The 137,775-nt window shown below is 38.2% G+C and overlaps 4 protein-coding genes across 9 annotated transcripts; all 4 read right to left on the bottom strand.

The window, feature by feature from the left end:
- Positions 1-5,921: 5,921 nt before the first annotated feature.
- On the bottom strand, positions 5,922-33,216 carry TCP11L1 (t-complex 11 like 1). Of its 4 annotated transcripts, none has more exons than XM_081155489.1 (10): positions 33,009-33,216; positions 29,450-29,636; positions 24,945-25,077; positions 22,264-22,384; positions 21,313-21,533; positions 18,000-18,136; positions 15,680-15,885; positions 12,254-12,435; positions 10,371-10,543; positions 5,922-8,888 (listed from the first exon to the last, which is right to left on the bottom strand). In XM_081155489.1, exons 2-10 carry the CDS (start codon positions 29,610-29,612, stop codon positions 8,686-8,688), a joined length of 1,539 nt encoding a protein of 512 aa, XP_081011615.1. In that variant the 5' UTR covers positions 29,613-29,636; positions 33,009-33,216; the 3' UTR covers positions 5,922-8,685. The 4 variants fall into 4 exon arrangements, with proteins under 4 accessions (XP_081011615.1, XP_081011616.1, XP_081011617.1 ...); XM_081155490.1 differs by having other exon boundaries at positions 29,450-29,662; positions 33,009-33,180; XM_081155491.1 differs by lacking the exon at positions 5,922-8,888 and adding an exon at positions 9,900-10,042 and having other exon boundaries at positions 33,009-33,127.
- Positions 33,217-37,008: 3,792 nt separating this feature from the next.
- DEPDC7 (DEP domain containing 7) lies at positions 37,009-53,115 on the bottom strand. The gene is made up of 9 exons (XM_081153392.1): positions 52,966-53,115; positions 44,474-44,864; positions 42,577-42,704; positions 41,586-41,775; positions 39,057-39,268; positions 38,129-38,271; positions 37,815-37,940; positions 37,641-37,719; positions 37,009-37,331 (listed from the first exon to the last, which is right to left on the bottom strand). The coding sequence occupies exons 1-9, from the start codon at positions 53,036-53,038 to the stop codon at positions 37,138-37,140; spliced, it is 1,536 nt and encodes a 511-aa protein (XP_081009518.1). The 5' UTR covers positions 53,039-53,115; the 3' UTR covers positions 37,009-37,137.
- A 17,786-nt stretch (positions 53,116-70,901) lies between these two features.
- QSER1 (glutamine and serine rich 1) lies at positions 70,902-113,571 on the bottom strand (the record flags this gene model as incomplete). Of its 3 annotated transcripts, none has more annotated exons than XM_081153076.1 (13): positions 70,902-74,376; positions 75,643-75,738; positions 76,786-76,938; positions 80,459-80,556; positions 83,065-83,202; positions 85,807-86,024; positions 87,144-87,277; positions 88,313-88,429; positions 89,378-89,700; positions 95,980-99,675; positions 102,833-102,994; positions 103,392-103,504; positions 113,264-113,571. In XM_081153076.1, 13 exons carry the CDS (start codon positions 113,455-113,457, stop codon positions 74,236-74,238), a joined length of 5,583 nt encoding a protein of 1,860 aa, XP_081009202.1. In that variant the 3' UTR covers positions 70,902-74,235. The 3 variants fall into 3 exon arrangements, with proteins under 3 accessions (XP_081009202.1, XP_081009201.1, XP_081009200.1); XM_081153075.1 differs by having other exon boundaries at positions 89,378-89,583; positions 113,264-113,457; XM_081153074.1 differs by having other exon boundaries at positions 102,833-102,895; positions 113,264-113,457.
- A 6,141-nt stretch (positions 113,572-119,712) lies between these two features.
- On the bottom strand, positions 119,713-136,252 carry PRRG4 (proline rich and Gla domain 4). The gene is made up of 6 exons (XM_081154407.1): positions 136,043-136,252; positions 135,610-135,734; positions 130,457-130,620; positions 129,066-129,114; positions 127,830-127,962; positions 119,713-123,217 (listed from the first exon to the last, which is right to left on the bottom strand). The coding sequence occupies exons 2-6, from the start codon at positions 135,710-135,712 to the stop codon at positions 122,983-122,985; spliced, it is 684 nt and encodes a 227-aa protein (XP_081010533.1). The 5' UTR covers positions 135,713-135,734; positions 136,043-136,252; the 3' UTR covers positions 119,713-122,982.
- Positions 136,253-137,775: the final 1,523 nt, after the last annotated feature.

Raw genomic sequence — 137,775 nt, 5'->3', positions numbered from 1 at the left:
CCATCCTCTCTCTCAAAATCAATAAAAGTAAAATTTTTTAAAACATTTTAGAAATCCTCAATATGAATGCACTTCCCCCAATTAACCTGAGGCAGAATGAGATACTTTATCATCATTTCTCTTAAAAGCAACATGTGGGAATTCCTTCAGCCACCCTCTGTCTTGTTCTAACATAAATATATTTGGGAAAGTGCTCGGGTGTTCAACATTTTTTTCATGAGCTAAACATAGCACTAAAGAAAACTACAGCCAATTAACCAAATTTAATTACAGTGAGCACAAACTTGTCATGCAAATTAAGTCCAAAGCATTAGGTTTTTGCTCTTCATTAGCTCCATTACCTCCTCTTAACACATTTCTAGAAAATCCATACAGAAAACTAGCTGAGCCTAAGGGTTGTGAATCAGAATAAAAGCAAAAAATCAGGAAGGAAAAAAATGAAGGAAGTATGGTTATTAAAGAAACTATCATATATTGGGTACACAATTTAGAACTTGAATTCAAATCTGATTATTTATGTTTTAAAATCAGCTTCAAATATTTATATAAAACTTAAAATGGAAAAAAGGTTATTGAATCATTTTTTATATAAACTTATATGTAGCCAGGTTATATTTACGTAAGTTGATCATAAGCATGTGTCTCCTGTTTTTTCCCATTAAAGCTAAAATTCCCTCAAAACAGTTGGCTTTAATTCAGATTTTATTATCCTCTTAAGTTCATTTTCAGGCTGTGTGGATTTTTTTTTTTTTATCAACAAAACAATCTGAAAGACACAAGTAGTACCATATAGCATAGATTTGAAAATAGAAAATAAAGCTGGTGAATCCTAAACTGCTATTTTTGGGTAGTGTATTGAAGAAGACAAAATGGTTTCAAATACCTGTATTGGTCTGTAATGGTCCCATAAATGACAAAACAAAGCGACATGAATGTGCATGAGAAATTTTTTTTAAGCATTGTAATAAAACACACAGACACACACCTCTACCTACCTTGGTGAAAAGTGCCACTTAGTACTATTAAGGCATTGTGTATGCTATAACTGCTCCTACTGCATTTATTTCTAAGATATTTTCCCCTAGAAATTATCTGACCTTTAAACATAAAAAGTATTATTTCTTGTTAGAAGAAAACATTTTCTAGTGTTTTAACTGCTATGGATATGTATGAATTTTTAGTTTTTAATGATTATGTCTGAATATTTGAAATTCCTTTTGTGAACACAACTGAACAAGTAGTTTGATGTTAGAAAGCTGAACTTTTGGAAATCTAAAGTACAGACTCTCATGGCATAGCCAGTCCTACAAGTCCATGGACTCTCAGATATCTGTATTGCTGGACCCAGAGAAACTTCCAAAAAGTGTCCATATATTTCCTTTTTATAAAAACAGTGACAGAATATCCCCACATTTCTAGAACTGGATAACATTTAAGGACTGTAAGTCCATCCTAAACAAAAATCAGTCAAACTCTAGCCTTCAGCAGTAAATTGCAAGTAAGAGGTTATATCTATGTTACCAAACTTATTGAAGTAAAAGGTAATACCTACCTAGTAAGTATAAAACTGAACAACCAAATTGTACCACTGGAAAAGAATGAAAAAGTACACCACTTTATCAGCATATTGACCTTGGTCAATAATTATGAATTTATTTGGTAATTTTATAACCCTACATCAACCTATACTTAATATGTAAAATTAAGAGTTCATTTACACAGTAGTAAAAGTATAATTACTATGTTCCTAAATTCTGTTTTTTTACATTTCAATTCCCAAAACAAACTTCATTAAAGTTGGTAGTTCTTCCTTAACTGTGACATTCAACAAGTAAAATCATATTCTCTTTAATAAAAATTTCATAAGTCTTGAAAGACTTCATACCAAGTAACAAAACTCAGGTACCATGTTATTGATTTAAGAAAAATCTTAAATATTCAACAGAAGTGTCAGCCAGCCAAGCTTTGAGAATAAAAGTCAAGAAAAAGAATTCAGTTCACTAAATTTTTTTCCCTGAGTCCTCACCAAAGTTCCACTCTGAGCATAAGGAAGACAGTACTTTAAAAAGCAGAGGCAACATGAATGGGAAGGACAAAAGAAGAGTGTTAACTTCAATTGTAAGTTTGCTTTTAAGTCAGAAGTTGCACTTAATTAAAGGTTCTCAATGTTTAGCTCAGATAAAACCTAAAAATGGTGAAATCCGACTACTGCTACTAACTACAGACACATCTGATTTCAAAACCTAGTAAGTGACACTCCATCAACCTGGGCCTATAGATTAGCTCTGGTTCTGAGGTTCAGAAGGCAATGTAGTCAGGTATGACAGAAACCACACCAGAGACAGTTTTGAGTAAAATTCTGTCAAGGTTTCCGACACTTATCTTCTAGGACTCTGGCCATTTCTGAAAGTATCAGTGAACATTTGATAGGCTGACAGAGCTCATTGGGCTCAAAGCTTTCCCCTTCTCTAGCCCATCAAGTCGTTTTGAATACTATGAATAAAAGTCTATCCATTAGAAATATAATACAAAATCCAATTTAAATACTCAATTGCAATGTGTAGTTCTTCATTTAGATTATATTTTCAATTAGTGCCTTTCAATATGAGTGTCACAGCCCATCATGCACTACCATTCAGTCACCCATTCATTTATCCATCCATGCATTCATTTAGTTCAAATAATAATATAGAGGTAGAGAAGGGAAGAAAATATTGGGGTGAAAGTAGATGTTGGGAGATAAGAAAGGGTAAGACTGCAGGCTCTGTACAGGAGAGATGATGGAAGAAAATCAGTACTGGGACAGGATAGGAGGCAAGCTTTCCCTATAGGCCTATAAAATGAGCTTGACTGAAAGGAGGTTGGGCACCAACAGTCGACTCGATCACAATAATAGATGTGCACCTACAGGTAGAGGGTTATATGCCCTCCTTTGTTTTTAATAAAGAAAGCAACTTAAGAGTCCTTTTCCATGTACAAAGCATTCTAATACCCATTAACAAATTTAATGCTCACAGGAAGTATGAGTAGTGTTGCCATTTTACAGAAAAAATACAGAGGCCCTAGGGAGACTGGCCAATATCATGAAAGCAGTAAGAAGGCAACAGAGGAAAGACTCAAACCCAGATCTTCCTCTAAATCAGGAGCTTTGTGCACAATCCTACTGCAGTCTACTCAGCTACTCAAGTCAGATGTATAACAGATTGTCAGAACTAGAAAGGAGCTTAAGGGTCAAGTCTAGTCCTTTCATTTTATTTGCCCCAGTTAGTACATAACAGTAATGGGATCAGAACTCTGGTTTCCTGACAGCCCCCATCTTTCCACTCTACCATTCTGCCTCAAAATTAAAAGAAATACAAATATTGTACATAGAAATCAGGGCATGCCAAAAGGTCACTGGAAATCAAATAGCAAACACCTATTCCCTTGAAATTCACCAAGAAAATTGGTGGCAGTAACCTCCTCTATGCCCAGGAACTTTTGGCTTGGATTAAAAAAAAAAATAAGCACCTCCACAAAAACAGAACTGCTGAATGATCCCTTCAGAACTGTCAGACAGTATGTGCACTTTATATGCCTGTTATGCCAATGTTATGATTAATAACATTTCTTCACAGAGAAAAAGGTTCTTATACACCTACTGCATTTACTCCATAAGACATCCTATCAGTGTGGTTCTGACCTGAAATATATTTATAGTCGGGTTCCATGATTATATAACAATCACAGTTCACAGCTTACTTTACAAGTGAGATTAAAACACACACACACCATATAGACTGATCATCCACCCAAAGTAGCAGTTACTGCTCTAGACATTCACTCACTCATTCATTCATTCATGACATTATCAAATAAATTTAAGACACTTGTTGATACTGACCTAACCCTCGAGGCTCTCAGTTCCATCCACATGTAGTTAAGTACCACTGCCAAATAAACTTAGCATTTTCATAAAAGACAGGGCAGGAAATTATGTCAAATTCAATCTGTATGTAGTATAAAGAACCAATTTATTTCTGAATGATAATTTATATGCCATAGGCTATTTTGTCTTAGAGTGTGAGCTGGACAGCTGTTGGGAGGAGTTACAAGTAGACGTTTAATGAACATTTCCTGAGTGACTAAGTGAACTAAGTGAATTTTCCTGGCCCTTAGTGATAATCCTATGAGATTCCAGGAAGAAAATTAGCTCACTTATCTTCAAAGAGCAACAACAAAACGATTCAATATGAATATTGTGATTCTGAACTTCGCCTCCTTCACTCTTGGCTTTTGCCATTTGTAGAAAGAACATCAGTGGAAAGTGGGGGGGGGGGTTCACGAGAGTCTGTGAAGCTCCCTGTTATATAATATGCATTAAGATGTCAAACAAACGTAACTTTGTCAATTTAGGAGTTCATGGGGGGGGGGAATCTTATAAGAGTTAACTCTTACAAAAGAAGGCAAAAAATTTTTTGAGATTTAGGAAGACTAACTACAGGAAGTGTATTATTTGGGGGTAAAGCTCCTCTCCTTCATTCTTGATGGGGGAGGGGGAAAAGTCCCAAACACTGAGGCTGAGGCAGGCAAAGGAGTGCTGCCCCTCAGCGCTCAGGCTTGGAGCTAATATCATACAGCCCATAGCACAGCGGCCACAGAGCAACGTTAACCACAGAGCTGATCCCAGAAGTGACCTCACCAAACACACTAGAAAAGATACAATTTTGTTCTTTAAAAGTTCTACTTATGAACTTTTTTATCCCCTTCCAATAAAACCAGGGAAGATTTGTCCTTTAGTCTAGAATTTAATGACTTCTAGCCACATAACACAGCATACATCTCTGACTGCAATAAAAAAAAAAAAAAAAAAACAGCAACAAAAAACGTGTAGCATGTATTTGGAGAAATCTCATGTTCCCCGATATAATCCTTCACTCCTCTTAAGCCTGGTATCACTACAGTCTACGGGGCCAGTGTGCCTCTGGACTGCTCCTTTTTTTTTTTTTTATTACGTAGTGTCCTTCTTTGTTTCTTACTATGTATTTAAAGTAATTATTGCCCGGCCGGGAGTGGCTCAGCAGTTGAGCATCGACCTAGGATCCAGGCTATCGGGGTTCGATTCCCGGTCAGGGCACATGCCTGGGTTGCAGGCTCGATCAATGACTCTCTCATCATTGATGTTTCTATTTCTCTCTCTCCCTCGCCTTTCCTCCCTCTGAAATCAATAAAGATATATTTTAAAATAAATAAATAAATAAATAAATAAATAAATAAATAAATAAATAAAATAAAATAAAATAAAAAATAAAGTAATTATTGATAGGTACATATTTATTGCCATTTTATTCTTTTAATTATGATCCTCTTTCCTCTTCCTCTTCTTCTTAAAGCAGGGCCTTTAACATTTCTTGTAATACTGGTTTGGTGGTAACAAACTGCTTTACTTTTTCTTGTCTGGGAAGCTCTTTATATCTCCTTTAATTTTAAATAATAGCCTTGCTGGTTAAAGTAGTCTTGAGTTTAGGTCCTTGCTTTTCATCACTTTGAATATTTCATGCCAGTCCCTTCTGTCCTGAAATGTTTCTGTTGAGAAAGTGGACAGTCTTATGGGAGCTCCTTGTAGGTAACTATCTTTCTCTTGTGGCTTTTAAGATTCTCTCTTTGTCTTTAACCTTTGCCATTTTAATCATGATATGTCTTTGTGTGAGCCTCTTTGGGTCCATTTTGTCTGGGCCTCTCTGTGATTCCTGGACTTGTGTGTATTTTTCCTTCACCAGGTTAGGGAAGTTTTCAGTCATTACTTCTTCAAATAGGTTCTCAATCCCTTGCTCCCTCTCTTTTCCTTCTGGAACCCCTGTGATGCAAATGTTATTACACTTCATGTTGTCCCAAAGGTCCCTTAAACTGTCCTCATTTTTAAAAAATCTTTTTTTTTTTTTGCTACTCTGATTGGGTGTTTCCTTCTACCTGGTCTTCCAAATCACTGATTTGATCCTCTGCTTCATCTAACCTACTGTTTATTCCTTCCAGTGTATTCTTCATTTCAGGTATTGTAGTCTTCATTTCTGACCTTCCTTTTTTATGGTTTCTATATCCTTTCTCATGCTGTTGAGCATTCTTAAAACCATTACTTTGAACTCTATATCTGATAAATTACTTGCCTCCATTTCATTTAGCTCTTTTTTTGGAGATTTCTCCTGTGGGACCTGTTTGTCTCCCATTTTGGCTGCCTCTTTGTGTTTGTTTCTATGTATTAGATAGATTTGCTATGACTACCAGTCTTAGTGTGGTAGCCTTATGTAGTAGGTGTCCTGTGGGATCTAGTGGTGCAGTCTCCTTAATCACCTGAGCTGGGAGCTCCAGGAATGTCTCTCACATGGGTTATATGGGCCCTCCTATTGTAATTGAATCTTGATTACTATTGGCCCATTTGTGCATGGGATCAACCCTCAGGCTGGCTGACTATGAGGCTCAACCCCGACCACAGCATGTGAGCTGCTGTGCAGGTACTCACCACCTGAAGTGAAATTCTCTTCAGCAGGGTTTGGTGCCTGCTGAGATCTCCCTTTGGATGTGCCACTTGTAAAGCTGTCTGGATCCTGCTCTGATGTTGTCTGAAGCTGGCCCCTGGATATGTTGGCATTGTGCCTCTTGGGAGGGACTCTGGTGCAGGCCAATGTAAGACACTGCCTGTGACTGGTCCTCGGCAAGTTGTTTGGAGCTACAAGCAATACAGTTTGTGGCTGCCTCTGCTGTGCCTGGGTGTGCACAGGAAGGACCAAGCACAGGAAGGGCCTGGAGGCAGGTCAGCAAAAGTCCCAAGGCACCCCGAGATCTACCTCCACCTGCTTCTGCTTGCCAGCTGCCTGTTAGGTTCAGTAACTGAAGAAGTCTTCGGCTGTATTCCTCAGCAGGGCATAAGCTCCACAGGGTGGGATGAGAGGGAGTCCAGAAAGTGGGGTTGTTTTCCTCCAGGCTAATGCTTATGGAGGGGAGTGCTCCACCCAAGAAAGATGGAGTGTGGGAGAGGGACTCCGAAAGGGGATCCTAGAGCCACAAACCCCAGACTCTACTCACTCCACCATCCCTCCATCAGAGCACAGGGTGAGTGAACAAAATTCTGTGCATTAACCCTCTAAGAAGGTGCCTGTGACTCTCGCAGATTTCCATCTTTCCCCTGTAGACAGAAACCTCACTGCTTTCCACAGCCAGATATTATGTGGGTTCCTCTTCCTGGCTCTGGTGCTCTGGGCTGGGGAGCCCAGTTTGGGGTGAGATCCCACACTTCACAGGGGGAACCCCCTACAGCTGAGATATCACTTCAGGACCTTAGCTGCCACCCATGGGAATGGGACCAGCCCTTTTTGCATCTCCGCCCTTCCTACCAGTCTCAAAGTGGCTTTTTTTGTAAATCCCTGGTTATAAAACTTCTCTTCAGCTAGTCTTCAGTTGTTTATTCAGGATAATTGTTCTATATTTTAGTTGTAATTCCAGTTTGTCCTGGGAAGAGGTGAGTGTAGCTTCCACCTACTCTGCCACCATCTTAGATTTCTGTCCTCATTGCCTTTAATAAAGGTATTCCTTGCATTATTTCACCCCTTGCTGTTCTGGCAGTTGGAGACCACTCCAATAACTTCATGGCTCTGCTTCTAATACAATGTCTCTGTCTGGAATACACATGCACATGCACACATTTTATTTTTTTAATAGAGCAAGTCGTCTATGAGACCCAAATTCCTCTTTCAGTTATAAGATATGTTGGGAGTTCTGGTCACTGAAGTTCCTCAAAAAATACTGCACAATACGCAGGGATTTTTCTATGACTTCTTTATCAAAGAAGTAGTAAATTCATACTAATTTATCTGAAAACACTTAAGTCTAATGCTAGAATTCTAATCTAATCAATACATTTGTGTATTGTATCACAGTGAATTTTTCAGTAAAAACTCCAAACATTTATCTTTTATATTACATTAACACATATTTAATACATATATTTTCTCCTTAACTTTCAAAGCTTAAAAGTCAAAGAACTTCCTCTCTCTAGATCCCATAAATCATAACTGCTATCATTACTCAGTACTAATTTTGTATAAAAGAATAAGCTTTTTAAAATCAAGTAATTCTCCTCTAAAACAAAAGGTCTCTGGGGCTCTGGCTGAGTCAGGCAGGGGAAAAGCAATAAATAGGGGCAGTGGGGGAGTGAGGCACTAAGACAATATATAGCCCTTCTAACACAAAATACCTGGAGAGAGAAGGGGTGCAAGGCTGTGCCAGAGAGTCAAGAGTCTAAACAAGGTCATGGCTTATTCTCTTTCACTCTTGGGTGTCTGAAAGAAAAATTACCCAGGAAACAGGAGAGAGGTCCCAGCCTCCTGGGAGAAGCAGCTACAGTCATGATAGAGTTGGGGTGGAGACACACAGCAGTCAACCATTCAAAAGCCGAGTGCTTCCTATGAAACTCAAGATAAAAGCTTCTTTGATTTATAAACTTGCACTTATAAATACAAACTCTCAAAATAGAATTCAGCGCATTTTTCAACAAGTCTTTTCAACAGTGATACACAATAAATATTCTTCCTTTTGGAATCTATGCTATTAAATAGAAATGTACTAAAGAACCATTTTCCAAAGCAACATTATAGTTGAGAATAGGTATTCTGAGTGGAGTAGCTAATACTGCTACGGTAGGGAGCATACGTGCTAGGATCTAACAAGGATCTTACTGAGGACTGCATCATAGTAGGGACTGAAGACCATCTTGTTATAGTTGACCAGGCGAACAAATTTAATAGCAACCTCCTCCAGCTCTTTGTGGACTGGACCCAATCCCCCAGGTACTGTGGGCAATGGTTTCTGATGACCTGAGGCAAGGTAGGTTTCTAAGAAAGTCAGGATTCGGGAATCTGTGATAGAAAAGAAAGCAGTGGGTTGTTTCTTGTTCAGGGTGACTTTACAAACTTCTGATTATGCTTCAGTTTTTAGCTTAAAAATCACCTTTTAAAGGAAGTCTTTCCTGACCACCCCCTAGATCAGGTACCCATAGCACCTTGCACTTCTGAACAGTCATCACATTTGTAATGTTTCCTCTCCCCCACTAGATGGTTCGTTTAATCAAAGTAGGAACCATGTTTACTGTGTTCATCATTCTCTCCCCAGCATCCAGCACAGTGCCTAGCATGGAACCTGGCCCCTATAAAAGCTCAAACTACATGTGGAAAGCAAAAACAAATGTATAAATAAATAAAGGGAGACCAGAGTATCAACAGGTTCTGCTCTCAGAGGAGCAACCCATACTGCGACCAACATTAGCCACTGTGGAAGATCTCATAAAGAGTGGGATGAAAAATAAAGCAGGAATTACAAGTTCAAAAAAGAAAAGAGCATTGTTGGCTTGTGATATGTCTTTTCCCACTGAGCCCCTATGAAAGAAGCATGAACTTCCTTCGTTAATGCCTACAATGGAAGGCTGTGGAGTTGGGGCCATTTGTAAAGTTGTCCTACTCTGAGGAATAGTTTAAGTTGGTGCTTTATAGTCCATTCCTTTCTACAAGGCTTCTGTACTCTCCTGTGTGTCCTTATCAGCCAAAAAATTGTGTGTATAAGCCACATTTCTTATAGATTTCTTTACAAAAGCAATAGGGATATTTATATTGAATGGGCTTTTTCACACTACTTGCCCACACTCTGCCCTGGGGAACCCTCTCAGGTGCAAATGATGTCCACCCTTCAGAACCCAATAACACTGACAGAGGAACTGCTAACTGGATCACCCCTGTTCCAAAGTTAGTTTGTTTTTCTAAGGTTCCCAGAGCTGGAAGCTTCACCCAGAAGTGGAGGTTCTCATATCATTCCTACCTGAGGGCAGGTTTTTATCTCCATGTCTATAACCGGCTGTTACTAAACAGCCAGGATGGCAGGACAAGGAGCAGCTCTTCAGCCAGTGGTCTATCTACAAGCACTTTCCTGCATCTCTACCAAGGTCGATGATATTAATCTTGATGATCCAAGGCCCAACAATATCTTCGAGAGGCTACTCCAGGGTGACGCACAGGGGAAACTGTAACCAATGCAGGGCTGGGATAAAATAATTTTTAAAAAACACTAATCTACATACCTCTTTTTTTGTAAAATATGAAAAAAAGTTAAAAATATTCTTTTACTAAGAATAATAAAAAAAGGTCATAGCATTAGAAGCAGGACCACCACTGATCCAGCCTTCTACTCTAATCTGAAATCTAATAACCACGAATCATTCAGCTTTTGTTGGAGCAGGCTTTTGAACCTAGGCCTGTAATTTCAAAATCAGAGCCTTCAGAACAATGATGGCCCCTTGCTCTCTTGCCCAAACCTTTGCCTCCCTACTACCTGCCTCCCCAGAAACATACCCATGATCCTGCGGATGGGGTCATCAGGACTGGCCAAAGCCTGGATCTGGCCCTTGAGCACGGTCTCCTTGTCTGTGGTAAATGAGGTGAACCCACACAAGGAAAGGCAGCTGTTCACCTCCAGGCAGACTTTCTCCCCAATGGTAATCAGGGCATCCTTCAGATGGAAGGAGCTTAAGCAAAGAGAAACAAGAAGCCAGAGAAGAAAAAACCTATAAACAAAGTGCACATCTGCCCATGCCCTGAGAAAAGTCATGATAACCAATTCACGAACTAACGTGTTCAAAGGGAATGTTTATGATTCTGTTCCTTGCCCCTAACCTCTCGGGCTGTGTACACCTGACTCAAGGACTGTCTCTGTCCCCTCTCTGCTTTCCTTCCCTCTCCCCACTCAACCCCAGAAAGGATAGTGAGAAGGGGAGAACTCAGATTACATCAGGACCAACAACCCAAAACCCAACTTATTGCTAGCATCTGTGTGGTGAAATAAGCCTGGATTTATGAATATCTTGAACATCTCTGGAATACACAAGAAACCAGAAATTCAGTAGCTATGGGACAGTAGTGGGAGGGAAACTTTTCATTCAATATGCTTTTTCCCTTTTTATTTTCAAAACATGTGACTGTATTAACTACTTTAAAAGAATAAATAAAACTGAAACCTAAAAGTTAAGAAAATTCGATTCTGTATTTCCTGGGACCCCAGGCTCTCCTAGAGTGTCTGCTGGGAGCCCTCCTGCCAGTGGGTATTCTGTGAGAAGGCAATTAATTGCCATTGCTCTGGGTCTAGATTCTTTGAATGGCAGAATTAGTGGGAGCAAGTGCACAAGCCCTGGGACTTACCACTCGCACCAGCTTTGACTGTCAGTGTGACTGTGGCTGTGTAGGGCTGGAATCCTAAGGAAGCACCAAACAGGGCCCCTCTTATCAGTAACTTTGACAGAGCAGTTCTACTGGAGAGAAGCTGGGTGACAGCTCAGAGTTACACCTGTACAGTGTCTCAGGCTAGGCCTCAGCTCAGCAAACACCTCCTGGCCTAAGTCAAGACTACTGAACCCCCATCACAACATGTGGACATGCCCCTCACTGCACCAGACAACAGCCACGCTTTGTGCTAACTCAGCAGTAAAATTCCTCCTTTTGTAAGGATGAGAATATGTTTGAGGACATTCCCCTTGAACAATCCTCTAAACTGGACCTTATCAGACCTTGTTTACTTAAAACCATTAAAAAATATTCTACATGCTGTAAACCACATAAATCACCAAATCTGACTTCACCACAAGAGCAGTTACAGCAGCTGCCCTCAAAAGTGCAGATCAGTTGCTGGCTGATAAAATAATCCACTTTATACCCACCACAAAATGTCTATGAGAAATGTCCAAAGGACAGAAAACCTTAATCACATACATGCAACTCTGAGGAATATGGCTTCTCACATGGACTTTCCCTGGGGCTTATTGTCCAAACTGTTAGTTGGTTGTGAAAGCAATTCAGTGAGTAGCAAACAGTACTTTTATGAAATAGAATAGAAATACCAGAGTGTATTAAGCAGAGTTAGAGTAAGTTTCACTTTGTGTCTAAGTGTGTACTAGATCACAACAGAAAATGAATTTCTTACCATGGGCCCTGGTCAGAAACATTTGAAAGCTACTATCCTAGGCCCTTGCGAAGCCTAGAGTTGATTCTAACTTTTACTGTGTGACTGTGAACAAATTCTGCTGGGGTAGGGAAAGTTGGAGAAAAAGGTTTCCTCTCGGTTCCTAGAGAGTGGCCCCAGATTCTGCCTTACACTTAGAGACCCCAGTTCAGTCTACTCTCTGCCACCCACTGTCTCCCATGCATCCATTAAAAGGTTCTCTACACAGCTCTTAGCCACTTACGGCAGATGCATATCTGTCAGCAGAATCTTCACGATCATCTTAAGTTTCTCAGCAAAGCTCGCCTGACTGGAAATTCCTGAGGCTGCCATGCTGAATGTGACCAGCAACACGGCCCCCAGGATGGTCAGTTGCTCCAGCTGGAGCTGGAGCTCTTGAAAGCGAGGTTGGTCCATCAAAACTGTCTGTAATGAAAACAACAGAAATTATCCCTGAGCTGTAGATTCGGGCTGGCCAGCAGAGGGCGGTGGGGCCACAGCCCCCACACATATCTCTGAAGTTTCCCTCCCTCAGAGTTTCTAGTCATTTCAGAGCCATAAAGGAATCATGTGTGAATTACCCTTCCTTAAAAAGACTGCAGTAGAACACACGCATCAAGAACATGAGACAGACTGGGTGTGAGCCAGACTCCGTCATTTAATAGCAGCATAACCTCACGCAAGGTTTTTCAACTCAGCGCTATGCAGAATGAGGATTCCTACCTCAAAGGGCTGTTTTAAAGATGAAAATAGACCATGCATATAAAGTGGCTGGCAGAGGCAACACTCAATCAAGAGAAGTTATATCATTAGATAAGAAAGGGTAATGAGGTACAGAGTGAGGGTGACCAACTCATCCCAGTTTGTCTGGACTGTCCCAGTTTTAAAACTGAAATTCCCAAGTTCTGTGAACCACCACCACCACTGTAAGAGTGAAATGCTCCATCTCGCTGGCTCCATGTGTGCAAGGCTGCTCCATTCCCAAGGCCTTCAAGCTAATGACTCTTGCTTTGCGCAGCATACAAACATGCTAATCATTAAAGTAATTCGGCTCGTGGCTGGAGTTTTACAAAATCAGGCTCTCCCACCTTCCGTACCCTTAATGTAAAAGAAGGCTGAACTCTGTACTCTCTGAAAGTGGATTTGAGGATTAGGTCTCCCATCTTCTTAGTTGGTGCCTTGTCGATCAATAAACTTTCACTTACTCTAGACTCTGACATTTTGAGTTTTAGCTTTTCCAAGCATCAGGCACACAGACTTTGGACCGGAAACACCACCCTCCCCCCAACACCTACCAACACCCACACCCACACACAACAGTCCTGGGCAAACCAGACAGCTAGTCACCCTCTCTGGCACCAGAGTAAAGGAGGGGAGAAAGTCCTTGAGGGCAGAGCCTACGCTTATTCATCCTTCGTACCTAGCAGAAAGAAGGCTCTCAAGATTTGGTAAGTGAATAAAGAAAGAAAAATAAAGAGTAAATAGAAAAATTGGGAATGACAGATAATAACCCAAAGCCTCCTGGAAAGCAGTCAGTGGTGAATTTCCATGACTGTGCCCTTGTGTTAAGGATACCCTGGGTCCTACCAGGGCAAAGTCCCCTGTGTGGAGTGAGGGAAAGAGCAGTAGAAAGACCAAAGGGATATGACTTCTGATCTTAGTTTTTACAGGTTAAGCAAATAAACTTTAACGGCCAGTCTTGCTATAAGAAACTGACACACCAAATCAAGACAGTAACAATTTGGGGTCTTAGCCCAGAATTCATCTTAACAAGTAAAAACTGTCCTTGAAGACTGAGACTACTGTAAAACACAGATGCTTCAACGGACTTCTCATCCGCCTCTTTTTTTACTTCATTTTGCTAGACAGACAGCAGTGTCCTTGCTTTGATGCCTCCCAGTAGTATGCATTATGTGAGTTTAGGATGCAGAAGATTCCCAAAGATCAATTCCAAGAGCAGACATCTGTCCCCAATGAAAATACCATCCTCCTCAAAGCTCCTTTTTTTTTTTTAAATATGTTTATTGACTTCAGAGAGAGGAAGGGAGAGGGAGAGAGAGAGATAGGAACATCAATGATGAGAGAGTAATTGATCGGCTGCCTTCCGCACACCCCCCACCGGGGACTGAGCCCACAACCTGGGCATGTGCCCTGACCGGGAATCGAACCTCAATCTCCTAGATCACAGGTTGACACTTAACTGCTGAGCCATGTCAGCTGGGCTCACAGCTCTTTTTTAAGGCTGACAACTGCCCTCCAGGAGAGAACAAGCCACTATTCAGAAGGAACTACTCCCTGCTCCATGCTCCTAATTCAGTACCCTCTTTAGAACCTTCTCTGGAACAAAATACAGAACTCAGAGGTGAGAGGTGGAACCTTAGGCTTCCAATATCGTGAAAACAATAAGGAACTTAGAGATAAAGATATTTAGAGAAGTAGCAGCATCTGAGGCTAGAGATCAGAAGCCAGAGTGCCCTCAAAAAAGAGGGGGGAGTCTACACACCAAACCAGCTATTACATGCAGACAAAATGGGGAAATTCTGTGTTAGTCATCTTCTCAAAGGACTACAGCAGTTAGAAGTGCTTACTGTGAAAAACATAAAAAGAAAAGATACTGCTGTGCACGGAAGGGGAAGAAGTTTCTTTAGATAAAACTGAAAGGCAACATCACCGCTACTGTTTAATCAAGATGAGTAACAACAGGATAGCAGTTCAGCAGCACAAGCTGGAAGCCGCATGCATTGCTGATAGGATTGTAAGGTGTGCAGCTACTTTGGAAAACAGTTTGGCAGTTCCTCAAAATGTTAAAGTTAAGAGTTACCACATGACCCAGCAACTAATCCAAGGTACATGCCCAAGAGAACTAAAAACATATGTTCACACAAAAACTTGTACACAAATGTTCACAGCTGCACAATCCACAATAGCCAAAAAGTGGAGACAACCCAAATGCCCATCAACTGATGAGTGAATAAGAAAAATGTGGTGCAGCGATAAAGCCTTAAAAGAAATGCTGACATGTGCTACAACGCGATGGATTCCGGAGACACTATGCTAAACAAAATAAGCTAGACACAGAAGGACAAATACTGTTTAATTTCACTCACATGAGGCATCTAAAGTAGTTAAAATCAGAGATGCGAAGTAGAATGGTGGTTGCCAAGGGCAGGGGAACAATGAATGAGTTTCAATGGGTGAAGATGGAAAAGTTCCAGAGATGGATGGCAGTGGTGGTGGCTGCCCAACAATATGCATGTACTTAATGCCACTAAACTGTACACTTAAAAATGAAAAACTTTGTAATGTCTGTTTTACCACAATAAGAAAAACACAACTAAAAAAAAAAAGAATGACGTGCTGACTCATGCTACGACATGGACAAACATTAGCCTTAGTGAAAGAAGCCAGATACAAAGGCCGATACTATATGACTCCCTTTATAAGAAATGTCCAGAACAGGTAAATCCACAGAGACAAAAAGTGAAAATGTTCTGAAATGAAATAGTGCTATGGTCACGTTATTCTCTGAATATACAAAAAGCCACTGACTTGTACAATCTAAAAGGGGAAATTTTGTGGTATATGAATTATAGTATAACAAAACTATTATTTTTAAAAAGTTCAGCAGCACAAAAAGAAATGAGCAGTTAGCCTGCTCTGGAGCACTTACCTCAGGGAAAGGTCTGTGGAGGTGGTCCCATTTCAGAAGCTTCAGGTAAGCACAATTCTGGACAGCAACAGGATTTGGCATGGTTGGGATGGGACTGTCCCCAGAGTCAGGGGCCCCTCCCCCCACTGGCAGGGCGTTTTTATACTTCTGATTCATAAGGTCATCTGCGGCTTCTGCCAACCACTGGGTGACGAAGTCCAGGGAATCTGTGAACAAGGCTGCGGACATTACTATGACCATCAGGAGGGATGCTTCCAGGAATGACTTTAGGGAAGATCATCCTGGAGGTGTAGTATAGTACAGAATATGGACTTTGGAATCAAACACAACTTAGTTTAAATCACAGTATCACTAATTACTGGCTGAGTGATCTAAGGCAAGTCATAATCTGTCTGAACATCAAATTCCTAAGATAAAGAAATGAATATCACGTCATAATCTGCTGTGAGAATGAAACAAGATCGTGACCTACAAACCACCACCTAGCCAGGCCTTGACATCTACAGATGTTCAACAAACCTTCCCTCTCTTCTCTCCCTCCCAGGCTTTTCCTTGTCTAGATCTTAGTCTCAAATCAATCTGGTTTACTATCAGCCTTGAGTGAGGAGAGCTCCGTCACATGTTTGACGTGTATTACATAGCATTTGGAGCACTGTCAGGGACACCTCAGCTGTCTTTTTAAAATTTTTTAAAATTTATTGATTTGAGAGAGAGAGAAAGGAAGGGGGGAAGAGGGGGAAAGAGAGAGAGAGAGAAAGAAACATCAATTTGTTGTTCCACTTATTTATGCATTCACTAGTTAATCCATGTATGTGCCCTGACTGGTGATTGAACTCACAACCTTGGTGTATTGGGAAGACGCTCTAACCAACTGAGCTACCCGGCCAGGGCCCTCAGTGGTCTTTCATTTACCATCACATCTCCATACTTTTCTAAGTTGAGTAATGCACCAGGGGCTCTGAGGGAGGACACAAGAGAAAGAAAATGAGGTTTCTGTCCACATTATCTGAGCAAAAAATTCCTCCACGAGGTCCTAGAACGTGTTGTAACTCTGCCAGTGGAGTCCACCTAAAAACCAGTGGGCAGCCAAGGCCATGGCTGGAGTTCACTCCTCGTTGCTGCAAGAGGACACACCTCTGCTTCTGTCACCACAGTGACCACATGAAGTTCTTGGTTCTGAGCTCCGCTCTTGCTTTATCCTTCTGCCAAGAGCATTCTCATAGTCCTGCAGCTTTGGGAAACCTTGGCTTTTCCACTGTGAATAATAAGTACTGGACTGGCCAGCTCAGGGAGTAGTACCACCGCCCTGCAGCAGTGTGTCCTTCGCTGGGCCCTGGCTCACGTTTAGGCTCTAGGGCCTGTCAAACTGCAGCCCTGGATGTCTCCTGAGGGGCAGTGCAACACTGGTTGAGAAAGTGAACTGTGTGGTCAATCAGTTCTGGTCAAAAATCTCTCAAATCTATGTCCACATCTGTAAAATGAGGTTACAATACAGGGCCTACCCCACAGGCTCAGTGGGTGAGGGTTACGTATGACAGTGCACATGCGCCCTGGCACAGGCCTGGCACATAAGGAGCACTCGACAATCTTCCTCTGGTGCTGACACTTCTCCTCTGCTCTTTCCTTCTCCTCCTGTCCCAGCACCATCTCGAACTTCTCTCCCTGGGGCTGAATGAACTATTGTCGTCAGGCAAATTCACAGTCTATGCCAAGATTATCACTTTCACTCTGTGACCAGTAAAGTTATGATGGGAATAGTCATAAACTGGATGTGAAGACTGCAATTTACCCAGAAAACAGCTGCCAATGCAGAGACCCCACAAGCACCCTAGGAATGCAACACAGTTTTGGATTCTATAGTCATATGTTTTCCTGCAGCCGTCTGGGAGGCTCATAAAAATAGGACTTTTTGAGGTCTGAAAGCAGATTTATGAATATGAAGCAGAAGCAAAGAGAAATCTTTTGATGTACTTCACAGAGAGGAGGGAAGTAAATTCAACGATCACAAGAAGTTCGTCATGTTTTAAAATCAAGGCCAACTATGAAATTTATCTCAAACTGGTGTCATCATTAAAGACCTATTTAAGACTTTTTCATTCTTTCAAATTTCTATTCTTATATCCCACTTATATTTCTCTTGCTTGTCAATTAAATTTTCTTTTCAAGTTCTAATGTCTTGTGCTTTTCTTTCTTCAAATAAGACTATTATCATACTAAATTTTAGTTTTGTTTTGAAAACAATATTGTCATGCAACAAGCTACCACAACTAAAATGAAAAAACACAGATGACAGAAGAAAACCCCGAAACATTAAACATACTTGGCTGCTTCTCCAGGAGCTCCTGAAACTTCTTCCTTTCATATTCAACCGACTGCTGCATGAGATGTGGCCTAATGCTACTGACAGCAAAGTTTGCCATGTCCACTTTCATTAGGTCCAACACAGAAAAAATTGCCCTAAAAGAAAAAGATAAAAGGATTTAGGACTGGACACTTGTAAAGTAACATTGTTTTAACAAAAAGAGGTGATCTGAGAGTCTTATCATCTCCAAAAGGGTGGCAAGATAAGTTAGAAAAATCATGAGAAAGTAGATTAAGAAAAACAAATTTAGAAAACACAAAAGCTTAAATAATAGTTTGAAAAGACTATGAATTTTTAAGCTGCCTTCTGTCCCCGCCCCTTGCCCCCAGGCAAACAAAGCTTCTCCAACTGCCTGTCTAGACCAAATGCACTGCTTGGCTCTGGGTCAGCCTTGTTGGCAGCCACAGAGGAAGGAAGGAGTCCAAGACTTGAGGTAAAGGCGCACAGAACTCACCTCCTGGTAGCTATTCTCACATAGGTTAATTCACTTTCCTAGGAAAGAAAGATAATTAACTCTCCTTTCTCCTCTCCTCCTACCTCAGTCTCTCTCAGTTTTAGGACATGCTTTACATTCTAGTTCTGGTGGCATAACTGCTGTTTCATTTTCTGAATGTGCCTGATGAGCAGACGTGACATAGTCAACCCATCTGAGAACCTATCTTTAGGAAAGAACCTAAAATACAGATGAAAGTTTTGTGCACAAAGATATTCATTGCAGAGTTAAATAGTAAATAATTATAAAAATCGAATTGTCCATTTTAACCAAAAGATTTTTAAATTATATGCAAATGAACATTTTGTAGCCATTGAAAATGCTTACAGGAAGTTTTTAAAAATAATGTAAGTTTGTTATAAAAGGGCAATGCAAGAAATTCTTGTGGTGTTGAAACTGTTCAGTATCTTGAATGTGGTAGCATATACAAACTTACATAGGTTATAAAATCATATAAAAATTAATACACAGCCCAGCCAGGAGTGGCTCAGCAGTTGAGCATCGACCTAGGATCCAGGAGACCGTGGTTTGATTCCCAGTCAGGGCACATGTCTGGGTTATAGGCTTGATCCCCAGTTTGGGGCGTGCAGGATCAACGGCTCTCTCATCACTGATGTTTCTTTTCTTTTTTTTTTTTTAATATATCTTTATTGATTTCAGAGAAAGGAAAGGAGAGGGAGAGAGAGAGATAGAAACATCAATGATGAGAGAGTCATTGATTGAGCCCACAACCCGGGCACGTGCCCTGACCGGGAATCGAACCCTGATCGCCTGGATCCTAGGTGGATGCCCAACCGCTGAGCCACACCCGGCCGGGCTCATCACTGATGTTTCTCTCCCTTTCTCTCCCTCTCCCTTCCTCTCTCTGAAATCAATAAAGATATATTTTTAAAAATAAATTAATTTAAAAACAAATAAATAAATAAAAATGAATACACACACACACATATATACACACAAGTAAAACAGGAAAGCTAAGTGAGATCAGTAGATTGTATCAATGTCAATATTCTGGTTGTGATACACTATATTTTGCAAAATGTTTCCATTGAGGGAAACTGGGTAAAGAGCACTATATTATTTCTTACACCTCCATGCAAATATACAATTATCTCAATGACACTTTCAATTAAAAAATAAGTGGCCCGGCCAGCGTGGCTTAGCAGTTAAGCATCAAACTGTGATCCGGGAGATCTCAGTTCGATTCCCGGTCAGGGCACATGCCTGGGTTGCGGGCTCAATCCTCAGCAGGGGGGGCGTGCAGGAGGCAGCTGATCAATGACTCTCTCTCATCATTAATGTTTCTATCTCTCTCCTCTCCCTTCCTCTCTCTGAAATCAATAAAATATCAAATAAAAAAAAAAGTGAAATGATTAGTATAATGTTAACAGAAAAAGTCAGGCCAGCAATGCCCACCACGAAGTCTCCTTAGTTTCAATTTAACATTCAAACTTACAAGACTGCCATAAGCCACAGGCTTGGCATCATTTGTTCACACAGCTTGCCAACAGGGCAGCATCAAGCATTCCTCTTCAACAGGCACACAACTCAGACATGTGGGAGCCACTGGCTTAAAAACCTTGGGTGCTAATATATTTTGTAACAACTCTACAGCATGGATTCTAGGGTCTCCACCAGGGGCACATCCAATTATAAAAGTTATCCCACTAAAGGAAGTCCAGTGTATGGTGTCCCATCCAGTATTTATAGTTCATTATCATTCCTTTCAGTCCAGATGTAATTTACCAATCAGAGGTCACTTTCCCCATAAGTAGTGTTGCCTAGTACCATTCTGATGCATAACACCTTTATCTGTTCACAGAAACACATGGCTAAGCAGTTAACCAAAAGGTAGCATCAAGTCAATTCTTTGCCCATATTAGCATAAAAATTATACAAATTTAATCATAATTATATATGTTTAAATATGAACATGCAAAGGCCAAAGAAAGTTAATATAAAATATGTTAGTTAATAGGATTACATTAAAGTTAAATTTATTAAATATCTTGTTTGTATTTTGATTATGTAAGAGAACATCTACATACTTAGGAGATGTTGAAATATTTAAGGGTGAAACGTCACAACATCTGCCATTAACCCTCACAAGGGTCAGGAGAAAAAAATACACAAACATGCATACATACTCATATATATAAAAAGAAAGCAAACTGGGAGCCCTGGCTGGGTGGCTCAATTGGCTGGAGCATCATCCTGTACACCAAAAAGGTTGCAGGTTCGATACTTGGCCAGGGCACATGCCTAGGTTGCAGGTTCGATTCTCAGTCGGGGCGGTACAGGAGGCAACCGATTGATATCAATCTCACATCGATGTTTCTCTCTCTCTGTCCCCCCCTTCCCCTCTCTCTAAAATCAATAAAAACATGTCCTCAGGTGAGAATTAAAGAAATAAAATAAAGAAATAAAATACAAAGAAAGCAAAATGACAAAATGTTAAAAACTGGGGGATCTACATAAAGGATGTATGAGTGTTAATTATACTATTTTTGTGACTTTTCTGTAGGTTTGGATTTTTAAAAAAACATTAAGGTTAAAAACTAAAACTATATATATTAACATAATAATAGTGATTGTCCCTTTTTGGTAGTAAAATTATAGGTGAATTTTTTCCTTCTTTCTACCTTTCTATATTTTATAAAATGTTTGTTTTTAAATTTTGTTTTTAAATGCATGAATGTCTATACTCGAGGAAGTCTAAATTTAAAAACAGGCTCTGTGTTTTAGGTACACTTGAGGTGATTAACACAATTCCCATACCTGAAAAGGGTCACTATTTCCTTAATGTCCTTTAGTTTCTTAACTTCCTCATCTCGAGCAGGTGCACACAGTGTCCCCATCATGCCAATAATGAATTCTGCCAGCTTGGAAATGTCGAGGGCCCCATTCTCTGCCTCCTGCTTTATCAGCTCCAGATCCAAGACTTCTGTAATCTGGTTTCTCAGTCTAGTGTGACCAGGCAGCAAGAAAGATAAGAGAGTCTGCAAAAGAGCACAGCCAAGTTTAATCAGTTTCTTAGTCAGACATCATTTTTTATTATATATAAAGGAACTAATATGTACCAGAATGAGAACCTACCGTTACTATAATGTTGCATATATTTTAACCCCTTATTCAATAAATCTACAGAAAAGCATGTTTACAAATCATTTAGACTAGCTACTTAAGTTTCCATTTAAGCTCTAGGTAGCACTCAACTGGATACAACATGAATAAAAGTGAGAAAAATAAAACACATTCATTAACAAGAGCCTGTGGACCAACCACAGATGCCGATTTCCACGGATACATCTCTTCTTTGATACTACTGCTAAAGGTATTGCAAAAACAGTCCTACCTTTCACTTAATGCCTTCTCTATTCCACAGGTTGAATCACTTTTGGCCACTATAAACTGACCATGTCTATACCTGGTCTATACCTTTATAAATCACCTATATGTAATAAAATAAATTTTCTTTACATAATTCTGTTTTTCAAAATATTAACTTTTTCTTCAGCTATAAAACATTAACTTTTCAAAATATTAACTTTTTCTTCATCTTCAGGTAATTATAGCTTATTTGAAATTTTAAAAGGGGCATTAAGCCAAAAATACTCCTAATCCACATTTCAGCAAGTAATTTAACTTTAGTCTTCCAGCACAATAACACAGAGAAGTTAAATATCCCTAACACACCAGGAAAGCAGCACAGTTTGCTCTTCATCCTACCTCTTTGATCTCCCCGACAAGTTTAATGGCATGGTCATATGTTGGGGGGTCTTCGCTTAGCTGGACACTCAAGCAATCCCAAAAAGCTTTATGCACAATCTCCTTTACTCTCTTTTCCAAACTAGAAGCAAATGAGGAGGGAGGAAAAAAAGGCAAAAACAAATAAAATATTTGAGCCTCAAGACATTTTTATTAAAACAGCTTTTTTTGAACTATAACTTACATACTGTAAAATTCACCTGTTTTAAGCATACCATTCAAAGATTTTCAGTAAATTCATCAAGTTGTGCAACCATTACCACAATCCAACTTCAAAACATTTCCATCACTTCAGTAAGACCCCTCTTGCCTGAGTCTTGTGCCAGGTTCCAAAGATGTCATTCCCTGAGTACAAGCCATTGAGCTTGGACACCTTGCCCCCTACCCTTGACCCAGCTGAATATGACATATCTCCAGAAACCTGAAAGGTGCAAGCTGAGAGGATGGCCAAAAGATCCCAGCTGAAAAGGGAGTACCTGCTGGAGTACAACAACTCCAGCAGCCGAGGGCCCATCAGAGATCCTGCTTTGACTCATTAGACCTAAGCAAGATCAGCAAATATCTACCTCAATTTCAGACCCACTCCCAAGACCTCACTCTTAGGAGTTGTGATTGGAATTGGGTCCTACTTCTTCTGATACTATGTTTTTAAAATTGATATACAAAAGAAAAATGTATCCAGGAACAAAAATTGGATCAAACATTTAACATCTCACATTAAGTCTAGCATGATGACCATATGTATTATTGTTTAAATAAATCTTCTATTAATCATTAAAAAAAAAGATCCCTTGTTCCACTGCCCAGTTCCACTAATCTACTTCCTGTCTCTACAGATTTTCCTTTTCTAGATGTTCCATGTAAATGGAATTGTACAGTATGTGGACTAGTGTTTGGATTCTTTTACTAGGCAACATGCTTTCAAGCATCATCATCCATGTAACATGTATCAGTGACATGATCCTTTTTATGATTGAAAAATATTCCATTACATGGATATGCCAAATTTTATTTATCTATTTATGTATTGACAGACATTTAGGTTATTTCTACTTTTTGGCTATTATCGAATCACTTTCAAAAACACAAATTCTATGCGTTTAGGGTGAGAAATTTTTTAAAAATTTGAATAAAGGGAAGATTTACCAGACAGGCTTAAACTAATCACATACCTTCTTATTTTTAATTAGTGATTTATTTCAATAAGTACCTCATTGGAAAGAATAACTTTCAACTATTTTGACAGATGGCATTAGTCCAATTAACAACATATAACAGTGCCATATGATAAAAAGAATACTGGAAAGTTTAGAGCTGTTAATTTTTAGTTTTCTGATACCATCACATTTCCTAAGGTATTTATGATTAAGTGGTTTAAGATAACAGTTCAGCATGTATATAGGTTGAAGCACTTTTTATTTCCTAAAAAAATATCTTATTCCCATGTGATATATGACACAACTGCTTAGATGAGGTACCAAACTATATCATCTTATATTTAACATCTCATTAAAACTAGTAATTATATCACGAGAGCAAAACAAGTAATTCTTCATTATTAATGTCAAAAAGTACTATCTTTGCAGAACACATAAAAATGTCGTGAAAGTCTTATTTAGAAGCCTATTGTAGGAGATATTAGAACTTGCCAACCCAGCAGACATTCCTTCTCCTTTCTTTTTTTTGTTAACCCTCACCCGAGGAAATTTTTCCCATTGATTTTTAGAGAGAGTGGGGAAAGGGAGAGAGAGAAACATCAATGTAACAGAGACACATCAATTGGGGCCAGGGATCTAACCTGCAACCCAGGTATGTGCCCTTTACCGGGAATCAAACCCAAGACCCTTCGGTGCATGGGACGACGCTCTAACCACGGGTACACCAGCCAGGGCCCCTCCTTTATTTTTCCATTGCACTTTCACAATTATAATGGGCAACAATATTTCTTTCTTGTGACAATACATTTTTAAATGCACATTTTACAATTTATAGAGTATTAGATTCAATATGATATTTGCCAGGTGCTAGGGATACAGAAAATAATGCACAATCCTTGTCTATGTAGAGTTTACAACCTGGTAAGGAACAAAAGTAAACCAACTACTACAGTACAACGTGAAAGTTACAAAAACATGAATGAAACAATGCAATGAAAACACAATATGAGGCAGCTAAATCCTATAGCAAAGGGAGAAGCTAACATGAAAGATTCCCACAGGAGATTTCCAGACCTTTTGTTTACATTTTGAAGGATCAGTAGTCCTTCCATCTGCTTTCAAACTCTAGTAATTCTTGGTATAGAAATATTTTTAGCAACATACAAAAGGAGAGGTGTATTTGAATAGTGACAAGTGAAGAAAACATTTCCAGAACTGGGAAATGACAGTACAGTGGTACCTGGGTTTCAAATGTAACCCGTTCAGGAGACTGTTTGAGTTCTGAAACGTTCGAGAACCGAGGGATGCACAGCCAATAGCTAGGCCTCAGGATCTTGCCCTCAGCAGAAGCCGTGTGGCATGTTTGGCTTCCGAGGCGTGCTGGGAAACCAAGTGTTCGTAAACAGAAATGTTCGTCAACGGAGACATTCAAAAACCGAGGTGCCACTGTATTCTACTAAACAAGTAACTCAGTAACCGCCTTACCTGTCTTCTGGTAGTTCAACAGGTTTAATCTGGAAGTCTCCATTTACTACAATTTCATGGGCTAGAGCCATGTTAGTGACTCCTTTTGCTGTCTCTAGAAGCTCTTCTACTGTCACAAAACGAGGAGGACTAGCTGTAACAAAAAAACCCAGTGTAAGAGATTTGCTTCTCTAGACTAGAATTTCTATTAAAGTAAGGAGAAGGAAGTGGTTCTGGTACCAGCTAATAATTTTGGTTATGCCTCTAATTATGAAAATATTGCGGGAATTTCAAACAATAAATGTATATTATTTTTTTCTTTTAACCTACAGTCCCAAAAGCAGAAATCATTTACAATACTCAAAACACGGTGTGTTTTTTAACTAAGGCTAGTCAATGAACAATTATTACAATGAATGAACTGAGACTTAGAAAAACTTTCATAGACTTTATTTACCGATATGTTGAGAGTTTATTTCCTAATTCCTTTGCCTACCCATTCTAAATGACAAAAAGGAGTTGCCAGATTTAAGATTTCCTGTCTCGTTCTGATGAGCAGCTTACATTTTGCTCCACCACTAAGGCTGTGCCATCACTCAATCTCCCCAAATTAAAATAGCAGCAAGTACTTTAGGTGCCAGGCGCTGCTTAAACAATGCTAAAACCACTACCCTTTACAGATACCAAGTGAGAATGTGAGTTCTAAAGCTGACCAATGAAGAAATTAAGAGGGTGTGTAACTCAAGAACTTTGTAGAATGCAGGCTCACTGTATCAAAACCTTGATTCCTCTCTGATTTCTTCCTTTCCACTGCCCTGATACCCAAGTCCTGTAGATTTCACATCTGTATCAACTGCGGCAATAGCCCCATAACTGGTCTCCATAACTCTCTCTCCTTTGATAAAACTTGAGATTTATCTTCCAAAAAGTAAATTCTCATACAAATCTCCCCAGGTGTTCTGAGCCAAGGAACACTGGGTAATTCCTGGCTTTTTAAAAGTCTATGATAAATACATACATTTGTTTGTATATCAATAAAGCTGTTTTTAAAATAAAGTCCATGAAAGCAGTTCTTTAGCCTGTAACAGAATTGGTGGCTGAGGGGTGCTGTAAAAACAGATTGCTGGGCTCTCCTCTCAGGGTTTCTGATTTAGCAGGTCTGGGGTGGGGCCAGAGAATCTGCATTTCTAACAAGTCTCCAGATGATACTGATGGTCACAGAAATTGTACTTTGAAAAGCACTGGCCTAGAAGATGACAATACTAATTTTATGTCATATGACAGGATCTGGGCTTAAAATGAGATAATGTCACTGGTTTGCACAGGGTTTAATAGTTACAAAGATCTTAAGTTAGTGAAAAATAATTTTCCTTCCTCTTTTACTTTTTTCTTTGGCTCATCAGAAAAAAGGGAACTAGCCCCAGCCAGTCTGGCTCAGTGGTTAGAGCGTCGGTCCACGGACTGAAGGGTCCCGAGTTCTATTCCAGCCAAGGGCATTTACCTCAGCTGCAGTCTCGCTCCCAGCCCCGGTTGGGGCGCATCTGGGAGCCAACCAATCGATGTGTCTTTCTCACATCGATGTTTCTCTCGCTCTCTCTGTCCCTTCCACTCTCTCTGAAAAGCAATGGAAAAAATATCCTCGGGTGAGGAATAAAAAATAAAAGGGAACTAAATCTAAGAGCTGGTCACACCCTGTCTGACCAAAAATTTTTATTTGGTCACATAATGGGAAGTTGGGAAAATGCAACAAAATTCCAGGAACTATTAATGACAATAATAAAAACTTGCTTCATGAATATTGAAAAAAACACAATAAATTTCCAAAATCAAAGCCCAGATAGAAATTCTCAATATTATTATTATTTTTTTTTAAATACATCTTTATTGATTTTAAAGAGAGGAAAGGAGAGGGAGAGGGAGAGATAGAAACATCAGTGATGAGAGTCATTGATCAAACCCACAACCCGGGCATGTGCCCTGACCAGGAATCAAACCCCGACTGCCTAGATCCTAGGTCGACACTCAACCGCTGAGCCATGCCTGGCCGGGCCTCAATATTATTAAGATGTCAATTTCTGCCAAATTGATCTATTGATAAAATGCAACCCCAAAGTTCCAACAAGATTTTTTAATTGCCAAAATGATTCTAAAATTTCTATAAAAATGCACCAGACCTACAAAAGTCAAAATCATTTTGGAAAAAAAAAAGAAGAAAGTTGGAGGACTCACACTAACCAATTTCAATACCACTGTAAAGCTACAATAAACAAGACAGTGTGTTCTTGGTATGAGGATAGACATATATAACAACTGAAAGAGCAGAAGATCCAGAAACAGACTGATAAACACACACACGTCAAGTATACATGTGGTTAAGGCAAAATTTGTTTTTTTTTTAATCAAATGGAGCTAGAACAATTAGGGAGCAATGTGTAAAAAAATGACTCTCGCCCTGGCCCGTGTGGCTCAATTGGTTGGAGCAGCATCCTGTGCACCAAACAGCTGCAGGTTTGATTCCCAGCCAGGGCACAGGTTGTGGGTTCGATCCCTGGTCACCAGTATGGAAGGCAACCAATGTTTCTCTCTCACATTGTTTCTGTCTCTCTTTCCCTTCCTCTCTCTACAATTTTTAAAAACATATCTTCGGGTGAGAATTAAAAAAAAAAATTACCAAAGGAAAGGGCAAAATTATAGCGACAGAAAGCAGATCAGTGGTTGCCATGGAATAGGGGAAGAGGGAGAAAGATTCACGCAAAGGGGCAGAGAAAATTTTGGGAAGTGATGGAAATGTTCTAGCAGCTCATGATTGTGGTGGTAGTGACATAACTGTAAATGTATTGATCAAAACTCATCAATCTGCACACTTAAAATTGGTGAATTTTATTATATAGTATAAATTATACCACAATAAAGTTGATTAAAAATTTGAAGGCACTCAGTAGAGATTTATTAGATATACAATAATTATTAAATTTCTTCAAGTCAGTGTTTTCTGTTACCACTTATCAAAAAATGGAACTCCCACTGTGGTATATCAATACCAAGCATCAGGAGTTATTAAACTATGAGTTCTTAATCCAAGTTTTGTTTTAACCTTGGTTTTGCAAAAATCTCCAAATGTAAGATCGTCTTAAATTTATGAAAATAACAGAAATACAAGTTCTCTTAGTAATAAAACGGGGCCCACCAATGCTTCCTATAATAACACAATGTTAACTTTCATCTTGGCCACTGACATGCCATCCAGACTGAGGAAGACCTGGAAACTTTGGAGCCACATGAGCTAGGGCCACAGCTGCATCAGCAAGAACGGGAATCCCCCGGGAGACTGAGGGAATGCTGATGACGTGCATTATCACAGGATTAACTTCAACAAATATCACCTGGTTACTTTGGTGGCACTAAAGAGGAACTAGGGCTTCTGCCCAACTGTGAACCTTGATAAACTGTGGACCTTGGTCAGTGAACAGACACAGGTAAATGCTGCCAAAAACAAGGCTGGAGCTGCTCCTATCACTCATGTGGTGCGACTGGGGTACTACAAAATTCTGGGGAAGGGAAAGCTCCCAAAGCAGCTTGTCATCATGAAGGCCAAGTTCTTCAGCAGAAGAGCTGAGGAAAAGACTAAGGGTGTTGGGGGGGTGGGAGGGGTGCTGTGTCCAGGTAGCTTGAAGCCACATGGAGGAAAGTTCATTAAATGCTCTGAAGTGCTTTTCCAGGGGGAAAGAAAAAAGAATCCTATGTTGACTAACAAATTACCTGGAAGGACCCTGATAGCTTTAAAAGAAGTGCACCTCAAACACAAAAATGCTTGTACTTCTTCCAACTATGAGAAATTACTGATCATCTGCACTTAAAAGAGATAACATCAGCACTGACATTCTTAGACTATGACATCCCCTCTTAAAACTTTCATTTTTGGACTCACTTCAAAAAGTGTAAGTATTCTTAATAAAAGACATGAGTTGGGGCAACTGCTGGGAATTTCTGCAAACTACCACCCTTTCATCTAGGAGGCCCGCTCCTGCCAGGGATCTGAAGTGACTTCACCACATAAGTTCAAGAATCTGAATCCCCTCAACATGTGGGAAGTCAGCTCCAGGCAATGAACCTAGGGTGTGGATAAGTCACTCTCATTCAACCCCTCCCCCTTTTTTTAACCTGTACAAGCACAGTCCTGGCTGGAACCTGCCTCAGACTTTCAAACACTCTTTTAATTAAAGCTGCAATTTGTACTCTACCCTCCTATTTTTCAGAACACTTCAGAGAAATTGGAATGTCACTGAGGCTGCAGGAAGAAAGAAATATTCTGGACATTGTTCTAAAATTGTAATTTCTCATGTAATTGAAAACCCACAAGTGACGAGGCTGCCAGTTAAGAAACTGTTACTGTTCTTAAATGCTAATTATTGACAATGTTATCATATTATTAGAACCTAGCTGATGGTCACATATACAATGAAGCCTAATACAAATATCCTCTGAAAATGATAATATTGCTTCCAACCAAAGTCAAATTTGCTTACAGTGAGGTCTTTGCACTCTTTGGGTGCTAGGAGAGCCCGACTTTGTTTTTTTCTGTAAAGCGTCATCAGAACCTTCCATAGCAGCTTCAAAGCCTTGTTCAGAATCACTTGATCTTGATTTTCCTGCTTCATTTATATTGGACTTGTCAAGGTTTTCAGACATTCTCAATTAAGTTTATTCACTTTCCTTAAAAAAGAAAAAAAAAAATGAACCTAGGAGAGAAAAAAAAAAATGAAGCAAAATGTTCTAGCTTTGTCAGTGACTAGCAGCAGCATGACTCTAGGAAAATCATTTAATCTCTTTGGGTTTCAGCTTTCTCATCTGTAAAATAAATAGGCTTGCTAAGATCTTATCTAGCTACAACACTCTACTTCAATGATTAAACAGACACCAGTAAAATGACACTTGTTATTTATCAAATTTATGGACCTGTACCTCTGAGAGAGAGTAACAAATTTGAATATTTTTGTCCCGTTCCTGAGTACCATGTCATGCGAACACAGGGCTTTAAACTGTTAGAAGATAACACTATAAACTGCCTGCTCCTATTTTAATTCAAAGAGTGATTCAATTCTTAAATTCTTTAGTTTCATCCCTGAGCACTGGTAGGAAAACTTTGGAGATAATGCTTTTGATCAGGCTTTCCAAGTGAACATGCTGGGCTGGAGTTGGTTTCCTGATCCCATTATGTGAGTAAGATACCTGGGATGACAGAGGGAAGGTAGACTCTGATGAAGCATTTAAGAAGAATGTGTGGGGCAAATACTTTTATTAACTTCTTGCCAGTCAGCAGAAAAGGATGGTGAGTAAAGCAGGGAGTTGTAAATAACCATGATATATGTGGTTGGGTGTGGCTTTCTTTTTTTTTTTCTTCTTTTTTTGCGCTGATTAGAATAGAAATAACACATCGGTTTGGGCCAGTTAAAGGCCTGGAACAGTAACCACAGTAAATTTCCTGTCAAGTTGTTCCCCCCACCCTAGTTTTAGAGTTCTCTATTCCTAAGGTGTTTCCAACTAAGGGAGAAGAAAGACATAATGTTCCTGCATTTCCACTACTGAAAATAATTAGTATTTGCATTATTAGCATTTGAAGATCACAAAACATTTTCATAAACACTAGTTAGACTTTATTACTACACCTGGGAGATAATCCAGAGATCAAAAGAAATGTCCACTGCTTCTGGGAGGTATGGCAGACTCTTTTCTGCACATTAGAGAAGAATCAATCACTTGATATAATAACCTGAAATTTTAGATACCTCCATTAAATAGAATGAAGTTACTGGAATTTACATATTCAGGCCTATATTATTAATATGAAGATTGTTTCATTTTAAAAATTTTATTGTATTTTCTTGGAAGGCAGACTGCCAAATGCAGCACCCCATTTGGATGTGTCTGGAGTCTTAGAAGCTTGACTACCCTACACTCTCCTACAAATGGACCTTGAGAGCTTGTCTGGAGGTTCTAGGAGGGGAAAGCAGCTACTCATATACCCCTGACCCAAGAACAGTGCTGTCCTCTATCGGGGAAGGTCGTCTTCTCGGACCTAGAGTGAAGCTTAGGGAGAAATGCATGTGGAGCGGTGAGGGAGGGAGGGAACACCTGCCTAGACAGCCAGATTAGCTGAATCAAGCCTCGCGATCAATACAGTGACCTGTTACAGCCAGATCACACTCACATCCTGAAGACTGCTTGAAAGCAGTTCCCCTTTACCTTCCAACATCTCACTCTAGACACCAATCTCCTCTCGGTCCTAAACCCTATTTGGCTCTGGAAATGCTCCAAGACCCAAAAGATAGTGTTACCAGCATATCTTACGGGAAGGGACAAAGGAAAACACTTCTAATTTTATACTCTGCACAGGCTGGGAATGAGCTCAGAAAGGATGAAGTAATTCATTCTATGCAGTGAGGGGAAAGGGCAGGATTTCCAGATCTCTGACATGGCGCTCAGCTAAGGAGACTAACCCATCCTTTTAAGATTCGGCTCAAGTCCAAGCTCCTCCAGGACACTTCCCCAACCTCATCAATATTTGGACCTTTCTCTGAACTCCTGTAGGACTGGTTACTAGACATCTGGCAGTCATCCCTGCCTTAAATCCAGTTCAAAATATGCTTATTTAAATAGTAACAGGCCCGGCCGGGCATGGCTCAGCGGTTGAGCATCGGCCTGGGATCCAGGAGATCGTAGTTCGATTCCCAGTGGGGGCACATGCCTGGGTTTGCAGACTCCATCCCCAGTCGGGGGCGTGCAGGAGGCAGCCGATCAACGGCTCTCTCATCATTGCTGTTCCTATCTCTCTCTCTCTCTCCCCCCCTCTCCCTTCCTCTCTCTGAAATCAATGAAGATATATACATTTTTTAAAAACAAAAAATAAAAAATAGTAATAGAAAGATGAAAAGGCATGGTCTAGTCTGGGAGAGGCAGGCTTTGCTACAAGGAAACATAGTGAAACTTAAGCCTTAATGGCATTATGAAATCACTAAGGAAGCAGAGCAGAGGGAGAAACTAACTCTGCTTGGAAGGAGAGTCCAATAACCTTCCCGGAAAAGAGGACATTTGAGCTGGTCTTGCTGAAAAAAATTTGGATTCCATACAATTTAAAAACATGTCTGGAGCGGGAGAGGAGGGGAAAGAGGGTCACTTCACTCAGCACTAGCTGGAGGCACAGGAAAATGAGTAGAAGAAACAGGCAGGTGACAAAAGCAAAAACATAAATTGTGGCCAGACTGTAAAATTGCTAGTTTTTATTTTTTTAAAAACCCTTCACCTAGATTTCCAACGCAAGGGCCAAGACCCACCCTAGTCCCCACACAGGCTGCAAACATCTGTACGTGCACCCCCCAGGCGGTGCGCGAAGGCTCTGTGAGGTCAGCGCGTGGGGCCGGGCTGGGCGTCGGTCGCGGGCACCCATGGGTTCCAGTTCTCCACTAGCTGGGTGACTTCAGCCTGCTCCTCTGTAAAGGGCAGCTACGCCCTACCTGCCTCTCAGGTTTGGGGGAAGTTTAAACGACAGAACTTGCGTAACACACGGCGCAGAGCCGGCTCCGCGCGGATGGTAATGAGGTTCCGGGCCTGCAGGGCGCGTTCATTCAACCACCGCCAGCCCCTGCTAAGCCCAGGGGCCCGCGGGCAGGAGGATCCTCGCACCCGCCGCGAAGACCGTCCCTCTGCGCCTCGCGCCGGGCCCGGGCTGGGGCACGGGAGACGCCCCAGCAGAGAGGGGCTTTCGGCGGAATAACGGGGCTCGGCCCCCCCGCCGGGAGCCGCTTCCTCGGGCGCTCAGGGCCCCTCACTCCCCGCGGCCGGACGGCGCCGTAAACAACCGTTTGGGCTGGCGAGGGAGTGGCCCGGCGGGGGGCCAGCCATGGATGCTGGGCGCGCTCGCAGGACGGCCTCGAGGGGTGGGACAAAGGCCGCGCTAAACCCGCCCGCGGTCGCGGCCCCTGCCTCGCCTCCACCCGCCATCACCGGGACCTGACCCGACGGGAGAAGGCGAAGAATTGCCTGTGATGTCGACCTCGCGCTTCCAGCCTCCGCGCCCTTTTCCCTCACCTGCCGCGGAGTCGGCGTTCTTCCTGCTGCCGCTGGGGCGGGGAATCTGGCTGGGCAGGCGCCGCGGTGGAGGCGGGGAGTGATGCGCGGCGGGCGGGGCGGTTCAGCCTCTGCCCCTCAAAGGCCGCATCCCTCGCCACGCAGCGAGCCGTCCTCCCCGCCCGGCTCGGGTGGGCAGCGACCGGCGGAGTCACTCCTTAGCGTCGGGAAGGGGGAGGCAGCTCTTAACCTGGAGACGTAACCCCCACTCGTGTAGGGCGGCGCCATGTTTGCGTACGGAAAGGTGGGGGGCGTGGCTCAGAACGGGGCCGCGCCATGTTTACGTACGGAAAGGCGGGCGCCGCGGCCGGGCGTTTCCCTCAGGGCGGCGGCCCAGGAGCGCGAGGTAGAGGAGGTGCGGCGTCAGGCAAGGGAAGAAGAGCTGGCCGCTTAGCCACTGCCCCATTCCAAGCCTTCCCGGCCCGGGATTTCAAATTTAAATATTACTTCAGGTGTTGTAGTTCACGTAGTAGTTTGTTCCTCTCCCCTCATTTTGACTGTTAGAAAAAGGCATGCCCACCGCCTGGATAGCCAGGCCTCGCTCTCATGTCGCAGACTAGGTTTAAGTTTGGGGCCAGCTCAGATTTAAGTGGCTGCCACACTTTGTCGATAGGAAGAGCGAGACTTTCGCTCTGAAAAGACGGAAGGCAGCGGGGGCAGAGGGTTCCCACGAGGGTTTAGCTTGGCTTAGGTCGTCCATGAGCGGGGGGCGCGGGGAGCCCTCGCGTCGGCCGTCGAGTTCTAGAAAGGACAGCTCTCCATCGGACAAGCCGGGTTTGCAGCCTCGAGTTCTAGAAAGGACAGCTCTCCATCGGACAAGCCGGGTTTGCAGCCTCGTGTTCGTCGGGCCCAGACGGGGGGGGGGGGGGGGGGGGGGGGGGGGGCCCTGACTGTCTCCTGACTGCCTCGGGGCTGTTCCAAGGAAGCCATGCTTTTCTCAGCTACAGTAAGGTAGAGAACACGAACAGAAGTAGCTTTTGTGCCTCATCTTAAAAAGTAAAAGGTACGTGACGCTTCACTGTTCATTGGTAAAAATGCTGTAAGACTGAGCATAAATCGTGTATGCCTTCAACAAAGTGAATGAAGGTAATAATCATCTACCTGTAGCTTATGAACGTATTTAAATGACTAGAAAACAAGATGGAGCGGAATGGGTGCTTTCGAACACCGCGTCTGAATAGGTCACAGGTGGGCAGTTATCCCTAAAATAATGAAGGCCGAGAGTGCAATACAACGCCCTCAAGCCATTCACTGACCAGCACATTGTTTTCCCCTAAATACACACACGTTCTCAGATGAGGATTCACTTTAGGAGGAAAATACCCTTAAGATACTCAACTAACTGGAACTGAGATTCAGAAAGAAAACATTTAGTGCTCACTTCTGAGTCCAGCCTGATGTACCATAGAGTCTAGATTAGTGGTTCTCAACCCTGACTACACCTTAGTATCTTTTGGGGGTATTCTAAAACTATCATCCAAAACTGGGGGGGGGGTGCCAGGCAAGAATTTGTAAGCTCTCTAGGTGCTGCTAAGATGCAGGCTAGAATCCCTTCCCTAGCAAGATCTACCCCCTACCTCCAGGCTCCCTGCCTTCCTTGGGTTAATATAAACAATTTTCACACGTGGAGACATTGTGACGATACCAAACACCACTGATTTGATTTGGAATGCCTCGTAACCTTTTGATATATTTTGAATTGTTTCCTTCAAATATTAAAAACACTGACACGCATTTCAGTTTTGGCTACAAGGACTGGAAGCTCAGGTTACCTCAAGGTAAAGGACGTTCACTGCAAGGCTACGTAGGGTTTGGGAACAGGAAGCCGGCAGCTGCTTCAGAGATCAGCTCTCATCACCTCCCTGCTTTTCTCCACAGGCTACTTCACTCCCCTCACTACACTACAGACTGGTTTCTCCATGTGCTTTGTTGTTACTCCCTCATAGTTTAGATTTTTCTATACAGAATTTGATTGCCCAAGCTGATTTTTGTGCAGAATCAGTCTCATTCGCCTACAGGTAGGCTGTCCTAGGATCAGTGCTTAGCTGTGTCTCAGCTAGGTTGGTGGTGAGGCTCACAGACACTTATGAATCAGGGGTATAAGTGGGGATGGGTCCCCAGGAGGACATCATAGATGAGTGACAGAGGGCACACAACAAACAGGATTCACAGTTCTAGTGATACAGGAGGGTTGCCCAAGGCTTTCAGGGGAACACTGACAGCACTGATAGTAAACATGACCGATTTTTCTGACAACGTGATCCTGTTCTTGCTTTTGAAGTGTGAGGTAGACTCTGGGTTTACTAGATTTTCCATGAAATTGTCATTATTAGAATGCTGTTCCTTCTAGGACCGTGAATATAATTAGGCATTTAGCTCTTCATTGCTAAAGGAGAGAGAGGCATTAGTTTTGGTTGGCAAATAATCATACTATTTGATTATGTGCAAAATAAAGGTTGCAAATCAGATAGTACACATGCAGTTGCGCTGCCAGCTATGGTCTCACCACTTTCAGTAGTTTCTGAAAACTTCCTCACACTTAAATCTTAAGCCAACTATCTTCTGTCACTTCATTGTAAAGAAAGCTGCCTTCCCTTCTTGCCTATGCACACAACAAAAAACTGATGTGAAGTTATTCCCTGCTTTATTAGAATTGGTATCATGGGTATATTATAGATATGAGTCCTTAACTTTCTCCCAGGTAAAGACTATCAGTTATATCTTAGAAAATAAAAGATTTATTGACATGCTAGCATATTGGTGCATCATTTTAATTTTCCCTACCTTTCATTAAAAGTCTAAGTTTAAATAGATGAAATTCATTCTCATTGTAATCTTTTGGTTTTATTATCAGGTTGAACAATTTCAAATAGTATTGTATTATATTGTGTATTTACCAAATATATCTTGACAGTGCAGTAGTTGCAAAATAATCAGTACTGTGGATAAAAAGTTGTTGAAGACTTTAGCTCTAATGGCCAAGAAATATAGATATGAACAAGTGACCAAGCTGAGAGGGGGAGAGAGGGAGATGTGCGAAGGAGAGGAGGAGGAAGAGTAAAGAGAACCTATAGACTAAAAGAGACTTAAGCACATTAACCAATTGCAACTATGGACCTTATTTGGATCCCTATTTCAATAAACTATCAAAATCATTTAAGATCAGAAAATTTGAACACTGCACATTTAATGATATTATGGAATTGTGGGTCTGTGTGTGATAATATTGTGGTTATATTTTTAATGTCCTTAACTTTTAGCCAAACACTGAAATTTATAGATGAAGTGATGTGTCTGAAATTTGCTGGGGTGGGACCAAGGAATGGGTGGGGGTGTAAATGAAACAAGACTGACCATGAGCTGTTGAAACTGGATAAGTATGTGGGAGTTCAGTATCCTATTCTCTCCATTTTATTTTTAAAATATATTTTTATTGATTTCAGAGAGAGGAAGGGAGAGAGAGAGAGAGAGAAACATCAGTGATGAGAGTCATTGATCGGCTGCCTCCTGCATGCCCCCCCCCCCACCTGGAATCAAACCTGGATCTCCTGGATCCTAGGTCAATGCTCAACCACTGAGCATCACTGGCCGGGCTCCCTATTTTTTATATATGTTTGAAATTTTCCACAATAAGCTTTAAAAGATGTTGAAGTTTTCAAAAGCAGTAGGAAAGTTCAATTTCTGACTTGTTTACAGTTTATGGTAATTAGCAAATTCACTTTATCAAATCTTGTATCTTTAAGGAGTACCTCTTAAAGTACAAACCACATTCCTGTTAACTTGTAATTATGTATATCCTTACTGTTTAATACTTTCTTATGTAAACACTACAATGTCATATCATTTAAATTCCTATGATGTTCTATAAAGTATTGTACACAATAATTATAAATCAACTCACCTAAGAGAGATCAGTACTTAACAGCAATACACCATCTAATAACTCAGTTCCAGACATAAAAGGTTATACAAAAAAAGTTTTATTAAGTACAGTTTCATATTTAGAAGAACATTCAAAATTACAAATGTGATTGGGTCTTGAGGATACATGATTCTTAAAATACAAAAGTTATATATAGACATTAGAAACTCAGTCTCCAAAATACTCAATAAAGATGTTTGGGTGACACTTATAGAACTGACCTAGCAATTTTTTCTTCTCTTTGGCAGACAGTTTTGGGTCCTTATCAATAGTTTTTAATAAATTCAGTAGCTCATCCTTGGTTGTCTTCTGTATGTGGTCTGAATAATCACTTTGATCAATTCTCTGGCAAAAAGTATATCCTTAAATATTCAAAGTACAAAGTTCAGTTAATGAATCTATTCTTCAGATTTAACTATAAAAATCAAGCAGTATTTTTATTTTTATATTTTTATTCCACATTTTGTAAAATGCACTGAAGATACTAAGCACTGCTGACTTTCTAACCCTGGTCAGGCTGCATTTGAGCATAAGGAGGCTCTTTGGTAAGTGTGAGGAGACTGTCTAAAGTTTAGTTGAAATTAACTACAACTACTTATAGCAAAACACTTTCAAATAAATAGTAGGGATTTATCTTTGGAAGACCATGAAAATAATATTTCTCAGATTACCTGTGTCTGTGTTTGGATCTCTTCCCTTCTGAATGGCCATGAGCTTAACACTGACAATTTTATGTAGAGTTCCAGGAATCTTAAAAAAAAAAAAAAAAGGGGGGGGGATATTGGACATTATTCAAATGCATTTTAATCTACATAAGCCCAAATTAACTACTTTCAGAGTTTTACCTTAAAAACATCTTTTTGATAATCCATTAAAAAGAGTACCAGAAGATCAGTTTTGCCTTTAGATAAATTTTTATTGTCAACAATAGCTTTTGAGAATATCCTTTTCACAGCCATCCGGTTGTCACACTATAAAAATAAAACAAAACATACCTAATGGCATATATTTAAAAGTTCAATATAAAAGGCAATGTTAAATAATAATAGCTATTATCCATTTCAGCATACTTGATGCCGATGATGGAATAATGTGACACGTGGGTCCTATAAGCATTAAGGATACTGACTACAATTAACATTTTACACAAAAGACTTACTTCTTTCTGTAATTTAAATTCAGAAGGATGTGCTGCAACAGCCATGAAATACAGTAGTCTTCTAAATTCTTCTCTATTTTGAGAATCCAGAAGCTTTAGAAAGAGCTGAGTAGCTTCTAATGCTATTTCAGTCTTCCCATTCACTTGAGCCAAAAGGAAAAAAAGTGCTTTTAATTTTGACCAAATATGACTATATTAAAGGGAATAGTATTCAAATTAAAGCTTAAGCTAAACAGTAAATTTACTCAAAACAATTTTCAAAAGCAAACCAAAAAGACTAGGATTTCCAATGAATGACCAATACCATCAAGGAAGCTGATTCTCAGATTGGCAACTAATACCCAAGTCCTTGTCAATATAATCATCTTAGGATGTTAAATCTAACTCGGCTTTATACATAAATTTCCAGCCTGTTTCAAACAATTCAGTACATTCTGAGGGCACACTATATGTACAGTACTGATGTTACCTGAGAAAAATAGCATTCTCTGAACCTGCCAATTTGTTTTCAACAGACCAGGTGAAACAGTCTGGCTCACTTGTAGAGGGACAAAGCAGAGTGCCTGCCATTTTGAAGACTGAAGGGGAATGGTGGTGGTAATGGTGTTGCTGTCTAAAGAAGAGAACTGCTACTCTCTGTTCAATAAGCTTCCAGTGAATGAGAGCAACATTCTTCTGTGGCCACCAGAAGTTAGAGCTAACTTCAGAGCTTATTTAGAACTTATAACTTTTTTTTTTATTCAGAGCTTATAACTTTCAGAGCCTCTTTCCAAATTATCCCTAGACGTTTTTGAAAAAAACATGCAATCCATATCCACTCCCAGCTTGAAGTTGTACCATTCTGATTAATTTTGAATTTTGAGGACAATTAACATTTTCTTGTTTCATCCAAAAGACAAATTCTAGTATCCAGTAAGATCTTACTTACCTAAGAGCTCTGCAATTCCATTATGAACATCACATAAGTGATTTAATAGAGGTTCCCTACTACTGTAATATTTGCCAATGGCATTAAAAAGAAGTTCTTTCACTAAGTCTATTCTATCTGGTTCTTCAGGAAAGTTTCTGCTTATGTCCACCACCATTTGGTCTGGAAGGTATTCCAAGCAATCAGTTGCTGCAGAGAGCCACTCATCTTCCCTATGGGAGGAAAAAAAGAAGTATTTTAAAAAGTGAAGAGTAACAAATAGACACACAGTATCCAACTTATTAGCTATTCAAAGTTTGCCACCAGGGTAAATTTCTACACACTTAGATAAAGATATGTGTGATTCTTTTTAATATATAGCTAGATCATGTATCACAGATTAAAAAGGTTGGCTTATTATATGTCTTCTTTTTCTTACTTTTTAAAAAAGTGAAAATGGAAGCTATCCAGAATAATACAGAGCTGAAAAGGACATCAAAATTCAAACTTTATTCACATTTACAGTGCAGGCACAGAAACTCTAAATTACTTGCTCAAGGTCCAAGGCAGGACTAGATCCCAGATCTGACTCCTAGACCACTATTTTTCTAATATAGTGTTCCTTCAGAGCTCTACATATGATCTGTCATCTCTCACTTTGGCTAGGAGAGAATAGAGGAAGATATGATAAGGTTTCAGAATAATTAAATATTTATTACCATTTCTAATAAAATACCAGCTGAGTAACAAGAAAAATGCTGTATATTTCAAGACATAAAATAACTTTGTTTGTTTGTTTATGTTTATTTTTGTTTAAAATATTACAGATACCCCTTTTTCTCCCCAATGACCCGTTCCAACCCATCCCAAACCCCTTCCCAGTCTCTCTCCCCACCATTGTCCATGTCCTTGGGTTGTGCATATATGCATATAAATTCTTTGGTTAATCTCTCCCCCATAAAATGACTTTTAATATTTCATTTGTTAATATATATAGATTTTAAAAATATTCCTGTACTCTGCTGCTATAGACTCAGGTTAACAACTAATCTACCACCCAGGTGCATTATGGTGGGCAGGTCACTTCACCTCTCTGGGCAAAGATGCAGCTAGATGATCTTTAAGGTTACTTCTAGCACAATTTCTGATTCTGTATTTAAATTTTAAGGTAATAATGTTTTCACGTTACGTTAGATTACAGAAATGTAATTAAAATTCCTGTAGAATAATAAACTTCCTATTATACATGCAGAGTTCAATAACTAGTAAGTTGGGATTAACTTTTTCACATAAGGTTTTAAGCTATCTTTAGACATTCAGCTGTTTATTAATAGTTCATTGGAACCCTAGCCAGTTTGGCTCAGTGGTTAGAGCATCAGCCCATGGACTGGAGGGTCCTGGGTTCAATTCTGGTCAAGGGCATATACCTTGGTTGCAGGCTGGATCCCTAGCCCTGGTTGGGGCACATGCGGGAGGCAACCAATTGATGTTTCTCTCACATTGATGATTTCTTTCTCTTTCTCTCTCCCTTCCACTCTCTCTGAAAAGTAATGGAAAATATATCCTCTGGTGAGGATTAAAAAACCAATTAAAAAATAAAAATAATAAAACAGTTCATTGGAATGTAGAGCTGGCGAAGTACTAAACATGTAAGTTGTATTTCTAACATTTCCATCTCTCTGTGCTAGAACACTATCTGCTAAGGCAAAATAATTAAAACTACAAGATTTTAACCTTTAATAATTTTATTTAGGAGAGGAGCTTCAAAGTTATAAGGAATATAGCACTCTTCCTTAAGGAAAAAAGAAATCATAATTCCCTTAGTTCTTGAAGTTAATTTAAGCCTTTAAACCTTAAGATTTATATTCAGGAGAATGGTAGTCAGAGGTGAGAACAAGAGTTACTTTCATTATATTTCTTTAATAAAACTAGTTAACTTAAAAATACATATTTAACACTATTCTAGAGGCATATAAAAGCATATGTGGAGCCCTGGCCAGGTAGCTCAGTTGGTTAGAGCATCGTCCCAATACACCAAGGTTTCAGGTTTGATCCCTGGTCAGGGCACATATGAGAATCAACCAATGAATGCATAAATAAATGGAACAACAAACCTCTTTCTCTCCCCCTTCTTCTCTAAAATCAATAAATTTAAAAAAAAAATTTTTAAAGCATATGTGGTCAAAGGATTCTAAGAATTTGCCAAATCTGTTCATTTTTTCCAGGTTTTTTTGAAGACCAGATAGCCCTAAGAAACCAGACCTACATTTTAACAAAGATAAGAAGATAGAGCATAATCATTTTCTTCACTTGATGTACAAGTAAGTTATATGTGAAACAAAAATGAATATGAAAAATAATGAAATATAAACCTCTTTTTCTAATTTTGACGATGGTGATTTTGTTCTTTACTTTCTCAAATACTGATAATATCAACTTCCCATGCATATCTGATTCTATGGATAGAAGAATTAAAAAGGTTATCTTAAAACTAGCTATAATCACCCTACAAGCACACTCAAATTATTATATACATATATTTCCACATACTGAGAGTCACCATAAGCTTTGAGAATCCCTCGATCCAGATAGTTACTGTTGTTGACCAAGTCAGGCTGCCTCTTAGGTTGAGGAACTTTAGGTAAAACTTCTTGCTGTTTGAGTAAGGAGTCAAGAAGTGGAAGGTCTACAAGTTGTAGTAGACGTGCAATTGTTTCTTCTTGCCATACTTCATTAATAACTACACAGGGAAAAAATGATGGGGTGAAAAGTAGCAATAGTTACTAAATGTTCACTGTAGTATTTGTCTAGGCAGGTCTAAGCTAGTAAATTTGTGGCGCAAAAAAAAAAAAAAAAAGAGAGACAAAGAGAAATAGTCAACTTTATGAGAAGTAGTTTCTTAAAACAATTCGAGATTTGTTTAAAGTGTAGGAGAACAGACTTTGGACAACAGGAATTCTTTTCATTCTTGTACTATAAAAAGCTATATGGCAGAGATAAGAAATCAAGTCATATAACATGTTAATAAGGACTTTGGAAGAAAGAATGATTCATTCAGTCTGAAAACTGGTTTGAAACCCTTGGTTGCAGATTATTCCATCAGGGTTTCCACCCCAAGGATGGGGGAGGGAAGGTGGAAATCAGTCATTAAACTCTATTCCACTGCTACTGACAAGGCAGAACATAAGAATTCTGTTACTATTTTAATGTAACTTTCAAATTTTTATTTAAACTAATAAAATCTTAGGGAAAAAATATCTGAGGGCATATTTTAAATAAAAATTTGCATGCAAAACATTTCAGATTTGAACCTCTGCCAGCTGATAGGACAAAAGTCAGTGTTCAAGAATTGCAACACTGATCTATTTGTTAAAGATAATAGACCTCTGTTAAAACTTAATATAAACGGTTTTAATACACAGTGTGCTCTTTCTTTGTGCTTTGAATATTTAAATTCTAAAAAGGTTACGATTGAAACATTTTTAAATAACTTTATTTGAAGTTAATCTTCTGTTTCTTACTTGTACCCTCTTTAGCTTACCTTGTGGAGACAAAGTTGCAGATACATTTACATGAGGGGAGTTAGCAGGCTTTAAACTCAGATTTTCCCACAGATCCTCTAAACTTGCCGATTTGATATCAGATGACTTAAATAATGCATCTGTATACCTAAAATGAATTTATTTCATAAATTCATGTTTATTAGTAAGCCCACAGAAATATTTTAGTATGCGAGAGCCAAGAGTTTCTAGAAAGTTTCTGTGTTTCAGAGCAAAACCACAACAAATGCACCCTAGTCTGTGTGACTCAGTGGTTAGAGTGTCAGCCCACATACCGAAGGGCTGTGGGTTCGATTCCTGGTCAAGGGCACGTACCTGGGTTGCAGGTTTGCTCCCCACCCCTGGTCAGGGCTCGTGCAAGAGGCAACCAGTCGATGTGACTATCTCACATCAATGGTTCTCTCTCTCTCCCCCTTCCTCCCTACCTTCTACTTTCTCTGAAAAGCAATGGAAAAAATATCCTCAGGCAAGGATTAACAAAACAAAAAAACCCACAACAATGCAAATTCTAAGAATAGAATAAAAAGCAAAATCCCACCTTTTTTATCAAGCCTAAATATACATACTCTAAATTCTCCTTTGAACATTTATATTTAAGTAATTCAATGATTAAAATTTTAGTCTGAATTTTAAAACAAACTTCATTATGCTTAATGTTTTTATCAGTTACCTCTATTTCTGGGGCATTCTTTGATAGACAGTGCTAATCATTTTCCAAATGCAGATCTACAATCCTTTGTCCACAATTCTGAAACCCAGAAAGCTTAGAAAAAATCTTAAGTTTACTCAGAACTCATATGACAAAACCTCTCTTGAGACTATCATAGCTTTTATTTATCACAGTTAGTATGAGTATTTTGCTTACCGAAAAAATATTAATAGGTTGACTGCTAGATGCTGTACTAGACCTCTAGGGGTATTATCTAATATATATGTATAAAATACTCCTCTAAAATCTCCAAAGCTCCAAACTATTAGACCCATCAGTCAGGAACCAGGGGTTTCAGATAAAGCCTGTGGACCTGTATCTGGAAAGTGCTGACTGTGCCCTACCTTATCCTCATATTTCCTTCCTACATGTAGTGGTAAATTTTTATGTTTTAAATATAAGAATTTTTAAATATTTGAAAGTCAGTACACTAAAACTCTGACTTGTGTCAGTTCTGAATTATAAGAGCTTCAGTTACCTTGACACAGTTTAGCTGAGGGGAATAAAAGGGAAAAGGTTGTTTTTTTATAACAAATAACTCGGTTCATTATGCACTCCTCACCTACATTCACTTCAGTCACTGGGCTGTACAGTCTGTCCCATGTTCTCCCTTAAATGACCCCCTCCTCTTCACCACGCTGCTTGCCTCACCCTCACGTGTAGACGGCGACACTGCAAAAGATTCCGAGCTAGCTCTTCCTATCAGGCTGACCACACAGCTGCAGGGCGTCCTTTCTAAAATGCAGTCTCATCTTTCTGTGGCCTCTCCAAACGTATGATCAAGCACAAACTCCTTCATGGGTCATGTGCATTCTGGCTCCCACATTCTGCCATTTTGTGGAGTTTAGTGATACCCTACCTGCCTGCCCTCACCTTCTCTGTTCTCATACCGCTCTGTATAAACTCTCTAACATTTTTTACACTATAATTGTAACCTGAAGCAGAAAAATCAAAGTTTGTTGATTGTTCATATTTTATATTTAGCAGAAACAAACAAGAATTCTAAGAGATACTGAAAAAACAAAAGGTAACTCTATCAAATTTATCCACAGATTCAGATTTTTGCCTAATTTGCTAATTCAAAAGGAACATAAAGCCAGTGAGCATCTCATTAAAAAGTAGACAAAATCCTGCCAATATCCCATGATGATCTTACATTATATACTAACCTGGAAGGTGAATGTAGTTTATTCTCTTTGCCAAATTGACTGTCTTGGTTGGGTATTGTTGTGAATCTATAAAGGCTGCAACTACTATCTTCAAACATAGGTTTTTTGTCTTTTCTAAAGACTTTGGTTGGAACTGCTTCAAATACTTTGTAGTCCATAAGTGCTTGACACACTCTTACCACTTTGGCCCGAGGAATATCTACATCACCAAAATATTTATTCTGAATTAGGTGAGAAAAAATGACATCAACTGCTTCCGAACCAACAAAGCAATCATTATGTCTTTTTAAGTGGTGCCTTCGTTTTTTCACCTCCACTTGTGTTTGAAGAGTGTTTATAATGCTGCTCCATACATATGTGGCTCCAAATGGTTTCTGGGCCACACTGAAACCTGGAATGGAAAAAATCAGAGTAGCTTTATTCATTTGTGATAAGGTCTAAGCAATCCTTAAGCAAAGAGTGGCGCCTGGCCGGGCATGGCTCAGCGGTTGAGCGTCGACCTAGGATCCAGGCAATTGGGGTTCGATTCCCGGTCAGGGCACATGCCCGGGTTGCGCAGGCTAGGCAGCCGATCAATGACTCATCATTGATGTTTCTGTCTCTCTCTCTCCCTCTCCTTTCCTCTCTCTGAAATCAATAAAGATATATTTAAAAAAAAAAAAAAGCAAAGAGTGGCAATTTCCCAAGTTATTAATAAGGAATAATTATGGGGTCAGCTTGTTACTGAAATATTAAGTTATTAGTAACAAGTCATCAAAAAATTTAGTGCCTACTATATGCTAAACACTGTCCTATCTACTAGGATACAACAGTGAGCAAAATAAAGTCCTTGTTCTCATAGCCATACTTTATGGGGAGGTACAGATAATACAAATGTGTTAAATCAATTCTAAGACGAAAACTAAAGCTAGGTAAGGAAGAGAAGGCTATTTTAGATGGACGTCAGGAAACAGCTCTCTAACAATGTGATATCTGAGCAGAAGACTGAGTTTCTGGGCACCATTTAAAAACCAGGAAGCAAGCTGTGCAGATATCTGGGGGAAGAGCAGAGAGAACAGAGAGAGCAAAGGCCTTGAGAAGAGGAAGAGGGCCAGCATGGCCTGAGTGGGTGACCAAGGGAGAGAACAGTAGGAAGTGAGATCAGAGAGGAGTGGAGGTAAGAGTTTGCAGATCAAGTAGGACCTTATGGCAGTTACCAGTTATGTGCAAGGAACTCTATTAAGGGCCTTGCATAAATGATCTAGTCTTCATAGCAACCTTATGAGGGAGATACCTCTTTTTGAAAGATGGAAAACAGATTTACAGAGGATAAGTGTAATTCCAGACATTATAAGACATGGTACTGGGATTTGGCTCATGTCCTATATAATTTTAAAGCATTTATCAAACTTCCTTTATTTTTAGGATATTTTAACAGAGAAGTTGAAAACTTCCCTTAAGGGAGTTTAAAAAGGAAAACAATATGCATCAGTACAACAGTAAGGAATATGGAGAATTATAATTGAAACTACTACTGGAAATTACCTTCCTGCCTTCTTAGATAAAACAGAATATATAAGGTGAAAGCAAAGATAAGTTCCTGAAGGATATTAAAATTCCACTTAATGCACTAGAGTCATAAATTTTAAGTGGGTCATTTGGAATTCAGCTTTTGTGTTGCAATTAATATAATGAGTGTAGCGAACCATTACACTATAATTTTGTAGCTACTAGCAATGTTAACTTTTTTTTTTTTAATATATCTTTATTGATTTCCGAGAGAGGAAAGGAGAGGGAGAGAGAGAGAGACAGAAACATCAATGATGAGAGAGTCACTGATCAAGCCCACAACCAGGCATGTGCCCTGACCGGGAATCAAACCCTGATCGCCTGGATCCCAGGTCGACTCTCAACTGCTGAGCCATGCCTGGGCAGGCATTGTTAACATCTTTACTATGAAAATTTACTGGCATACACATATACATAAAGCCCTTTACTGTTTATTTGTAGGTTTCCAATACCAAAAGCTGATGGGCAATTTACTATCTAGTCATTATTATGGTGTTATTTTAAAATAATCATTAATTGTTTTTAATTATCAAAATTCTATTTTAAAATTCAAGATACTTCATAATCTATTAATAAACAAAGAAGGGGAAAAAATGATGCCAGTTTTCCAAATATCATGTGAGCAGTTTTAAGAATGAAATTATAGAGAATCAACTAGATAAATCTAACTGGAACTAGATTTACTACTGGTACACTATTTAGTCTCTACTGAATAGAGCCAGAATCAGGCATTTGATGGAATTTCAAAATAGGTCCAGAACTCAGGAACAGCTGTACTGTTTCCAGTCACAATGACTAAACAGAAGGAGTGTTAGCCATTACTATGCTTAACTTCCTAAACTACCAGAGATTATAGTGAAGATTTAAATGAACTTAATGTCTGCTCTTTAGTCTTTTTCATATCTTCATTGTATTATTAATAGCTAACATTTAGTATTCACAGTATGACAAACTCTGCCTTCTCCCATTTAATCCTGATAAACTCCTCTGAAATAGTTATTAATACCCTATTTTGAGGCAATTAAGGCTCAGTGAATTAAACAAACTTGCCCTGTTTCATAGGTAGTAAATATATACTAGCTTTTCCTAGTACTTAAATATAAATATACTAGAGCAAGCCACCAATCACTATCATCCCAATACATTCAAGTAAAAAAGTAAGCCACCAGAGAGTTTTAGCATTAACTTTCATTGAAGAATTTGATTAAGTGAAAGAGCTTTAAGTGAGCCAGTGAGATCAAAAGAAACAAAATACCCAACTTTAAGATTTGTGAATCCTTAATCAAGCTATGTGAACCCTTAACTACTATTAACTTAGTAGTTAATACTCCTAAAACAAGGCAGGATGTCATAAATTCTATAATATATACTATTTACAGTACACAGGGGTAAGACAGGAAAGGAAAATAAGCCAGATTCAATCTTGTAGAGATTAGATTGCCTTTTAAGTACCAGTGAAACAGACTTCTGGGTTAGTGATAATATTAATGGCGAAACACGTAAGTCAGCTGAGCTACAAGTAGGTTGGCACACAAACCCTGAAAGATAAGGCTGAGTCACTTATTAATTTGAGATCAATAAGACAAATGAAGTAGGTGAGAGGGAGGGATACACAGCCTCAGCGACATGGAAAAGGCTAATCTGCACATGGGAATTTAAAGGTAAAGGATAAATTTCCCTGTTAACTTGCTTGAATATGGGAAGTCAGGAAGTTTTGCAGGTTGGATAACACAGCATAAAAGATTAAAGAACAGGTTAGAGCAGGATAGCAGGCACCTGTGAGCCACACAATGTTTCCAGAGTCCTCCAGGCATTATATAATTCAGCCCTTTCAGGTCCCCTCTGTTCTCACTGACCATTAATTCCCAACCATTGCACCCTGAATATTTCCCCTCAAGCATTGCCACCCACAGGCCCAAACTAGCTCATGTTCGTACAGATACTTTAATACATAATATACCCTTGACCTAACAAGTAAATGTGCCAAAACCCACACCAGGATAACCTGTTTTTTTAATGCCGACTTCACCAGTTGAACACAGATCCCCCACATGCTGGTTTAAAACTTATTTATCACCATCTAATAGCTGAAATGAATACTGGTATAGCAGGACATGTCCAGTAAGATGAATTATTGTGATTTCTAAACAGGATTCAAGAGATCAGAAGTATACAATGAATGCTTTGTAAGCCAAGCAACCAGAATTGAAGCTTCAGCTTGTCCTCAAACCTCACTTGCATATGAGCTGGAAAATTCTTTAAAATTTATCACTGTTTACATCTTGATGCTTCCTTATTTACATTTGGTCAAGTGTGCTCTAAAATCATCATGACCAAAGAATCAAAGAGTCTTCAGACCAGCTGTGATCAACCTGTATAAGAGATTTACCTCTAGGTTGGTTTCTTCATTTCATGCTACAAGAGTTGAACACTATGTTTAATGCTGACTTCAGGCCTAAACTACTTATTATAGGATTTCAGAGACTGAAATTATACCTTTCCAGTTAGATATAGATATTGAACACCAGATACAATATAGTAAGAAATGAAGCATATGAAAAATTTGACCCTATCAGATAAAAAGCATTTTGGAAAGTGGCCTATCAAGAAACTCAGAAATTGTTTTAAACCAGATCTGTAACATATTATACACGTTTTTAAGTACTACATAAGTCTAGGCTAGTTAACATTCATTTTTCAAGCAGTGTTATCTTTATTTGCTTGAAAACGATAGCTGTTTTTCAAAAAAAAAGACCTGCCCTTTTATGTATTAGAAGTCTACCAAAAAGTTACCAATAATAAAAAAGTTAAACTTCTATTATTGAGCTCTGATATATATTTGTAATATAATAAATAACCATCTTTGCTTCTAAAAATGCACACTAAATAATCAAGCTGTTACCATAATAGTTCCCTAAAAATCAAGTCATGAGGCAGACATGTCAGGAAATTACACTTACTCAAGAGTGACAAAGGGATAACCAGCACTGACTATGATCTGTGCAGTCAGCATCAACTATGGTCCTACTGTGAAAACCTATTTAAGGGCTAAAACACATAATAATTTTGAATAGTAAGATTATATTAACTCCTTAGAAGATCAATATACACATTATAAAATTGGATCCCATGGCCCTGGCCAGGTAGCTCAGTTGGTTAGAGCATTGTTCTAATATGCCAAGGTTGCAGGTCAGATCCCTGGTCAGGGCACATACAAGAAGCAACCAATGAATACAAGGAACAGACTGAGAAATGTCAGAGGGGAGGTGGGTGGGAGGACTGGATAAAGGAAGGTGAAGGGATTAGCTAAAGAACATACAGGCATAGCTCATGGACACAGACAATAGTGTGGTCAGGGCTAAGGGAGGTGGGCAAAGGAGGGGGACATCTGCAGTAGTGTCAACAATAAAAATTATAAATTAAAGAGGAAAAAAAGAAGCCCTGGCCAGTGTGGCTCAGTTGGTTGGTGCATCACCCAGTATACCAAAAGGTGGTGGGTTTGATTCCTGGTTGGGGTGCATGTGGTGGGGGGGCGGCACCAATTGATGTTTCTCTCTCACATTGATGTTTCTCTCTCTCTCCCCTTCCTCTCTAAAATCAATTTTTTAAAAAGATGCAACCAATGAATGCATAAATAAGTAGAACAACAGATTGATATTTCTCTTTCCCTTCCTCTCTCTCAAATCAATCAATAAATAAAATTGGATTCCAATGTAATATAAACATACATACATAATGACTAAAATATGCTAAAAATGAACATGTAAGAATTTTATTTTCATTTTCAGACATTAAACTGCCCCCCTCCCCTCCAAAAAACTCAGATAGCTCATGGTAGGCAGTTTCTACAAAAATTGAACAATGAGCTAGTGCCTTATTTCTTTCAAATTTCCTTATAGTTTACAGAGATTCAAATTATTTTAATGCCTTATGGAGTGCTTCACATAATACAGTTGGTTATTCAGTACTTGTTAGTTGTAAATTATTACCAACTACTAAAAAATTTTAAAGAAGGTTTAACACAGTGGTTCACAGTGGGTGATTTTACTCCCCACTAGACATTTGACAATGTCTAGAGACATTTTTGTGTCACAAGCTGAGGAGAGGGGATGCTACTGGCACCTAGTGGGTTGAGGGTCCAGGGATGCTGCTAAACATCCAATAATGCACAGGGCCAGCCCCCAAAACAAAGCAAATGCCAAAGTTCAAAAACCTTTGGTTGATCAAATACTGTTCAGACATGGAAGCTTGTGTTAATACAGTAGGCACAGTGCTAATTTCTGTGAATACAAAATATAAAACAAAAGCATGGGTTTTGGAGTCCCAGAGACCTGGTCCTATTCTTAGCGCCATCATTTACTAATAATGCAATCTTGGGAAAACTACCCAACTTTTTTTGTTTCAAAACAGAGCTAATTACACTTCTCTCAGTCACTGTGAGGATCATATGAGACAATATATGTAAAGTGGCTAGCACAGTACCCAGCAATTAACAGAAAACAAAGGGGGAAACTGTCACAATTAGAAGAGCCTAATGAGACATGGACTCAATGTAATGGAATATCCTAGATGGTATTCTGGAATAGAAAAAAAGACAGTAGGCAAAAACTGAGGAAGTCTAAGTAAAGTGTGGGCTTAGTTAATAATAATGTATCAGTATTGGTTCATTGTGACAAATGTACTATACTAATAAGGGAAACTGAGTGAAGGGCATATGGGAACTCTTTGTACTAACTTCATGACTTTTTTGTAAATCTAAATCTATTCTAAAATTTTAAAGATTTATCTAAGAATCCTCTAATTAAAACATTTACACACACACACACACAAAGTAAAAAGAAAGGTGAGGGTATCTTTCTTCTTCCTTTCTCTGAACTAAGAGGACAGTCTCTACCCTCAAAGAGTCTGCCCTTTCTTTACCTATTCATACCACCTTGATGATGATGTCAAGCTCTGAACAGTATTCAGTTAAATAAAGGCCACTAGCAGATGCAAAGACAAGATGTGATACATGCCAGAGGATTTAACTCTTCATCAGAAAATAATATAAAAATCCTAAATCATTTAAGATTTAATTAAGAGAATTTTATTTAAGGATTTTTTTATATGAGGTTTTAAAACATTATTTACAGAATTGTCAAGACAAAGGAAAAGGACTTCATTTATTGGATACTAACCAAAACCTGACAATAGATAAAGGTAGAGAACTGTGTTTGGGGTGTTAAAACTAGACAGCTGTGACTGAATGGGAAAAAGTTCCTGTACAGTGATTCCAATATTACAAAACTTTTATTGCATGTTGGTTTGTAGTCCAAAGTTTGGTTTCCTTTTATGTGGTATTAGAGCTGTCATGCTGAAGACTGAGATTACCTCTGAAAAGAAGGTTTCAGGCAGGTAAGTATGTAAAATAAATCTCTACTAATAAGGACAATTTAAAAATATGTTAAGAGAACTATCAACAAAAGTAGGCAGTGGTCACTGCTTTAATTCATACAGATTAATGAGAGAGCATATGGGAAGTACTTTGAGCTCCCTGGAAAAGTGACACCAGGTGAATTCAAAGAATTAAGTTACAGTATAAAGGGATAACAGGATAACATACCACTTTCTTTTTTGTCTATAATAAAAGACAAATATCTTCTAAGTACTTGCTGAAAGTTAACACACAGACTTTATTTCTACATAAATCAGGTCCCTGGTCATTCCAGCCCCTTTAAGGTATGGAGAAGTTACTAATCGGTAGAAAAACGTACAAAGCTGCTTGCCAGAGCACACAGAAAGGGAATGGCAAGGAACCAGGAACAGAGGCTCCTATTACTGTGCTCCCTGGGACTGTGACAAGCCAACTAAAGGGTGGAAGAGGGGTTAACAAATGCCAACAGGTTAGGGCTCTGACTGCAGCAAGCAAAACAAATGAGAAAAGGCAGTGGGCCCTTTTCTACCCACTGCACCTGGTGTGCAGAGAATAGTGGTCTTTTCCTTGGGTTCAAATCCGCTAAGCAGAACTTTACCTCTCCTGTCTGAGTGTCATCTACTTAATTTTGAAAACATATTCCCTTACAACATCCAAGAACCAGTTCACAGGTGCCCAAAGCCTAGAATTGGTATTTCAGTTGTTGGAGAAGACAGGATTCTATATTTTTAGTCATGTAAAATTTGGGGATTTCTTTCACTCAGAACGTGAGCCTAAAGTTTTCTCATGATTATTTCCAATATCATTTGATTTTAAATCCTCAAATGATGAAGTATTTTCCTTCGGTTCACAATGTAAAACAAGGAGAAATTCTGAATCTGGGTAGCATGTACTTCGCTGAATCCTTTAAATTGGATCAGAATAGGTCAATATTACAATTGTTCTTAGAAAAGTACAGATGAAAAGTAGTTCTTTATCACAATTTATTAGCTTTTGAAGATTAAAAGGAGCATTACTAATTATAAGTCAAATACAAGACTGGAGCTACCGAGATGACCCGTTTGATCTAAGTCAATTCACTGACCACTGTCACCTGCTCAACATTTTACAGATGAAAGGCTTTTTGTCAGGGAGCCAATTCCTATAACACCCCACACTGCAGCTTCAGAAAGGAGAAAAAGTTGTAACCTATCTAACGGGAGAAAAAGCCGAGTGTTATCTGGATATCTTAACTATATTTACTGAGTTATAGATACTCTAGAATCGGAATTTTATAACTGATCATCCGATCCCGTTCATTTGGACATTTAAAGAAACCAAGATACTAAGCAAATTGCCCCCAAAGATATGATTAAGCTGGTGGCAGAATTCACCAACGTCTATCCTAATGTCATGTAACCATTAAAGTCAAAAACTTCTATTCACTGAAATATTACTTATCCAGAAAGTGTATCCCGCGCGAGAGCGGCAGCCTCCGCTCACCAGCCCGCCGGGGGACCGCCCGCTCTGCGGACAGGGCCGCGGCACCTACCAGGGGGCCTCTGCGCCGGGCCGTGGAGAGCGGAGACGTTCAGCGCCGCAGCCTTCTCCCGCACCGTGGCCATAGCCGTGGCTCGCGGGACACAGCTCCTCCGGCCGCTGCGCGGTGAAGAGGGAGCCCGCCGCCGCCTGTTAACTGGTCCGGGACGGGGCGGGGCTCCCGCCAGGCCCCGCCCCCGACCGAGGACTGGGCCGCCCCGCGCCGCGGGTCACGTGCCCGCCGAGGCGGCGAGTAGCCGCGGGCCCGCACGAGAGGAGACGGTGCGGACCCCGCCCTCGAGGACGACGCGGCCGGTCGCCGACGCGGAGACGGCCAGGTAGACAGCGGCGCGGCGCGTGGGGCCGCGAGTGCGCGCGGGCGCTGCGCAGGCAGTGGGGCGAGCCCGCAGGCTCTGGCCGCCGGGCGCCGCCCGCGTTCCCTCGTGGACGAGCCCTGGGCCCCCGCGGCGGACTCAGTGCCGCGCCTCGGCGCTCGCCCGGGACGCGGCGGTAGTCCTAGCTCCGCTTCACGGTGTTCTTTATGAAGATGTCACGGACTGATGTGCAGCATTTTAGTAGCTGGGTCTGGAACATGAGTGCTTAAAATTGTGTCGTGGTGACAAGAGCATCTAGTTTTTCACACACTGACTCGCTGTAAAGAACAAACTAACCTTTATCTGGCCCAGGGGAGCCGCGTCTGGAGGGCGTCTGGCCGGCCGGAGGGTGCTGCCTCCCAGGTATCTGGTCAGGTGGGTAGGGACGGAGTTTGCTACGGAGACGGAGTGAGAGCGAGGAAAGGGGAGGGCGGACTGTCAGTGGGCAGTTGAAACCAGGGGATCCAGGGCTCCATTGGGGTACGTCTGAAAGGATGAGTGATCTAAGAGAACAGTAATTCAGTGGCCAGGTATTTGCCCATTGTTTTGAAATTTGAGAGTTTTGCAATTATTTTAAACCCTTGGTACCTATATAAGAAATGTCTTCTTGGAAGGAGGATGCCTGTGTGATCAGGTTATAAATTAGGATGGTATTTAAGTGGGAGTTCACTGCTTCGCTTATTGGAAGCAGCTCTACACGTGGTGGTTTCGGAGCATACATACTAAGAAGCTATGACCCGGGGGCCTGAGTCTAATGGGCAAGGGCTCTTCCTAAGATTTAGTAGATTGCCAACGGCTTAGCCCTTTTTTAAATATGCTCTCTCCCCCTGGTGGTTGTAAAACCTGGCCTCACTTACCCTAAAGGAATTTTCTTTGTATTTCTCTATTGGTTACTGCTCACAGATAAGATACAATTTAGGACCAGTTTCCAGCACACAGTAGGCCTGTTATCTTTAGTCTGCCCCATGTTACATAACTGCATGAACACACAAGTCCATCCTCACTACTTGGGAGAAAAAAATAGCTCATCCTATTTCTGAAAACCAGTTTTTACAAACCAATATTGTGTCTTTTGAAAAGGTTGGTTACTTCAGTGACCATTTTGATAATTTATATCACCTATCAAAGAATTTTTACCAGCTTGTGCTATATCTAGCTCACCTGAAATGCTGTATTTCCTCTTCTCTACCTAACTATATGTACCCCAGAGGCCTAGCTCAAATCCCACTTTCTTCACTGGACATATATTTCCGGATTACCCTGATAGATTTCTTCTCTGACCATTGATGGCACTTACCAAGTACCTTACTATTTGGCCTCCTACCTCCTTGTATAGATAGATACTACCTAATTATTTCAGCAAACACATCTTGATTATCTAACAAGATTGGAGAATTGTCCAGGGCAAGGAGCATATTTTAACCTTACAGATTTTTTTCAGTATATGTAGTGTTGGGCACAGAGTAGATGTCTTGATTGTCCTCATCAAAATACAGAGCTTTAAAAAACTATCAGCTTCATACTTTTTAAAGTTGAATGGTTAGGAACCTCTTTTAAAAGAAACTCATAAAAAATTCCTCTCATCTCTAGCAAGTATTACATTCAGGCAGTTTATGACATGAAGGAAAATTCCTCCCTTGCTGACCAACCCAGGATATTGCTGCAAAGCCTTCAGCCTCCCTCCCCCAACCCCCACCCCAGACTATGAGACTCTCAGTAAGCATGTACCCAGCTGGTAATTTTTGCAAGTTTTTTTCTCTTAGAATGCTTTAAAATTACTTTTATTAGTTATCTCAAATAAGTGTGGCAAATCAGTATTATGTTTAACACATGGGAAAACTTCACTTGATCTAAATTTGTCTGAGCCAGTCAAGAGGTAGGAAACAGAACAGAAAGTTTATGTTTCACTAATCTGTTCTGGTGCAATCCTGAATTTAAAAATTATAAACAAACAAACAAAACACACACCAAAAAAATCCAACCAACACCTCTGGTTTCTCTAGCAATGTAAACCAATGATAAGTAAAAATCTTTTCGCAATTAAAAGAATTTTATTAAGGTGGTAATCTGCCATCTTGTCACTATTAAAACATTGAAAATATAATTTTTAAATTTCCACTTCACATTTAGGCTAATCACATTTCAGGTTCATATCTTAACCAAGGTTCACCCTACCAAAATTTGTTGTAGTAGACTATTTTCATTTAAGAAATTTATCCCTCTCATATTCATTCTCATTTTTTGAAGGGACCAAGTGGTGTGGAAAATGAGAAGGAGGGCACTGAAAAGAGAAAGGAATTAAAACTTATTTTCTGAAAAGGATCTGATACATAATTGATAAATTTCATGTGAAGTGATAAGTAAGTTACCTTTCCCAGAGTTATTTCCATTTTTAAAAAATATATATGTTTCTATTGATTTCAGAGAGAGGAAGAGAGAGGGAGAGAAACATCAGTGAAGAGAGAGAGTCATTTATTGGATGTTGCCTGCTGGGGATCAATCCTGCAACTTGGGATTGTGCCCTGACCAGAACTGAACCATTACCTCCTGGTTCATAGGTCGATGCTCAGCCACTGAGCAACACAGGCCAGCCTGGTTCTTTCTATTTTAATCTTAATTTTTAAAGAAATTTTGAGCAATAGTACATTACACGATGAACATATCTGGGGAACAAAGAAGGCCTTGATATGAGCCAGCCTTGAGGCTGACCTTTTAAAATGATTGGATACTATAAGGGAAAAGTTTATAATTTCTTTCTCTATATATTTTTTAAATTTTTGTTTATTTATTTAGGCTATTTCGAAGTCTTAAAGATTAAGTATACACCATGCTGAAAATATGCTCTTCTGTCATTTAAAAAGATTTTTTTCTAGAAGTAGTTTATTTTGTATAGATTAATGTCCATTCAAATGAGTGTGTTTCAACAGTTTTGGATCCATCTGTACATAATTTAGAAGAAAAAATTTATATTTTTAGATTTTCATGTCCTTATAATGGCCTTTTAGAAGCTACCAAAGACCTTGGGTGTATGAGGACTTCAAATATACTCTAAAAATTACATTCTAAATTTTTTTAAACTGATAATGGCTTTTACCATTATGTGCTTTTTATTTATTTTTTAAAAATATATTTTTATTGATTTTAGAGAGAGAGGAAGGGAGAGGGAGGGAAAGAGAGAGACATCAATTGGTTGCCTTCCGTACATGCCCTGACCAGGGACCAAACCTGCAAACCAGGTATGTGCCCGGGAATTGAACCAGCATCCTTTCAGTGCACAGGATGACTCTAAACCAACTGAGCCATCCGGCTAGGCCCATTATGTGCTTTTTAAAAACACAAATTCCTGTCCACCACTGCACATTTTTATTTCCTGCTTCTGGGGTGGTGTACCTGAGAATCTCCATAATTTTTTAAAATTATGGTAAAATACACAAATATTCATCATTTTTAATATGTACCATTCATAATTATAATGCAGAATGTCAGAGAACCACATTTTGAGAAATACAGCTCATAAAGTTTCCTCTTACCTGGTAGGACTTTTTTCATAGATTATAAGTTCCAAGACAACAGGAATTTTTGTGTTTTTACTGTTGTATCCTCAGCCCTTAGTTCAGAAGCTGGTTCATAGTGGGCTCTCAATTTTTATGAATGCCTAAAAAACTAAAATATTTCAGGTGCAGTAAGTATCAAGCAAAAAATAATTCCAAATATACAATTTTCTGTATTCATAGTATACTTCATATAGTGGTATGCTCTACATTTTTTAAAAAAAAAGCAGAACACTTTTAATGTTAACATCTGTACAATTTTACTTGTATATTAAAATCATAGAAAACCAATGAATAAATTAGTATTAATAATGAATTGCCCTTCATGTGATTTCAAATACAGGACTTTTAAAGTTTTCATATTAGTTGAAGTCTATGAGTGCTATGAAAGAATTAGAATAAATTATGTTTACCATAAGTATTTTGTAAAAATATTCCAGTTATTCACAGTCCACCCCCTTTATTCTTTATATAAGCCATAAGTCAACAATCACCCTTTCTCATGGAGTAGTGAAGTATGAAACGGTTGTTTTACTCTTTCATTCTATACAAGTTTCAGTTAATTAAAAATTGATATATATCATGACCAATATATACAAAACAATGTCTGTAGTAAAGTTGTATGACTATTTGGGGCTGGTAAACTAATAAATAAACTATGACACTTGTTGTCATAACTTTACTGAGGTCCCCAGGCTTGGCTTAGGGTGACAGTTTTCTCTTTTACTAAATGGAATTTCTCCCCCCACCCAAAATGGATATAGCTTTATTATTTTTTTTCTGAAGCAATGTGTGCAAAGTCTAAGAAATTACCACTGAATATTTAAAGGTACAAAAATTTTCAAGTTTATAAACAATTAATTTTTCTAATTAAAGAATTCAAGTTACTATTCATATATTACCCAAGTCAACATCCAGTCAAGAATAGTATTTGCTGATAGCTAAAAAATATACAGCTGAGCACTTGCCTTCCAGAACATGACACTGAATATCTCTCTGTCTCACTGGGTTTGTTCTTCAATCTTCTTTCCTCTGATATCTCCTTCCCTGTCTTCTAGTGTTTAAATGTCCGAGGGCTCAGTCCTTTCTCCTCTTCTCTATTAATGTCTTCATCTAGTCTCATTTTAAAAAACTGAGGACTCCCAAAATTATATCTATAGTTTAAATATTTCATTAAAACTTCAGCCTCATTTATCCTGTTGCCAACCCTATATCTCCACTTGGATGTTCAGTAGGCATCCCAAACTTAACATGTCCAAAACCAAAGTCTCCTGATCTCCCGCCTCTAAATCTACTCTACATAAACTTTCACCAGCTCAGTTAAAGGCAACTCCATCTCTCAGGTAGCTCAAGCCAAAAATCTTGAAATCATCCTTGACTCTTCTCTTTCTCTCATACCCTACACCCAATTCATGAGGTAATCCGTTGGCTCTGTTTTAAAAATATATCCAGAATCTGACCATGTATTGCTACCTCCATTTCTACTGTTCTGGCCCGAGTCACTATCATCTCTTACCTGCATTGCTGTAGCTTCCTGACTGATCTTGCTTTCCTCTCTGTCCTCACACTTTTCAGTCCTAATTTTTAACAATGCAGCTAGAAGAGTCCGTAAAACACAAGTTAGATTATGCTATAGATTAAAACTCTGGAAAGGCTACTCACACTCTACCCTTCCATTGCTCCATTCCAGCCATACTAACATCCTTGCTGTTTTGTTAAAACATCAGGCACATTTCTACTTTAACATCTCTGTGCAGCTGTTCAGTCTGCCTGCAGTGCTTTTTCCAAATAAACACAGGGCAAAACTGGGAAAACAGGACCTCACCCCCAGGGTAACCTTTTCTTCCCTCTTATATTGCTGGTCATACGCTTTAGACCCCCTGACCTTTCATATTGCTGGTCATCTGGTTTGAATCCTCACCTGGCATGTTGCTGGTCATGAGGATTAGACCTCCTTAGAGGGGGAGCAACCAAGGGGGCCAGAGAATAGCCCTTAAGCATTAAGCCCCCAGGACAATGAGGTTCTTCCCCGCATCAAATACGACTAAGCCTCAGTTGTGTTTCAGCTCCAGGCCCAGAAAAGCAGCAAAACCAAACAAGTAACACCACAGCTGACATCAGGACCAGCTGAACTAATGACACTCTGCCCTGGCTCTGACCAATCAGTGGAGACCATGACCCTGAAAGGACAGACCTAGAAAGCTGATGAATATTCTATTGAGATCCTCCCCTGGGACTTCTCCTAAAATCCCCACCCTTAAAAGCCTTTAGGATGGAGGACCCAGCACCTCTTCTTCTGGGGAGTATGCCCCTGCCTTCCCCCCTTTCCCCCCAGGCCGGTTATCTTTACCTTTCTCTCTCCTAAGCTCCAAGGGCCCTTCTTTTGCCTCTGCAACTTGTTTCCTGAGCCCGTTTCTTCTACCACTTACTTCTACCTCTGTGACTTTCTAAATAAACTTTCTCTTACAGTTTGAGTCTTGGGTCTGAACTCTTTTCTAGCCAGAACTTAAGTACGAAGGTTGCTGAATCCAGGTCCGGTCTGACTCCACTTGTCTTACACCTGGTGCCGTTCTCACCACCGCCATCAATGCCTCCATGACTGACAAGCCCCCAATCCCCAGCCCCCATGAATGCTCCTGTAGATGTACAGTTCATAAAAAGACTTTACTTGCAAGAACTTACAGAAATGGGAAGATTTAACTAGAAATGATATCAACTTAATAGGGCCAAAATGAGCTCTTTTGACACCTAACGTTTTTTGGGGGTTTTTTGCATGCACAGTAGGAAAAAAAGCCAGCTCTGAAACCAAACTGAATGAATGAGAGGATTACCTGATTCCTCATTCAATTGGCAAATAGAAGCCTCTGAAATGGAGCACAGAGAGACTTTCTTCTCTCCAAGAAGTTAAGAAAATTTTAGAGACTGTCTGAACTAAAGAAGGTTTTTGAAGCTGCTCTATGCCAACACCCCACTTTTTCCTCTTCTCCACCTGCCCCTCTGTACCCTTTACTTCATGGTCTGGGCTTACTCTCCTTTCCTCCTTCGCCTTCTCTCTCTCTTCTACACCTCCCTTACAGCAGCTCCCCACTGACCTAGGGGGCCCTCAGAATGGAAAACCGGGCCAGGATAGACTAGAAAAACACACAAACATTCTGGCAGCTCCCTTCAGACCTGTAGAATATTATAGCCAGTAATGAAAATTCCAAAGATGGTAGGGCAAAATGAGGTATATGTGCCATTCTGGACTAAGGAGAAGGAGTTAGGTCTCTGGGACTTCAAAGGGAAGTAAGGAAATTCACAGGGAGGTGAATAAGTTAACATTTAGTAAACAATTGTTCAATGGGCCATCTTGAAACAATGAGAGGACTTTTGATCAAAAGGGCCTTGCTTGGTTCCTCCCTTTCTATCACATCTAGTTCATGTTAGACTGTAGTTACCTATGATGATAGCTCCCTTCCTGGAGCAGGTCCTCTATGTAAATTCTTTTAGGTAGTTAGGGGTAAGGTCATAGATTCTTCTTGAGTCTTTTGTTTCTTAAAAATAACAAGCTTAGCCCAGCTGGTATGGCTCAGCGGTTGAGCATCCACCACCTATGATCCAGGAGATTGAGGTTTGATTCCCGGTCAGGGCACATGACTGGGTTTTGGGCCCGATCCCCAGTGTGGGGTGTGCAGGAGGCAGCCGATCAATGACTCTCTCTCATCATTGATGTTTCTGTCTCTCTGAAATCAATAAAGAGATATTTAAAAACAAACAAACACCACCTTAAAGTAATGAATATGCCAAAGAGGCATATTTTGGGGTGGCAAATTCTGCTCCTCTTCACCCTTAAGCAGCACTCTCAACTGGTCACCACTTAGCAGTTCTTTTTTTTCTTACCCAAACTGAAAGGGATTATCCCAAATGTCAGGATACTGGACACCCAATTGCCATCACTGCTTGAGGGTGTTTCAAATTAGATTTTTTTTTTCTTGTAATTTCCCAATGTTTTAAGGGAACCATTCTTAATAGGATTCAACATCTAGTGCCATAATTTCATTAGACCTTAATTTGAGATCTAATCATTTATTCATTCAAAAAATATTTATTGATCTTTTTTTATGTGCCAGGTATCAGAGGTGGAACCATGTTTGGTGAGGCCTGAAACTTACTGCAAATTTGTAGTCCCCCCCTTTAAAAAAAGGGGAGGAGAAGGAAGAGGGGGAGAAGGAGGGTGAAAATTCAAAATTAGGTATGTCTATTCCAGGAGATGGAATAGAAGTACATTTCCCCATTTCTCCTACTAAGTACAAAAAAAAAAGGTCCCAGATGCTATGTATAAGACAAACATAAGACAGTTAAGGGTGGAGACAAGAAGGCAGACTGACTAGGGGCCTCGGGATCCAGGAATGACATGATAACAAGTTCTCTTCTTGCCTCATCTATCCCAGAGTTAGAGCTGAAGAAGCTGGCAACCTGGATATATCAGTGGGCGCAGACAAAAGAGCCCCAACAAAAGCCTGCTCTCTCTAGACAAGAAGTATGAAGACTTCAAGGTAGGAGAACTTGTTTCTAGTCCTGGCTCTGCCATCAACAAATTGTGACTTGGTAGACACTTTCTCTCCAGCTCTTCATTATCAGCTAATAGCTAAGTCAAGCATTATGATTCCAAGTTGGGAGAGGAAAGCAGTTGTGTTTAAAGCAAAGTTTATTTTTATTGCTTAGAATAAAAATAATTGTACACTGGAGAACACTTGAGATTAAAGAAACAAATTTTTAAAATTCTACAATCTGGAAGCAATCGCTATTAACATTTGAGGCACTTAAAAAAATTTTTTTAAAACCAATGCATATATTTTATCTATTTGAGATAGTACGGTATGTAAAATTTTGTATTTGTGTGTTTTGTTTAGTGTTAGAACATATTACAAACCTTTCATAAACATTTTACAGTCGATATACTCTTACATAAATATACTAACATTCACTAAACCATTTCATTATAAAATTCTTAGTTTTTTTCCAATTGAAATCATTAAAAAAATCTTCATTCATGGCAACTTATATTTTGCCTTTTTGTGGCATTTATTATTTTTTTAACTTTTATTTTTTATTGATTGATTTGAGAAAGGAACATCAATTTGTTGTTCAACTCATTCATGCATTCATTGGTTGATACTTGTATGTGCCCTCATCAGGGATCAAACCCACAACCTTGGCGTATAAGGACAACACTCTAACCAACTGAGCAACCTGGTAGATGCATGTTACTTTTAGTTTACATTTCTATGGGACATTGAACTATTTGATAAGACCCTTAAAAATAAAGAGTCATTTGGAAATGTGAAACTAGGCATTCTTCCTATGTTTTCACCTAAAGCCTTGCAGTTGTCTATGGTAGTAAGACTTTAAATAATGGCATGAATATTAGCTAAGGTAGCCTAATAGAAGTAAATATTAAAAGGAAACGTATAAATTAAGACTTAGACAAATTTGATTGGAACTGCGGTTTTGCTTCTTTTATAAGTCTTGATTTCTGGTGTATGTGTCATGAGGCTGTGTGTGTGTGTGTGTGTGTGTGTGTGTGTGTGTGTGTATACATATCATGTGATTCTTCACAATTAAAGAAACATTTATTGGGAAGTGTTTCCGCAATGGCAGAATAAGGAATTCTAAAAGTCTGCTCCTCCATAAAGCAGTGATTTATGACAATGATTGTCTAGCTCAACTCTTTCAGAACTCTAGAAAGTAACCAAAGCCTTGCAGCAACCTGAGGACTCTTTATTCAAGAAAAATGGCTAAATCTCAAAACAGTGAGATTTGTGGTATTTATTATTATTTTTAATGTATTGATTGATTTTAGAGAGAGGAATGGAGAGAGAGAGAGAGAGAGAGAATCGATCTGTTGTTCCACTTACTCATCATTCATTTGGTTGATTCTTATATGTGCCCAGATGCAGGTTCAAACCCACAACCTTGGCATAGGGGGAAAATGCTTTAACAAACTGAAGTCCCTGGCCAGGGCTGAGATTTGTGGTGTTTAAATTGCTCTATTCCCATCCCACTCTCCCTAGCTCTACAGTAGCCTCAAAAACCATAGCAGTAGCTGTGCAATACAGCAGCAAAGTAGCCACGGGACAGGGCAGAACGGGTTTGGAGCACTTCAAAATGTCCCATTGCCTGAGAATTGTTACTATTTGACCTGCATAACACTCTCTGAAAAGCTGCATTCACAGGACTTATCTTTATTTGACCTGATTCAGTCTCTCAGTGAGGCCATGTGAGTTTTGTAATAGAGGAATTTTTAGAATTCTCTGGTATCAGAGAAGAAGGATGGTCATACTCTTTCTGTGGGGGATAGAAAGCTTCTCTGTGGGTCTGTGTTAAAGTTGAGCAGTAGAGGATGTTTACCAGATAGAGGAGGAAGATGAGGAAGTAGAGGACTTCCAGGCAGGCAGAAGAAATTTCATAAGTAAAAGCATGAAAACATGCTTACAGTGGTGTACTCAGCAATAAAAAGCTGTGTGTGGCTATAGGGTCAAGTCCTTAAGGGTAGCAATAGGAGAACTGAAGGGAGGTTAGGTGAGAAATATAAGGTGAGCTACATCACGAAGGGTCTTTGGTGATCAGGAAAACAAATTCTGATGATAGTGTAGAGATAAGAGTGAAGGGTTAAGAATCTAGAGTTGAGGAGACCAGTGGAACCATGAAAGAGGCAGATGGTGAGGACCTGGTCTAAAATAGTACTATTGGTTTTTGCTGAAGGAGAAGTAGAAGGGTGGAAAAGGTAAGATTTAACTGATTCCTTCTACACAGTTTCTTGAGCACCCATTAATGGACAAGCATTGTGCTCAATGAATATATAGAGCGGGGTGGACAATTACATGTGGTCAGAGAAGAAAAGGGAAGAGTCAAAGATGATTCCTGGTACTTCTAGTTTGGGCAACTGTGGATAGTGGGGGTACCCACACTTTTAAATCAACATCAGAAATTAGAGAGACTCTTCTAAGAATTCAACTTATACATCAATATATCAAACTCAAGACCATTTCTAATTGTTGACCATAGTGTTTGGCTAAGGGTGGTGGGAACAGACTGAAGTTTTTGTTTTCTAAATATTTTTTTAAATTTTAAATTCTGAAAAAAACAACTATAGAATTTTTACCTTCTTAACCATTTTAAGTGTGTAGTATAGCAGTAGTAACCATATTCACATTATTGTGTAACATCTCTAGAACTTTATAGTCTTGCAAAATTGAGACTCTATACCCATCAAACAACTACCCCTCATTTCCCTCAGCCTCCATCCCCTGGGCACCACCATTCTACTTTCTGTTTTCATGATGTTGACTAATCTAGGTACCTCTTATAGTTGGAATCACACAGTATTTTTCTTCTTGTGACTGGCTTATTTCACTAAGCAAAATGTCCTCAAGATTCAGCCATGTTGAAGCATGTGACAGGATTTCCCTCTATTTTAAGGCTGAATAAATACTCCATTGTATGTATATACCACATTTTTATTATCTGTCAGTGGACTTTTGGGCTACTTACACTTTTTGGCTATTGTAACTAATACTGCAATAAATATGGATGTGCAAAGATCTCTTTGAGATGCTGCTTTTAGTTCTTTTGGATATATACCAAGAAGTGGTATATATGGATCATATGGTAATTCTAGTTTTAAGTTTTTGAGGAACCTACTTATTGTTTTTCATAATGGCGGCACCATTTTACATTCCCACCAGCAGTACACAAGGGTTTCCATTTCTCCACATCCTCGTCAACATTTGTTATTTGCTGTTTTTTAGATATTGGCCATCCTAATGGGTGTGAGGTGATATCTTGTGGTTTTGATTTGCATATCCCTGGTGATCAGTGATGCTGAGCACTTTCTCATGTTTGTTGGCTATTTGTATATCTTCTTTGGAGAAATGGCTATGCAAGTCATTTGCCTATTTTTTAATCAGGTTACTTATTTTTTTATTGTTGAGTTGTAGGATTTTTTAAATTTATTATTTTCTCCCATTCTATAGGCTGGCTTTTCACTTTATTGTTTCCTTTTATTTGCAGAAACATTTTGTTTGATAGAATCCCATTTGTCAATTTTTGCTTATATTGCCTATACTTTGTCATATCCAAGATATAATTGCCAAATCTAATGTCATGAAACTTTTCCCATGTTTTCTTCTAAGAGTCTTATAGTTTTAGGTCTTATGTCTAGATCTTTAATCCATTTTAAGTTAATTTTTGTATGTGGTATAATGTAAGTGTCCATCTTCACTCTTTTGCATGTGGATATCAGTTTCCCAGCACTCCAGATAGCTGCAGGGCTCCCTATTTCCCCACTCCCAGTGCGAGGACTCTCTTTCCTGGAGGAGCAGAACATCAGCATTTCTCATCCTGCCCCCATCTACATATTGGAGGCTAAGTCCCGGACAAGTATGGTTGAGAGGTGGGGTTTCCCTTCTGTCCAGTCTCATAGAATGGAGGCTCTATCTTAGGTGTGACATGCTGAGAATACTGGGACCCTGATCACCCTTGCCCTGGCTCATAAAGCAGTGGTTTCATGACAGAAGAGGCATGCCAATCGGACTCTACACAAGTCCCCCCATATCCTACCCAACTGCCTCCAACGAGCATTCGGCTCCTAGAGTGGGGATGTAATTACTTCATGACCATCAAGGCTCACAGAATTTGCCTGGCATGGGAAGCAGGTCATAAAAAAGATAACTACTAATCTCTTCCAAAGCAACTCACTTCATTTGCAACAGAACACAGAGAAGATCAAGCCTAAGAGCCCTCACAAGAACAATGCAGGTTGTGGTAAGAAGTGATTGTTAGGAGATTCACGATAGAAGCTAAATTGTAGGCTGGCTAGTTTTCAGAAGAGAACCAGCAATGAGACAGCTGGGAAAGGGTTTGGAACAAATATCAAACACTGACCTCAGAAACTATCCCTTCAAATGAGCCTTGATTTGAGCAATTTATGCTTTTGTTAAAAGCAGTAGAGCAATCAGCCAGAAATTAGTGAATTTTCACTAATTTAGTGAATTTTCACTAATTTTCACACCTGGGTGTGGTCAAGGAAAGTGAAGAACACAGCCCTACCAAAGCCTCTGTTATCCCAGCATGACTATGGGCATATCCAAAACTGACTTCTCTGAGGTGCAACACCAGAGGCTAAACACTGTGTGTGGTGAGTAGGGAGGGGAGACATCACTGGAATAATCTAGCCAATCACTAAACAAATAAGCAAATGACAAGTCCTAGAAAGGGCTGGGAAATAAAATTACTATAAGCTACAACATATTATCTGAAAACACCCAGTTTCTAACAAAAACTTATGACAACTGCAAAGGAAAAGGAAAGTATGACCCATAACCCAGGGGGGGAAAAAGCCAGCAGTAGAAGCTGTCCATAAGAGTGATCTGGTGTCAGATTTATTATAAAAAGACTTTAAAGAAGCTATTATGAACATGTTCACAGAACTAAAGGAAGCCACAATTAAAGAGGTAAAGGAAGGAAGATATAATGATAATATTGTTTCAAGTATTAATAGAAGTTATTTTTAAAAAAGAACCAAATGGAAACTCTGAAGTTGAAAAGTTCAATAAATGAAATAATAAACTCATGCAAGGGGCTCAATAGTACATTTTAACTGACAGAAGAAAGAATATGTAATCTTGAAGATAGATCAAGAGATTATGCAAACTGAAGAACAGAGAGAAAAAAAGAGAGTGAACAGAAATGAGAAAAGCCTCAGAAAAAATAGAGGACACCACTAGCACAACAACATATGTGTAATGGGAGTACCAGAAGGAGAAGATAGGAAGGAGCAGAAAAAAATATTTGAAGAAATAGTGGAGAAGAGAGGTGTGTATTGTGTTCTTGCTTCTGGATAGACCAGAGATCATTTTAAGCCAATCCGTGATGACAACGTGCACGGCTAGCTTTAAGCTTTTCTACGCCATAGTTGACACCTCAGTGGTTATCATGCACTGAATGTTTTTGTCCCACCAAATTTATTTTTGAAACCCTAACCCTCAATATGGTCATATTTGGAGATGGAGACTGAGAGATAATTAGGGTTAAATAAGGTCATGAGTGTGGGGAGAGGCACCAGAGAGGTTGCTCTCACTACCATTTGAGGACACTGCAAGAAGGCAGCCTGTCTACAAGCCAGGAATCTGGACCTGGGAATTCTAGCCTCCAGATATGTGAGAAAATAAATTTTTTTGTTGTTTAAGCAACCTAGTCTATTACATTTTGTTATAGCAGCTAATACAGTGATGCTCAAGTTATAGTGATGGCTTTTCAACTTTCTCATTTGAATGGCAGTGTTTGTTCATGAGCAGTATGGGCATACTTTTTTTAAAAAAGGCAAGTTTTTGCTTTGCAGTGCTTTGTGAATGGTGCTTTAATGCATTATCTCTTTCATAGTGAATTGTTTGCAAACTCCTGTGATAAAGCTAATGCATTTGCATTAGCATTGGCTGTGAAAAGCTCTAACTTCCTTACTTCTACTTAAGTCAAATAACATTATAATAAACTAGATAGAGGACTGGCATTTAAAAGACTTTATACTGATTGGCCCATTTACAGTTTTTAAGTCATTGATAGCGTGTATGTAAACAAAGCTAATGCTCTTTCTGTTAGGCTGTTGCTAAGTGTTTTGAATTATCTTGCTTCACTGCTTAAAGACACCTACTCTCTGATGATAGCCCATTCATTCGCTTCCATAGATTAAATGGAAATTAAATATAACAAGAGAATAGACTCTGGTCTATGGAGCAGCACAGTGAGAACTGAGAGTGACATGCAAAAGATGGGTACTATGAGATATTTTCTTTTAAAGACAGAGACAATTTGGCATTTTGAACTACTAAGAGGCCACCTTGAAAACACCAAACTGATTCCAAATAAACTCTCATTTATATATTCCCCTATCTATCCAATACATTCCTATTAAGTGTCTGTTGTGTAAAAGACATGCTGTTGGAGACAGCAGACTGAGTACAGACCTTAAGTCCATAATTAACTGTTGATATCAGACACGTTTCTAATGAATCTTACCCTAGTGTCACAAGATGAACTAAGCACTGATGGGTTTGTGTGTGTATAAAATAATTGCTTAAGGATTTGAGAGTCTTGCAAGTTAGTAAAAGATAGTCAATAATGTAGTAAGGCCTTTCCATTCTCACTATTCTGCTGTATCTCTTTTGGTGCTGCCGAACTGAACCACCTTGCATGTCTCCTAACATTCCAGTCCAACAACAAATAATTTAAGACTTGCCTAATTTTGAGGGAGAAACTCCAGATTAAGTTTCACATGATATGCCTGAGAGTAGAACTAGTTTAGTCACAGAACTGAAGCAAACTAAATAGAATACAAACTAAATAGTATATAGTTTTCCTCTCATCCAGCTGTTTAAAAGTCCTCCCAACCTGAGGCTCGGCTTAATCATTAATGCTTCCATGAAGCCTTCCCTGACTTCCCCAAGTAAATGAACTCTTCCCCCAAGGATTTTACTTACTGTGAGTGTATCTACCAGAAACATTCATTCACTTTTACCAGGACTTTCTTCCCTAATTATTCTATCTGTAGTCTCAAACCCAAAAGATAGGAATGTGAAATCCTGGTCCCTGGGCTCTCTCTTCATGAGGACAAAATGTAAAATACGGTGGTCACTACATTTCACTTTTTCATAAAATACCAACAGTTTTTGTATTATGCACTCTTGGTATTGACATTTTCTCCTGATGTTGCAATTATTGTTGCTAAGGTCATTAATGCTTTTACTGCAAAATCCCAGGGAATACTTAACGGTTTTTACCTTATTAATGCCCCCTATAACTTTCATATATCCAGGTTTTTCATAAAATATTTAATGAAACTAGACACTAAATACTGAGAATGCAATAGTGAGCAAAACACACATGGGTCCTATCATCAGAAGCTGCTAGGATTGAGCACAAGAGAAAACACGAATCCAACAACCACAACAAAGTGTGGTGAATGCTCACAGGGCACCTAATCTGGTCAAGAGGGTTAAAATTGAATTTGGTTAGCAGTTAAAGTGAAATCTGAAGAATTAAGAGATGAAGGAAGAATAATTCAGCTGAGGGAACAGGAAGGACTAGATGCAAGAAAAAACATACGCATTTAGGGAACTTAAAGAATGAACTTCTTTAAGTTCATTAAAACTGGGCCACAGAGAAGAAGAAGGGCAGTAGGAAGGAGGGACTATGCCATTGAGGGCTTTGTAACCTGAAAGAGTGGGTTCAAGGCAATGAAAAGCCATAGAAAGGTTGTGAAGGAGGGAAAGGATAGTAAAAAAGTAATTTTGGCTGCAATTTAAGAAAAACATTTCTATCATGTGCATCATTTCCTATTCTATGTCTTAAATGATTTTCATTGTTGCCTTATTCTAAATACTTTAAGGAGCTAAATTAAAAGAACATCTAATATTTGGTTTGGGTGTAAACAGTAACCTCTCCATGTATCACAGGTAAATTATATGTAAAACTTGTTATTTTTGCAAAGAAACTTCTTGACTCTTGATTAACATCACAAAATAGATAAGGCTTAACAATAGATTGATTAATAGGTAATTGTATCTTCCTTTTATTTGAAACCAGTCAGCTCTAAATTATTCATTTTAACCGAAGAACAGATATATACATAACCTAAAATGATCAATAATCCAGATAGTTTCTATTCCACTGTAGAATGTGTTTTTAAATTTTCATTTAAACATGGGTATCTCTAAAATCTAGGAATTTACCTAAAGCCACACTACAGAAAAGGGCAAGTCCATAATATATAATCTTGTGACTCATCCCATACTGGGAACTGAAAGTCTGTGTTAGGCTAATGTCAAGACTAGTAGAGAATGGTCTGTAATTTTTTTACATTTTTTGTGTGTGTTCTTTGACTTTGTTTTTAGAACAATCATGACTAGCTCTATTATTTTTCTGGTAATAAAAACATTTCCACATGGAAAACAGTAGCAGCATCCCCTTTCATATCTTCCTTGAGAAGAGTCAGGTTAAAAAACTGAGTTTAGTGTCTCTCTGAGATACAAAGTATTTCTTAAAATAGTAATAAAAAAACCCAAGACATTAACAAAGCAGCGTAGCGTTAAGTTCTGTCATTTAGGTTTGTATATGGGTAATGGCTATATTATAAAATATTTTGTGGAAAATACTAAAATGAACAGCAATGTCAGCAACCAAATGGAGATATGTTAGAGTTTTCAAACACTTTTTTTTATAGAGATCACCGATTACATTAAAGCTTTAGTTTTGAACTGTGTAACATAAATCAAGGAATAAGTGCTTTTACAACCAAAACTAAAACATAGCAAATATGCTGACAGTATTTTTACTTGAAATACTTAATATTTTAAAACATTATTTGAAGGGTAAGGCAGAATCTTATTCTGAAAAAGGATCAGTCAGGACACACTCCTTTTAACCTTTTTATATAGATAATAAAAACATCTTTAGAGTGGCAATTCTAGCTTTGCTTTATTTTCAAATAAAAAATTAGAAATTTGAGTTAATGGATTCTTACATCTTTATAGGTAGAAAAGGGCTAAAAGAATTGTATCTTAACAAAAACTCATTTATTTTCTGATAGTCAGCTGAGGTAGTATGTAATTAATCAATATTGACTTAATTTGAGAAAATCATGGGTGGGTCCTATACCATCTATACCTAGTAACTTTGTTTAAGGAGCCTACAACATGATGTGTGTTGTATAAGAAATCTGTAAACATGATGATGCTTTTGTATAACACAGTACCTGTTTTCAATTTTTTTTTTTTTAATATATCTTTATTGATTTCAGAGAGAGGAAAGGAGAGGGAGAGAGAGAGCTAGAAACATCAATGATGAGAGAGTCATTGATCGAGCCCGCAACCCGGGCATGTGCCCTGACCGGGAATCGAACCCTGATCGTCTGGATCCTAGGTCGACGCTTAACCGCTGAGCCATGCCCGGCCGGGCTCAATTCTTAAAAAATAGACCAAACCCCAAAATATTCTGATCTTGTTGTTTAAAAAACTGTTTTCATTTTAATGATCTGAGTTAGTAACAAACAAATATACAAAATTGTCTTTCACATTTCCATACATTGTGTTATGGACCATTTAAAACTCTGGACTACAAATGCAGGTTTCTTTATATCCTTAACTTCAATTATTGTCACTTATAAATAAAGGTGATTTGCAAAAACATGCATTGTTAACACAGGTGCCAAAAATTGCACATGTAAGTTAATGCACAACTAATAGTGTACATTGTTCATTTGTGCAATTTATGTGTCCAGTGCAACTGACACAGAAGTAGTTATCCTGGGATATTTCACTCTATTTAAAAAGCATTTTTGAGAGAGATGAAACTACAGTTTAAAACAAAAACTGTATTCTATAAACACAATAAAATTCACAATCTGTACATCTGAAGAAACTTTTGGGACCCAAAGCTGATTCTATAACCCTGCTGCTATACTGGTCTTATGGGCATATCTCCAAAGTCATAGGTTAGAAAATAGCTGCTCTAGTGAAAATAAATATGTATAGTAAAAGGAAAGTCAGACTTTAAGAAAATGTGAGGAAAGCTTTGAAAATAGTAATAATGTATCAGTCATCTATAATTTTCATTTAAAAATTTTAGAAATTTGAAGGTAATCTGAACATTTTCTAAGCCATTTTAAATTTTACGATTTTTCCATCTTACTAATGTTTTCTAGGTCACTTCTCCAACTACTAAGCTGAACTAAAATAAACACCAACATACGATTTTTTATATTAAATTATTTCCAGATATCTGTAGGTAGAAAAATCTAATCTTTCTTAAAAATGTTTTCCTGGGTTGTGGCAACATGTGTTTTGCCCTCTTTAACTCAATCTACAACCTAAGGTTATTTCCATACTAAAAATTTCAAACTCCCTGGCAAGGAATGTGAATGCTAACCAGCTAGACATTTATTCGGCTTCATAAAGGACAGACCTGCGTATGGTTGTCACAGTAACTGTCCCACTTTCCCCTAAGGTCCAAGTTTGATGTTGTTGCCTATGCTCTATGGATCAAGTGAGAGAAAAATGGTGCAAAACATGGGGCCTCCTCCAGGCAGTATTATAGATTGGCCTCTGATATTATGAAAACACTTGTTTTATTAAAATGAATACAACTGCAATGGAAAAGAAAATGGGTGATTTTCTACAGGAAACATCTGTTTTCCATGGGCCTTATGAAGAAAAGGTGGCTAGTAATTTTAAACATGTACTTTAAGTTACCTAAATGCAAGATGGCTTTTTAAAAAATATAAACCACCAGTGATTCAGGCAAGAAAGCTGGAGTAATGTAAAGACGTATACTTACAACACTACATTAGGAGATGCAGTTACCTACTCTGCACTTTGAAATGAAAGAAACCAATTCTGTCCAGAGTCAGTACCAGAAAGGGATATGGCTGCTTCCTACTCTTCGACACTTAGCAAAATTAATTTTATGATGCTTTCACTGCTGATAGTCTCTTATTTGAGTTACCAAAATGACTCTAATAGGTTACTTTTGTTTTCAAAATAAGCTGCTTAAACAGGCTTAAAAAAACTTTCAGAAATGAAACATTTAACCCTTGAGAGAAACTCTGATTACTGAGTATCTTGTCTAATGGCAGGTACAAAGATTATTGAATTAAGGATTATTGCTTTTAAAAAGGTAACCATCAGAAATACATATGTAAGCTTAATTCAAATACTCACTTTTCATTCAATGCTATAATGTTTTATTCTCAAGTCAAGTCACTGTTACCTTCAATTCTTTGCCAGTTTACTTAGGCTTTTAAGTGTAAGAAGTTGGCCTGTTAACTCAAAATGAAGACAGTAGCAATAGCCACATAAGCACGTCTTATTTGGGCAATGAGCAGTAATACTGCTTTCTTGATAGGACTTAAGGCACTAAATGGTGGTAAAATAAACAAAAGTATGATGATTAACCACCTCTTTAGAATCCTAAAAAAGGAGATTTAGAAGAACACTAGTAAATCTTTATCTCAAACACATAAGGCATCCTGTTGGCAAACACAAATAAAACACAAGGTCATGATGACTCTAATACATTCACCGTCTCAGCTAAAGTACTTGACACACTAACTAGCAAACTAAAGAAAGCTACAATAGCATGTATAAAGGTTGGAAAGGCACCAAAAGGAGAGCTCTACCACTTCCAGTTCTAAGAGTCAGGTAAGCTGTGTTCAACACTGCATGTAGTCTAATTATAAATTTTATTCTTTAAAATGTCTAATGTGGTTAGATTTTTGTTTCAACAAATCAGTTAATCAAGTGCTAGTTTAGTAAGGAATTTATTTTCATGAATCAGAAAATTACAGCAGTGTCTAACACAACCCCATTATAAAGCTAAACTAATTCTAGTACTGAATGTATATTCTGGATAACACTGAAGCAAATCTGTATAAACAAAAAAAGGTTACCTCAAGATAGAATTCACAATAGAAATCAATATATAACTAAATAAGATTTACTGAAAATAATGAAAAGTGTAGTACAGATACATCAAACAGAATTATAACCACAACATTTTCCTTGTGAAAAATACAACTATTAGTGAAATAAAATGTACAATTGAAATTTTTTCCAAAGGAAAAAGAGTATAAAGGAAAATACTTTTCTTTGAGATAGGGAAAATAGTATGTCATTGTTTTTTTCATCACAATATAATTTGACACAAAAAGCAGTCATAGAATTGCACCAATTCCATATCCAGTTTCCTGAACATGTTAAGAGTAAAAGGAGTTCGTAAAGCAGAATGCAGTTTCTGAATTTTATCTTTTAAATTGATGATATTCTCATACAGAATGTCACAGCACACCAGATCTGTTTACACAATGTATAATACTTTCCGTTTTGTGGCCAGATATGAATACAAACATGATTTCTGCCACCTTTCTTTTATTCTGGTGTTTAGTCAGTCAGGAAAAAATAATCAAGCTACCTAAGTGTTATCTCTCTAACAATAAAGAAAAATTATATTTAGTGCATGCTTCATCATTTGTCAAAAAACATTTCTGAAAATAAAACTCAGTTACCCAATGGTTTACAAAATAGAAAAATCATTCATTAGGATAAAAATGTGGTGGGATGTAGGTCCCTTTCTGAAGGACTGTCTTCCTTGGTAGCAGCACTGTCCTTCAGCAGAGGTCAGGATGCGAACAAGTTCCATGATCAAAGCAGAGGTGCCTACAGGTGACCACTGCTCAGTATTTGATTATCTGAGGCCCTAGACCCACTTTGATCACCCCCTCCACCATTTCATTAGTGCTATAAAATAGACGGAATTTTTGTGGAAATGTTAGGAACATTTCTGCTGTACATGATTTAGAAGTTCTCCAAATTTTTCAAATAGGTCTTCTACCCATTTTACATTTTTCATACAAAGTTGAACTATTTCTTCTTGTCCTAAATCTTCATTTTTTTTCTGCACAGAAGAGATCTAAAATAAAGAGAATTGCCACATTAGCTTATACTTATCACTTTATAAGCTCTTCATAACGGCTTACTATTTCTATATCCTAAATGAAAAGAGGATTTATTAATTCACCTATAAGTACTGATCTTTCTTTAAAAATCCATCCATGGACAATAATTATTTCATATAAATTTGGATGAAGTCTAATCATATCATTTTTGGCTCCACGGGGGCAGGGAAGAAGGCTAGGAAAAGTGGTTCAAACTTTCTTAATTCCTTTAAATTGTGTTAAAAGCAGAATGACAAAATTTGAGGTCAGTTTTTCCTTTCAGATATTGTAAAAATAGTCAACGTATTTTGCATGACCACCTTTACTTTCTTCTTTGCTAACCAGAGGTTAGATTTATGAACATCTTTCAATACCTGACCATTATCAAATACATCAGGTGTAACTTTGAGTTAAACGTAACTCTTTTTAATTAATTAATTAATTAATTAATTTTTAAATATCTTTATTGATTTCAGAGAGAGGAAAGGCGGGGGAGAGAGAGACACAGAAACATCAATGATGAGAGAGTCATTGATCAGCTGCCTAGCCCACAACCCGGGCATGTGCCCTGACTGGGAATTGAACCCCAATCGCCTGGATCCTAGGTGTATGCTCAACCGCTGAGCCATGCCCGGCTGGGCAACCCTTTTTAATTTAAAAACTGATAATGTTGGTAAAAAAAAGGTAGTACTGTCTACATTTAAGCCCTGAGGAAATGGATCCTTATATCCCATTCACAAAGTGGTATTATTGTCATACGTAATTTCTGAGCAACTTAAATTACGATACTTAAAAGCTACAATTAAAATTTTAACTATTTCTTCATGCCAAGGCACAAAACCCCCATTTCTCTACAATTACATGGGATAGGGCCATTCTAGTGATAAGGAAGACAGTGAGATATCAGCAGTTACTGAAGTGAATTAAAACAGGATGGTTATACATTATAAGAGAAGAAAATACAATAAAGTACCATTTATTATGGCAATGTAAAGCAAGCACTAACAACTTAAGACATTACCACTTACAGCTCCTATGCGAGGCAGTGAGCCTCAGAATAATCTGAGCACAGCACATAACAGACAGGTTCAGAACAATCTTCTAGTCATTATTTACAGGAAAATAGACACATACATTTTTAAACAATTTTCTTTAACATATTAAAAAATACTATAGCTACAGTCTCCTTAAAGTTTAGAAAAACATACATTTCTTTTTTAAATAAAAAAAAAAATAATTACCTCATCTTTACATATCAGATAAACATGATATTTATAATGATGGAGTGAATGATATAAAGAATATAACTGTATTTTCTCTGGATCAACAGCAAACTCCTATAATAAGAAAACAGTTTATAGATTTATTTCATGGAGCATCTGAGCTAAGAATGCTTTTATGAAAATACTAAGTCAAAGTCTCAATGGAAATCTTAAAAGTGACTTGTATAGCTAGATATTAGCTTGTATTAACAAGCTATTATTAACAAGAGGCTAATTCAAAATAAGAATTTAAATTGTATTTTTAAATCTTCACTTTTTCCCAAATATATATACTACTTCAAAATATAACCATTATAGAAAAGTTTAAACAGTAAAAATACAAGATGACTTATAAAGTAAAAGAATCCTATAATCTCTTGGTTCAGAGATATACAAAGTTAACAAACACAAGTTAAGTATTTTTCCATGTCTTCCCCATGTATAACATACATTAACACTAATTTTGTAATGGAAGGGAATCATACTATATATATTGTTCTGTAACTACATTTTTATAACTTTTTTAACTTAACTAAAACATGGATATCTATTTATTACATACACCATCCCGCAATATAAGTTAAATGAAGGCAGGGATTTTTGACCAGTTTTTACTATTGTATTCCTAGTACTTAGAACTGTATTTGACACACTATAGACACTAAAAAAAATTTTTTGTTGAAAGAATGAATGAATCTCTCTCTTCTTTTTCTAAAAAGGCATTAATTTAGACCATGCTTGAAAATGAATGAATTCCAGTTTTAGTAATTTTGCAGGTATGCAATCAACACTGAATCTTATGGAATGTGTGCACACTCATTTATCTGTATGCATCTGTATCCAGTAACCAAAAGAACTATATAAAAATATAAAATACAAGCATGGGATGATTCCTTGCTTACTAGCCTATTTAAAAAATCTGTGAGCACGTACTATATGCCAGATACTATGCTAGGCAATGGAGAAAAACAAAGAATAAGACTGAGTCCCTGCTCCTTAGGCGAGAGCTGCTCATTCCTACCTGAAAAAATATAGTAAAATATTTGCTTGTTTCAATGTTTTAAGTAGGAATTATGTTAACAATTGGAAGAGGTATAATTACATCAATCAATATATACTTACTTGTGCAGATTTAGTGGTTGTTTTAGAAGTCCTTAGAGTTTTCTTATTATAAGCTTTGCCATTCATTTTGATTTTAGAAATAGCAGATCCCCCACTTTTGGCTTTAGAGTCTCGAGTAATTACTGTTAGTTCAGGAAAACTTTCCAAAGCATTCTTTAAAATAAAGCAAAAATAATTGACATCATAAGAAAAAGAATCTACACCACTTACGATATACAAAATAAACACACACGAGGTGTTAAACATGGCCAAATTTTTTGTAGCTCCTCCCATCCAGATGGGAATCTAACTGGACTTATTGTGGTGATCATTTTGCAATATATACAAATATTGAATCATGTTATACACCTGAAACTAATATAATGTTGTATGCAATTACATTTCAATAATAAAAAAAAAAAAGTGGAATCTATTTCCCCAGGCCTTGAATCTGGGTCAACCTTATGACACGCTTTAACCAACAGTATGTGACTCCTGAACGAGGCAGAAAGTTCTTTGTAATAATGCCTTTCTGGCTTCAAGGTAGGGAAAAGAAGGACACATATAGATGCTTTTAACTTATGATGGGGTTATGTTCTGATAAACCTATGCTAAGTTGAAAATATTGTCAGTCGAAAATGCATTTAATACTACACTACAGAGCACTGTTGTGTACTCTTGTGATTGTGAGGCTGATGGGGAGCTGTGGCTCCCTGCTGCTGCCCTGCATCACAAGAGAGATTCATACCGTATATTGTAGCCCAAGAAAAGATCAAAATTCAAATTTCAAAGTACAGCTTCTACTGAATTCATATCACTTTTAAACCATCTTAAAGAAATTAAGCCTAACTATTGTAAAGTTATTTAAGGTTCTTCAAAGCTCCACCAAATGAATCACTGTTAATACTCTGAAACTTGGCGAAGCCTGGATAAAGGAGAGAACAGAGGGAAATAAGAAGCACTGTAATGTTCCTCTAGCTTCACCACTTCTCTTGCTTTTTTTGACTATAGGAAAAGCAGGTAAGAAGTAAGAGTGTAAAAGAGTTAGATGAGTTTTCTGACCACAATGATATACTAAGTAGTTATCACCGAAAATCTAGTGGCCATATGGCAGAACCAGTTCGTCCATTCTTTAAAAGCCACTGGCATACAAAAATAAAAATTTAAAAAAAAGCCACTGGCATATTTATGCCCTTACCTACTTGGCAAATCATCCTGACATGAAAAGCTACAAACAATAACTGAATGATATTTGTAGCTAAATTTAACTAGTTTGAATAGTTTTTAAAATGTAAGCTACTAATATCATTTAATATTTTGATACTAAAAGGGTTCAAGTGCTCCCATTATATTTACCCCCCCTTCTATTTATTATACAGAATGTAGTTTTCATTTGATAAAATCAGCTGTTTTATAAACACTTAGAACTTTCAAAGCCACTCTTTGCCAAACCCCGTGTGAGTTCCAAAGCACCTGGTACTGTGACCCCAACAACAGTGCATTTTGAAACAGATAACCTAATGTTTATAGATATAAATGTAGGAGGGAACTATTATTTCATTTAATAGACACAGTAGAATTTTTGGGATTTCCTACCAGAGTGAGCTATCATTAATTTCTAGCTTCATTCTCTTAGATTACTTGTGCTTTTCTATACATAGGTTTCACAGAAAAATATAGATCATTAACTTCTCAAGACTTTACGATTCCTAAAATTACCAGGATCATCATGGGAAGTGGTGTTAATTATTTCTAAAGAATGGAAAGTATTTTATAATCTGTTTGTAATACTTTATATCAAATCATTCTAAATTTTAGTGCTGTGTGTGTACTGTGGCTTAGAAATGCAAACTGCTATAAATGAAAATTATCAAAATTAACTATAATTTCAAAATTTAAAATTGTGGGTTTTTTTCTGTGAAAATAAGAATATCAAAACCAATTTTTTACTTATATTGCATAAGCTTTAATACAAGTTAGTAGAGAACTCGTTTGGCATTTTTTTAAATGGTTAGCCAAAACTGGTCATTATTAAGATTTAATAAATCTTCAGAAAACAGACATCTAAGAGTATTGTTTTGTTTCTAGAAAACATGGTATTTCATTTGAAGACAGCAGTTAAGTGGAAAATACTTGATTAGGACTCAGTAGACCAAATTCTTAGTAATGGGCTTCTCACCAGCTTCTGACATTATTTTTCCTCTACAAGTGCATGTCAGTGAAGACTGTAGGACTACTAGTAGAGTTTGGTGTCAGTTAACTTTGAACTCAGTCTCAGAGCCTTAATTTTCACCTAGCTAAAACGAAGTCAATTTTCACTTTTATGTGTTCAGATAAAACAGGGATGTGAAAAAACTATACAAATTACCCAAAGGAGTTTAAAACTTAAGTCCACACAGAAACCTGCACATGGATGTGTATAGTAGCTTTACTGATAATTGTCAGGATTAGGAAGCAACCAATATATCCTTCAGTAGGTGAATAAACTGGTACATTCAGACAATGGAATATTCTTCAGTGCTAAAGAGAAATGAACTATTAAGCTATGAAAGGACATGGCAGTACCTTAAATGCACATTACTAGGTGAAAGAAAGCCATCTTGAAAGGCTACATACTGCACAGTTTCAACTACATGACATTCTGGAAAAGGTAAGACGGAAACTAAAAATATCAGTGGTTGCCAGAGGTGGTGGGTGGCAGGGGTAATGAATCTCACCAGAGCAGAGGATTTTTAGGGCAGTGAAACTGCTCTCTATAATACTGTAATAGTAGATACATGTCTTATACATTTGTCCAAACCCATAAAATGTACACCAACATAATGTAAACTATGGACTTTGGGTTATAATGAGATGTCAGTATATGTTCATCAATATTAAAAAAAATGTACCATTCTGGTGGGTGATGTTGATAACTGGAGAAGTTGTTCATGTGTGGGGACAGGGGGCATATGGGAACTCAATTTTGCTGGGAATGTAAAACTTCTATAAAAAATAAACTCTATTAATAAAAAGAAAAGCTATACAAATAGGCAAAAAAACTTCTAGGGTAGACAGACTCAAATGCTTCTGGATGTTGTATGTTATACTCTGAGTAAGAAAAGCTGGAGACTTTTTGACAACTAGCTTTTGTGATCAATTTTCTGAGTTTAGATTAGCTTACTGTTGTTTTATATTCCTGTTAACACCCAAAACAACTTATAGTGGCAAGATATATTAACAGATATAATTATATATATCGCCTACCATTATGTGAGGATTAATTTTCCCTCAGATATTGGGTAAATCAGGCAAGTAAAGGGAATTTTGATGACTGTGCTAAGAGGAGGCCAATTTTAACTATAGATGAAATGTGAAAAAACTGAAAAGGTTTAAAAGTAAAAGAGACTGGAATACAATGGTAGTTTAAAGGAAGTATTTTTGAAAACATTTGGGAATTATTATATAGAAGGAATACTAGCTAAATAGAAAAGCCTGAAAAATGAATTTAAGCAGAGAAAAGCAAACAATCAACATTAAGAATATGCTTAATAAAAAAGACAAGCTAAAGAGACTCATAATGAATAAAAATCAAATTTTTATTGGGTAGGAAATTTTATAAAATGGAGGATGGCTTTCACAAATTTTCCTTCCTATTATATTTAAGACTCTGACTGCCACTAAGTTTGCTACTAAATCATCTGAAGGAAAATACCTTGAATGACTGATCCAAATGAAGATTCAAAAGAAGTCTTTTTCGGTTATCATTCAGCATGCTATCTATTTTTTTCATATGAGGCAAAAGTAGCTCATCTAAAACAAGATAAAAATTTATTGTAACAGGATAAACTATCAACAGAAAAACTTGTTAAAATCCAACTTTTTCTCAAAACGTTAATATATTAAGACATTAAATTAACTGGCTTTGTAAAGTACTACTTTTAAAAAATAGGACATGAAGTTTTCTGAACAAAATTGAACTTGAAAATCAGGTTTACAATAGCCAAGTGAGAAAGCAGCAGCATAGTATGACAGGATCAAAAGTCCTAGGTTTTACCCATCTCTGCCACTGGAATTGATTGAAGGCAGCGATGTGGCCACTGGGAAAGCTAATTTCTCCAGACCCCATTTACCATCTGAACAATAATAACAGTTCTACAACTATTATAAGTCTTTCTAACATTATAAAATTTTATAAAATATTGAGTATGATATTCTTGATTCACTGTAGTATGGGGCAAAGAAAAAGTAGGGGAAGGCCCTGGCCTGGTGGCTCAGTTGATTGGAGTGTCATCTAGTACACCAGAGGGCTATGGGCTCAATTCCCGGTCAGGGCATATGCCTAGGTTGCCAGTTCGATGCTGCTCTCTATCTTCCTCTCTCTCTCAAAAAAACAACAACAACAACAACAACAAAAAATTTTTTTTAAAGTAGGGGAAGAAAAATTATCAAAATCCAGTTTTAAAAACACAAGAGTCAACATAGTTATTTTTGAAAAAAGAATAAAAGTATAATAAAGATCCTATCCAAAACTTTCTGCTTTCTTTTTCACCTCTCTGAAACTTTAAGGTCTTTTAAGAAAAGCACCTTCAGAGTGTAAGTTAATTACTTTAGGCGCTGTTATTAAATATTTTGGGTTATTAGACCATTTTTTTCTTTCTTTTTTTTAAATCCTCACGGAAGGATATGTTTTTATTGTTTTTTTTTAGAGAGGGAGGGGGAAAAACACTGATGTAAGAGAGAAACATCAATCAGTTGCATCCCGTATAGTCACCAATGGGGGATGAACCCGAAACTGGGTATATGCCCTGACTGGGATTTGAACATGAAACCTCTTGCTATGCGGGACCACGCTCTAGCTAACCCAGCTACCCAGCAATGGCAAAATGATTTCTTAATGACATGTTTTATTACACTAATTACCTTTAATGACCTTTCTGAAAATATATTTGTAATCCTTAGGATCTAGTTACTAATTTCAGAGCTGAATAAAACCACTCTTTATATATAAACAACTTTTAAATATTTGTGGATTATTTTAAAATATAACCATTAAAATCTTTCCCCCTTATTCCACTTATATTAAATGGAGAAAAATCAGAAAACAATAAGCAACAGAAAAAAAGAATTTAAAATACAACTATCTAGAAATGACCACTGCTAAAAAGTATATTTTATGATGCAAGGAGTTTTGATTGAGTGAAACACTTAATGGCAAAAATGCCAACCTGGGGAATTAACTATTGGGTTTTAATCATGGCTCATCTACCACTAACTTGTTCTATAACTTTAGGAAATAATTTACTCCCTTTGAACCTTAGTCTACCAAATAAATGTCTTAGACTAGATAATCTCTGACTCCAAATGACTGACATACAGATTACTATCTCTGAATATATGGTCAAAAAGCAATGGACCAGAAATTAGAAGACACTGGATTTTAATCCTTTCTCTGCTACTTGCGAGAGTGGGCCTTTAGGCAAGTCACTTTGCCTTCAAGCCTCACTGTTTTCGTCTACCAAAATGGATGTTCAAGTTGTTCTGGGACTGAAATGAAATAACATGTCAAAGTATGTGGAAATAATAAAATGATAGGTATTACTGCACTGCTGTTGGAATATCTTACTACTATCTTTTGACCTTATACCCATTCAATTCGTTTTGATATAAGGGTAATGAAAACTGGCTCTTGAACCCTTTCATTCCTTCTTTTAATCGTCCCTGGTAAAGGCTAAAGTAGCTGAACGCTGAATACCGGTGAGCAACATTAGCTATGTGAATTGAAAATGTATTTCATGTATCAATTTCATCCCCATTTTACTATAAGAAAAAATTACTAAAGGAAGAGTATAAAGGAATAATATTAATGAATATAACCCAATGCATATACACTTTTACTACTAATAGATTTGAAAATAATTACTCTGTGCTGTATCTTTTACTGGACACAAATATACAGTTTAATTTTATACCATTATCTGATTGATCTTTCCAATTATTATTGGTATCTGGATGTTTCATATAATACAGATATTTAGTGAAATATGAGGATGATAAAGATTCTAGTACTAAAAAAAACTATTGGGTAGTTACATAATTTTCCCATGAGTAGAAATCAATAAAAATATACCTAATATAAAGTTGTTCAAATATTCAGACAATTTATGAAAGAATATTACCATTTTACAGAATATATATGTATGTCATGGACAAAGTATAGGTATATATTACAAAAGCCATATATTAAACACATAACTAAAAGGCAAGAATAAAAAAGATCCAGAAAGTACTACCAAGAAAGTACTACTTAGAGGACTGTACCATTGCTCTTCTCTAAGGCTTGCATTGTGTCAGGATCCAAAGCAATGCTAACAAGCAATTCCATGTAACTCTTAAAGGTCTCCTTCATTGCTCGTGTGTTCAAGAACCGAGTGACAAAGGGAGCGGGAGGATCAAATTCTGGGAGGGAGAAAGGATGAAACATTAAATATTCCTTCCTGACAACTTTAAAAACACTTTCTCCAAAACAAGACCCTGTGAGCAGATGGAAGGTTATAAATAAAATTTCTCAAATTACAGTGGTTCTTCCCCTTTGCCTTTAAAAACATCTGGGTGAGAGAATCTCAAAGCTGGTTTGTACATCTCAAGTGCCAGAAAGCTTTTAAAACAAAACAAAAGATTGCTAGACTTATTAAAATACGATCTTTTGATGGGACTGGTAGTTGCAGTGAAGCTTAAATATTATACTTTACAAAATGTTCCCAGAATTTGGGAACATCCGTCCCATTGGAACCTATTTCTCCTCCCTGGGTCACACCACTGACATCAGCTGCTAGGTCTAAAAGAATGACTGACAGACACAGTATGCCTATTCAGACTTGGGTATTTAGCAGACATTTTCTTAAAAATTAGGGAAGTGAATCTGTCACTTCAAGGAAAACAACAGTATTTGTTGTCAATAATAAAATTTGAGGTTTCAAGTGAAAATTAGAATTCTGGAAAACTTATATCTGCCACTGTCCCAATACTTAAAGACTTCATCAATGAGAACAGTGGTGGTATTAATAAAAGTTATTTTTGATACTATAAAAATGTGTGACCTAGCCCGGCCAGCGTGGCTCAGCAGTTGAGCATCAACCTATGATCCAGGAGATTGAGGTTTGATTCCCGGTCCAGGTCACATGCCCAGGTTGCAGGCTCGATCCCCAGTGTGGGGCATACAGGAGGCAGCTGGTCAATGACTGTCTCATCATTGATGTCTCTCTCTCTCTCCCCCCCTTCCTCTCTCTGAAATCAATAAAGATGTATTAAAAAAAAAAAAAAAAAAAAAAGGTGTGACCTAAATGGAAGAGCTAAAACCATAAAACTTTTACAAGAAAATACAGGAGTAAATATTCATGACCTGGGATTTGGCAATGGATTCTAAATATGACAATGAATGCATGAAAAATAAAAATTAAATTGGCTTCATTTAAATTTCAAATTTTGTACATTAAAGGACATTCTAAAAAAAGTGAAATGTCAACCTACAAATTGGAAGAAAATGTTTTCAAATCATGTATCTGATAAGGGTTTAATGTCTAGAATACATAAAAAAAAACAACTCGAGAACAAAAGGAAAAATGACCCAATTTAAAAATGGGCAAAGGATCTGAATAGACATTTCTGCAAAGATAAGTAAATGGCAAGTATTGGTGAGGATGTGAATAAATTGGACCCCCCATGCACTGCTGGTAGGAATGTAAAATGGTGCAACGACGGCAGAAAACAACAGTTCGGTGTTTCCTCAAAAATCTAATCATACAATTATCACATGACTCAGCAATTCCACTCCTAGGTATATACCCCAAAGAACTGAAAACAAGGACACAAATATATATTTGTATACCAATGTTCACTGAAGCATTATTTATAATAGCCAAAAGGCAGAAACAATCCAAGTGTCCATCAATAGATTTCAAAATGAACATATAGTGGATAAACTTACAATGGATCAGTATTCCACCATAAAAAGGAATGAAGTTCTAATACATGCTATAATATGGATGAACCTTGAAGACACTATGCTAAATGAAATAAAACAGATATGCTTATATGAGATATTTAGAATAGGCAAATTCATGAAGACAGAAAATAGAAATTATCAGCAGCTGGGAGAAGGGTAGTTATTGCTTAATAGTTACAAAGCTTCTGTTTGGGGTGATGAAAGTTTTGAGAATAGTTGTGATAGTTGCATAAAACTGTGAATATAATTAATGCTACTGAATTGTACACTTAAAAATGGTTAAAATGGCAAATTTTGTTATATTTTACCACAATTTTTTTAAATATGAAAAAAATGAAATAGAATGTGTACATCAATGAGCAAACAAGTATTTTCACATCATCAATGAACATTATAAAAATCACTCTTGAATGAAAGATACATTTAGATTTTAATGTAACAAGCATGAAAAGTTGAAGAAACTACTACTTGTCAAGTTTAGCAAATAAAAATTTCCTTGAGTAGCAAATAAAAATATCCAGAGTTAACTGAAAAGGTAATTAAAATACTCCTCCCTGTCCCAACTACTTATCTATGTAAAGTTGGGTTTTCTTCATACACTTTAACCAAAATAATATATAGTAACAAACTGAATGTAGAAGCAAATATGAAAATGCTACTCTTCTAAATACTGTTAACTTAGGAAAATACAGTTGTTCAAAAACTTATGTTAATATCTAATGAATCTATTTTAAATAAATATTTTTTAAATTTGTTTTAATTGATATTTGGTAATATCATAGACATAGTCCACAAAAACCTAAGTGTTTTGGAATCCTTAATATATTTGAAGATTATAAAGAAGTTTTGAAACAAATAGGTTGGAAACCATCAGCCTATAAATTTATATTTATTATTAATATTTGCCTTCTTTTTAAGAAGTACTAAAAATGTTTGCCTAACTTGAAGTGACACACTAAATCCCCTAAAACTAAATAAACACTTAATTTTCAGCATCATTGCTCCTCCCCATTTATGCAGAAAATGTAATTAAGGTATTCATTTCACAGAGAACTCACCCTCATCATCGCTAGTACTAGAATGGATCTCTGGAGATGAGTCAGATGGGGATGATGAAAATTCTTCTTTCCATTTCTTCCGTTTCTTTGGTGGTGGCTCAGCCTTTACTTTTAGCTGTTTACCTTTGGGTTTCATGGAAGGGGCTTTTGTAGTTGTTGTTTTTGGTGTTGGAGGATCAGAAGTTTTGCTGCTATTAGTAGGCTTAGCCTGAACAGTTCTGCAATGTTATAAACAGATTTCATTAACACACTGAAATCTTATCAAATTAAAATAATTTAGACCCCCTCAAAATGAGAAACACTAGAGAACAACAGTTTAACTACCTCAACAATACCTCCAAAATGAAGTCCAAATCTTATACATCTCCAAGATGATCCCTCCAAATTCTTTTGAAATGTGTTCTTTACTGACATTCAGTATTCAGTTATTAAAGGACTAATAACTCAGTCCCTATTTCTATTTCTTCACTACCCCCTCCCTTTATGAATTCATTTCCCCAAGTACGAGGCTATACAGCAGATGATCAATGGGCTTTGGAAAGGAGTGCATGATAAACCCTTGATAGCCACATCTAGCTGTGAACATCAGAAACTCTCAGGTGGTGCAGATTTTGATGTGGAGACCCAAATGCACCTATCCTAGAGCCCCCCTCAAGAAGATATGCTATATGCTAGTTCTAAAGATCTGAATGGATCAAATTCCCTTATAAAAATAAGGTGGGCTGTTTCCAATAAGTTGGAATTTTAATTAAACTAGACCTTCCTAGCACTAGATTGAGAATAACTAGTTACATCTCCTTTCCCATACAGACCACAGGGGTCAGTTAGCTGGGTCAGTTATCTTCCAGATGCATGCTCCAGACAACTCAGAGTTACATTAATATAATGTTAATTCTATTGTACACTTGCTTAGTAATATACAGGTCTTAGAGGGGTTTTTTTTCCCTCAAAATTTATTTCATTTTAAATTTGACACACCATTATCATTTTCATTTTATGTGTAAAAAAGGTTGTCTTACTCTAGGTCACAAAAAGCTGGACTCACACCTTGACTCCAAATTCTTTTTTTCTCTCACTACACTAGGTTGACACCAAAAGGACTCAGAGAAAGAAAAGGGTACCCATCCCACCACAAACAGCCATGAGCTTTATAATTCCTGTCTCATTACTTCAAAAGAGATCAATTATTACCTACAGCATTGACTTTTTAGACTTGTACATAATGAAGAAAAAAAAAATCAGTCTCTTTAATTGATGCAATTCTTTGTACAAGATATCACTAATAATAAGCCTTCCAATAATTACTACATAGAAATATTACATAAAAAAATAAATACCTGCTAGTTTGTGAAGGCTTACTTCTCGGCTTTTTGGAACACACTCTGACATATTCCTTTTTGTTTGTGTTCTCAATGAACTTCACATATATCCTTTTGTATTTACTCTTTGCATCTCCAAAATATCCAAGGTACTAAGGAAAAAAACCCACTTTGAATTACATAATTATACATTCAGTACATAGAATATTACTTTGTCAGCTTGACTGTCACATAACCATGCTTCAGGTTTTTCAAAATGCATCTTTTGCCAGGCTAATTTCACCCTCAATAAAAACGATCCTAGGCTCATTCTTAACTGCAGGCCCATACATCAAAGCAATCTCATTTGGCTAATCAGATGCTTGCTTACTCAATGCTATTTAACAAGTACATAAGCACAAAAGAATAATCTCTGCAAATCTGGTAAATCAGGATATTTGACTGGCAGAATAATCAACTGAGCCGGACAATGTGGCTCAGTGGTTGAGCACTGACCCACGATCCAGGAGATCGTGGTTCGATTCCTGGTCAGGACACATGCCTGGGTTTTGGGGGCGTGTAGGAGGCAGCCGATCAATGATTCTCTCATCATTGATGTTTCTCTCTCTCTCTCTCCCTTCCTCTCTCTGAAATCAATAAAAATATATTTTTTAAAAAAAGAAAAAGAGTTTCTGACCCATCTGAACTCTTCATAGACTAACACTAATTCCCTTCCTTTAGTAAAACAAAACAAAACAAAACAAAAACAAAAACACCCAAAAAGGTTGAGCAAGAGTATAGAGTGATTTAATTTTAAGTAGCTGGTATTTATACATTAACTTTATTTTAAAATCAGACCATCAAGCTGCCCTCTTAGTGCAGTAGGCAGCGCGTCAGTCTCATAAAATCAGACCATCAGAGTATCATATACAGGTATGCCTAGTTTTACTGCACTTCACAGATACTGCGTCATTTTTACAAATTGAAGGCAAAACCTTCCATCAGCAAAAAGATTATGACTTGCTTTATTGTGGTGGTCTGGAACTGAACCTGCAATATCTCCGAGGTATGCCTGTACTTTATCATTCATATTTTATGCATATTAGAAATGCTCAATATAAAATATGTTTAAATTTAAATCATTCTATATTTTCTCCAGGATCACTGTCAAAAAAAGGAAGGCTAACATACACAAGCATTTTGCTTACACTGTTTGTAGCAGCAAATTCTCTTTGCCCATCTCGAATTTCAGGAACAAACTTCTGTAATAAAGCTTTTTGTACTTTCCAAATAGCTGGTGGTTCTTTTCCTGTTTTTAAAGCCTCCTGTAATAAGCAGAATTAATTACATTTACAAACACTAGCAAAATATTCTAAATGTATAGAATCTTAGAGTTAAAAGGAATCTCAAAAACCTATCTAGCTCAACCTTTTATCTTTTACCTAGCTGAACTTTTATAATAATTCTTATAAGCTGGCTATTCAGTCTCTGCTTAAATTCTTCCAGAAATAGCGAGCACACCAACATGCAAAGTAGCCCAATACCCTTTTGTATAGCTATTGGAAAATTTTTCTCTGATAATACTGTCATATATTATTTATGCAACTTTATAACAGTATATACATATTCAAAAAGACTAGAAACAAATATGTTAAAATAATAACAACAGTTAATTGTGAATGGAAGTAACAGAGATCTCATTTGAATTTTGTACTCATTGTACTTTTCAATGCCATTCCTCTCCGCCCCAATTAAAAAATAAAACCAAAGCAAGCAAACAGAAACTGGAACATAGATGTTCTTAAACAGATAAAATTTTCTTGTATGAAACTGTAACATCCTAGTCATGGTTCTATAATGTGAAATTATGAAAATAAGTCTAATTCTACTTTTACATTATATTCCTGTTATTTTCTTTAAACTTTAAAATTAGTCACTTTCTCAAACTCCTAACAATATATAATTAGTTGGGAGCCTTGAAAAAAATTAACATTTCAAAACTGTTCTAATCACTAGTACAAAAATGCAATATATTGAATAGTCAGAAATACATAAAACTCAGATATCAGTTCAAATTATTTTAAACTACTTTCTTTTATACAATATCTGATATATACTAGTGATTTTATTATTTAACAATTACAACAGAGTAATTGTGAAATTGTAACTTTTTGCAATTCAAGATAGATGCATGCTATTGAAGTCATCATGAAGGCTGTCACAGTGCATTCCCACTAAAGTATAACCTTTACACTTTTTAACAGTCGCATCACCTTGAAAGTCTCTATGTCTTCTATCTTTACCACAAACTCATCACGCTCTCTGTATTGGCCTTCTCCTCCACTTTCTGTGTTCTCATCATCGGTAAGACCTTCTATGGCAACAGTGTCTTGTCCTTTTGCAAACTGGTTTGAAGGAAGACCATCAAGTTCGATGGGCTTTGGGAGTTCTGTAGAGCTTTTGTTTTCCAGGATATTTACTGCAGATGAAGTAGAGTAGAGAGGTTCTTGCTTAATTGCACCCACAGTGGTAGAGGAAGTAGTAGCAATACCAGTAGTATTGGCAGTTAGGCTAGTAGTTGCCACCTGTAGGGCTTCTGTAATTAGATCAAGCAAATGCAAATAAATGATACAAATAATTAAACATAACAGTTTAAAAAGAAACAATGATTTTTGCCATCAAATTATCTGAAACAATCAAAACTGCAGTAAGAAATTAAAGAATAGTTGTTAATTTTCAATAACCAAAGTGGTGAGAATTACAGATTGGGAGTCTCCACTGACCTACAGGGACCTAAGAGTCCACTTAAGTAGCATAAAGATATTTTAAAAAGAATGGAGACACAAAAGTAATGCAAGGTAAGTAGGGGTCAGCTGACCAAAGCTGTGAAAAATAACTAGAAGAAAAGCCGACTGGATGTGGGAAAGGAAAACAGAACTCCTGAAATGTTTTTCATCAGCACTAGAAGCTATAGAAATAAAAAGATTATAAAGTGGTAATATGAAAAACTGTGTGCTAACAAATAACTTAGACAAAATGGACAAACTTCCTAGAGTGAAGGAAACTAACAAAATGGACTCAAGAAGAAACTGAATATCTGAAAGACCATTTGAACCGGTGCGCCACAAGAATTTTGAAGACATGTAGTACCTGACTGTTTAGTCAGGGGCACCAGCCTCTTTCCCCTTAGAGTGTCAAATTAAAAAATGACAACAGCCAGCATAACAACAGCCGCCCAGTGTGAATGAATCAAAATTATACCTATTTTTTTTGTTCAGATCAGCAAAAAATGTAATTTTTGGTGTGCTGCGGAATTTTAGTAATTAGTTTATGTGTGCCATGAGATGAAAAAGATTGGAAATAGCTGGACTAGACTAATAACAAAGAGAATAAAAGAAATTTAAAAACATCCCATGAAGATAAGCACAGACCTAAATGGGTTCACAGGTGGGTTCTCCCAACAGTTTAATAAGAATTAATACCAATCCATCATAAACTCCAAAAAATAGGAGGAAATACTTCCAAACTCATTTTATGAGACTAGTATTATTTCAATACCTAAACCAGACAAAAATACCATGAAAAAACTGTAGACCAGTATCCCTTATGAATATAAACACAAAAATCTTCAACAAAAGATGAGAAAATCCACCAACATATAAGAACGACCCAAGTGGGTTTTATCCTACGAAAGCATGCTGTTTCACATCTGAAAATCAATCAATCAATCAATCATATTACTATAACAAAGGACGACAGAAACCAAAGGATCATCTCAATGGGCACAGAAGCAGCATTTGGTAAAATTCAGTATCATGTATAAACACTTCCATGATAAAAACATAACCTAAAAATAGAAGGGAACTTCTTCAACCTGATAAATGGCATCTATCTATAAAACACTCACAGCTGCCCAGCCGGGCCTGGCTCAGCAGCTGAGCGTCGACCTAGGATCCAGGCGATCGAGGTTCGATTCCCGGTCAGGGCACATGCCCGGGTTGTGGGCTCGATCAATGAATCTCATCATTGATGTTTCTCTCTCTCTCTCTCCCTCTCCTTTCCTCTCTCTGAAATCAATAAAGATATATTAAAAAAAACAAAACCACAAAAAACAAAAACACCCACAGCTAACATCACACTTAATGGTAAAAAACTCGATGCTTCCCCCTAAGATGGATGTCTGAAGAAATAAAACTACCAGGCATACCTTGTTTTATTGTTCTTTGCTTTTTTGTGCTTCCCAGATACATTTTTACAAATTGAACCTAATCATGTTAGTAGCCCATACTATAGAATTTTACCCTACTGAAATATATTTTTATGCTACTTTAACTATACTATCACACTTTTCTGCCTCAAAAAGGTATATAAATGGGAATTGATTTTTAATGTCTTTTGACCAGGAGGCTCTAAATATTAAACATTTCTAACATTATAATAATTATACAGTAGATCCAAGTTAGTGTTTTTTCAAATTTAATGTAAAAAGAATGTAAATGTAAAAATAATTAAGTGTAAAAAGAATGCTTCTTTTGGGTAGATGTAGCATTTTAAGATTTATGGATCCATGAGTGAATATTACTTATTGATACTGGTTTTATAATTGATTTTACTTCTGTCCATTTTTATTGATATAAGAACTCAGAAATCTTGTCTAAATAATGGATGAATGAAAGAACAAAAGAAACTTTATTATGACAATGTCACTTAATTTTGAAAATACTTTCTAAGTAATATGGTAAAACAAATCACATAACTACCTATGAACAAAAACAGAGATACTGCCACCAGCAGACCCTCAGAGAAGGAAATTGTAAAGGCCATGTTTTAGTAATAAGCAATGTAATCCCAAAGAGAAGATACAGGGTGCAAGAAAGAATGAAAGGCAACATGGGGAATATACAAGTAAATATAAACAATTACTATTTAAAACACTATTAATAATGTCTTGTTGAGTATTAGAAAACAAAGTAGTACATGGTAACATTAAATGGAGTTCTAATGTTCAGAAGTCTTTATGTTATCCAGGAGGAGATTAAGATATTAACAGATTTTGAGAAGCTGAAAATATATACTGTAATTCTATAACCAGGAAAAGAACAGAAATATTTCATCAAAATAATCGGTGGGGGGGAGTAGGAAAAGGTAGGAATGAAACAAGGGTGACCACGTACTGCCGATTACTGAAACAGAGTGATGAATACATTGGTTTAACTATACCAATCTTTGTACTTTTGTTTATGTTTGAAAATTTCCATAATTAAAAGTTAAGCAATACTTTTTAAAAAAGAATGTATAACTTCCAAATTGGTAGAAGAAAAAAATGTATCAGTACTGTATGATGCCCTTTATATGAGTTTTAAAACAAGCCAAGACAAAAATATAGTGCTTAGGGACACATACACAGGTGGTAAAATAATAGAAGCAAAGAAGTGATTACCATCCATCTCAGACAGAGGTTAATTCTAGAGGTTATGAGTTGGGTTTAATTTAATACTCTATTTTTGTGCTTTCTTGCTTTCTAATGCATAGCATTTACATCATAAGTTTTCTTCTTTGCCTCACATTCTTGGCTTATCCCACTGGTTGTAAAATACAATGCTCCACTGTCCTTTCTAAGTACAAGTAGTTTGTCACTTCTGGTTTCTTTTTTAAGCCAAGAGCTGTTTAGAAGAAGTTATAACAAGTTATTTATGAGTTTTTAAATAAAAAGTTATTTTTATTTCTTTATACCTTTTTTCTTTCTGCTATTCTTTTATGAAATTACTGCACTGTGGTCAGGGAATATGGCCTAAATAATGTCTGCATTTTCAAATTTGTGGAAATTTTTATTTGTGTTTTCCGTATGTGTGTTATAAATATGTGAGTTTTATTTCATAAGGAAAAAATACTCTGACAGAAAGAAAAGAGAGATACAGAAAAATAGACTAACTATGCTAACAACAACAATAAAATTAGTAAAGCAATACTAAAAACAAGTGGAAAATTAAATGGAAAAAGAGATTTTTTTATGATAAAAGGAAATTTAACTGTACTAAATTTTATGCACCTGATTACATAAGTTCAAAACATATCAAGTAGACAGAATTAGATAAATAGTTAAACACAGTTGGAAACTTTAACACACCTTTTTCAGGAATCAACAGATCAAGCAATCTAAAAACAAATAAGGATAGGGAGGATTTAAAAAACCTTTTTGTTATTAAAAATTTCAAACACACACAAGTAGAAAAGAGAATACAAACCTTCAAGTACCATAACCCGGTGGTAACAACTACAGACATTGTGCTATACTTCTTTCATCTATCCATTCCTCACACATTTGATTTTTGCTGGGATACTTAACAGCAAATTCTAGACCTGTCATTTAGCTCCAATGCTGTTAGTTAGCTCCATATACAGACATTTTCTTATATAACCTAATGCCATTTACTACATTAAACAAAAAATAAAAAGGCATAAAGGATCTAAACAATATTGCCAAATGAAATCTATTACCACTTGTTGCTCAGGGGGTTTATAAAAGCTGACCCTTTAGCTAGCGTCTAATAACATGATCATACAGTTAAAACGCAGACATTATTTGCGCCACATTCCCTTGATCACAGTACAACCGGGCCACAAATTAGGAATAAAAGAGTCCCCAACAATGAGACCTACTAAGAAACGGGAAAACCCCCACCATTCTTTAATAATTTTTGGGTTAAAAAGGAAATCAAAACCATAATGACAAACCATTTAGAAAGGACAGTGAGAGCATTACAAATTGAAACCAAAGGGGTAGAGCCAGAGTGTGGCGCAAAGAAGAAACCTAACACTTTAATGCCAGTAGTTAGAAAGCAAGCAAGTAGAAAAATGAACTAAGTATTAAACTCAAGAAGCCAAAGAGAGAATATTAATTGAACCCGGGGAAAATTAGGAAAAAGAACTGATAAAAGCAGAAATTAAGACAAGGTGAGTAAAAAATGGTAACAGGAGAAAGAAAAAGTACATTGGTTTCTTGAAAAGTTCACAGACTGACAGATCAACAAAAAGATTCAAATAATCATTTGGAGCAAGAAAGAACAAACATAACTAAAGAAATAGAGAATAAAAACTTATGAGGAAGCCCTAACCAGGTAGCTCAGTTGGTTAGAGCATCGTCCCCATACACCAAGGTTGCAGGTTCGATCTCTGGTCAGGGCACATACAAGTATCAATTTATGCAATAAATGCATAAGTAAGTGGAACAACAAATAGATGTTTCTCTCTCTTTCCCCCCTTCCTCTCTCTCTAAAATTAATCAATAAAAAAACTTTTTTAAATAAAAAGAAAATTGAATGATCATTTCAACAGACAAGAGTGGGGCAAGAGAGTAACATGTGGAAAAGGAGAACTTTTACATATTATTTCTCTTTCTTCCCATTAAGCACCAAGTATTTCAAAGCAGAGAAGTAACAATCAGTTTTCCTTTTTTACAAAGACCAATCTGATGATAATGTGGAGGATGGACTGGTGTAGAAACTGATGGGAAGAATTCTAATGAGAAGTCTGTTGCAATAACCCCATCCAGAGATGAGTTCTTCATCTGTAATACTTTCAACAATAAAGATAAATTTAAAAAAAAGAAAAAAGAGATACGTTCTTGCAGATGAGGTAGCAATGGGGATTGTAAAGAGAATTTCAAAGACATAATAGTAAGGATTGGGTTGATGGTGGTGATTTTAACTAAAAATGAGATAATAACAGATCTGGAAGAAGCTAATTTTAGACACATATTTTAGAACAGAAATCACAAAAGGTTTGTCCTAGGAATTCAAGAATTAGAATAGTAATTGCAAAGCACTCTGAATTGGGCTACAGGAGTATAAAATCTTACTAGTATTAGCCATATCCATAATGGCTTTGACTGGCACACTGGCTTTCCATTATGCTAATTTCCCTGTTCAACAAAATAAGAATTCTTTAGAAATATACTAGCTGATAGTTATGCTAATAGATTATTTGGGATACCATTTGTTTCATGTCACTTTGGTAGTTAAAGGTAGTCTCAAATCCAGAAAGAAGCTAAGTACATACATCACCAAACAAGGTTTAACTCTTGAAGCACCACTCAGTTTACACAAGAGCTAGGCTCTAGAACCAGGCAAACTTGAGTTCAGAATCCAGCTCTGCCACTTACTAGCTGTATGAGCCTGGGCAATTCATTTACTGTTATATTATCTGTATATTGGATGTAACAATGCATATCTCCCACCATTTCTACTAGTTCTTGGCACAGAGATGGTAACTATTTTTATTGTTTTAAATATTTTTTCCTTAGTATATTCCTTAAAATAGTAACATTTATACTAGTCAATTATTTACATAAGGCAGTGCTTCTTAAAACAGTTCTAAATGTTTGGTTAACTACAGAACCAAAGATCTGGTGAAACACATAACCAGAGATTTGGACACAGTATCTGGAGCCAGCAGAAAATCTTAATGTATATGCTGCATACAATATAACCATATTCAATAGTAAAATGTTAATCTTTGGGTAAAATTGGCATACTAGGAAAACATGTCAGTTTATACTATAACAGAGCCCTCAATATAATGCCTCATATCCATAAGCCACCTCAAGATGTCTCAGATTAGACAAGTCTGGATAGCATACCATGTAAGTTAGGTTGCATGTGGTAAAAAGCCAAGGAAAAAACAGAACAACTCCACCAAAAACACAGAACTTTCTTAGTCAAGGAACATTAAAAAAAAAAAAAAGTCCTTAAGATACCTACCTATGCATTTTGTCCTGAAAACTTATTTTCAGACCTGCTTCAAGTGAAGAAAGCTTAAAAGCCAGAAAAATAATAGTGGAAAGCCATAATTATGAATCAAAAATTTCAAACTTTACCTGTTTTCTTTTTTTTATCAGAAGTAGCATCCAAAGTAGTTAAGGTAGTAGAGGTGCTTTTATAAACATCATGACTGAGTGCTCCGGGATCATCTTCATCAGAAGAAAATGAGGATAAATGTTCCAAGTTTTTAAGCTCATTATCAACTTTTTCTGATGGACTGTTACCCCCCGTTTCAGACACTGACGGTGTGGGTGTTGTAGATGAAGTCTTTGGAAATGGTGGGGGACAAAATGTACGAACCACCTGGGTCCCTGGTCGTCTAGTCCTGTTAGGCATTCGGACAGCAAGAGTGGAAAACTGCTGCTTGGGCCCAGATTTCAAAAAATCTAAGAAAGAGGCAATAAATCCTGTTTTGACTTCTGGTTGTTTTTCCTCTACTTCTTTGATCTTCTGTCTCATTTTTTCTTGATGCTGATAAACATCATGACAGCCTTCTGAGGGAGGAGGAGTATATGGCAAATATGTATCTGTTCCCCTTGGGTTCTGGCGTTTGCCTTGGACAGGTCTTTTCAGCTGTTTCTGATTACTGTTGTCTTCCTCTTTAGTTTGCCCTTTCCCTTTAGTTTTTTTCTTCTGAAGGTTAAAATGCATTATATCCTGGTTTTCTTCTTCAACCTTGACATTGACTGCCTCCCCAGGCTGGGCCATGGCCAACAGTGCAAGTGCACTCCTTGTCGGGTTCACTGACGTACCACTGTCATCACCCCCTAAGGTGAATTCACTCTCTGATGCAGCACTCTCTCCACTAATACTTCTACTACTAGAAACAAACTCTTGGTTCCTGTTATTATTTAATGAACTATCAACAGGAACTTCACAATCATCTTCAGATTCATGATTGGTAGCAGGCTGTTTCTTGAATGGGCCAGAACTTTGCTCCTGGACTTCATGATTTGGTCCAGCCACTGGTGAAGTTAGTTTAGATGTTTTATTTGGACCAGATGTTTCAATGTGCTGTTGATCAAGAGTCATTTTTGACTGAAGGGTAGGTACTGGTGAAAGGTTTATTGTAACTTGACTTCCATTTAAGGAAATAGCATTTATATTCTGTGGCTTTCCTACTGTAGCTGTTACAGAGTTAAAATTTGAACTCACATGCCCAACATCTAATGACTGCTGAAAATGAGATTTAGAATCACCATCTTCAACAGTCGGAATGGTTTCATTTGAAGTTGACTTGGAAAAATCAGAAGGTGTAACCCCACAAGCTACTGCTGTAGCTGCCAAGATATCATCCACATTTGATAAAATATTTCTTTCATCACTGAGAAGAATTGCCTCTGGGAAACATATTGATCCAAGGGAAACAAAATGGTTCTTTGAATCATGTTGATTTGTTTCACTAAAATGGCCCTTTGTTGCTATATGTTGTTGTAAAGGTTTTGAAGACTCAGACAGGTCTATTTTCATAATTTCGGAATTCTGAGTGTGGAGTTGCTGCTGAGAATGATCACCATTGCTCTGAATAATATGACCATCCATTTGAAGAAAAGGATGCACTATTTGTTGAGGACTCGGAACACGCTGTACTTGTAAAGATGCCTTTACTTGTCCTAAACCTGCTTGCAGTATTGACTGCTGAAGAATTTGTAAATCACAAGCAGAATCTAAAAGGATCTGTGTATTAGGAAGAGTTGCCTGATGGCCATGCCCTAAAGAATGATTTGGAATTTGAATCTGAGACGAGGCATTAATTATTTGATCATGCTGCTCCTGGACTTTGGCTTCATGTACCTTATGCATAAGAGAGTGCTGCTGGTTTAGGTCTTTAGTATTCAACCCTATTTGTGGGGTTTGCATTAAATCGGTTGCCTTCTTAATATCAAGGGTTGCTGCATTATTGACTTGGCCAATTTGTTGGTTAAGCTGTGTCACTGAACCAACCATACTTTCTTCTTTTTTTGAACCTTGTAGAGCAATCCCAACAACCTGATCTTCAAGATGAGAATTACTTCTGATTACGCTGTGAGAATATCTGTCATCTGCCTTTGACTCCTTATAAGCTGATTCTTGAACATTAATTTCCCCATCAGATAGCCTTTGGGTTGATGACTCAAGAGATACTTGTGGCTGTAACACCTGTAACTCTTGCATTGGAAATTCATCTTCTTGCTTTGAAGATGTATACACATTTGAGTCAAGTTTTCTTTCAGCATAAGATTTTGGATCAGGGGAAGGTATGTTATTCTGTAATGTCTGACAATGAGTAGAGGATGTAAAAGATGATGACTGGACGGCAGGCAAGAATTTTTGGGACTGGGGAGATGATGGCCCTTGAGCTTGAGCATTTTGGGAAGAATGCATAGAAATATAATTCTGGCTTGTGCTAGAATCTGGCAAACTCTGAGCCCGAGAGGCAGAAGAGTAAGAAAGAGAAGAAGCTGTTAAGGTTAGGGACTGCCCTGACGCATAGCTTTCTGAAGGACTAACAACTGCCAAAACTTGTGATTGAGATGAATAATTAACCTGTGTCTGGCTAGCTGGTGATAAACCCTGAGAATGACCAGATGAATAACTTTGAGACTGGCTAACTGAAGATAGATCTCTTGTTTGAGCAGGGTAATTCTCGTTTGTAACTGAGGATAATACATCTTGCTGATTAGAATAATTAAGTGTCTGATTTTCAGAAGTTATAGCCTGAGATGAGCCAGAAAAAGTCAATGTTTTATATAAAGATGGCAACTTTTCAACTTTGCTGGACCTATAAACCTGTGAATGAACGATAGATGGCACATTATGTGGTTGTACTAAACCATAATTTTGTGACTGACTGACTGATAAAAGGCTTGGTAGTTGCGCTGTAGAATATATTTGTGCTTGGCCTGATATTACAGAACTCTGGTTATGTAAAGGTTTGGAATAGCTTAGTGTTTGCACAGGAGGAATTATACTTTGAGGTTTTGGGGTCTTAGTTGATGTGAGTGGTTGTTTTGTAGAACAGCTTTTCACTACTGTAGTGGAAGGAGGATACCCTGATGATGGAATTGCAGGTGAGTAAGACTGAGCAAGTTCCACTGAGACCTGGGAGGTCTTCTGCTGCAATCCTCCATTGCTCGCCTGAGAGGACTCTCCAATTGGGCTACAGGATAAAGATGACTGCCTGCTTGTTTCCTGAAAATTATCTACACTTGCATTTGATAGATAACTATGTAAGGAATGCTGTGAACCAGTCAATTGTGCCTGAATAGACTGGGTACCTGAAGGCCGCTGATGGTGTTTAATAACACTACATTCTCGAAGAAGAGCTCTTTCAATGGAAGCAGTAGAATTAGTAAAGAGAGTTGAACTGTAGGCTTGAGGAGTTTGCTGGGTACTCCCAAGTGCTGAAGGCAACAAACTGAACTGAGGTTGTAAAAGATGGGGTGCAGACTCTTGAGCTGAGCGATATGTTGAGGACTGAGGTGGTATGCTGTTACTTAACACAGAACTGCCCAGGCGCTCAAATGTCAAAGCAGTTGGAACAGTTCCCTGGGAAGTTTTGATTTGTAGCAAAGGGTCATGAGGATTTAAAATCCCATTTGATGTAGTGTTAAAAGTTGAATCCTGAAGCACCAAAGGTGAGGTGGTAGCAAAGTTTCTATTGCTGAAGGTGGTGGGATGCTGATAAACAGAGAGGGCAGAAGGTGGAAGTGTTCCAGTGGTTGGCAAAGATCCAGTAACAAACAGCTCAGTTGCTGCTGAGGAATGCATACCTATGAAGAGAAAACACGATGATATTTATGCAATTACTGCACTATGTATATATATATTTTTTCATAGTAGATACTTATATAACCTTCGAACTATTAAAACTTCTGTAAGACTGACAAACTCTACATGTAAATTCTGAAAATTACATTTCAAATAGCTAGCTTTTTCTTAAAGCAGAAATAAAATTACAGGTATCAGCAACTCATACCTTTGTTATATAAATATGAGTTTATATATAGTTAGACAAGGCCAATTAAGAAACCAGCAAAAATAAGCCCTGTCCAGGGAGCTTAGTTGGTTAGAGTATCATCCCAATATGCCAAGGTTGTGGGTTTGATCCCTGGTCAGGGCACATACAAGAAGCAACCAATGAATGCATAAATAAGTGGAACAACAAACTGATGTCTCTCTCTCTCTCTCTCTCTCTCAAATCAATCAATATATAAAAATAAAATTAAAAAATAGTAAAAATGTGTATAATCTCTAGTGATTAATTTACCCAATGCAAAATACCAAAATCCCAGGGAACTGCTCCAACTGCAAAATACCAATGGACAAACTATAATATTAATAACATTAAAATTGAAACTAAATTGCCTACATTTAACATGATGAATAAATCTCACAATTACGCTAAGGTTAATACTGCAAAGTTTCTTTAATTAAAATATATGCACTTAAAAAAATCTCTGGAATTTCAAGTTTTGACTTCCTAAGACCAATTTCCAGTAACAATAGATGCATGTTTATCATAAAAGGCTAATCAGAAATAAAGTACTGTCAAGAAGAAATTGTTAACACTTCAGGAGAGCATTCTAGCCGTATACAGCTAAAGTAAAAAAGTATATGCCCTCATGATCCAAAAGTTCCACTTCTAGAAATTTATCCTATGAAAATAAGAGGACACAAAGACATCTGTACAAGATATTCACTACAGTTATTGTATATAATGAGTAGAAACAACCTAAATGTCTATCAACGGAGGACTGATCAAATAATGATGGCATATCCTAATGTTATTATTGCTATTAACACTATTTAGGTGGATATATGTTTTTATATACAAAGATACTAAAAATCAATAAATACCAAACTGTTAAATCTTCTCTAAAAAGTGAGACTGTTGTCTCACTTTCCATTTTATACACCCTTGTACTGTTTACATGCTTTTTAGTGACTTTCCATTAAAAAAAATTTTTTTCACTTCGGAAAAATTGGGGAAAACAGATTCTATAACCCTTTCAAAAACATTCTTCTCTCACTTCTTTCCATTAAATATAAAAAAAATATTACTACTACAAGGACAGAAAAGACTTAGGTACACTTAAAATAATAACACTTATAATTAATGGTTAAAATAATATAAACATAGGAACTAGAATAGAAAGTCTAACTGAATAGGTATAATGTAAAATTATTCCAGGAAGCAAAAGATGAAGTTGTGTTTTTTTAATATTCTGTTTTTTTCACATTAAAACTTTAATTATCTCCTTGGAAGCAGAAAAAAATTGCTGAGGCATACCGAGAAGCTCTATTAATGGAATTTACATCAGAATGATAAAATATAGCGTGTCCCCCAAAAATGTACACACACTTTGAATAATTATTAATTCCAATAAGTTAAATTTGAAAAGAAAGAAACATCAGTTAAGCTATCAGAAAACAAGTGTGTATACATTTTTTGGGATACCCTGTATTATTTCCTATAGCTATCATTTACAAATGTCTTCTCAAATATTCTAAGGCATTTCTTATTCTTTAAAATAAAACCTTAAAAACTAATATTCCTGTCACCCTGCAAAAAGTATATTTACAAATAATTATGAGTGAGAAACAGTTGAAAAATAATAAAAATAAAATTTAAAAGTGCATATAAACGGGCACAATACTGGGTGGGGGAAAACTAGGTTTATAGTTGTGAGTGTGCAAAACACAGATTATTCTTGTATTATTATTGTATTATTTTCCATACAAACAACAGTAAGCCTACTTTTGTCCCACCTTGTATATTATCAACCTATAATGACTTTTATTAAATAGTGATTCAATATGTTTAAGGGTAACTTTACATAACTTTAATGATGAAATCAGTCCCATGATTGTTTTTTACTTTACCACATACCCAGCCTGCAGTCACTAACATAAGTAAAATTTAATCTTTCACACAAAAACCCAAAAAATAAATATATAAAGTAATGGATGTGCAAATTAACTAGATGAGGGGGGATTCTTTCACAACGTAAATGTATATCAAATCACCACAATGCATACTTTAAATATCTTATAATTTTATATTCAAAAAATCTGAAATAAAAATAATTTAATCTCTGCTCCTCTCAAGTAGACAAGAACTACTGCTAGCCCTTACGGTTTGAACTGTATGGATTCACTTATATGAGAATTTTTAAAAATAAATACTGTAAATGTATTTTCTCTTCCTTATGATTTTTCTTAATATTTTCCTTTCTCTAGCTTACTTTAAGAATATAGTATATAATATATATTTTACAAATAAAATGTGTTAATCAACTGCTTACCTTTATTGGTAAGGCTTCCAGTCAATAGTAGGCTATCAGAAGTTAAGTTTTAGTGGAGTCAAAAGTTATATGCAACATAGGGAACATAGTCAATATTGTAATAACTATGTATGATGCCAGGCGAGTACTAGAATTATCAAAATCACTTTACAGATTATATAAATGTCTAACCACTATGCTGTGCCCTGAAACTAATATAAAATAATACTGAATGTCAATTGTAATTGGGAAAAAAAGTAAATTTTACTTTCTTTAAAAAAAAAAAAAAAAAGTTTTATGTGGATTTCCAGCTGTGCAGGGGGTCAACACACCCCTAATACCTACATTTTTCAAGAGTCAACTGTACTTAAATTGCCAAATAAAAACTTCACTTCTAGGATTTATCTTTAATAATCATCTCCTTTCTTCAGCTTATTGGTTTTTATCAGAGTGCTAAAACTGAATTTCTGCTAGTAACAATTTATTGAATTTTGTCCACCTTAAAATTGTGAAAAACTCCAGGTTTTAAAGTTCACTGAAAAATCAATAATTAACTTCACTCTCAGCCACACTACCATAATGACAAGGCCATACAAAGTATATTTTTACAAGACTTAAAAAAATTCTGAAAACAAAGAATCACCTGTCTGCCAGGATGGAGCCCTGAATTGTGGTAAAAGAGTAGTTCCTGAAGAAGCAGCCTGAGCTGTTTGAGATTCAACAGAAGAGAGAAAGCTCATTACTGAAGATTCCTTAGTGTTAGTGCTGGCACTGTTCACACCAGTATCAAATATTCCAGAAAGACCTACATTTGAAGATAAAATATATCCCAAAGTAAAAATATTAGTATAAAATTATATTCCTGATCATATTTTTAAAAGCAATCTCTGAAATTTGAGGTCAAAAGTTCTACAACTTTAAACTATTTTATTTTGAAATAGCAAACAGATATTAATTTGACCAAGCATAGTTATAATTTAAAATCTACAAAGATACACGAAAAATATCTCCCAACTAATTAATTATACAGATATTCCTTATCAATAAAAGACAAAGCTTTTGTTCTCATTTTCATTTTAAAACTTCCCATGGCACTGTTATTTCCTGCACACACATTCATAACCCAACTCGTGAAAATGGATTTTTCTTCATATTCACTAAATGTACCCAGATTCATGTATGTTTCACAAGAGAATTTTTACCGGTTGGCTGAGGTGTGGTAGGATATCCAGGAAGCTGATGAGAGGCTGCAAAATTCTGTCTCTGAAGGAGATTTGTTTCAGAAAGGGAGGGATGTCCTTCTTCATAGCTTAAACTAGAGGATAATAAAAATAAGTGACCAAAAACACATCGCCCAAACCATATGATCAAAAACTTTCTAGGAAAAAAGTGCCTAAAAGAGCAATTATCAAAAGTAGCAGAAGTCTTTGACTAAATTCCTGACCTATAGACCGATAGATCAAACACAGTCTGATAATACTGTCAAAAAGGGAAAAGTATATTGAAGATATACAAGGAAGAAAAAGGATACATAGTATTTTCCTTAATTCAACTTTTACCTCCTACAAAGTCCTTTTAAGGGGAGAGGTAAATCATGGTACAGTGGGAAGAGCAATATCCTGGAAAACAGGAAAGCTGAATTCATTGTCCAAGCTCTCCTACTAGCCTACAATGTGATTTCAGTAAGTGATTCAATTACTGTCAGATTAATTTCCTCACCTGTATGAATAAGGGACTAGACAAGATAATCTCTAAGGTCCCTCTAATTCTAACATTTTATGGAATATCAGATCATTCAAATAAATTGATCATTAATACTATTTCCCAAAAGCTCACCTAGAAAACTTCAAGCTTATACATTTTGAGAGTCAGTCAGAACGAGATGTTTTCTTCCCTTGATTTTTATTTTGAATATTTTAAATCCAGAAAGAAAAAAAAATAGTATAATGAATAACCCATACACCTGTCATTTAAGATTTGACAAGATTCTGTTACATTTATCTTTCCCTATACACACACACACTTATTTACTAAACCACCTGAAAATAACTTGCAGACATCATGAAACTACATCCTTAATTTCTTCATTTGTATCTCTTAGGAATAGGATATTCTCCTATATAACCAATATTAGGCTTGAAGAACTTTAACATGAAGTCAATAATAGCATGTAATACAGAGATCACAATCCATTTTCCCCCAATTATCACCAAAGTGTTTGGAATTTTTAAGCTTTTTCAATGAAGGATCCAATCAAATTCAAGAATGGCATTTGGTTATGTCTCTTTAAATTTAGAACAGTGCCCTAACCTTGCCCTTAATCACAGATCCCCTTTGTCTCGATTTCATGACATGGAATTCTTGAATTGTAAGGCTATTCCAAATTCTGGGTTGGTCTGATTGCTACCTCATGAGAAGTACATAGTGATGTTTTGTATTTCTTATCACATAACACAAGAATGCACACAATGTCAGTTTGTCTCATTATGGGCGATGCTAAACTGGAAGGTACTGTCAGATCTCTCCATGTAATTTTTTCTCCTTGGAAATTAATATGCAATTTTGAGATACTATTTTAAGACTGTAAATATCTTAATCCCAACAGCCAATGCTTTTAGACATCATCCACTCATGATCTTATTGCACTGGAGATTAGAAATGGTAGTTTTCTAATTATATCATTATTTCATATTTAAAAGTTAGCATGCTTCTGTAAAATAAAAATAAGCCTTTTTTTCTTTTCCCTCTCATGTGTACATAATGTACATACTTATATACTTAAGTATATTTTTCAGAAATATATATATTATATATTTATTAATTTTACTTAAAAAAGACATCACTGTAGACTCCTGACATTCATTTTGTCCCTTCAGTCCTGTCTTCCTTTGATATGTCCTTCTTGGTGCTCAAACACATCCTTCTAGCACAAGATGTTTTAGGCTCACCTTGTTACTTTCCCTGTGCCAGACTTGAAATCAACCATTTCTACTAGGAGCCCTTTTAGTGGGCAATGGCATTTAGAAACCAAGATTTGGGTGTAAGGTGTGATCAATGCCTAAGGTGTGTGTCATTCGTTGCTTTTAGGCCCTTTTGGTGGACAAAGCTAGGAAATACCAGTCAGCCTCTTTCCCCAGCAAGCCCTGGGCTCATGAACAAAGTGGCCAGGGGGCGGCAGGGATGGAGGTTATGCATGGGCTCAGCAACCTGGACTGCCACTCACCAAGTCCAATTTGGTTATGGCTACAGCTGAGTCCCTAATCTGCCAGCAAACAGAGACCAACACTGAACACCTGATATGGCACCACCCCCCGGGTGATCAGCCAGCTACCTGGTGGCAGGTTGATGACATCAGATGGCTTCCATCGGGGAATAAGCAGCATTTTGTTCTTACTTGAATAGATAACTTACTTTGGATATGGATTTGCCTTCCCTGTATCCAGTGATTCTGCCAAAACTACCATCCGTGGACCTACAGAATGCCATTGCCTATACATCATCATCATCATCATCATGGTATTCCACACAGCATTGCTTCTGATCAAGAAACTCAATTCAAAGCATAAGAAGTATGGGTATAAAAGACCCATGCTTATGGAACTCACTGGCCTTACCATGTTCTCCAATTGATAGATCAAACACAGTCTGATCATGAAGCTGATGGCTTGACAGAACAGTGGAATGGCCTTTTGCTTCCTGTTCTAGTGACCTTGTATTCTGCTAGCCTAGAGGTCCAAGGTCCAGAGGGAGGAATGCCTCATCAGGAGACTCAAAAATGATTCCATTAAACTAGAAATTAAGACTGCCAAAGGCATTTTGATTTCCTTATGGCTTTGAATTAATAGGCAAAGAAGGGACATACAATGTTAAATGGAGTGAATGATCCTGACTCCCAAGGGGAAACTGAAATACTCCACAAGGGAAGTAATGAAGAATATGTCTGGAATACAGGAGGTCCCCTAAGGCATCTCTTGGTATTACCATGACCTGTGATTAAGATCAATGAAAAACTGTAACAACTCTCAATCCAAGCAAGACTAATAGTAGCCCAGACCCTTCAGGAATGAAGGGTTGGACCACCCCACCAAGTAAAGAACCACAACCAGCTGAGGTATTTGCTAAAGGCAAACAATGAGTAGTGGAAAAGGTAGTTATAATATAGTTATGAGTACATAACCAGTTAAACAAGGACTGTAACTGTCATGAGTATTTCCTTATTTTGCTATGAATAGACATATTCCTGTATGTGTATATTTGTTTTCTTTTTTCTTTATCATGTAACAACATAGGATGTATTGAGTTACACTAAGTAACTCAGTATTTAAGTTATGGAATATCAAGGAGAAGAAACTCAAGGACTTTACCTGCTCTCCTGGGGAAGGGATTGATGTTTTCAGTTCTACCCAGGACAGTTATATCATGTTAGAAGAAACTATGACCTTTTTATTATCTTTATTTAAAGATTAAGTATGGTTGAAGGAGATGCCTATGGGTGCAAAGGGTGGACTTCTGAAAGGTTAATTTTATGTGTCAACTTGATTGGCAATGGGGTGCCCAGATGAACCATTGTTTCTGGGTGTCTGCGAGGGTGCTTCTGATGAGATTAGCATTTGAATCAGTGGGCTCAGTAGATTGCCCTCCCCAATGTGGGAAGGCATCATCTAATCCATTGACAACCTGAATATAAAAGGCAGAAGAAAAAACTTTCCTGAGTTTTCCTGCCTCACTGTCAGAACTGGGAGGTCTTCTCATTTTCTTCTGCCCTTGGGCTAGGATTTATATATTGGGCTCTCAGACCTTAGGACTCAGACTGAATCACACCACAGACTTCCCTGGTCTCCAGTCTGCAAATAGCAGATCTTGGAACTTCTCAGCCTCCATAATTGTGTGAACCAATTATTTATAGATTTGCTCCACCCCCTCCCCGTTGGTTCTGTTTCTCTGGAGAATCCTGACTAATACAACCTCCTTCCTGTCTGGTCTGATGAACTGCCTCTCATTTGGTACTCAGTTTTCTACCTCTGCCAATTCTAACCTATTCTGTACTTAACTGCCAAATTATTCTTATTAAAAACACTTTCTTGCTTGTATCAATCACTATCACCATCCCTCTCAAAAACCTTTCAAAGCTCCCAATAGGCTGTAGAATTAAATTCCATGGCCAGTCATCAAAAACCCTCTAAAATCTAGTATTAATCCACTGTGGTAGTGTTACTCTGGTGACCTCCCCAACGAAACACAGCTTTGTATAGTCTCCCTCCCAAAACTCTGCATTGGGACCAGTGGACTGTGGTAAAGTGATGGATGGTGTACTTCCTCCCTCTTTGGAATACTCGCTCTTGGAAGCTCTCTTTCTGCTAATCCCTTATTCCATTTATGAAACATTAACAATAATTTTGATCATTGTATATGTAGCATAACTGACAAATGCTTCCATGATTCCCTTGAACCTGGTATAATTTTTCCCTCTAAGTCCCCAAGGCATTTTTGTACCTTTTAAAAAGAAACAAATATTCTGCCTAGTAGTATAGTTATTTTATTCATTCACTGAATGTTTAATGCGCACTTAGAGTGTGCCAGACACTATTCTATGTGTCAACAATAACGCTAATATTTTATATGCTATTCTACATACTAGTCTTTATGTTGGACACTATTCTAAACACTTTTCTGACTTAAGCCCATTTAATCTTCAAGAACTCTAAATAGCATCCTCATTTTACACAAGGAACCTCAGGCACAGAGGGATTAAGAAAGTTGTTTAAGGTCATACTCCAAATAGTGGAATCAAAATAGAAACCCCCAAATTCTGTCTTTAGGGCTTATGTTATCAACCATTACTGTTAACTGCCTTCTATAGATGTGAACAAGAGACAAGATCCCTGTTCTCATGGAACATGCATTTCATTCGCAGTGGTTAGGGGTATAGGGAAAGGGTAGTAATAAATTATATGTGTATATAAATCTGCAAAATACTTCAGAGAGTGATAATGCTATGAAGAAAATAAAACTGTGATATGATTCAGTGATGAGAAGTTACTTTACATAGGGCAGTCAAGAGAAGGTCTTTCTGAGGAGCTAACATTTGGAAGAGAAGGTCCAGAAGCAATAGCAAAGCAAAGACCTCTAAAGAAAACTCTAGATAAAGACAACAGCCAATGCAAAATTCCTAAGACAAATAATCTTAGCATGTTTCAGGAACAGATATATAGCCAGTGTGGCTGAAGGGTAGTGGGGGGAGTGGAATGATGAGGCTGGAGAATTAGCTGAGGCCCAAATCATGTAGGACCTTGTACACCATGACAAGGTCTTTAGATTTTCCTGTTTAGAAACATTGGAAGGTTTTACCCGATTTATATTCTGAAATGTTAACTCTGGCTGTTGCATGCTTAAACTCTAGAAGGGCTAAAGTGGAAGCAAGGAAAGCAACAGGAGGCAACTGCAACAGTCCACGTGGGAAATTATAGACATGGAGATCAGACCAGTAGGATTTACTAACAGAGTGGGTATGGAAGGAAAGAAATGAATCAGAGATGGCTCCAACCTTTTAGGCCTGAGCTACAATAAATGCTGGTATTATTTATTGATATGGGAAAACTTAAAGGAGAACCAGGTTGGGGGTTAGGATGATATCCATGTTTTAGAAATACTTGTTTGAAATACCTCTTCAATATTCACGTGGAGATAATAGGTAAGCAACTAGATATGAATCTAGAGATATAAATCTGAAAGCATCTGACATACATGGCAACTTCACTTAGGATGACTTAGAGGCAACTATGGTTATCCAAGTGAAAAATAACGGTGCCTTGCATCAGGGCAGAGCAGTGGAAACAGAACAAAGTAGACAATTTCAAGATATATTTAAGAGATAAAAAAGGAGGGCTTAGAGATTCAGCACACAAAACTCCCAGGTTCTGGCCTGAGCAACCAGGTGGACAGAGGTGTGACTGAGATGGACCTCACTAGACAAACAAGAGGTGCAGTGGCAGGGGAAAGCATGAGCTCATCACTAAATGCCCATTACATACCCAAGTAAAAGCTCAGAGAGGTAGCTGTATATGTGATTAGGTGTTCAGAAGATGTCTGGGATTTAGCCACATGTATCTCCAAAGATGATATTTAAGAAGCCATGAGCATGGATGTGATGTCCTCAGGAGAAAGCACAGAATGGACAAGAAATCATGTAAGTCCCAAGCCCTGAGGAAATGACAACATGTAGAGATTAGAAGAGTAAGGACTAATGAAGAACAGAGAAAAGCAGTGGGCCAGAGAGGTAGGAGGAAAACCAGGAAAATACAGTGCTATGGAAGTAAAAGGAAGCATGTTTCAACAGGGGAAAGAAAGGTCAATGGTGACACAGAACACTGAAATAAATGTATTAATAATGGTTAGGTTTCCAGGCCAGCCACGACAGCTCATTTAACCCATAATATAGGTAGATTACAGCATCAGACTATTTTACCATGAAGTATTACAGTACAGTAATTAAACACACAGGCTCCAAATCCACAATGCTCAGCTTTAAATCCCAGCTCCAATACTTACTAGCTGTGTTACTAAGTATATTAATATATCTATGCCTTGGTTTCCTCATTCATTAAAGGAAGCTAAAAATAATACCTACCTCAAAGGATTGCTACAGGATTAAACAGTGTGCATGTGTGTACGCCATTTAAAGCAGTAGCTAGCACACATTAGTTGCTCAGTAAATGATAGTTACTATTACAACATTATTTCTATGAGAAAATACTTTCTGAACAACACAACTTTGTTTAAAATAACTTTAGTAATTTGGGATTGTCCCCACTGCTCATAAATTGTGATCTTACAAAGTCTTTTTCCAAAAGCCTAAGGGAAACTCTAGCTTTAAAACTTATTCAAAAAGTCCTTAATATAGTAGCTGACCATTTTTAGAGAGCTAATCATTGTTTTATTTTTTGGAGGAGTACCTATCACATTCATTACACATACTATAATCAGAAAGAACCTACTAGTAAATTCTAAACACTGGTGACAAAAAAAACCCCACAGACTATTTCAAGTTAGAAAGGCAAAAAACAAATATAAATCATTTAAAAACAAAATATTTCCATTTAGTCACTTTCTGGTGCATATTCAAATACAAACATTTATCATCACCATGATAAAACTGTCTCTTCCTGTTCAGTACAAAATATAAATATCAGATAGAGAAAAAGCAGCAGGTCTGCAGCTTCCTGATGATCATCTTATTTCCAAAAGCATGCAAAAGTATTGACAGATTCTAAAATAGCCCTACAAAAAGTATTTCCAACTCTATAGTGATTGGCAAAAATATGCTCATTTGGTCCCTAAAACTAACTGAGAAAAGCACAAATAAATGGAGATTATTATGACCAGTTCTTATCCCTGAACTTCCCATGTACCTAGCAAGTACTATTTTAGAAATATTCAGAAATCTCTCTGAACACCCTATTTAAGGTAAAATGCTGGGATTTCCCATTAGCTCTTTATTTCTCAATGGTTAAGACAACAGAAATACCTGAACCTGATGGAGCTGTTATGTCAAAAAAGTATTACTGTAAACTCATGAAAAATTATTTACTATGCTTTTCCCTATCAACTGATGAAAATGGTCCATTTCAGGAGCAAGCAGACAGAAAGTAGGATGTTATATCCCATGCCAATAACAATTGAATGTCATTACCATCTGTTAGCTTCTGAATAGGTTACTGGAAACAAGGTGACAGACAGGCTAATTCTTTATGGATCAGTATCCATATTACATCATCACAACTACTACTCATTTGCACCTTCAAGAAGAAACTGCCACAAAGGGAAACAAAAACATTCAACTGATACCTGAATTATGAAAAAGGTCTTTAAAATGTTATAAAAATATGAATAGGATTCTGAAAATGCAGAATACTGGAAGAATTAAGGGTATTATTTCAGATTCAGTATTTTCTATATAACTGAAATGAAAGAGGGCATTGCGCAGTTTGAGGAATAAAATGTACAATTAAGAAGTGTGTGTAGCCCTGTACAGATGGCCTGATCCTAACACAAGATGTTAACAAAGCAAGTTGGTGGGGGAGGGGGAAAGCCTGCATTTTCTATGCTATAATTTTGCTGACCCCCATCCCCAAAATATATTTTAAGGGGAGGACAACTTAGCATTTAAGAATCAATAACTTCCAATAAACAGAAAATAAATTTCTTTTAGATTATGTGTTCCAAATGAATCTACTTACTGTTTTCAAATGTGTTTGGGAAGTCAGTCTTTGTTATTTTGATAAATAACATTTGGAAAATATGACAAGTAGATTTTAGTTTCTTGCCTCAGAAGTATTCTGCTAAAAGAAATAACAGAAATAACTAGGTAGCATTTGTTGCATTTACCTAATAAAACATTTTTTTCATTTAAAACAAAAAATGCTGCACAAATACCTATCATTACTTTTCACTGAAGAGAAAGTAATTTTAATTTGTAAGTTATTTTCAATGCAAAAAGCTACTTGAAAAATGATAGTAAAATCACCATCAAAATAATAATAATAATAATAATAATAATAATAATAATAATATTAGTAGGAAAGGTGCCAAACATCTTTCATAAAACTCCTTAAAATAGCTTAATTGTATATAATACAAAGTCAGGACCATTTCCAAAAGGTTTCAACATTTAAGTATTTATGTCCAAATTGGCACATCACATTTTAAAAAAAAATCCCAGTTCTTTTAAACAAGGGACCTAAAATTTTCTAAGGAAGCTTATTTCCTTTTTCTCGAACAAGATTTTTCTTAGTTTCTCATAATGATCCCAAGGTACTATCTAAGACAAAGACCAGCTGATCTTCACACCTATTTTCCAAATTGTGAACGTGGAACTTTCATAAAAACAAAGATAACCTAGAACACTGTAATAGATAAATTTAAAAAAAGTTAATTTACGTTGTGACAATAATGAAGAAATCTTATGAGGATGAAGTCATTAGCAACCCAGGATTCCCTGGTCCTTGTAATCAGAAGCTGCACCTACCTACCAGATTCAGCATTGTTCAGCAGAGGCAGCTTTAAAACACCCCGCTCAAGATCATCCAAACCAGACCACGCCTTCCAGTTATCATTCAAATGACCGTTTCACAAAGTGGCACTACTACACATTTACCGAGAGCTTAAATATCTAGTAAGAGTCAATATTTTAGATTTCCTTGGTCATGCTGGAGCAAAGATGAACTCTTGAACCCCGCGCTACAATAATGAACCAGAGCTCCAGAAGCCGAGATGGAGAAGCATGCTCGTGTTCTTCAACCTTTATGGCCTTCACCGACGCCCCCCTCCAATTTCTTCCCAACTTTTAGTCACCCCAAGACACAGAGGGTAAAGAGAGATTCCTTACTTCCTGCTGTTGTTGAAAGGGAAGGAAACCGAAGAGTAACTTTGAACGCGTGGACGAAAAATAGCTCGATCTTAGCCTCCACTGCAAACATATGTCACCCAGCTCCGCGCAGCGTTCCCGCGCCACCCGGACCCCTATCGGGGCCCCACGCCCCAGGGGTTCTCCCGCAGCCCAGCCCTCTTGGGTCCCCCAATGTCAGCGACGCGGGTCCTCGCCTCTTCCTCTCCCGCCTCCCCCACCCTCACACCGCCAGGGCCCCCAAGACCACATTGTCGGTTCCAATACAATGGAATGTCACTGCCCGAACTCCTCGGAGTCCCCCTGGGCCCCCCGGAGGCACTCTCGGGTCTCTGTGAGAGCCGAGTTCAGCCACGAACCCAAACTTCACCATGTGAGAACCCAGGACACGGGATGAGAGACGGAGACCCACAAATCCCGACCAGCCCTCCCTTTTACCCACCGTCCTCGACCAGTCCCAGGCGCGAATCCCGCACTGGGCGCCCCCACCCACCCCAAGACCACCGCATAAGAGTCATCAGCCGCCTCTTCGGCCCGGGCGAGGGCGGGGAGACGAGTGGAGGGCTCCCCACCCGGCCCGGACCCCTGGAAGGTGCTCCACAGGGGCGAAGGCCCCAAACGCATCCCCGGCCTTTCCTGGCCCACCACGACCCCGCCGCCCACCCTCCCTACCTGGCCTTGAGGCTGGGGCTGCCGCCGCTGCTGTTGCTGCTGCTGGCGGCGGCCGCCGCCGCGCGGGGTTCGTAGGCCCAGGCGGGGGCTGGGGGTGGTGCGGCGGCGCTGGCAGCGGCGGCGGCGGGGGCGGCGGGGGGCGCGGGCGGCGGCGGCGGGTCGGCGAAGCCGGAGGTCGCGTAGTTCCTGTCCATGGTGGGAGTAGCGTAGGGAGGGCGGGCAGCAGTGGGGGCTCCTCTAGGGCCCCGTGTGAGGGGGGCCGGGAGGGGAGGGAGAGGGAGGGGGCGGGGGAGGAAGAGGCTGCGGCGGAGGGAGCTGCCCCCTCACATGGCCTCGGCCGGCAGACGGGCGGAGGTCGCGCTGGCCACTCGGTGCCTGGGGATCCTGGGCCGCGGCGCGCGGCGAGACCCCGACGGGCGTCAGGGAAGGGGCGCCATCCACGGCCCGGACTCGCGGCGGCGGCGGCGGCGGCGGCTTCGCCCCATGTTGGTGGATTTCCCAGGATGCACCTCCCGCCCCCTCCGCCCCGCCTCCCCCCTTCGGCGCCCCGCGCTTGCGGCTCGCGGACCAAGCGCGCGAGGCCTCCGCCGCCACCGGCCGCCACTCGGTGGCCAGCGGGACTGTAAAGGCTCAAGGCCTCCCCAGCCCAGCCGGCTCTGGGGCCTGGAGGGGCGCCCGCCAGCGGTGGCCCGTGGGCGGCGGACTTCCCGCGGCCGGCTGCCCCGAGGAAGGCTGCCCTCGCCGCCCCGCGCCCCGCGTGGGAAGGGGCCGCGCCTCTGCTCGCTGTGCGCGAGGGAGGGGAAGCTGAGTGGAGACAAGCGGAGGGCGCTGCAAAGGGGGAGACTTGTCACCGCTTTGCCTGGAGTTCGTTGTTTGGCCCTTCGAGTTATTTTGAGTGACCCGAATACTCATTTCCCACGTCGCGATTCCTTTCTCTGCGCCTAGTCCCAAACCAGAAGCAGCGGAGCGGGCTGTTCCCCAGTTCCTTTCGCTCCCTTCCTGCCCAAGGCTTGCTCGGCTGGGGGACCCTCTCCCCGCTGTTAGGGGGAGATTTCTATTTAAGGAGATTCAAATGCAAACATTATTTATTTTCAATCCTCGTTGAAAGGGCCTTTCCCAGGGGCTCTTATTAACTGTCCCCACTCCCACCTTGGGGATTTTCTCATCCTGGATTTTAGAATCTTCTATCCCAAGATAAATAGTGCCTCTTCATTGATTAATTCAGCTACCATCTGGATGACTTTAATTACAATAAATTTAAACTCACTGTGCACGCTTTGTGTTGGAGTTTTTTGTTTGAGACTTAGAAACTCAATAGGACTCTACCCAGACATTTCCTGTTTTGTGCGGTGTAATTTAATTTTTATTTGAGGTTCTTCTATTGCACGTTAAGTTGTGTTTCTTCAACTCTAGTAGTGGAATTTAGGAATCATAGAAAACGTTCGGCCCTTAAGGCATAAAGTAAAAATAAGAGTAAAGTTTATGTTTATTGACCACCGCCCTTAAAATCAATACTGGTTTAACACCTATTATGTGCTTTGCACAGAAATCTATCCCTCAAGATAAGCCTAACAAAATCAGGCAGGCTAGTAGAAGGCACAATAAATTTGACACACTGTCTCTGATCACCATTTTAAAAGCAGTTTAAACTTCGGTAGTAACCCAGTATTGGATTAGCTATTCCTTTTGAGATTAATTTTATGCTAGGAGATTGTTTTCCTCCTGGCGCCGACATCCTTTTGTTCCTATTCATTCCGTTTTGTAAGTCTTTCGGCACCTGTGATGCTTGGAGTCCGGTCCTGGGGTGGGGAAGCAAAGAAGTGAGTAGTGGTTATTTACAAATGAATTCAAACTTGTGGACACAATTGACCTTGCCAATTTTATGTTAATACCAGTATGCATTTACCGAGGATATCTTTGAAAAGTGGTTTTCCTTGGGGAAGGAATTTGCCAGACTATCTGAGATCCTGCAGAGAAGTAACATAAATCTTCCTTACAACATTTATTTTTCTTACTGAAGACTGGAGGTCTGTAATCTAAATAAACCAAAAAAGTTTTCACTACTGACTATACGTTTATATGTATTTCTCTAAGTACTAAAGTTTTGTCTCTATGGAGAAAGTGTAGGAAGTGGAGTGGCATGCTATAAATGTTTTATGGCACTTAGTTTGAGATACCCACAACTGGTACTCAGAGTGAGTTACTCAGGCAATACCAAACAAGTGGCAATAAAACCTTTATAGTCCCTGGCACCATTATGTAGTTTGTTTATGTCACATAAATCAGAGGAAAGATATTAAGGAAAATTTTCAATGAGTATTTTCAAAATAATATTACTCTGTCACCATATGTGATGTTCCTTTGCCCATTAAGTGAAATTTCCTTAGTTTTCTCTAAACCAACACACCTATATTCCCAATGTTACAACATGTCTACAAATAACATCATTAAATCTTTTTGGTAAAACGGGTATCTGAAGAATGTCTTCTTCCCTACTGAAAATATACTCACAATGCTGCAAACTCTCCATTATCTCTTTTAAATAATTCCCAACTAAGCTGCTTTAAGTCTGATCTAGACAGTGTCAAAAGTCTACAGTGAGCCTTGTTCTCGTTTTAAGTAAAAGTGGTCATTCCATTCTTTGCTTGTGGAATTTTACTCATCTTTCGAGAATCCACATCAATCATTTTGTCTTCCTTGACATTCCTGCAATTTCCCAAAGCAAAACCAATTGCTTCCTTTTCAGTTGCCCTATGGTGTTTATTATATTTATTATTTATTATATTTAACACTGTCACGTTCATTACAATTAGCTGTGTATCTGCCACTTTCCCTCACAGATGAGTTCCTTAAAGGCATTCACCTTTGACTGCTCTCTCAGTTGCCTGTCATACCCCCCAGGAGACAGCAAGGGAGTCCAAAGAGCTGTTTAAGCCTGCTTCTTTGGAAGCCACAGTCTCACTGGGAAGTGTCACTGAAAGACAGTGATGAGACATTTCCTCCCAGTGAGCAAAGCTTCAAGAAGCATCTTTGGTCATCAATTTTGTATGTAGAGGGAGTGGTCTGAGCTATTGATGTGGATGGACTCTAGGGCTCTCGTGAATGGCTTAGCTGATCAGTAGGGTCTGGAAGAAGCAAGGCTGAATGGCGATCAGGAGGCCTGCGAATGAAACACAATTTAAGTATGAACTGTAAAGACAGAGGTGCAGCCTAATCATAAAGTCTTTCAATGAGTGTAGCTTTTATCTCTCTGAAACAGTTTTTTTTTTAATTCTTAAAAAATTAATTTGGGGGAGAGATTAATTTGTTGTTCTTCAACTTAGTCACGCATTCATTGATTGATCCTTGCATGTGCCCTGACCCGGGATCCAGCCCGCAACCTTGGTGTATCTTCCTTGCCTATTCCAGCTTCTGGTGGCATTCTTTGGTTTGTGGCCACATTACTCCAATCTCTGCCTCTGCCTCTGTCTCACATTACCTTCTCTTCTGTCTGTTGCTCTGTCTTTTATAAGGACACTTGCCATTGGATTTAGTACCCACCTAGGTAATTCACGATGATCTCATCTAAAGATACTTAATTTAATTACATCTGCAAAGACCCTTTTTCCAAATAAAGTCACATTCACATGTTCTGAAGATTAGGACATGGACATATCTTTTGGGCAACCACCAATCAACTCACTAGAGCATCCATTAATGATTCTTGCTTGAAGTAAGTATTATGGTTAACAAATAGTGATTTTTCTAACTCCATCATTCCTCCTATAATCATTAGTTATTCTTTGACAAGAAGGAACTTTTTGTCATCCATCTATTTATTTATTTGAATATAGATTCATGGATTCTTATTTTATTCAATGGGTTTGTGCCAAAAGATTAACTCAGCAGGTTCAGGTTGCCCAAACCCTACACATTCCAAAGAAAAGTTTGTCCCTTGCCAGGCTCCAGAGCAATAACTTTTAAGCACTTTGAATATTGTTCCTATTAAGACTGCCTTTGTTTACCTGAGGCCTTGGTCCACACCAGATAGTTTATGCTAACAATGTGATTTATGGTGAGGGCTTTGAGCCACACAGTATCAGCTTGACCTCTGAAGAGGCTAGAGAATCAAATTCAGCCACCAGGCAGTCAGCCTTGCCTATTTGACCTACCCCCAATAAAAACCCTGGACACCAAGGCTCAGGTGAGCATCCTTGGTTGGCAATACTTCACGTGATTAGTGTCCCTAGGATTCCACTGGGAGAGGACAACTGCAGTCTTGCACCTGGTCTTCCCTACACTCTGCACTACATGCCTTTTTCCGTTGCTGATTTTGGTCTGTATTAATTCACAGTCACAAACTGTAACCCTCAGCACAACTTCTCTAATCTGTGAGTCCTTATAGCAAATCATTGAAATCATTGAGGGTGGTCTTGGAGGTCCTTGAACACAGGATTATAATCCATCACCATAGTTAGTTATTTATTTTGATGTTCAAATAGTCCCATATTTGACCTGATACCTAAATATTTAATTACTTTAGTACACTTCCTCCCAAAAAGGAGCCATGAGAACCTTTTAAGCAGGGAGTGACATGATCAAAGCCATGGAAAACATCCCTTCCCCATCCTAATGTCCCACCCTAGTCTACATCTTCAGCCTGGATGGTATATTTGGTATACCAACATGAGAAGCACAGTTCCTTCATAGGTTTACACACATACACACACACACAAAACACATACACATACACCACCAAAACTAACAATAACAACAAGAAAGAAACATTTCATTACTTGGGAAAGTCACATTTGTCCTGGTTGTCTGCAAACACTTCTTAAGGTAAATATTTTCCTGAGGTTTTGCTGCTGGAGGAGCATTGAACTTCAACCCAAGGGTGACAGAGCATGTGTTCTCAGCCTCCAGCCTCCAGCTTCTCTCGGCTACGGCCTAGGTGTAAGGCACACTCCGCGGGCTTCTCTCCTTTCTCTAGTTACTTCTCTGTTCCCTTTATCCCAAATCCCCAGATGTGGCCCTGGTAAAGGAAGCTTGTTGGGAAAGATTTAGGCTTCCCCTAATTAGTTAATGTGCATGTTAATGTTAGTTAGTATACTAACTACTAAGCATGTCATTACTTGGTATCAGATTAGGTTCTGTCATAATGGGATTTCTTAGTTCCTTAAATTTGGGATAAGGTAGACTCAGTGAAAGTCAAAAAACCCTCCTTCAAATTTCTGCAAATTCTGGAGAAACTTACAGTTTCCTGCTCAACATGTTTTCAAGTCTCTTCTGCTTCTATGAGTGCTTTCTCTTTTCAGGGAAGAAGCTGAAATTTGGTCTCTTCATAGAGTGCCACACACAAAATCCACTCATGCAGAACATTTATGAAAGTAACCAAGTAAACACTGAACTATTCATTATGCCAATTTTATTATATTTATGTATTTTTGTTTTTCTGCTGCTCATGGAATATGGCTGGCTGCTCACTCAGAACTTGAAACTCAGAGGAAACATTGCTCGTGACATGGTGTGTCAGACCCCCTGGCTTCCCTCTGAGGCAGTCTGACTTACTTCATGCCATGTGTCTTTCTGCACTCTGCTTTCTTGGACTCCACTGAAGCTCCCCGAAATTCAGGGGGGTTTGCATCAGGAGAAACCCTCAATCAATGAAGGGAAGTCAGTGGATAAACACTCGGGCCTCCTAGCTTCCCGGTGGGTTGTTATGGAAGGCATTTAGCACCTCTCAGTGATCCTCCCGGAAATGAGCCAACAACAGCTTTGATGAAATACCTTTGCCTTGTCCTTCTGCCCTGCCTTTGGTGGAGCATCTGTTCACGTCTTTGGCCCATTTTAAAAATTGGGTTGTTTTCTTATTGAGTTTTAAGAGTTCTTTGTATAATTTGGGTAATGGTCCTTCTTTATCAGATGTCCTTTGCAAATATTTTCTCCTAGTCACTGGCTTGTTTTCTCATTCCCTTGATTAATTTTATATGCATAACTGTATTAGATCCAAAAAATTTAAGGTAATATAAATGTGTAACATGAAGTAATATTTAATAGCAAGTAGGGTTTATCTGTGTGTATGATACTTAGAATTAATGTATTCTCTTAAGCTAGAAGTACTGGTACTACTATAATTTAGTGTAACTAAATTACATATATAAATGCTATATATTATGTATAGACATAAGCCACAGAAATAAATTCAGCTTTAAGGAGTAATATATTATAAATTTGCCTCAAACAATAAATATTAAAACCATGTTAAGAGAATAGCACTTTCACAACTGCAATTAAATTGTTTAACAGAATGCTAGCCCCACTGGGTAAGAGATAGATACAGCAACACCATTCTGTAAACGTTGTTTTGAAACATGCTTTGTGTTGTTCACATTTAATTTATATAGTTATATGCCACTATGTGAGGGAAAAGTGTGTTTAATTGAAACAAGCAACAAATATTTACTTAGTATAAAGTTTATTCACATGTATAAAAAGTGTAATAGGAAATCCATTAAAACCAAAACATAATCAAGGCTGTAGGAAAAATATGCATAAAAAAATGGGTTTCTTTTTCCAGATAATGAAAATACTGACATATTTGTACTAGACTGCCTTAAGCTCTTAACCTGTTAGGAAAATATTTTTAAACAACAAGAAAAGGTGGAGGAAACACACAATGCAGAAGATTGAAGGCATCAATATGTCATACACATTCCAAAATGCCATATTGGCACTCTACAAAAGAATCTAGTTTAAAAAATACAGAAATTCTAGACACTCTTTTAATAGTATAAGCACCATATGCAACATTTCAAATCAAATAACTAATAAAATTTAATTCACATTCATTTAGAACAATATGAATGATAGGAAATTGAGATTTGAACAGCACTAACCTTTTCTCGTTAAAAATTTTCTTGTACATATAGTAAGAGTATACACACACATATAAATTATCTAATAGAAAAAATTGATCAGATTTTACAGGCTTAGGGAAAACCAAAGACACATAATACACTTTTGTTCTAGTTTTTAATTATCTGAGAGTTTTTACCCACCTTGTTTTTACTCAGAGGGAATGTTATTAACAGATGTAAAACTTGCACACAGATTTTGTGCTATTTTTTTCATTTTTAAAAGAATATTCCATGTAGAATTATCTATCCTACTGAAGGTAAAACCTTATAAATGTGTATTTCTCTTTTCTAGTCCAATTTCCTTTTTATACCTATTTCCATTCATTTTCTGATTGTAATAGAGGGGAAAACTCATCTAATTAAACATAAAACTCTGTGTCAAAGTAGATTTAATGGTTAACACTAACCAGTTGCCTGGGGAAGAAGCACGAACAAAACAGATCAATCAAACAAAAAAATCCACCACCAAAAATGCAACAGGAATAGAAAAGGGTGGATGAGACAGAAATATGTCAGTAATTTTACATTGAGATATTTTCCTTTCAATCATTATAAGCATTTGTCAATTATGGTTCTATCACATTTTTCTTTTTATATTTAAAGTATTATGAGGTTAACACTGAATGCTCTACAAATATCAGTGATTCCATAATCTTAATGATGATTTCTAGGTTCATTCATTTAAGTTAGGGCAACTAAATGATGGCATATGGCAGATCTGAGCTGCTGCTGAGGGGAAAGGGGTTGTCACAGGTTCTGAAGCTTGCTTTGCAGTTAGACTCTTGTGAATCAATGGGAGTAAACAAGTTCATGGAATTTTTCAAATTATGATTCAATAAAATATATCATATCTTATATTTCTTTTCATCCTAAGAAATACATGTGTGTAAGAATACATGTATATAATGTGCCTCTCTCTCTATATATATATATATATGATAAATGTTTATAAATTTCTCATACAGATTTAGAATTAAATCTAAAGAGCCCCAGATTTCATAATTTGAGACAGTCTAATTCTATAGGTCCAAGTTGGGCCTAGAAAAGTGTGCTTGCTCATTCTAAACCTAGCTCTCACCAACATGTAAGGTTTGGGGCAAGTTACCCTTCTATGCCTTAGTCTGGCTGTTACAAAGAGAGCAAAGTAGAGTTTACCTCTAACCTTTTAGAGAGGATTAAAGTAAGCGCAAAGTGCAAGGTGCAAAGTTACATGAGAAAAAGTGCTTATGTAAAGCCAAGGTATGACTAATAGTAAAATTTTTATAGGTAATGTAGGAGGCTCTAAAAGAACCACTTTTCCAAATTATATGTAAATGTTGCTAGATTTCTTTCCGACAAGCAAAACAAAGAGACACAAGAAAATAAAAGGCTGATATTCTTGGCAGTCTGTAATGGTTATGGTATTGCTTTTATGTGCCTTAAGATCATGGTGTCTTAAAGGACACCATGTCACCACATATGGTGACATGATTTATACTTTCTAAACATTCAATTTGGAAAGAATTACCAAAGGCATGTGGGTTTGATAATTTCACCTTTGTAAAAATTACATACAAAAAATTGTGCAAATGATCATAAATTATAAAAAATGTTATGCCTGGTAAAAACGTAAAGAACAGAATTTTCTATTCTATTTCTCGGGAGTATGTTATGTTTCTTTTCTTTGTGTGTGATTCTGGATCTCTGTATTACATTTAATGGTTGTATTTCTTGAGCTCCTGCAAGCAGGAAACAAATTTACACATACATACACACTCACCCTCATAAATTTGTGCACACACACTCCAGAGGTTTATAGTTTATACTCTGCTACATTTTTAAGGAGAGACTGGTCACATATATAATTAGAAAGAGAAAAAGTATAAGTTAAAATGGTTACCTATGGTGTTTTATGTCCAGACATTAAGAAATATAAGGGGTTAATGGTAACTTTAATCAACATTTTAATAGCAAAAAAGTAAATTACTTATTCTAGGTTCTCAAGCTATTATTTAGAAAATCAACACATTTTCAAGATAAATAATTATATACAGTTACATAGAGATAATTTAACAATAAAAGAGGTGTGTCTACTTAGTAATATGGGCAACTTTATCAAGTTCTAGTCACTCCTAGATTTCAGGCCTATTTATTTATTTGTTAGTACAACAACTCTTGCAAATCCTTGCTATTGCAATCCTCTAAAGATCTAACTCGCTAGCAAGTGTTTTTTGTTTTAAGAAAATTACTAATCCCACTCTTCATAATGAAACACGACTGATAGCAAGAGTTAACAACTAAAACTTGCAAAATATGGTGAATGCTATGTAATAATTTAATATATAAAACAAAGTGATTATATTAAGGCCACCAATTTATAATGAAATATCAAATTCTGTGAAGTTTTACAATCAACAAGAAATCCTAATAAAGAGTGGGCCCAATCTTAGGACTTGGGATAATCTAATGATTAGGAATTCTTACTTTTTAAATATTCAACACAAAAAATCGAAAACCTTTATCTGCACAAAGGACACAGGTATTTCACCAGTTTTAGCTATGACGTCCATACTACAGATTTTTTGGGAACCATTAAACAAAAAAAAGTGCTCTCGTCTTAACTGCAAGGATATGGAGTCCAGGCTTCTTATCAAGCTGATACTGTTCAAGTTCAGGTTCAAGATGCCAACAGAACTTCTGTGGTGTAGTACTTGTGCTTATTCCCCCTTTACTTCTTGCAGTTTGTCATAAAGGGCTGAACTGATGTGTCTTTACGGTTCGGGGAAAATGAACCAGTCCAATAACATCAATCTCCTCTACCACCAAGATGGCAAGATGGGCTTAGTGAGATGGGAGTGACATAGACTTTTTAAATACCCTAAACCCTTTTGCTGGCCCAGGATATGGTGGTGGCGGTGAAATACTGTGTTTTCTGGTCAGTGCCACGGCCTGTTCATAAGAAGGTAATCCTGTGTCCTCCAGTGAAGGTGGCGATGGAGACAAGACAGCCTCCTCAGGTCCTCTGAAAATGATGGAGGGAGTCTGCCTGCCCCGTCTCACGTAGGTGGCTGAAGAACTAAACAGAGAGACACCATTTATGTCTAGAAAAGGCAGCATTTTTATGTTAAGATGGCAATATTTAAAAATCTAACTAATTTGATAAAAGTTGAACCCAATTTATTAATATAGCAACAGTTTTCTAACAACAGAAAGAGTCTTGGTCTAGTGGAAAGATCAAGAGCTTTAAAGTCAGACATGGATATGAAACCAGATCCTGTCATTTCTTAGCTATGTGACCAAAGGCAAGTTACCTAACTCAGTTTCCACCTCTGTAAAGTGGGGATAATAACAGCTACCTCTATAAGAAGGACTCGAAACATGCTAATTTCCCTTTTCTCCTGCTCCTGGATGAAAACTTCCTCAAAGTATGGTGTGAAACCAAACCCAGGCTTTGTTGAAAGGCAACACAGTGCCAAGTCAAGGAAACCGATGCCACAGATAATCACAACAGCTGATGTCTGTCTCTCTCCTCTGTCCCCTGCCTGCAGTCCTGCTGCCTGGTGCATAGATACCGCCTAAACAGTTCTTCCATCACATCACTCTCCTCTGGGAAAATCTAACCTGCAGCCTTCTTTCCATTGCATCAAGTTCTAACTCCTGGGCCTCCTTTGCAAAGCCTCCCTTATTCTGGCCTTCTTTTATTTTTTAGAGCTCTCTGCTCTTGCCAAGGTAGCCTCTTAACACTCCTCAGTATGTGCAATGAGTTCTGTCCCATCTCTATGTTTTCACTGGTATGGTTCCCTTTCTTAGATTATGTCTTTTCCCCACTCCACTGAGCTAAGCCCAACATTTTCTTTTTCAATCCTCACCCAAGGATATTTTTTCTGTTGCTTTTTCAGAGAGAGTGTGGAAGGGAAAGAGAGAGAGAGAAACATCGATGTGAGAGAGACACATCAATTGGTTGCCTCCTGCACGTGCCCTGAGGTACGTGCCCTTGACTGGAATAGAACCCAGGACCCTTTGGTCTGCGGGCCGACACTCTAACCACTGAGCCAAACCAGCTAAGGCATAATTTTAAAAAATATATGGCCTAGTTCAAGTCCCACCATTTTTCACAAAACTTTGTCAGCTATACCAGCCAATGAAAACTGAAATGCAACATGGGTCTGATGTTTTGAACCTATGTTTTCCCTGCTCACTTGCGAATAACAAAATGATTTAAACATTAGTAAACTGACCTCTTTAGACCGTGAAGCTGGCTATCTATGAAGCATCTATACATAAATAACCTCCTCTAGTTATGGCTAACAAGATAATTAAAATTCGTAGGTAATCCCAACCCCTAGTCAATATTTATAATATCCACACCCAGCCGGCATGGCTCAGTGGTTGAGCATCCACCTATGATCCAGGAGACTGAGGCTGGATCCCCAGTCAGGGCTCATGCCCGGGTTGTGGGCTCCATCCCCAGTCGGGGGTGTGCAGGAGGCAGCTGATCAATGACTCTCCCTCATCATTGATGTTTCTATCTCTCTCTCCCTGTCCCTTCCTCTCTTAAATAAATAAAAATGTATTTTTTAAAAAAAATTTACAATATCCTTCCCAACAAGAGGCAGTTTAGCAGACCCAAAATTCTGTAAACTTTTCCAAACTAAGTCAGTCAATTTGCCCCTTAAAACACCCTTTCCTTTGTGGAGGGAAGGAGAGAAGAAAAAGACCTGTGTAAATCTAGGAACTGGATAATCAGCTCTTCAATAGTTGAGAGGTGACTGAGAGCACTGCAAGTTTACTTAGAGGGCTAAACACAATTCCTCCTCTGTCAGAAATCTGGAATGTGTTCATGATAGGCTAGTCACTTGCCACATTCATTAGCTTGTGACGAAAAGTTCTATTTGTTTGCTCACAGGGAACAGGAGCAAGATGTTTTATTTGAACAAAAACTTTTCCATGTCGACTTTCAAAACTTAAGATATAGGAACAATATAATAATTGCATCAAAGTCATTAAATATCTACACAACTAGTTCTTCCATACATCTTAAATGACTGAAATCAGAAAGTATGCACCAATAACATCTCAAGTAAATGGACATCCTATTATGCCAATTTTACTCCACAAAATAAGGAAACTAAGAAATGAAAAGACCTTGTTTCCCATTTCTTGGCATGTTATTACAGAGGAATGACACAAACTTTTCTGACAATGATCTTATTTTTCACTCCTTCCCAAATATTTCCCCACCCTTCCCCCATTTTCAGACTTGCAAACTATAGAAACAAATAACTCTGCTGGAAGAATTTCTTGGGACAGCAGATTAAATGTACTTTAGTAAGTATTTGAAAGTTAATTCCAACATAGGGGAATATTTGGTAAATCTAGTTTGAAATGTCCCCTAAAACACAAAGGGTTGCTATGAGGAACAAAGTGAGACAACAGATGTAAAAATGATTGTGAACTGTATGGCATTATACTGTACTCACATTAAGTATAACTAATCTTTTTTGAAAATAAGAGATATCCAGGATTTTTTATTTTAATACATGGAAAACGTGCATAATAATGGCACCACTTTGATCTCTCTGTTTTTGACTTGTGCTTCTAACCTCATGGGGAAGAAGCTAAAAGGTTTCAGAGAAAGAAGAGCATAAAGCCAGGCCTATGCGGCCCAGTTGGTCGAGCGTGGTCCCATGCACCACGCAGTCTTGGGTTTGGCTCCTGGTCAGGGCACGTGCCCGGGTGGCAGGCTCGATCCCCACAGGGGGCGTGCAGGAGGCGGCCAACTGATGATGGTGTTTCTCTCTCAGTAACGTTTCTCTCTCCCTCTCCCTCTCCCATCCTTTCTCTCTAAAAAAATCAATAAAAACATATTAAAAAAAGAAAAAAGGCCACGAAGATGCAGCGGTGCAGAAAAGTAGAAAAAATGAAGAAAAACATGGGAGAAGAGAGAAGAAAATGTCAAGCATGAGGACACTGAATAATGGCCGTGATGTCACAGACCTTGCATGGAATTATTAAACATGAGGGCCTACATGACTCCTTTTGGGAAAACATCATGAATGGGGTGGAAACGGGAAAGAAAAAGACAAGAAGTGTTCAAAGACAAACTTTACCTATTTCTTCACTAACCTGTGAGTTTCCAGGAGGACTCTACCAGCTTGTGGAGAAAGCCACATTGAAAAAAATCTTAGTTCTCAAAAATGCAAAGACCTTGCTCATTTCCTGTCTGTTAAGTAAGGGGAAATTAATAGAAGTCACATGGCTTAAAAGATAGCGGCTTAAGAGAAATTAAATAAACCCTTCCTTCCTTTCTCTCGCCGCTTGGGTTTCTACAGGATTTGCAGAAGTCTCTGATGAACTCCTTAGTCCATGGCCACAGGTCACGGGAACGCCCCAGGGCGCGCGTCAGGGATTCCAGCTTGGGGACAGAACCACAGTTCGGCGGCCGCCGTCCTGTCCTCTGCCCTGTTCGCGGGCTCTGGGCATCCCTACAGGCCTGGCCCTCTGCCTTCTGCTCTTGAATCTCACCGGGAACTTGCCTACTCTTGTGGCTTCAGCTTCCATCCTCCAACAGATGCGCCCTAATTACACATCTGTTGCCCTAAACTCTTACCTTAACAATAAAGAAAACTATTTCACTGTGGCAAAATATATATAACTTAAAATTTGCCATTTTAACCATTTTTACCTACACGATTCAGGGGTATTAGTTACATTCGCAATGTTGAGCAACCATCACGTTATCTACATCCATAACCTTTCATCAGCTGGTCACCATCATGCGCTTGTTCACTTAATTTGAAAGTGTGACTAGGGGTACCAATTTTGAATAGTCTGTTTAGCATCGGGTGCTTTCTTTGAATAACATTATTCTACACTTACTCATCTATATTTACTGAGAAGGTAATACAGATAATACAGACTATAATAACTTTTCATTCCTATAAGTATGTTGAGGTTCTATTATGCAAATTATCGTAGCTTTTCTGAATATTTACGAAGCTTTATTAATGTGCTATTATCTTCAAGTGGTAACCATCTTATTAATTTTTATTTAATTTGAAGTGTCAGTAAAAATAATTGAATTTAAAAGCCAGTTATTCTGTTTCTATTCGGGTAGTCACATGGCCAGATCTGATTTCAGTGTGACTCAGAGTAAACTAGGAACTTCTTGCCTCTGGAAATAATGTGGGGACACTGGTATCTGCTACCTGCTCAAGAAGGAAATACTGAAAAACCAAGCTGACATTTGTGAATCTCCTTATAGTCTTTTGAAGGACCTTAGAAACAGCATTTTAAAGTTTTTTTTATTTGTGTTAAATTAGGCAACCAAACAACTGTCACATTCTAGAGGAAACTGGGGACACATGACAACTAAATGCAATGTACTAGAGCAGAAAGAGGACAGTAATGGAAAAATTGGTGAAATCTAAATAAGGTCTGGAATTTAGCTAGTAGTTGGTTTGTTAGTTTTATAAATGCACTATGATAACGTAAGATGTTAACAATGAGGGAAACTGGGTGAAAGATATGTGGTACCTCTTTGTGCTATCTTTGCAACTCTCCTACATATCTAAAATTATTCCAAAATAAAAAGTTTACTTAAAAGACAGGCAGCCATTTTTAATCCACTTAAAAATAACAGTACAGGATGTATAATAGTGAATTAAGTATTTTCACTTGGTACTTACCCTGGATGCCCTTGCCTGTCACACTTAGTGATACAAAGATAGTAACCAAGTAATCCAAAAATAACCAGAAATACTCCAGCAGCAATTAGTCCAGTCAGAAGGCCCATAACATCAATTTTCTCTCTGTTACCACCTTAAGAAAAATCATTAAAATGACATAAATATAACAACTGAAAAGCACTACCTGTGATTTCAATACATTTAACTCTGGGTCTAAGCACAGTATTAAGCATCAAATAATTAATATCGGTGTTTTTTGTTTTTTGTGTTTTTAAAAAATATATCTTTATTGATTTCAGAGACAGGAGAGGAGAGGGAGACAGAGTTGGAACATCAATGATTAGAGTCGTCATTGATCGGCTGCCTCCTGCACGCCCCCAACTGGGGATTGAGCCCGCAACTCAGGCATGTGCCCTGATGGGGAATCTAACAGTGATCTGGATCCTAGGTCAGTGCTCAACTGCTGAACCACGCCTAGCTGGGCTAATATTGGTTTTTTTAAAAATCCTTCTGCTGGACATATGACCTAAAGAATTTTTAAACGACACTTCCTGAAAGCCCTAGTTATGGTTTCATTTCTTTTAAACGGGTCATATTAAATAAATAATATTCCACACTAAGTGGGATAAACATAAACTTCGTTCCACTAGACATACTTTGATATTAACTACTAAGATAAATGTACTGAGCAACTCTAGTGTAGTTATGTAATATAGTCTCCCTATAGGCTGGGGCCCTACATAAGAGGAATGAAAGAATAGCTGGCAAAAACCCACCTGACTAAAAGTCAGCTAGAGATGATTGATACAGATGAAAGACAAGATTGTCCCTCTCTAGAAGTCACTTCATTCTACCTAACAATCTTAACTTACCTAGTAGCATATGTATTCCATTCAGTTGTAATGATAAAGACAAAAAAAAAATTTAAATCGTTTACTACTTGAAACCAATGGAGTACAACGTTTATTCTGTGCAAGTCTTGACTTAGCTGAGCTGTTTAAAGCAGCTTCACGCCTATTATCTCATTTCCCCAGTATCTCACCAAACTTGATTTTCAGTGTGTAAATAGATGAATGTGTGGCCTTCTCTGTCTCAGATAGCCCAGTGTATAGTTAAGAAATTTTTCTTGAATTTACAAGGTAAGTAATGTTGAGCAACAACCAAACTCAAACAATGAAACTAAATGTATCATAAAAGAGTGTGGGAAAAGCATTATTTAATCAATTCTTGTCTTACCTGATTTTGTGGTTGGTCCTTTAATCGAATATTCCTGCCAAAATGCCATCTAAGAGAAAGGTAAATTTCCAAGTTTATTTAATTTCTTTATTATCATTTCATTTGGTCCCAATGACCTAGACTAGGGGTGGTAAATTTTTGGCATGTGCCACAGGTAGGATACCAGTTCACTGAAGCTTAAGGGTGTGACTCATTCTAATTAAAGCACTACCATGCACTACTGTTTCTCCCAACTCTGGAATTGGTCAGGGGATTATTGGCAGTGCCACTTCTCTACCACTGTACCTTGCTTTTCTCCCTTCACCTGCTCAGAGCTCCCGCTCAGGCATCGGGGAAACTATTACGTTGGAGAGTTGGTGAAAGTACCAAAGGTGGAAGCTAAGGCAGGGGACTCATTTTTGAAAAGGAGTCTGCATTTTTCTATGCTGCTCGGTGGGCCCTCAGTTTGCTAGATTTTACTGAAAGGTATTTCTTGATTTGGTGTTTAAGTTCAGTGTTACTTGAGAGGATGGAAGCACAGTTTAAGGAACTGTGAAAAACAAAATAAAATCTCAACAGGCACCATTACAAAGGGTAGATGTGTTTTCCTTCTCTAATACAGGTGGCAGATCTTAGCACGGAGGCTGGGCACAGTTTTGGGAAAAAAGAACTGAGTTCCATTAATACCTGCATCTGAAGGATACCTAGCGAGGTTCTTATTGACCAAGGAGTAGAATGGAACTTCTGAGGAAGGGGAAAAGGAGCTGGGGTTATTTAATCTACAAAAGTAAAGAATGTGGGTCACTTAGCATTCTTCAAGAATATGCCAGATTATAACAAGGCCAGTGCTGTCTCTGTTTTGTACCTTTCCAAGATTAACAGACAGGATTTAATTGCATTTTAAGGGAGAACTTATAAAAGTCACACCAAACAACAAACTCCTGAGTGCAGGAACTATATATTTTGTATCTTCAGTATCTAGCAGAGCACTTGGCACAGAGTAGACTGTCAATACTTGAGATATAAATACAGTAGTCCCACAGGTTAGGTCACCGATAGGAAAAATTGCTCGGAGTCTTGAATGATTAAAGCCTGTATCAGAGAACTAACTTGAATTATATCCTGAAGTTTAATTCACTCTGCTTCATGGTTGTTTTTGAATATAATAAACATTAAACCCACAAAATCACAGCGTAATCGATCATTTGCTGATGACTATAAGCCCAATTATTTAACTATAAAGCAAAGTCTGAATTTAAAGCTAATTAGCTTTTTAAGGAAGTAGAAAGAGGTAACAGGTATGGACTACTGATTTTATTTAAAGCAAAAAAAACCTCTAATGACCGAAAGGGCCGTTTTCTTAAGCACAATTTAGTAAATTCCCAGCCCATGCACATCACCAGTGAAGTTACCGTTTTGTCTTCATCTACAAAAATCTCCCTGGCTTCCTCGTAGCTGCAGAGCTCCTCAGTGCACTCCCTCTCCAGGTCGCCGGGCGTGAACAGCTCCAGGTCGAATCTGTTATACAGCAGGTGTCTCCCCATGACAGTGCTGGCTGCTTCTTTTGACATAAAGACTTAACAAAGAAATAGAAAGATTTCGAACACTGTTAACGACGAGGAAGAAAATTCCTGTGAAACTGTGAAAAGAGTGAATAGTTCTTTGAATTATACCAAACTTTCCTGTATGGTTTTCAAATCTGACAAAAAGAAATATCAGTAAAAATAATTTCTGCTAAATATGAAACATGAATATTAGCACAACTCCAGAAAATTTTGGAGTTGATTATGTCCAAAATTATCAGCATAAGTAAAAATTCTTTAAATATCACTTTTCCCTCCAGAGAATTATTTTTTTCAGTAAAAGACAGGCCAGACTATTTTATTCCTAAAGGGTTGGTTTCCTATTATCTTGACTGAGAGAAACTAATCTGATGTAATGGACAGTACTGTACTAAGTGTTAGAAGACAAAGATTCTTGCCCTGGCCAGTTTGGCTACGTTGGTTGAATGTCATTCCACACACTGAGAGGTCCAAGATTCAATTTCCCCTCAGGGCACATGCCGGAGGTTGCTGGCTTGATCCCCAGTAGGGGATGTGCAGGAGGCAACCAATCCATGGATGTTTCTTTCTCTCCCTCTCCCTTCCCCTCTCTCTCTCAAATCAATAAAAAACATATTTAAAAAATTTAAAAAAAAAAGAAGACAGAGATTCTTGGTTTTAACTTAGCTTAGCTATCGTATCCTGTTAAGTCACTTATATCTCTGGGTTGCCATTTCGTCATTTGTAAAATTGGGAAATGAGCTAAATAATCACTAAGATCTATTTATGTTTTAAAACTATAAATACATTTTCAAAAATTATTAAACTTATTTGAATGACACTGGTTAATAAGGTAAATTAATACATTTATATTAAAACTGTTAAATCAAGTTTATACTAAAACTTACAAAATTTTAAATTTCGAAGTTAATAAAATGATAAGTTAATTATAAGATTAATGAAAAGATATTAATTACTCCCAAGGGAGTATCTCCTTCCACCCATCCCCAAATAGGTGTCTACAATGCTTTACAAGATTCACTCTATATTTGCTGGGAAGGTAAATGGTAAACAAGATAGAGTTAAGCAGGTTAACACAAAACAAGAATATTCCACCATGGCAGCATTTTCAAAGCTCACAAACTTTAAACCTGTTCTAATATCACATAAACAAAGCTTAAGTGATCTCTCTACATACAGATCACATTACTGAGACTGGAATTCAGAAACTCTGAAAACTGAAAAGCATTAGTATTTCTCACTGCTAACCTTTATTAAAGGGAGAATACATTAAAGTGGGCAATTGAAAGACTACTCAAGACTGAGGAGAGAGGGTCTGAAAGATGAAGAACTAATTTGTGAATGACCTCAGGAGGCCATTTATTCTTAGCCCCTTGAGGACAGTCATACCTTCTTCTACTAATCAATTGCCTTTCCAAACAGGTCTGAATTTTATAGAGCTGTTTTTTCCAATACAGTAGCCAATAGCCATACAGTATATGCCTATTGAGTACTTAAAATGTGGCTAAATCTGAATTGAGATGTACTGTAATTATAAAATACACACAGGATTTAAAAAACTTAGTTAAAAAAAGGCTGAAATAGTTCAATGTTTTATATTGCTTATATTTGGAAATATTTTAGATATATTGGGTTAAATTAAAAACATTATTAAACTTAATTTTGCCTATTTCTTTTTACTTTTTAATGTGGCTATTAGAAAATTTTATTTTATTTATGTGGTTCACATAGTTTTATTAGCCAGCACTAGTCTAATGTATTCATTTTCATGTTATGAATAATATACAAGGGCTGTTTGAACCAAGGGGAAGCTAAAACAGGATCACTGGTGATACTTGTTTTAAGAAATATTCTAAAAGGCAGAAACAGTGTGATGAAATATTTCTATTCTTTCTTCTCCCTTGTCTTCTTGTAGATTTTATGCTCTCACCACATGGTGACAGAATGAAAATTTTTCCAAGTCTTCATCCTCTCTCACTGGGATTCTCGCAATGGCCCGCTAAAGGTCTCCTTGCAAAAGTCTATTGTAGCTGCACACTGGCTTCCAACAGGCCTGGTTCCCTCCTGCCTTGGTACTTGCTATTTCCTCTGAATAGAACTTTCTTCTTTCAGTTTGTTCTCTCACCTCCGTCAGGATTTTGTTCAGTGTTACCTTGAACCCCCCCCCACCTGCCCACCTCTGGCACTCCCTGTCTCCTATTATATTTTGTTTTTCTCCATAGCACCTATCACTCCTTAATGTTCTATATGTTTTACTTATACGTTACCACTCTGATCTCCTTGCTAGAAGGAAAGTTCCATTAAAGCAGTGATGCTGGTACCTGACACAAAAGAGGTGTTCAAAAAATTATTTACTACATGAATGAATGAAGTGAATTTTCCTATTGTGGAAGGAAATATTGGACCTAAATTCTATCAGTTGAAGCAATTTATAGGTATAGTCTGGTGTTACTCAGCTTGACATGTGTTTAAAATACTAAACACATGTGATGCAGTACCTCAGAGCCTGCCTAACTTAGCTACAACTATAGGAAATCAAATTTCAGAAAGGAGAAATAGAACTCTGCTTCTGTATTGCTACTTCTCAGGTTTGCCTAGATCTTTATATTTTATTGGCTAAAAAAGCAGTGCCAAATTTCTCATTGTCAGTCTTCTGTTCTAGTGGGTTATCAGAGTTATAAAAATATCCCCACCCTCCGAATGGCACTCAATAAAGCTACTTTCAACTTGAAAGGAATACAAAAGAGAGGCATAAATGTCTTTGACTGTCCCTGAAGTGATATTTGTGCCAGTAAAAATCCTCAGCCAGAGGCTGTTGTTTGCCACCTCCCCGAGTATGAAAGCTCCAGTTCGCTCTGCGGTTGACCTTAGACCTTCAGCGCCTTACTAAACTTTTCCCTGCCTCCTTTATAGTCTTAGGAGAAATACTGTCCTTTGTTGTTTGGGTTCTAAGTAACCCTGAAAGTGCTTATAATTGAAAGCAGCAAACTTTCTTGCCTCTGGAGCATCCTGAACTTCCTCCAGTGATGCTATTTTCCCTCCGGCTTTTGTGCTTTTGAATCGGCCTCCTCAGATTCTCTATCGACCTCTCTTTCTCCTGTCTTAGGCCATTCTAAGAGGCTCTCTGCGCATCCACCATTTCAGACCCACCAACCCAAATATTTCATTCTCCTCTTCTCTCCTGAATCTCCTTCTAAGTCATTGACCTCTGTCAGAATTTAGATCCCTTATATTCTTAGTAACTTTTCATATTTCCATTTATTATACCTCGTTTGCAGATAGAGAGCATTGGTTTCTGTGCCACACAACTATCCCAAGACAGTCATTGCTACTCACTCTCTCCTTTGCTCTCCAGGTAGGTTTCTGTTCCTACCTCTGTCTCGCAGTTTATGGAGATTTCCTGTTTACACCCAGCCTCCGTGATCGATGAAAAGGCCCTCCAGGGCAAGGATTACAGTCTTTCATTTCTACACCTCCAGTCCCTAGCGTAGGGCCTGACACAGAGTATGTGTTAATAAAGTGGTTACTAACTGAACAAGTTGGCTTTTTAAATATACAGGATTCCTCTTTCACGTTTTCCACGGATATCACCAGCCTTTTGCACTCAAGTATGATTTCCGAATTCCTTCTAGAGTTTGTGATGTTCTTGAGAGTATCTTTTTTTCCTGTTGTTGTGTGAATGAATGAATGCATTCACAAGTATTCTGAGGATCAGCATCTGGTCCCACTGAGAATAGACCATCAACCTTATATATGAGTGAACTTACATATATGGTACAACTTGGGAGGTACCAAGAAGGATCTCCTTCCAAAAATCTGTCCTTTCCCCACTAACTAGCCTAACCAATTGCCTAGAATTCTGCCATCAGGGTTCCATTCCTTTGGGTTAAGATAACTGCCCTATCTTAAACCGCACACACACACACTCCTAGAAGGTTTAACACACTAAGCTGTATTAATCATTAATAAGCCATCCAGGAGTATTAGTGTAACAGATCCTTCCCAAATGAAAGTGAGCTGAGAGGAGGATCTGATGAGAAGGGATAAGGAACGTGTGGGGAAGTAGATCCAAAGCACTAGCGCTGGTAGGGAACCACAATGACAAGGCAGGGAAAGGATGCTGAGGGCCAAAGCCATTTTTTTATTTGTATTTAATCCTGACCATAATTTTTCCATTGCTTTTCAGGGAGAGTTTGGGGGGGGGGGGGCATCAATTGGTTGCCTCTCTCAAGCACCCCAACTGGGGCTAGGGATCAAGCCTTGACCAGAATCGAACCAGAGATTCTTCGGTCCGAGGGCAACCGCTCTAATCACTGAGCAAGACCTGCACAGGCCAAAGCCATTTTTTTCCCTTCTTTTCTGTTTTTTTTTTTTTTTTTAGGTTAGGCTCTTAAAACATGGGCAGGAACTGTGTTTTTTTTTTTATGACTGAGAACTCACAAGGCATGGAAATACAAGTTAGCAAGCCCCCAAACCTAATCTCACAACCATCTGACTATATCCAGAGATTTGAAAATCAAAAAGGGCCTCAGGGATCATTCCACTCCTCACCCTAATTATTTTACAGATGACGAAATTCAAGCCAAAAGGTTCACGTTACTTGCCCAGGGTCTCAACAAGTCCAGACTAGATCTTGGACTCTCCCTCCATCTTGCCAGGAAGAACAACTAATTATGCTCATTATAATGACCACAGAGCCCCATGTAAAAAAATGGCACTCGCTGATTTTAGAAGCTGAAATAGGTTCTCCATTCCGGTTAACCACAAACCAGGTCTTAAATATATATATTTAATCAAAAGTAACTCAAAATCAATTTGTATAAACTGCACTTAACAAACCACAACATTACCAAATAAACCACAAATTAAACTAAAGAATATTTTAGTGCTGCCACGATTGACGAGGGCATGTAATTTCAAACACTGCGCTTTCTAATTTGAGATCCGTAATAGGCGGCGCGGGGCTGCACGAGGGTTTCCTGGGAAGCTGAAGCCGCGCTTACCTTGGTCGCCCGCACGCCCGGGCCCCTCCCGACTGCGCGCACCGAGGGGCAGCGCGACGGCGGCCGCGGGCAGCTGGCTGAGCAGAACCAGAAGTGTCAACATAGTCCAGCAACAGTCAAACGAGCTGAAACCAACAGAAAAGCGCGTCAGCAGAGGCCCTGGCTCAGCACTTGGAGCTTCCGCAGGCTCTGAGACCTGTTGTGCTCAAAGCCGCCGCACGACTGCGCCCCGCGTGCGGTTTCGGTCACCCGGGTTCCTTCCGCGCCCTGGAAGCGGCCGCGAGAGCACCTGGCGACAAACGCCGCGCCCCGGCCTCCGCCGACGCCCGAGCAGGCGCCGGTCGCCACGGGCGTTCGAGTCGGACCCGGCCTGCGGAGGGCGCCGCTCCGAGAAACCCGCTCCCCGCCGGGGCCAAGCCGCCGGGCCGCGCACCTGCAGCTCCGGGCGCATGTTCCCGCCGCCCCCGGGCCCGAGCCCCGTTGCAGGGCGGCGCCTGCGGCCGCCAGACCCTCGCTGTCCGCGCCCCTCAAATCTCCGCGACGCTCTCCGCATGGCGGGGCGGCCCCACGCTCGGGCCGGGAAAGCGCCTGGGGTCCGCGGGGGCTGCCCCGAGGCACCGGCGCGCGGGACCCGAGAGGCGGCGCAGCGGATCCCTGCGGGAGTGCGGGGTGGCGCTACCTGGGAGCCGCGGGCGGCGCCCCTCCTCCCGCGCGCCGACCTGCGGAGGGCGGGCGGGCGATGGGCCGGCGTCTCCGGGCGGCTGTGCTCGGCTCGCAGCGTCGCGAACTTTCTGCCCTGAGCCCTGGGCGAGCCCGGCCTCCGGCCTCCAGTTCTGGCCCCGCCTTGGCGCGCGGGTGGCTGGTTTGATCTCCGCGAAACTCGGCTTTTTCTGCGGTTTCAGGGGGGCGTTTTCAGGCGGCGCTCAGCCGAGCGCCCTCGGAGCGTCCGCGGCTTTTCGCTTTGGGTTCCACTAGACAGGGCGTCTTGTGGTTACCTTGAGTCAGCAGCCCTTAAAGGGTGATTGGGAAAGAAGACAAAATATGCATCAGAGAAAATTCACTTTATTAATAACGTGAAATGGGAAGTGACGTTTAAAATTATGCGGTGGAGGCCGGCTGGGCGTGGCTCAGCGGTGGAGCATCACCTGGGACCCAGGAGATCAAGGTTTGATTCCGGTCGGGGCACATGCCTGGGTTGTGGGCTCATCCCCAGTAGAGGGCCTGCAGGAGGCAGCCGATCAATGACTCTCCTCACTGATGTTTCTATCGCTCTCTCCTGCTCCCTTCCTCTCTCTGAAATCAATAAAGAGATATTTTTAAAAAATTATTCGGTGGCATTGGTTCACAAAGTGTAGTCTGCCAGATCTGGGACGTCTCCAAGATCTTCTCAAGGAATCTCCAAGGTCAAAACTATTTCCATTATGATAATAAGACATGATTTGCCTTTTTCATTTTCATTTTTTTATTTATAAAATTAAACCTAATTTTATTTGGCAAAAATCAAGAAATACGTGTTCAGATCTGGTTTATCTTCAAACCACGTGTTCGTTTTTTAACAATCATGCAAATTAATTTGCAATGCCAAACATCTTTCTCTCTAGCTCTTTTTGGAAAAAAAAATTTTTTTCATAACAAACAAGGTTGCAAATATTGTCCAAAAACTATTTACATTTTTACCCTCCAGCATTACTAACATTAATATTTATTGAGAGGAAAGAAAAACTGCAACGCTTGATCTTTGGTACTTATTTGATTCAGCAGTATAATTAAAACCTTGTAATTGTTTTTAAGATAAACACTTGGAAGGAAATGTAATAAATCTTGTTTTTGCTCTGCAAATGAGCCACTATATCAAAGCATTTAACTGGAGCTGTCGAGTTCCTGCTGGTAGAATATTACTTCCAGCCTATTTATTAGCTTTCCTTCCTGTAGCCCACAACATGCTCCCCCCTCCCTTCACCTAGTGAAAGTACAGAAAAAAAGCATTTTTTTCCTCCTCCCTCCCCCCAGCATCATGCAAGGCAAGACAACATCACAAGTCACAACACCTGAATTTACTTTATATTTTGTTTCTTATACATAAAATTATTTTGTATTATAATACTTACGGGGTTATCTAAAATCAATATAGTTGATATTAAACTGTTACAAAGCCAGATTTAGAGG

The sequence above is a fragment of the Miniopterus schreibersii genome (assembly GCF_964146895.1).
Source record: "Miniopterus schreibersii genome assembly, chromosome: 12".
NCBI lineage: Eukaryota > Metazoa > Chordata > Mammalia > Chiroptera > Miniopteridae > Miniopterus > Miniopterus schreibersii.
The sequence above is the reverse complement of the archived record's forward strand: the minus strand, read 5'-3'. Positions and strand labels throughout refer to the sequence as shown.

Coding starts and splice junctions, on each gene's coding strand:
- TCP11L1 (XM_081155489.1), bottom strand. CDS start 29,612: ATGTCTGAAAACCTTGACAAGTCCAATATAAATGAAGCAGGAAAATCA. Junction 25,078..29,449: donor AAGAGTGCAAAGACCTCACT/GTAAGCAAATTT, acceptor TTTTTGTTACAG/CTAGTCCTCCTCGTTTTGTG. Junction 22,385..24,944: donor GTTGAACTACCAGAAGACAG/GTAAGGCGGTTA, acceptor ATTTGCTTCTAG/TTTGGAAAAGAGAGTAAAGG.
- DEPDC7 (XM_081153392.1), bottom strand. CDS start 53,038: ATGGCCACGGTGCGGGAGAAGGCTGCGGCGCTGAACGTCTCCGCTCTC. Junction 41,776..42,576: donor TGCAACTTTGTCTCCACAAG/GTAAGCTAAAGA, acceptor TTCCCTGTGTAG/TTATTAATGAAGTATGGCAA. Junction 39,269..41,585: donor AAAGCTTATGGTGACTCTCA/GTATGTGGAAAT, acceptor TTCCTCCCATAG/GGAAGATGAGTGGCTCTCTG.
- PRRG4 (XM_081154407.1), bottom strand. CDS start 135,712: ATGTTGACACTTCTGGTTCTGCTCAGCCAGCTGCCCGCGGCCGCCGTC. Junction 127,963..129,065: donor AGGACCAACCACAAAATCAG/GTAAGACAAGAA, acceptor ATTTTTCTTAAG/GTGGTAACAGAGAGAAAATT. Junction 123,218..127,829: donor GACAGGCAAGGGCATCCAGG/GTAAGTACCAAG, acceptor CTCTCTGTTTAG/TTCTTCAGCCACCTACGTGA.